The sequence below is a fragment of the Prionailurus viverrinus genome, chromosome D3, assembly GCF_022837055.1.
Source record: "Prionailurus viverrinus isolate Anna chromosome D3, UM_Priviv_1.0, whole genome shotgun sequence".
Taxonomy (NCBI): domain Eukaryota; kingdom Metazoa; phylum Chordata; class Mammalia; order Carnivora; family Felidae; genus Prionailurus; species Prionailurus viverrinus.
In genome coordinates, this window is record NC_062572.1 from 22825553 (window position 1) to 22964951 (window position 139399).

A 139399-nucleotide genomic window follows, 5' to 3' on the forward strand; every position below is an offset into this window, starting at 1 on the left:
ATTTTCAGATTAGGAAACAGAGACATAGGGTGGTTAAGTAACATGCATAAGGTCACTTAGCTATTAAGCAGCACAGCAGGATTCAAACCCAGGTGACCTGACTTAATTCTGCATCCAGCTCCACTATTCTCTCTTACTTACATTAGTCCAACAGTCTCCTTGTCGGTCTTCCAGCTTTCTGTCTTGACTTCTAATTCTCTACCCTGAAGCCTGAGTGATCTTGCTAAAACATGTCACTTTCTTGCTTAAAACTTTTAGTGGCTCCTAAACAAAAACAAAAACAAACAAAAAACTTTGACTGGCTCCTCACTGCCTTCAGGATAAAGTTGACACTCAGGAACCTCCATAACCTGGTCAGCAAGTGTTCACCTCTTTGGCTTCATGGTTTTGGGCCTCATTTTAGTCACCACCCTAAATTCCCCACTAGCCACAGTAACAGGCTACATTTCTAGGCTTCTGCACATTGTCTGACCTACCAAGAACACTAACTCCTTCCCCATTCAGATTTTACTTTTTCTGATAAACCTTTTCTAACCTCTTAAAACCAGGCCATATGCCCCTCCTGTGAGTTCCCACCACCCCCAGTACTAATCTCTACCATAGCATTTATTTCATTGTTGTTTTGCCTACTAGTATCTTCTTGAGAACAAGGACCCTGTAGAGTTCACCCTCTAGTACTTGGTACTTAGTGCCTGCCTGGTGCACACTGGATGTTTAATAATCATTGAATCAATAAACCTTTATTGTCTTATCACATTCTTTAACACCTACTTATAAATATCCTATATTGTTTTCATTTTCATATGTGTTATCCTGATCTTTATAGCCAGATTTTAAGTTTCTGGAAGATAGCAAATATACTCAGTATTTGAAGTTAGAGGTTACTGACACAAAAACTGACACAGCTGAAATTTATTCAGGGATGAATGAATACCAACAATCCAATGGGGTAGGTACTATTTTTCTCTCTCTCAAACTCCATTTAAGGAAACTGAGTCATAGAGAATTTAGTAGCTTTCCTAAGATGACATAGCTAGTAAGTGACAGCTGGGATTTGAATCTTGACATTGGTACCTATACTCTTAACCATGATAATAACAGGCTAAGGAAACTCAGAATTATGGATGCTAAGTAATTTACCCCAGACCATACTGTAGTGCTGAGACTGGAATCCAGGTCTTTCCACAGCCTACACTCTGAATTATTTGACATAATGCTTCTCTTGCTTTAAATGTCAGCACTAAAGCTCATACTAGGTGTTGATAAATTTTAAAAGCTGCAGCTCCGATTTACTGAGATTGAAGAATATTCGATTTTTCCAAAAGAGGCATAACTGTAGCTTGCTGGGTTAATTTACCCTAAATATCAACAGCTAGACTAGTCTTACCAGCCAATTAAATTTATAGTCTCTAGTGTTATCCCTGCAACACTGAAGACTGTGTTTTCCTCAAAGTGAAAACCATGTTTTCTAAGACTGGCCTCTAAGTAAAAATCTACTTGTGTTTCAGAAATTTATTCTTCCCTTTATTTCTCAAAACCAGTTATGTGATACTCCCAAGTTCTCTGCTTTTGGGTGGCTTCTCAGTTCCTCAGTGTGGAATGTCTTATTTCTGAAAGTGACCTGTGATCCACAAGCCCTCTTGGCTGTTTTGTTTACCCTTAAAAAATTACTATTCTCTGTAGGCTTATTAGACTCTTTCTCTTTATGTGGTACTCTGCTTTTTCCCCTTTCCTTCAAACATTTATTAAACACTTAACTGTGTATCAAAATGGAAATAATCTAATTCATTGAAGGCCATACTTTCAAAGAAAATGGCCTTGGGGTTTAGATATTGGCATATTATTTCCTTAACAAGCTTCATAAAATCATCTCCTGCTCAGTTTACAATTATACACCCAAATATCTTTCAGCAAAATCTCAGTAGCTATATATATGTTATATATATATATATATATATATATATATTACATATATATTACATATATATTATATTAAATATAATATATATATTTAATGTTTATTTATTTAAGAAAAAAATTTTTAGTATTTATTTTTGAGAGAGAGAGAGAGGGAGAGAGACAGAGCATGAGCAGGGGAGGGGCAGAGAGAGAGGGAGGCACAGAATCCAAAGTAGGCTCCAGGCTCTGAGCTGTCAGCACAGAGCCCAACGCGGGGCTCGAACTCACAAACCACGAGATCATGACCTGAGCCGAAGTTGGACACTTAACCAAGTGAGCCACCCAGGCACCCTGTTTATTTATTTTTGAGAGGGAGAGAGAGGAGAGAGAGAGAGAGAGAGAGAGAGAGCATGAGCAGGAGAGGGGCAGAAAGAGAGGGAGACACAGAATCTGAAGCAGGCTCCTGGCTCTGAGCTGTCAGCGCAGAGCCTTATGTCAGGCTCAAACTCACAAACCGCGAGATCATGACCTGAGCCAAAGTTGGACACTAAACCCACTAAGCTGCCCAGGCGACCCAGTAGCTACTTCTAAAGCACATTATTATGGAGAGAATAGCTGGAGTCAACTCATTAGATCTTACTCCAAAGATTTTTACCAACACGTTAGCCCTCTTTTGCTGACAAAAGATTCATAAGTCTTTTAACAGCTTTATGGCTTCCTTACCAGAGCCCTTCCACTAACATACTCTGTTATCAAGATGAACTGCCCATCTTTCTTGGGAAATGCTTTGGAGGCTATTTCCTGAGTTAACAATACGGCTTTGTCTCTCTGGATCAGTACTGATTTAATATGAAACCAAGAGTCAAACATCCCTGAAATATTTAGTAAGAGTATTGTATTCACAACATTGTCCTCAGGGATATAAACAATCCAAAATGAGTATATGAGTAGTGCTGTATCATATTATTATTGCAGGAATATTTCCAGAAGAAATATGAAATTTGGAGTAACTACAGGTCATGAAATATAGCCATATTGCTTCAATACATGACACAAAGTTCAAAACTAGATCAAGAAAAAGACCAAAACATCATCAATGATGATGAAAGGCACATCTCTAACTAAATCCAATTTCCCTGAGGAAAGAAGGTACTCAACCTATTATAATAGAATACGTCTTTGAAGGACTGAGAAACATGCCTATCATTCCTGAAAAAAATCAAATCACACTGATAAATACCTTACAGGCGAGAAAAAAAAGAGATGACTAAACTGAAAAAAATCTCCTCTGGCCTGTCTTATATCTTTTCCAGGTAGTGCTATACCTGATAAGACACATGGCACAAAATATGTTTTTTCTGTATATCAAGGTGTGTAAATTACAGCAGATAGTAGTTTTCTGAATAGGAAACTTAGATAACAGAAACAGGTAAAGAAGCTTTGGGATTCTGAGGAAGAAATACTGGCACCCCTATATGGACCCAGTAGATAATCTGAAAATGGTACTACAGGCTTGTGTATAGCCTGTCTCTATTGTAACTGGAGGGGAAAGAATTATAATCTGGCAGAAGTAGCCCTTCAGAGTCTGAGGAGCTTTTCATCAGACAATAATTGAGCACTCACTCCATACAAAGCCAATAGATTAGCTGCTGAGGAATCAATCCAAAAGAACCCCCTGCTGCTGTGAAATTAAAAACTGCATTCTCAGAAAATAGTAATAATAAACTGCATTCTCATTTTTGCAAACCTATATATTATATGTAATGAAACAAAATGCATATCATATTTCTCTTGTCGTGGTGTAAGAGTAGGATCTGCAAGGAAAAAGGACCTCCTCTTTGGCCTTCTGCCTACAGAAAAAGCCTATTGGTTCCCTGAAAATAGTGTAAGCTTTCTTTAGCAAGTGAAATACACCCCATTGTTCTCTCCTTGATCCTTTCACTTTTTTTTTTTCATAACACTTAAGACCACCTGACACTTTATATATTTATCCTTTATCTTTCCCTACTAGATTGTAAGCTCAGTAAGGGCAGAGATTTCAAGTATTTTATTCACAGACAACTTCTCAGTATCTGGAACTATATCTAGTATGCAGTAAGTTCTCAAAAAATTGTAAAATTAATAAAAGTGTTTTTAAAAAGACCCCTGAATATTATGTGAAAATTATTATAAAATTTTGGCATATCTGTGTATATATATACATGTGACTATTGGGGCGCCTGGGTGGCGCAGTCGGTTAAGCGTCCGGCTTCAGCCAGGTCACGATCTCGCGGTCCGTGAGGTCGAGCCCCGCGTCGGGCTCTGGGCTGATGGCTCAGAGCCTGGAGCCTGTTTCTGATTCTGTGTCTCCCTCTCTCTCTGACCCTCCCCCGTTCATGCTCTGTCTCTCTCTGTCCCAAAAATAAATAAACAAAAAAAAAAAAATTTTATACATGTGACTAAATTTACAGACTCTGTGTAATTTCTAGCATAGGCCAAGTCAGGAGTCAGAGGATCAGAAGTTTGTATGGGGAGACAGGAGCGTGACTGCAAAAACAAAGCAACATGTTTTATTAAAGGGACTGAAGGAATCAAACACAGTCAGCAAACTTCTGTAAAAGGTAAACTAAGTTTATCTCTGTCCTTTCCACGTCTGAAATCTGACTGTAGTAAATTCAAATTCACTTCACAGTGGTTGGATTGACATTTGCTTTCTTCCTTGATAAAGCTTTTGAAACTTATTTAAGGAAGTTTTTTTTTTCTGCTCCCTAAATTACTGCCTAAAGATACAAGCCCTTCGATCGAAACAGTCTCTCATTTCTATTTTGAGATTTGCCTGAGTCACAAGGTAGTCCTGGGGAATCACTCTGTTCTGTCTCTACATTTACTGAGGCTTCAAACTGGGAACTCAAACTGTCAGCCAAACAGGAAGAGGACCCTTCTGCCTAACTCCAAAAGGCCTAAGTCATATGTATGTGGTGAGGTTTAATGATGGATATAAACCACTGTGAATGGATTTCCCACAGGGTGGAGGGGGGGGGGGGGGAAAGCAAACATTTGACTTAACTTCCTCTATGAATTCAGGGCTGGTAGAAAGGGTAGACTATTAAATATAGCTGAGCAAATGTCCCAACGTTTGCCTAACATGTTTTAAACTAAAGAGGCCTCTTCTGTATACCTAATATGTATGACACTCCAAAAATATAAACAAAGGAAAGTGACTAATCTGACCCTGGCAATGTCATACTGTTTTTTTTTTTTTAAGTTCATAAAAACATATAAACCACAAAAGCCCTTTTTCTTTTCCTGGAATGAGTATAAAAAGTTACTTCCACCTAGATACTCTTTTTTGTGCCCCTTATGTGGTCTTGAATTCCTCCTACTAGTGTAGTTAGCACATTGTCCACCCTTGTGACTATAATTTCAAACCCTTCTCCCCACAGTGATGCCTCTTGACAGAGTTACTCTTTCTGTACTCACACAAATGGAAACAGAAGAGATGAAAAGCCCTGGGGATGCAGTCAGTGTAGGTCTCAAACTGATCTTCTGCTAAGCACAACCTGAACTCTGCCTCTCTCTTCTCTGGGGGGAGTTTCTCTCTTGGCTTAGTGATCTTGCCTGGCATAGGAGGCTTAGGACCCAGGGGGCGCCTTTCAGCCGAAAAACACCTCGCTGCAGCAAGCTGGCTGGGAAGCTCCCAGTTCTAAAGAGAGGCTGTTTACCAGAAGAGCATAACAAGGGCAGGTCTGACTGCAAGGCTGGGACTGGGAGGCAGAGCCGACGCCAAGGGGACCCCGGTTGGGCACTGGTTGGTCAGTCACCTGCAAGACGAAGGAGAGGAGGATGCTCTTGGCCTGGGTGAAAACATTCCTCATCGGCAACATGCTCCTAGCAGAAGCCTATGGATCTGGAGGTGAGATTACAATCTTCCTTCCTGCAGCAACTTAATCAAGTAGAAAGGGTAAAGCTCCCTATTTCCTAAGCATGGCCAGGCTACACAGAAAGATGATAGGAAATGAAGCTTTTAGCTGGTTTCTGTTGTCCTATGAAGGCTTTTTTTTTTTTTTTTTCTTTCTCCTTTCCCTGTCAGTGGCTTGCAGCTCCATATTTGCCATTAAGAACAAAGGCAAGTAGCCACTTTCTTTTTCTTTTTCCTTCTCTGGGGCTCATGAGTGGGTGGAATTTGGGGTTCATCTCCCCTACTAAGTCCTACTCTTTTCAGGGGCTTTGCACAGGGTGGTTAGGGCACAGGCCCTCCTTCCCCAGCGTCTTCCTGTGACTCTCCTGCTGAGGGGAGTGGGAGTTTGGAGTCACATCCAGGCAGCGATGAGGCAGGTTCCCTCCGTTTGAGGCTTTTGCCCGACCGAATTAAGGCTTTTGAAGAATTCTCTTGGGAGGGAGTGTTGCTTGTCCAAGTGTGGTCACATCCGTGAAAGGAATACCCGAGTTTATGTAACATGGAATTACAACACAGGGATGAATTTCAGGGCTGGCTGCCCCCCGACCCAAAACTCCGAACGTCTCCAAAAAGGAACCCGAACCCAGACCTCCCCCACACCCTCCTCTAAAGTGGCCACAAGTTCCAGAGTAACAACCCCTTGCACTTGTGCAGTGCTTTCTGGCTTGAAAGAAAGAAAGAAAAGGAAGGAAGGAAGGAAGGAAGGAAGGAAGGAAGGAAAGAAAAGAAAGAAAAATGAAATGAAATGAAATGCTAACAAGCTAACGTTGTCTGAGCAATGACTGAGGGCCGGGCACCAGCAAGGGGCTTTAGAAGCGATTTCTCTTCCTTCTCTTTCAGGCGTCACAACAACCCTTCAAGGCAGGTGGGGTTTTCCAAGTGAGGGCAGGGGGGCCCCGACGGGCCCAGCGTCGCCCAGCCGGGATAGACTCGGCTTCCCTTCCGGCCACTCAGTGTCCGGGGGGCTCCTCTTCATCACAGGTTGCTTCTGGGACAACGGCCACCTGTACCGGGCGGACCAGCCCTCCCCAGCGCCGGGCCTCCGATGCCTCAACTGGCTGGAGGCGCAGAGCGGCCTGGCATCTGCCCCTGCGTCGGGTGGTGAGTGTCCGCCCCGGGCGGCGGGCGGGCGGCGACCGCGGTCTGGGTCCTGGCCCCGTCCCATGGCGCCTTCTCTCCCTTCCCAGACACCGGCAACCACAGCTATTGCCGGAACCCGGACCAGGACCCGCGCGGGCCCTGGTGCTACGTCAGGGGCGAGGCCGGCGCTCCCGAGAAGTGGCCTTGCGAGGACCTGCACTGCCCAGGTACCCGCCCAGACCCCGAAGCCCTCAGGACCCCAAAGCCCCCAGCAAGTTAGGCAGCCTGGGAGCGGCCCTTACACCCGCTGCGCACGTGCGTCCGCGCGTCGCCGGTCAGCCCCGCCCCGCCCCCGCGCCACCCGATTGGCCAGGGCTGTCTCCAGGCCGCAGAGCCCAAAGCCCATTGGCCGCCGCCGCCTCTCTGAGTGAGCTCATCCTCCGCGAGCACCTTGTAAACAACCGTGGGAGGCGAGGCCCCACCCCTTGGCTGCGAGCTCCCTGCCTGGTGCGCAGCCTCAGGGAGCCCGCGGGACAGTAGTCGGGGTCTCAACGCCCTTAGGTAGCCCCTCCCTCAGCGTTTAGTGATAGTTTGGGGAGCATATGCTGTGTGTTAAGGCACTCTATTCACAGTCCCTCCTGGAAAGAAGCTGGTTGTGGGATCTGAGCCTCAGAGAAGTTTAGCGACGTATTCAGAGCAATGGCAGGGTCCAGATTTGACTCTGTTTCTCAGACTCCGGAACGAAGGCTTGTTGCTCCCGAGGCAGCAAGACCATTCTCTAGGGTTAGATTAAATGGGATATGTAAAGCATATAACATAGGGATTGGCAAGCAGTGTGGGCTCAGTAAATGTGAGCTGCTCACAGGGGTCGTGGATTGTTTCCTAGCGCAGAGGGGGACCCCCCTGGAGAAGATAGCAACTGAGGTGGGCCTTGGAAGATGGCAAGGATTCGAACAGATGAAGATGTGAGAGGCAGGAGAGGCTCTTTCTTATGTCCTTCCCCTCACATTTGCCTTGTCCCAACTGTAGTGTGACCCCATCAGACCTGGTCTTGCTCCTGGGGCAAGAATTGATTTCAGTATGTACAGACATTCTAAGGTAGACCCTCTCCCCCAACAGTTTCAGCTGTGGAGTTCACTCAGGCTACGCTAATGAGAGATATTTTACACTTCACCTCCAGAGACCACTTCCCAGTCCCCTCCAACCTTCACAACAGAAACTGAGGAGGCGTCTGAAGTGCCAAGTGGAGATGAGGTGCAGGTGTTCGCTCCTGCCAACGCCCTGCCTGCCCGGAGTGAGGCAGCAGCTGTGCAGCCAGTGATTGGGATCAGCCAGCGGGTGCGGGTGAACTCCAAGGAGAAAAAAGACCTGGGAACCCTGGGTACGATTGCCTCACCCATCCTTATGCGAATCATCAAGAAATATTTGCCGATGGGCTGGGGTGAGGCTAATGGGACCTTGTGTCCTGTCCTTGGCAGGCTATGTGCTGGGCATTACCATGATGGTGATCATCATCGCCATTGGAGCTGGCATCGTCTTGGGCTACACCTACAAGAGGTCAGTAGCTTCTCTTCTGGGCCCTCTGAAAGGATGGGAGGAAGGTACATAAAGTTGAATCAGACTTTTTTGTAGCATACATACCCAAAAAGGAAGTGAAGTATTAAAAGAGGAAAACAAGCTTAAGATGTACAGACTTGGTTCTAGTCTTTACCAGGTGACCTTAGAAAACCCCTTTCCTTTAGTGTCTTTACTCCTCACCCAAAAGCATTGTGAGGTAGGAGTTCTTGTTCCTCATTTTACAGATGAGGAAGCTTTCATCAGAGAGGTGAAGTGACTTGCCCAAGGTCACACTCCCTGGGAGTGGCAGAACCTAGATTCAAACCCAGCTCTTTTGATACCAAATTCTCTGCTGTCTAATCCAACATGCCTGGTATGGAAGCGAGTGGCACTGCAGAAATCAGTCTGGACATTCATTGCAGGGTCCCAGAGATTGAATTATTTCTGTGAGTTATAAAATTCTACTAGAAAAGGTTCCCAGCTACTCCTTTCACAGTTTGGGCTTGAATTTCCTGGTCCATAAGCAGGGATCTCCTATTTAGGACAGGAGGAAAAAAATGAGCTGGAGGATATAGAACCTGCTACTCATCACTACATATGAGAAAGCCAAAGAGGCTCCTCCTGGGAAACTCAGGGACCTGACCTGTGGCTGGGACAACAGGAGGAGGAATGCTCATTTTGAGAGGGCCCCTGAAATATCATGTGGAAAAGGCTCTCAAAGTCAGTGATGGGTGCATGATAAGCCAGAGTTGCATTCATTTTTACAGTGCTGGCTTGTTATGGGAAAATTATTTGCCGTTCTTGGCAAAATCAGGGGATTTGACTTCTAGCCCCGAGTGCTTTGATATGTCTCTTCTGAGGTCTGAGAAGGCTTCCTAAAAGGGATGTGACATGGTGGCCTGCATTTTCCAGTGGTAAGGGCTGTGAGTTCACAGCCCCAATGGATCACCCAGCATTAAATAAACCTGGGGTGTCCTTAGAGACAGTGTAGTCAGCCTCCTCATTTTACAGATGAAAAGGGTGAAATAGTGGGTAAGAATAACAACAACAACAACAAGAAGAAAGTGAACACTAACCATATGCCAGACCCTGCTTCAAGCAATTTGCATACTTTAATTCAGTTCACACAATCACCCTTATGGTATTATGGTTACCATAATTTAATTTAATTTAATTTTTTATGGTTACCTCACAATTTATCTTGTGAGGTAAATGCTGTTATTTACATGTTAGGAAACCAGTTTACATGTTAGGAAACAGAGGCAAGAGACGATACGTACCTTGCCTGAGGTCACACACCTAGCATTTGGTGGAACCAAGTCTTAGTCCTGTCACTAGCTGTGTGACTTTGGGCAAGTTGCTTCTATTTCCTACTGCAGAGCACTGCTGTAGCTAAGGCATGCGATTGCTTAGCTCAGTGTGTAGCAGATAGTAAGTGGTCAGTAAATAATAGTTGTTTTTTCTTTTCTGTAAAATGTGGGTACTGTACTAGCACTCTCTGAGCGCTTGTTTCTTCTCTGATTTTTTTTTTTAATTTTTTTTTTCAACATTTATTTATTTTTGGGACAGAGAGAGACAGAGCATGAACGGGGGAGGGGCAGAGAGAGAGGGAGACACAGAATCGGAAACAAGCTCCAGGCTCTGAGCCATCAGCCCAGAGCCTGACGCGGGGCTCGAACTCACGGACCGCGAGATCGTGACCTGGCTGAAGTCGGACGCTTAACCGACTGCGCCACCCAGGCGCCCCTCTTCTCTGATTTTCTATGATTCAGGGAGCAGAGGTTCAAAGAGAATAAGAATTGACCTAAGAGGGTCTCTTGACTTCCATTCCAAGGCTGTTGCCCTCAGTGGGATGATTAACATGGCAGGTCCAGGGACACCTGTTTGTTCATTCAGAGAGTTAGAGGAAATGATGTGGTAGCCTTGGCCTACAAGTCATAATCAGACCTAAACCTGTTGGCTGAGTTTAGCCTTTGAAATATTTCCTCTTAACTCAGCCACTGGATAGAGTATGGCTTTACTCCAATCTTGTGACGGTTTCCAGGCCTCCAGGTATTTGAACTGACTTAAATGTTCTTAATTCTGAGCTCAATTCTCATGTGCAATGAGGAAGCCAGGCCTTTTTTTCTTCTAAATTTGCTTCTTTAGGCTGTCATAGGACTGCCCTGAAGCCTAGCATTTACTATCCTGTAAACTCAGGGCAAGGCACCAAGTCACCAGACTCCCTGTCACTAACTACCGGTCCACCCCTTTCCTCAGCAAAAGTGCTCTGAGAACAGACTAGAACAGGAAACCGCATGTGGTCTAGAGGCAAGCTCTCAGCTCCCATCTCTCTCCAAAGTCAGAGAACAGAGTGTCCTGGAAAGAGCTGTTGTGTATAGGTTCGGTCATTCCTCTGCACCTCCGTTTCTTGACTATTGAATAGGGATATATGTCCCCTCCAGGCACCCATACCCACCCACCCAAGATTATCATAAGTATTAAATATAAGCAGTAGGACACCAATCATGTTAGATAATCATAATAGCAGCCAACATTTATTGCATGCTTTTTATTTTTATTTATTTTTATGTTTACTTATTTTTGAGAGAGAGAGAGAGAGAGAGACAGAGAGAGAGAGAGAGAGAGAGGCAGAGAGCGAGGGAGACACAGAATCCAAAGCAGGCTCCAGGCTCTGAGCTGTCAGCCCAGAGCCTGAAATGGGGCTTGAACCCATGAACCGTGAGATCATGACCTGAGCTGAAGTTGGACGCTTATCCGACTGAGCCATCCAGGCGCCTCTGTTGCATGATTTTTAAATAAATAGGGCCCTACTGAATGCTCTTCCCTGATCATCTGGCCCAAGTCTCATGACCACACTAGAAGGATCACTTTTTATACTGTTTTACAGTGAACTTCTGAGACCTAGAAGAGTTAAGTGCCACATCCGGGCTACACAGCCAGTAAGATGTGTGCAAGGATTAACAATATCTCCCAAAAGCTCAGCGAGGCTCAGCAGTGTCCTGCAAATTTGAATTGCAAAGGATATTAGGAAAAATGGAAACTTTCAAAATAAAATAGCTGGACTTATAAGTCAAAAGAACCAGGATCTAGTTCTGCAACTGCCATCAATTCTGGGTGCAACATTGGACAAGTAATTTACGTTCCTCATCTGTAAAAAGTGCAAAGGTAGGAGGTTGGATATGATGATCCTCTCAGCTCTAATATTTCCTAAAAAGGCAATTTTTACCTGTTGGTGGCTGCAGACAGTACTGGGTTCAAATCCTAGTTCTGCTGTTTGCTTAAATAAATGATTTAACCTTTCTGCATCTGCCTTCCCATCTCTAATCCTAATAGATACCATACAGGTTTGTTGTGAGGATGAAATTAGACAGTATAGTTGGACATAGGTTTTGTGTTCATAGCCTTAGCTGCCTTGAGGAACTTTTCCTGAGTAGCAGTGTGGTACACCACTGCTTTCAACTGGGCAAACAGTGAAAAGAATAATTGGAAGAAACTGTGTTGCCTGAAGAAAGTCTGGGGTGTCTCTGTCACTCCAAAGAGGATGTCAGATGTGGGCAGCAGCTCCATCCACGCTTGCTGTCTCTGGCCCTGGGGCAGTCATGGATAGAATTACTGCAACCCCTGAACTCTGTCAAAGACCACGAGGCTAATGGGATGGAGCTTTCCCCTGGCTGGGAAGGGCAAGCAGGAACCAGGCTTCCTCTCAGGGGAATAAGGATGGCAGGTGGGTGTGGGTGAGGGCTCAGCCTGTCGGGTCTTTGTCACGGTTGTCTAGGCTACAAGACTCAGCCAGCCAGTCTGCAGCTCCCTCTCCCTGCCCTAAGTGCACTGTCTGTGCTATCCAGAGGGAGCATTTATTTTCTGATAAAAAGGCAAGGGAAAAACTGTAAGTCAACACCACTCCACCCCTTTAGGAGGAGCTGAGTCAGTGAATAAACCTTTTGTTCTATCTTGGCTGCCAGACAACAGCCTGCCCCCTATCCCCACCACCCCCCCCCAAAAAAAAAAGGCATAAGAAGGGGCTGAGCTGTTTGATGGTCAGTGCAGCAGGCCTGGTGGCCTCAGATCTTAAAAGGAGCTGGGGACATCCTCTGCATCTCCAGGACTCATAGGCACCATTAACAGGAGGCCTGTGGGGTTGGGTGTGTTTTGAGGCTTGTAAATGGATGAGACTGTAATCCAGATGAATCCCAGCATCTCCTTCCTTTACCCTGACTGTTCTTCCAGTCCTGCTCTGCTCCATTAATATGAATTGATTTTTTCCCCCTAAAGACTTGTTTATGATGATGCATCCTGACCATTATCAACAGCTGGCCACAGCCAGATGCTTGGTAAAGGAGGTAGCTGAGGGGGGCACCTGGGTGGCTCAGTCAGTTAAGCATCCCACTCTTGATGTCAGCTCAGGTCACAATCTTGTGGTCATGGGATCAAGCCCTACATTGGGCTCCATGCTGAGTGTGGAGCCTCATTAGGATTCTCTCTACCTCTCTCTTTGCTCCTCCACCACGTGTGTGCACTCTCTCTCAAAATAATAAACTTAAAAAAAAAAAAAAAGGTAGGGGCGCCTGGGTGGCTCAGTTGGTTAAGTGTCCAACTTCAGCTCAGGTCATGATCTCACAATCCGTGAGTTTGAGCCCCGTGTCAGGCTCTGTGCTGACAGCTCAGAGCCTGGAGTCTGCTTTGGATTCTGTGTCTCCCTCTCTCTCTGCCCTTCCCCTGCACATGCTCTGTCTCTATCTCAAGAATAAATAAAAACATTAAAAAAAAAAAAGGTAGCTGAGGAAAGCAGGACAACTCCAAAGTCTCAGTTTGTCTATAAAATGTGGATAATACTATCTTGCAAAGTTAGTGTGGAAATGGTACGTGTATAAAGTGCATGGCATCCAGTAGGTGCATAGGTAGCTCTTCTCATCCTGGGTAATGGGAAGGTCATTTCCTCATACCTTAGTAGGCACTCCGGATGTATGAGTTCTCACTTTATCTCTTCCTTTAGCCCTTTAGAGTTTGAAATTCAGGCCCTGGCAAAGGAGACTTGCATACTCCACCTCTTTTGTTAATTGCCACTTGGCCTTCTGCTGGCTTGAGGGCTCCCTTAATAAAGTTAAACCCAGACCTACATAGGCAACCTTGAAGAATCTGGCCTTTTATTATGGAGGAAAGTGTTTCCTTCTGTAGTGGCAGCTGTAACTGATGAGCAGTGCCCAAGGGCAAAGTGAATCTTAGGCTGAGTGGGGATGCACTTGGTCCAGACAACTGTCTTCCCAGGTCCCTCCATTTCCTTTTTGGAGTGCTCTGGGGGTTATTCTGCTGCAGGAGTTGGTGGTGTCCAGTAGAGACAAATGATAAGGATGGGGCAAGTGCTCAGGGTTGCACATGCAAAAAACTCAGTCACCTAGGGTGACTCACAAATTTGTCTTCTGTGACCTTATGAGAATTAGGGAATCAGAGCACATCTCATATGAGGGATCATCTAGAATATCAGGGGCCTTGGAGGTTATCAAGTCCAACTCCTTGTTTTAAAAATGATAAAATTAAGGCCCAGAGAGGAGGGGAGTTGCTGAGGTCACATAAACAATAATTGCCTTGGCTGGTCAGTAGGAGTTTCCTTGGGAAACCATATTAAGATAACATTGCTTGGTGAGTCAAGTCATATTCAGGGAAAATCATAATAATCTCCTCTGTGAGTTTTACAGCAGTTCCAGTGTTTTCAAAATGCATTCACATTCATTGCTGTTTTGAGGCAGATACTGTCCCCCTTTCATAGATGAGGAAACCAAGACTCAGCAAGGCTGTTTTGCCAGGTGTCACACAGTCAAGGCTGAGCTGGTACTAGAATACAAGAAAACTGGTTGATTTAAAGACAGTTCTGAGGCACCTGTGCAGCCCCCAGGCCCCGCTGTTTTCTCAATACTGTTCTCCAGTCTCTGGAAACTTGTCATTGCACCTTATACCCTGATGAATATGTAATCCATCTGATCTCAGCTATCTTCCTGAGGTCTGAAGTAGGCTTTTTTTTCACCTAGTCATCCATCAGCTGTCAGTTTCAAGGCCTCTTTGGGGTGGGCTCCTTCCAGAAAGATTTCCCGTGACAGTTGAGCCCATGTTTCTAGTTGTGGCTTCAGAGTATGTTAGTGTGGACCCAGATCTGGGTCCTGGGTGCTGGTTGTGGTATGCAGTGTGTTAGGCACTCACCAAACCCTTCAGCCTGCAACAGGGGTAATCCAGGCCAGTGGGAAGGACCCTACATGTGCAGCCAGAAGACTGGGTTTGAGTTCCTGTGCCACTGTTTCTTTGGGGTGACTCTGATCGGTTCAGAACTTCTCTGAATATTAGTTGGAGTCCAGCAGACTTGGGTTTGAGCCCATTATGTTATTGGAGAATTCTTTCACTTCTCCGAGCTACTTCCTCATCTGTAAAATGAATGGTAAGACCTAATTCTTAGGGTTTGGCCAAGGATGAAGTGTGATAAGGTACACATCATCCTTAGCATGGAGTAAGCACTCCATTTGAGTAAAATGGGGCAACACCATGGCCTGAGTCATTAAGCACCCTGAAAATTCAAAGATGTGTGAACCTAAAGGTGTCTGATGGTCATTGTCTCATTGTTTCCCACTGACCTGAATAGCCCTCAGTCCCTTTTGCCCACTGTGTGGGCTAGGGACAGTCCTTATTTCCAGCCAGGGCTCACACCTTCCAGCACTTTAGGACAAGACAGCTGTCTCAGAACAGGTCAGTTTTCTGCACAACTTTATGGGTTAGGACTGAGATGGTTCTCTGGGTCTCTTGGAGCCCTGGGCTTAAAGAACAAAATCGTTATCTTAAGAGTCTCTCTTCTATACACTATCTTCATTGAGCCTGTCTGCAGCTGTGTGAGATTCAGGCTGCTACACACCCATTTTACAGATGAGGAAGCAGAGACCAGAGGTATAAGAACTTCATGTCAGGGCAAAATTGAAATCTTATACCTCAGCTACTGAATTGCTGACCATGGTTAGCCTCAGTCCCTGCCTGAGTGCAGCATTGCTATTTAGTGAGCAAAGCCATTCAGGAGGCACAGCCTCAATGCTTACCTCTTTTCCTGCCAGGGGGAAGGACCTGAAAGAGCAGCATGACCAGCGTGTGTGTGAGAGGGAGATGCAGCGAATCACCCTGCCCTTGTCTGCCTTCACCAATCCTACCTGTGAGATCGTGGATGAGAAGACTATTGTGGTCCACACCAACCAGACTCCAGTGGACCTTCAGGAGGGCAGTGCCCCTCTCATGGGCCAGGCAGGCACTCCTGGGGCCTGAGCTGCCAACAATGGGCAAGAGCCCATGCAGACACTGGTGCAGGACATCCTACTCTCCTTCAGCTGGGAGGATCTACACTTTTTGTTGTGGTTAAAATCCTCCCTCGACTTTTTGTTTTCTTAATTCTAAAACAGAAGCAGGTGGTGTGCTGAGGGCAAGTCTGGGTAGGGTCCTACCAATGCTCCTCCTCCATCCCTTGGAGCAGGGTTTTGCCTGTGGATGGAGACAGTGGCAGCCCCCAGAGCAATGCTGCTGACAAGGGCTTCCAAACATTGCTTGTGCCCTGGATCTGAACCAGGGACAGGCAAGGAGCTCCCCCAGGCTCCTCTGTGCTTTATTATCTAAGATGGCCTCAGTCTCCGCCTTTGTTCTCCGTGTGCTTGAGTGGCGCATACTGTTATCCATAGTTCGGGACAGACAGGTCAGGAGGCAGTATTTCAAAAATATAGTTTTTAAAATATTTGGGATGGAACTCCCTACTGACTTTGAGAACCAGAAATGAATTTGTACAAAAGTCAAAACTATGGGTTGAGAATGGGATCTAGGCTGGAGGCTCCTGGGGGGTGCTCCAGCTTGCTAGCAGTGATGTGCCTTGATAACTGTGGGCTGGCCCTGGGCCCAGGGACTCTTCCTGTTTTGAAAGGAAAGGAAGGGAAGAATCGCACTGAACATTCCACTTGGGAAGAAGGTAGAGAAGGATCTATGGCTGTCTTAGGCCACAGGACTCAAGGGAGACCTGGGGAACCCTAGACAGTTTGTTCAGGGTGGACATTGGCCTCTTTTCATTTTGCAGGGGTAAGACATCAGCCAACTAACCTATGGGAATTACACTGTGGGGCCTTGTGAGCTGCTTCTGAGAGGTTAACTCAGAAACTAAGCTCAGAGGCAAGGTAATAAAAGTGCTTCAGGGCTTGCCCCTGCAGTGGCTTGAGTTTGCAGGTGGCTCTGTGGCCTCCAGGCTAATGCATTCCTGTGAGGGTAGTATGGCTAGGCTCACAACCCCTAACTTGTAAAACAATCAGAACCGTTGGAAGGGACCTTAGGGTTCCTCAAGCCTTTTGGACAGGGACCCAGAGGGGGAAAGTGATGCCCAAGGTCATAGAGCATAGGCATGGCTGAGAGGAAAGTAACATTTCTCCACAGCACTGTGCTTCACTGAGCCAATGGCTCAGCAGGGCCTCCAAGTCCTGATGTCACACTTGGAGGCCTTAGCAGTGCTCCCTACCCAGAGCTTCCTTCCACTGCCCCATGTGGAAAGGGGGCTTAGAGGGGCCCATTCTCTTCAGCAGACTATTCCTGGGAGTGGTTTGCTGAGGGGCCTAGGCCTCATGGGTCCCTTGGTGTTAGTGATGCTGAAGAAAAGAACAGTACATTACTGGTTTCTACTTTTCTATAAAAGCATTTCTCTGTGTACATGTTTTATATACCTCATTCTGATACCTGCATATAAAGTGCAGTAAATTGCTCTGCATTTGACTTGTATAAATTAAAAAAACAAAAAGCTGTGTATCACCAAGTTTTTATGGGGTACAAGGACATTCCTCTGCTAAGCTGGAAGTTTTTAGTTACCTTGTCCATACCTGTGTGGCAAGCTCTGGCTTTCCCTCATTAACTCTGGCCCTGTGACTGGGAGATGGCAAGTGAGTGGTGTGTTAACTGTTGCCTCTGTTCTGTCATCACCAAGAATCATTCAGGTTGAAGCTGCAGGAAAGATGGGTATGCTGGTTTGGTCACTGCAAATCCTCTCCCCTTCACCATTTTTCCCAAGATGGAGGTAGTTAAAATGAACATCCAGGCAGCCGTTGGCAGGGGCTGGAGACAGGTGTGATTGGTGGTGCTGCAGCAGCAAAAGGGAAGGATGGATGTGCAGAGGAGGCTGGGTCCTTGGGATGCAGGAAGCAGCTCTGAGCAGAGAAAGGCCCCTGGGGATGGTGAGGGAGGGGGGTGGGGTGGGGTGAGGGGAGTGGAGGGGAACTCCTAGAGCTCTAGAAGAAGTTACCAACAGGACTTTCAGCACAAGATTTCAACAGCATGTTCTCTGCCTCTAGGAATACCCAGGGTGATCTCTGTCCATGCCTAGACATTGCTCTGTAGTTCTACAAATAAGGGGCACCCTAGAATATCAGTTTTGCCAGGAATTGGAGTCTGTCCTTAAGTTGAACTTAAGGGTATATGGATTTATACTGTGTCCAGGATCCCACTAGGCAGATAATATCCTGCCCAATGCTTCACATCTCCCATGTGTAGAAGAATAGGTCTTCTCTCAAGCATTTATAGGAAAACACAAGGTGTGGAGGTGACTTGCATTCATTTCTTCCCTTTATGAAGGTGGCACCCAACCCTGCAGGGAGGATATCCAGGCTTATAGGAGTGTACATGCATCAGAGAGTGGAAGTATATGGCCCCAAGGGAAGCACTTGGCTGGGAGGTCAGAGTCAGACCTGCTTGAAGGACTGGGTTGCCTCAGGTGGGATGTGCATGTTCTCTGGAGCAGGTTAGTATCTATATAAGAGGGGATTAGAGTTGGGGTGTATGTGAGAACTCCTGCTATGGGGAGTCACAGGGCGGGGCCTGAAAGTGGCCAGCAGACCCTCCACATGTACCCTCCTGCTGAGCCAAGCCCCAAGTCACTTTCTCACTCTCTGTATCATCAGTTATGTTAACTGCTCAATTTATTTGGTCTGTTCAACGGCCCATCGTGGGCCCACCACTCCCATGCTTGCTGGGGACAACTGAGGCACAACCAGCCACAAAATGCTGACTTAGGGCTGCTGGGAGCCAGGGCTCAATCCTACAGCAAGCTTGCACACTCCACACATTACATATGGTCTATATAGCAGGTAAACTCTGTCCAGAGATGACATCTAATCCCACAATTTATCAGGTCTATGTACAGTATTTCACATATCACCCAACAGATACAGCAACAAAATAGTTTTAACATCAACCACTCTCCTGGATCACTCCCTACCACCACCTCCCCCATCCCCAAAACAACCACCACACATTGCAGTAACGTCCCAAACCCATTTCCAATTTGTTAAATATGGTGCAAGCTCACAGGAGGCAAATCTATTTGTGTTGAAGAGTCCCTGGAGCTCTGGAAGCCAAGGTGGAGGGTGCCTCTGGGGCTTTTCAGCACCCATCAGCTGTGTCAGGAAGATACAGCCAGGAGCTAGTGAGCTGGGCCAACAAACAAGGGAGGTAGAAGCCAGAAAGGCCAGCTCAGGGAGTGGTCTCCTCCAGCATCCCAGCTCTGGAGCTCTGCCACCACCTCTTCCTGCCTAGGTTGCTGCCTGGACCAGGCATAGTGAAGAGTGAGCAGTGGTTGCCACAAGGACAAGACCAAGAGACTGCTGAGATTCCCACTCCCTTGGCTCATACACTGAGCCTGTGGCAAGCCACACAATCCTCTAGAACCCATCTAACACTAAGCTAAATGTCCTGGGCTTCTGACAGAGGTGCCCACCAGGCTATGAATGACAGCAGCCAGGATATGGGCTTTCTAGAAGACAGGGCCCCTTTCTAGCCCCTAGTCTCTTCCTGCACTTGTGGGTGAGTGCTTGTTGTAGGCAGAAAAGCCCAGGAGCTCTCAGCAAGAGCGGTAGTTTGTGAACATGAGGCGGAAGCTCCCCCTCACACTGATGTGGCCCCTAGGCCTGGGAGATGAGTAGAAACTAGCCCTTCCCTGACTCCTGGCCAGTTCCACCACAAACTAAGGAACTCTTCAAGACCTACTCCCTCAACTCTTGCCCCACAGGGGGGCGGGGCATGGGGTGGAAGGGGGGTAGCACCACTGTCATTTCACATCCTTGGATAGCCACCTGGCCACCAGTCTCTCTCTCATCCACACTCCCCCTTAAAGTCCTCCTGTATCCAGTGCGACCAGAGACTTCAGAGCCCACAGGCAGGTTCACCCTGGAATCCTGCCCAGCAGGTCCAGGTCACACTGATTAGTGTAAGCAACAGCCTCCCAGAATCACACTGCCAGGGAGCTCCCGAGTGGTCATCAGTAACAGATTCCCCCAGCCCATGGGCCAGGCTTTTCTTTTTCTTTTCTTTTTTTTTTTTTTTCTTCACAGCTTTCAGGTGAGTGTTGGATTTACAGACAGTAACCAGAACCCCAAACCTGTGATGTGTTTCCTGGTGCTGCACCCGCTGGCCTCCTGGGGAGGTAGTAGGGATGGCTTGTTCTGCTTCTGAATAAGCCGCCAATCCACAGGAAGCCCAGACGGCCCTGCCCACAGCAGAGATGGGGCGCAGAGGGGGCAATGGTGGCTGCAGAACGCCCCCCTGCAGGGGGCTGGGCCAAGGTTAGGGAGGTGAGTCCCGGGTCAGGCCATACTGCATGCTCACAGTGTGGTCCAGCTCTTCCAGCTCTGCAGGCAGTGGGATGCCCAGCTCCCCCAGATACAGGGAGAGAGCCTCAAAGGAGTCCTCCAGTTTTGAGAATGCCGGTCTAGAAAGAAAAGGGGCGAGTTGGAGGCAGGTGAGACACGGACAGGGCCACGGGGTGGTGTGAAAAGCACCCAGGCCTGCATCTCAACCACTTCCTAGTTGTGTGACCTTGGGCAAGCCCCTTAACCTGTGCCTCTGCAGGAAATGGGGATATAATGTTACTGCTATTGTGTAGAGTTGTTGTGAAGATGGGAGATAATACTGTGATAAGGCTGGACTTGCTCAAAGGGGTAGCTTAAAAAAAGAAAGTCCAGGAGAAAAAAAGCTCCTCTCATGTCTTGGAGAAAATGCAATAATTTTAAGTGCCTTTTTAAAGATTCTTTCCAGTCCTTATACTGTCTTCACATCAATAGATCTGCTCAGGAAAGGACATTTCACAGACTCACCAGCTCTTCCCAAAGGGAAAACAAACACTGGGTTTCCAGTACTGTGGAAACAGTTTAGCTGCCCTGGAACCCTAAGATGGCTCAGGCTTACTCCACCTCCTCCATGTTTTTGTTTAACCGTCTTATCACCTTCTCAGCGGGGCCCACTCACTCTCACCACCGTATTTAAAATTACAACTTACAGGTGCCTGGGTGGCTCAGTCAGTTAAGCATCTGACTTCGACTCAGGTCATGATATCGCAGTTTGTGGTTCAAGCCCCCCATCGGGCTCTCTGCTGTCAGCTCGGAGCCTGGAGCTTGCTTTGGATTCTGTCTTCCTGCTCTCTCTGCCCCTACCCCACTCACGTCTGTCTCTCTCTCAAAAATAAACATTAAAAAATTTTTTAGGGGTGCCTGGGTGGCTCAGTCGGTTAAGTGTCTGACTTTGGCTCAGGCCAATGATCTTGCAGTTTGAGCCCCACGTTGGGCTGTGTGCTGACAGCTCACAGCCTGGAGCCTCCTTCGAATTCTCTGTCTCCCCCCTCTCTGCCCCTCCCATGCTCATGCTCTGTCTCTCTCTCGATAATAGATAAACATTAAAAAAAAACATTTTTTTTTAAATTACAACTTCTACCCTACACATCCTCTTTCCTCAGCTCTGCTCTTTTCCCCATACTATTTGTCACTTTCTTTTGTTCAGTGAAGTTTATTCTATCTATTGTTTATCATCTCTTCTTATTAGAATGTGAGTTCTAGGAGAGCAGGCACCTTTGCTTTGTTCACTCCAGTGTTCAGGACAGTGTCTAACACATGGTAGGCACTCAGTCAATATTTTTTGAGTGACTTGAACACAGACATTTAGAATGACTAGGAAAGGATATTAGCAAACAAATAGTGTAGCTTTACATTTTCTCCTCATGGTCTTACTCTGATGTTAGTGAAGGACTGCAGTCCTTTGGCCCATGAAGGAACAAAATGTAAAGCCTCCCACCAGCAAATCCCAACTCTAAACTTGACCTTGGAAACCATTTTATTTTTTATTAAAAGCAATTTTTTTAATGTATTTATTTTTGAGAAAGAGATAACACGAGAAGGGGAGGAGCAGAGAGAGAGGGAGACACAGAATCTGAAGCAGGCTCCAGGCTCCTAGCTGTCAGCACAGAGCCCAATTGTGGGGCTTGAACCCATAAACTGTGAGATCATGACCTGAGCTTGAAGTCAGACACTTACCCAGGTGCCACCTGGAAATCATTTTAAAATAAAGGTTATGTGCCAACTGGTGATCTTGAGGGGATGGAGCAAGAGAGTGAGGAGTGCTGGGGAGCACATTGGTTAGTAGATAATAGAAAATGTATACTTCCTGTGCTATATATTTTAGTAATACTTGAATTTTTTTTTTTTAAAGAAACAGGATTTTTGAGAGCAGGAAAAAGTATAGATTCTAGTTTTCTAATGTACAAACTTGAAAACAACCAGGGTAATAATGAAAACTATAACCTGAGATAAATAAAGGTCATTTAAAAAATATTTATTTAAAGGAAAAAATTAGTTAAATGAATAAAGATGCTCACTATAGTAATACCTATTGTAAGGAGAAACTGGAAAAACCTGAATATCTATATTACGTATATTATATGTTCAGACTATATCTTAAGTGAATTTCACATAGTCAACAAAAATGATAAATGGGAAGACTGGGTAGTATATTTTTTGCAGGGCAAAATATAAAACTTCTCTTTATTTGAGGGGTGGCTCAGTCAGTTAAACATCCGACTTCAGCTTAGATCATGATCTCACGATTCATGAGTTTGGTCCCTACCTCAGGCTCCTTCCTGGCAGTGTGGAGCCTGCTTAGGACTCTCTCTCTCTGCCCCTCCCCCATTCACCCTTTCTCTTGCTTTCAAAATAAATACATAAACTTAAAAAAAATTTTTTTCTTTATCTGAGATTATAGCTATATGAAAAAAAATGTATGTGTTTGGAACAGATAGGTGAAGAACACTTTTTCTGTTGGAATGGCACAGGTTTGTGTGAATTTTCTTGTGTTAAAATTTCTTTTCATGGCTGTGTCTTTGTTATATCCAGGTCACTCATGACAATGCCTTTGTCCCCCCTACCACCTCACCTGGCACATCAGAGTTGTTAGGGTGGCTTCAGTGGTTGGTATCCTTGAGCTCAAGGCCTTTGCCACCCTTGTGCCTGGGAAGGGCTTGGGGATGGCTGAAGGCTGGGGCAAGCATCCGGGCTTATGTGAGCTGGGGAGAAGGGGTAGGATACCAACCTGCTCTCGGGCTCCAGTTTGCAGCAGATGGCGGCCAGGGGGAAGAAGGCTGGGGGGCAGTCTGTGGGGACAAACTTCTCCCAGAAAAGCTTCACGTTGAGACCAAAGTCCAGTGTTCGGGGCAGGCAATCAGGATCTGCATACACCTGCCCGATGATCTGCAGGTGAGAAGATGGCTGGTCAGGAATGGGCTGTGGTGTGTGCGGCCATAGGGCAGGGGAGAGGGATACTGGTGTATGGACAAGAAGGATGGGCAGAAGAGGGAGGTAAAAACAAGGTTAGAAAGCTATCCTCCATGCCCAAACTTTGCTAGTCCAGACTTGTCTCTCAGCTGAGAGTCTGGTTACTGAGGAGGGTTTAGAAAAGACTTCTCTGCAGCAAAAGCACAATGTTCCAAATCTGGAGGAGGAGCTTCTATACATCCCACCCTGCCCTGCTGTGTGCCCTTGGGTCTATGTCCCCTGCCAGAGTTCAGGCTCTGTGAAGTGAAGTTCTGGGTCTGATGCATGTCTGAAACTTCTTGGCACCAGCCTCGTGCTTTGCACACAGTATATGCTCAATTGATCTCTATTAAAGAAAATGATTAAAAAAAACCCTCCTTCCATTATTCCAACTGTTCTTGTCTCTCCTCTACCACTCACCATTTTGTAGGAATTATAGAAGGCTCTGAACATATGTGTTTGATTGAGTGCTTTCAGACAGACTGAGCTAAGCTCCTAAGGGGAGGAATCTTTTCAGGACTCAGCCAATACACCTCACAGTGCTTAGAACTGTGCTAGACAGGCTAGCACTTCTTGTGATGGCTACTTCCACTTGTGGGGCTGAGGGCAACAGCACTATCAGGGCCTGGGGAATGGGGATCAGAGTCAAAGGTTACATTGGCCCAACAGCTAAATGGACAACCATAAGGACAGCCTCATGCCTTTCCTAGTGGAGTTCCGAGTCTCACCTGCCCCTTACCGGCTATGTGACTAAGAGGAAGCTGCTGCCCCTTTCTGAGCCTCAGTTTCCTCACCTGAAAAAACCCTGCCCAGTCCTTCTCATGGGACTGATGAGACTCAAATGTGTCAACAGATGTGTGATAACTGCACAACCCTACATTCATGTTGACTTTATGGTGAGCTACTCATCGTTAGGAGAAGCAGTCCCAGTTCTGAGGCAGGGCAGAGCCATTAGGCCTTCTGCCTCAGGCCTGGCCTCTGTGCAGGCCGGAGCTCACCTCGCAGAGAACGATCCCAAAAGAGAAGACATCCACCGTCTCATCGTAGCTCTTTCCTTGGAGAACACAGGAGAGCAGGCTGTTAGGTTTGGTCTCTTATCTGCTCTGCACTGAGTCTGGGGCCAAGCCAGGCCACAGCCAAGAACCAGGGCTAGAAGAGGCTCCATGGGGATGCCTTGAAGGCTTCCCAGGAGAGGTACCATCTGAACATCTTTCCTCAGCCCTGGGTGGGCTGCCTCAGAGAGATCTTATAAAACACACTATCCAAAATGAAACTACATTGGACATTGAAAGAGAAATGGATCAGGGTTCATCTGGACTCTGTCATTAGCTAGCTGTATGTTCCTGGGCAAACCGCTGAACTTCTCTGGGCCACAAGACTCCAAAAAGTGTTGGGGTGCCTGGGTGGTTCAGTCAGTTAAGCACCCGACTCTTGATTTCAGCTCAGGTCATGATCTCACAGTTGTGAGATGGAGCCCCACATCAGGCTCTGCACTGAATGTGGAGCCTGCTTGGGGTTCTCTCTCTCCCTCTCTTGCTCTCTCTCTCTCAAAATAAATAAACATTAAAAAAAGATCACCAACAGCTTAAAAAAAAAAAAAGACTCTAAAAAGGGTTAAACCAGCAGGCCATTTCTGAGACCTCACAACCCTGTATATTTCAAGAATCCCAGCCAGCATCTCTGGCTGGTTTGAGCATTATCCACAAGGGGGCACCATAATTCAGTTCTCAGCAGGGAGAAGAAAAGGCTAAATCTCTTGGCAATAAACAGCCTGAGCTCTCAGCTACACTTGGGGCACAAAAGCCACAGTCAGATCTCACCCTAAGCCCAGGACTTCAGGGAGGAAGGGGTTTATAAGGCCCAGTCTGGCAAGGGATAAAAATCATCCAGCTGTCAGCTCTGGGTACCCGGCCTTCCACTTCACCCAGGACTCTGATGCAAGATGTGGCTCCTAACTCCCCTCTGGGGACATGTCGCCTCCAGTGTCCAGTGTCAGGACTCACCATTCAGCATCTCAGGGGCCATCCAGTAGGGGTTTCCTACCACGGTATAGCGTTTCTTACGGTCATTCTTACGCAAGGTGCGTTTCTTAGTGGTGGCCTTCTCCACTGGGGGCTTTTTCCTCTCTTCAACTATGAGCCGTGACAGCCCAAAGTCTGCCACCACCACGGTCTTGTCCTGGTAGGACAAGGGCCAGATCAGGACTTGGTGAGGACATTCCCAAGAGAAATTGAGAAGGGGAGAAAAGGTATGTAGCAAAGGAGAGTCATAGCTCATGCTGTCTCTGGTAGATAAGGCTCAGTTATTTGTTTTCTAGCAGTCTGGTATCTGCTCCTCAGACTTCCCAGACTTGGGGGTGTTCACAAAAGAGCCCCTGGAGCCTGGAGGAGTAAGGCTCTGGGACTTGCAGAGTGGAACTCAGAAGCAGGAAAAGGGATTTTTTTTTCTTTTTTTTTTTTTTTTCACCCCATCCTGCCAGTTCCCCAAAAGATTTAAGGCATGGCTAGAACCAGGATAAGACAGAAAAGGATAAGGTGTAGGGAGTCAGTGGGGGGATTTAGAGGGAGACAAGCTCTTCAAATAGCTACAGGGCAGTCATGTGGAAAAAGGGTTACGATTGTTTAGTGTGGATCTAGAGGGTGGAGCCAGGGCCAGTTAGTGGATACCTGAGAAGCTAGATTCCAAGTTAATCGGAGAAATGACATGCTAACAGCCAGAGCTGATGGTTGGTGGGAAAAAATGCTGGCCCCAAACTGGCCACTGTACATTTACTAGCTCTATGGCCTTAGACTGAGGCTTCAAGGTGCCACAGTTGTAGAATAGGGTCCTCAGTGAGCTGCTTTACAGAACTATCGTGGTGAAACCAGGAAAAACAACAGGGCTCTTTGTAGTGTTAAGGAACTTCTGAAGTCCCTTCTAACCAAAGGATTTCAAAGGCTGCTACTGGGAGGAGGTATTATTGTGTCTGCATGTGTTTGAGAGCCCCCAGAAGACAGGGGAGGGCATCAGGCGCAGCAGGAAGGGTAACACAGGAGTCCTAGTGACACCTGAGGTCTAAAGCACAAGGACAGTCTCCTTTGTGACAAGACATGAGGGCTGGCCCTGGGGAAGCCCAGAATGGTTGGGACATACCAGCTTGATAAGGCAGTTGTGTGAGTTCAGATCCCGGTGGATGATGCACATGGAGTGTAAATAGGCCTGGAACAGAAGTACGAGCTGAGGCCAATGGCCAGTAATTCAAGCAGATGCAGACCCTGGAACTGGGGGAGACTGCTCTTCTCCCAGGCCATCCCCACTCAGCTTCAGAACCCAACATGGACCTTAGGGCAAGGGCCTCCTGCTGTCACCCCCTTGTCCCAACACTAACAGAAAGCCAAAGACCGCCTGGGCTTCCTCTCTCTCCCTGCTGCCACCTCTTGCCCATCCTTTGGTTTGCTGATCCCAACCCAGTGCTGCTCTAGACCCTCATTGCTCCCTCCCAAAGTCCCCAACTCTACTGGGCCCTGGCCCTTGCATGCCCCCAGCCCCTCTATCCATTTTATGTAGATCCAGGCCACCTGAAGTGAAGGTCCTCAGATGTACTGCTCCAGTCCCCCTCACCACCATCATCACCATAATCTCTGGCTTCAGCCACCCTCACTGCCAGTGATCAGAGAAGTGACTTCCTCCTGGCCAGCTGGCTCTATATTTCTGACATTCTCCTTCCCTGAGACTCAGCACCCTCCTTGTTCTTCTACACTATAACCTCTCCCTCTTCCTACCCCAATGTTTTCACACAAGTCTTTGCTATTTCCACTCCTAGTCTCCACTCCTGGCTCCTGTCACTCTCTGTAGCCACTTCCTTTTCTTTTCTCTTCCCCAGCAAATGTGGAAGGAGCTACTTCCCTCCTCCCCTGTCCTTTGCAATAATGCTTGCATCCCCTAGGCTCCTGGCTCTGCTCACATACCCAGGGAGCTCTTCCTGAATCATGGTAGCTCTTGTGACCTGCCTGCTTGCCTGTCCTTTCCCCAAAGGCTGCCAGAACTTCTCCCACGCTACCTGTTCCTGAGACTCCTGTGTGGCTGCTGTTTCCTTCTAGCCTCCTTGGTGTCAGCCCTTTTTAAAGCTGCCTTCTCTACATACGCTGATGCCCACTAACAGCACATCAGCTTCAGTCAACACTAGGTCTTCCCAAACCTGTTTCCCCAACATCACTGCCTCCCCAGTATCTGGTAAGTGACACCACCATTCTTCTAGGTACCTCAAAAAAGCACAGCTCTGCTCACAAAACTTCCTTACTTAAACATCTTTTACATCTGTCTAAAAAGATGCTTCCTAAGCATCCTAAGTAAAATCCAGACTCCTTAGCCTGAAATATAGGGACCTTAATGTACCCGAGACCAACACTGTCTTAATGGACACCACATGAAGAGCGGTGATTAAAGCTTCAGGCTTGGGGTCAGACTGACAAGCCCAAGCTCCGCTCTCTTTCTAGCTTTCTAGCATCAGCTTCTCATCTGGAAACCGGGGCTGTCATGAGGAACAAACATATACATGCATGTCAGTCCCTCAGCTCAGTGCCTGGCATACAGAAAGCACTCAGCGACTGTCCCTGGTACTACTACTACTATATAATTGGTATCATTCTTTCCCAGGTGAAATAGACTATTACTTCCTCTCTCCTCCCAGGTATTTGCTGCTATCATCACCTCAACCTTGGTGCCTCTCTGCCAAGAGGAACTTTTATCCAATTCTGACCCATCCTTCAGGGCTCAATTAGAACACTTCCCCCTCCTCTGATTTCATAGGCAGTGAGGTTCCCTGCTTGTTCCAAGCTCCTGCAGTGGCTAGACGCTACTAGTTTGCCTCTCCAGTTTTCCCTTGAAGATTTGGAATTCTTTGAGGTAGATTGTGAGCTAAGAAAAACAACTGGGAGCAATTTCAACAGCCCAGAAAGAAGCTCAATAAATAGCTGCTGACTGACCCAGCCCATACAAGCTGCCCAGGATGGGGTCTTTGCCTTCCAGTGCCTGCCTGCAGTCCCTCCCCATCACCACCTCACCACCACTCCCACACCTGGCAGGGCTGTTGGCAGAACTCACCATTCCAGATGCGATGCCTTTGGCAAATCTGACCTTCTGCTGCCAGGGGAATGGGTCCTATGGGAAGGGGGAATGCCCATCAGAGGCTGTTGGGACCTGTCCCATTTGTGGTCCAGGCCCCATGGGTCAATATCGTCTGCCAGTGAACCCTCCCTGCCTGTGCCCAATCACGCTCAGCATGTCCCTTTGTAGGCAAAGCAGCGAGGGTGGTGTGCTCACCACACTGCGCAGAAAGTCCTTCAGCGTGCCCCCTTCAATGTACTCTGTCAGCAGGTTCAGCTTCTTGTCCTTGTACAGCACACCAATGAACTTGAGCACATTGGGGTGGTCCAGGCTGCGCATCACCTTCACCTGGGGGTGACGAGGCCAAGGAAGGTGGATGGTTACTTTCCACTATGTCTTCCTCACCCCTTCCCTCCAAGGAGTCAGTCTGATAACTGTTACCTGCATCTCCTACCTCCAGTCTTATGTGATGGGGCAGGACACCTCCACATGGATAGGGATGCCTCACAGGCCTCACCCTGGGATGCTGCCTTTCTAGGAATTGTACTGGGGGGAACTGGAATGGGAGGGTCCAGGAGTGAAACAAAGGCCTGGAGGGCAATACCTGAACCACAGGAGAACCAACCGAAGGAATGGAACAACTTGGGAGAGGTGGTAAAAACTGTGTAAATGCTCAAGTGATGGCAGTTCTCTGGAAGGCCCCACTCCAGGCTCCCTTAGCAGGGTGTTCAGGTGGTGAGTATAATATCTAGTTGTCCTAAATTGGCCTGTTTTCATGTCCATAACCTCCACTAACTGTAAGCTCCTCTGAACCACATCTCATTTGTTACTGTATCCCTTGTACCCAGATCATGCTGTCTTTAGTAAATGTTTATTGAATAGGTCATTATGCTGTAATTTAGAAGGGGTAGGATATTCCTCTAGCGCTATTTTCTGCCCAGCTTTTAAGAAAGTGATTCTAGGGGCGCCTGGGTGGCGCAGTCGGTTAAGCGTCCGACTTCAGCCAGGTCACGATCTCACGGTCCGTGAGTTCGAGCCCCACGTCAGGCTCTGGGCTGATGGCTCGGAGCCTGGAGCCTGTTTCCGATTCTGTGTCTCCCTCTCTCTCTGCCCCTCCCCCGTTCATGCTCTGTCTCTCTCTGTCCCAAAAATAAAATAAAAATAAATAAACATTAAAGAAAGTGATTCTAAAATAAGTTTCCACCTAGGGGTGCCTGGGTGGCTCAGTCGGTTAAGCGTTGACTTTGGCTCAGGTCATGATCTCATGGTTCGTGGTTCAAGCCCCACATCGGGCTCTGTGCTAACAGCTCAGAGCCTGGAGCCTGCTTTGGGTTCCGTGTCTCCCTCTCTCTTTGCCACTCCCATGCTTGCACTCTGTCTCCTCTATCGAAAAGAAACATTAGGGGTGCCTGGGTGGCTCAGTTGGTTAAGTGTCCGACTCGACTTAGGTCATGATCTCATGGTTTGTGAGTTTTAGCCCCACATCAGGCTCTGTGCTGACAGCTCAGAACCTAGAGCCTGCTTCAGATTCTGTGTCTCCCTCTCTCTGCCCCTTCCCTCACACATTCTTTCTCTCTCTCTCTCTCCCTCTCAAAAATAAACATTTAAAAAAAAATAGACATTAATTTTTTTAAAAAAAGTAACAAAATAAAACAAGTTTCCTCCTGAAACCATTATTTAGTAAGATCTACTCTCTTCCAAGAGTGACACCACACTCCTAACCCCTACCCCACCTTTTTACCTCAGTCAGAAAAGTCTTCTGTGTTTCCTCATCACACCGAATTAACTCCTTCATGACCATCACTTTGCCCGTGGCTTTGTGTGTTACCTAGTTACAAGGAGGACAACTATTAGTGGTGCAGAGTTCTGGGGAAATATGTGAAAATATATGCAACTGGCCAACCCATCCCTTGGAAGACATACTGAGCCAGATCAGACTGACAGAATTTATGTGTAGAAGACACAGCATGAGGCAACAGGGGCCTCAAAGGGGAGCGTACCCTCTTTGGAGAACGGGGCATGCATAGAGGGGAGGCAAGAATGCAGAAAAGGGAAGTGAGGAGGCAGGAAGGGACACTGCCAAGCCAAGCAGGGGCTCTGGTTATCTGACAAAGGAGTGAGTCCCTTGGGTGAACAGAAGTCTGGGGACAGTAGGGGTCAGTGCCACAGACATGCACCAGGGAACTAGGTGGGTCAGGGTGAGCTCTCCAGCCCCAATGCCCTGAAAGCTGAGACACATGGCTTACCTGACCCCCCCTCCCAGCTCTCAGCAGAGGAGGAGGAGAGAAAGAGAGAGAGGTTAGTCCCTAAGACTGTTCATCAGGGAGGCAGGAGCCACTCCCCTGTGTGCTCCCTGCAGTATACCCAACAATCAGGCCTCTGGGTACCTAAAAACATCCCTGCCTGGAGATGGCAGGGCCATGGGCAACAACTCATCCCAACCTGGGTCTCCAGGTCCACCAAGCTCACTACAACAGCAACACTGCCCTTAGGTGGCCTGGGAGGGCAGGAGTGTAGCCCTCACACCATCACCTGCAGCAAGGAAGGGGGCCTGGTGTCCTGCAGGGTATGTATGGGGTAAGACCATGTGGTAAGAGCTCCCCAAAAGAGGGTGAGAGAAGGGTAGGGGGCCGAGAAGCAGACCAGCTGCTGCCTGTGCTCACCTTGATGGCCTGTCCAAAGAAGCCCTTCCCCAGGATCTCCCCATGGATCAGGTCACATGGCCGGAAGATCTGCTGTGAGTAGCTGCTGGAACAGCGGAGGGATTCTGAGCGGCTGATGTCACGGCTAAAGAGCAGGGGCTCCTTTGGGGAGCTGGGGCCAGGGGACTTGGAGATGCTGTTACTGCGCCTGAAGACAAGGAAAGATGAGGGTAGGGATAGGGTAGTCCTCAGAGACTTGCCAGAAAAACCATGGAGGTAGAAACCCCAAAGCTACCTTACCACCCTATCCATCCCAATTTCTGTAGTTCAGGTGCTATGATGAGGGGAAGGAACTCTTATGTCAGACAGACATGCCATTTTGGGGCTACAAACATCAGTAGTTTATTTAAGTACAATAAAACCACATTCAAAGCAGGAACCCTATAGTGCTCAATATAGGACAGCACTGTAGGATGGTAACCCACCACTTTACATGCCTGCTTGATTCAAGGTATGGAATTGGGTTAGAGTGGTATCCTACCACCATCCGAAAAATGACCAAATGGGATTCTGGCTATTTTGCTCATTTTGTACCTGTCTATATTTCCTGAAATTTAAAATAATAAGCATGTATGATTTTTACAGCAACAAAACCAGTGTATTTACATTTTTAAAAGCAGCCAGTAATAATAATGGTTGATAACTGTTACCAACTTCCTGAAGGACAAGAAAGGTTGAAGTCCACAGCACTGCAGGTGAATTACAACCCTGCAAACTTCTCTCCAGCACATCTTCCTGTTCCATTTGGGCTACCCAGAAAGGACCATACACAGGCTTCTCAACTCTTGCTCTTTTGCTCTGCCTTCCACCAACTATGCCCACAGAAGCACACAAGGTGTGCTGCCTTCTGCAGTATGGCCCTCCAGAGATCTGAGCAGTCCCTAGCCACCCCACATCTTCCTGCTTCCAAGCCATGTTCTCAGGCCTTCTCTGCCCTCTGGCACCTCACCTCTACCAGCTCACTCGTTCTGAGGCCACAAAGACAGCCAGAAGTGCATGCCCGGAAATCTGTGGGGAGGGCCCTGTTTCCAAAGATGCCAGTCAAGGGCCCTGAGTGATTCAGTCTGTTTGATCAGGAGGGCGGATAAAGACCTGACTCCTAATGATACTAACAACACCTCACATTGAGTTAGTGCTGACCCTGTGACGTCACTGTGCCACTCTGCATTCCTTTCCACACTGAATCCTTACATAAAGGATTGTCCTTACATAAAAGACAGCCACCTTTGTCTTAGAACTCCACTTTATAGATGCAGAAACAGAGGCTTAGAGACATGAAGTGATGTGTGAAGGGAGGGAGCTCAGCTCAAAAGCAAGGTATGGGTGTGTCTACCTGGAGAGCCACTGCTCCAGACTCCTGTTCTTTCAGTCTCCCTATTTGGCACCTGTATCCAGGGTGATTGCTCCCTCCCCATGGACTTGGAACTATGAGGTTTTGATTGTTGGTCCCTCAAATCTAAAACAGCTTGCATCCATCTCTTGCTTTACAGTTTTCAGTGTTCTTACTTCCACTTATTAATTCTTTCTGTGCCCCAACTCCAGCCTCTGAACCCCATACTTTACCCATGGGCCATGCTGTCCTTTGGGAGTCAGCATTTCTGCCTCCTGAGTTCAGCTCAGAAGTTCAGTGGACAGAGCCGACTCTCTGGTTTCTAACGAAACCTGGCAGATAGCTGGGTCAGATCATGTACAGGCCCTGGCTGTGAACTGTGATCCCTATGGGGAGAGCTGGGTCAGCACAATCCTCATGGCCCATCTCTGGCCAGCGGGTTTCCTTCCTAACTCTGCTGGCCTCCCAAAGTCAGCTCAGCCTCATCTGAAGGATAGGCATGGGTCAGCATGGAATCAGGGTGGGAGGCAGCACCTCAGAGAGCGTCTCCTTAGTGTTCCTTCCAAATTCTCCTTGGTGTCCAAGGTGCTGAGAGTCGGGGAGTGTCCAGCATTCTGCATGCGGGGAGAGAGCCGTGCATCCAGCCGCAGCTGGTCCAGACGCTGGGAGACGGGGTCATGTTCAATCAAGAGCTGAAGCGTCTGGCTTGTCTTGCTAATCGCATCCTCTACCTGTAGCCAAAAGCAGTGTAAGGCTGGCTCCCACAGGCTGTCCCATCCCAGGCCACCCACTGTCAGCCCACATGATCTTAGCACAGTATGGCCAATGCTCAAGTTGGCTAATGGTGGCCTCTAGCTGCCAGTAGCCCCAGTGCCCTCTCACTGGCATCCTGTCAGATATCCCATCTGTCAGGCCATCCCTACTGCCCTGAGAATGTGCCAGGCTGACACAGGTCATCAGTGGTCACAGGCTCAGTGGCAAGACAAAGAGATAGACTGGGGGTGGAGAAAGGCAAAGGTCCATAGCTTGATCTCCCAGAGGGTCTATACCATGTTCCACCCCCACAAGACAGACTGGACACACACTGTACCTCTTCCACTCGGAGTGTGCGGACAGGGGTCCCATTGATCTCCAGGATGCGGTCCCCGGGGTGGATGGCATTGCGGTTGTTGGGACTGATGTGCATCCGGTTGACCCTGGGCCAGACAAGAGTTGAGGCAGGAAGAAGGCATCCTAAAATTGTGCTTGACCAATTTTACTTGTATAGGAAGGTTCACCATGCCCCAGGCCCCTACATGCCTGCGAGGGGATGCAGACAACTCACAGGGGAAATGCAACACCCTTTACAAGATGCCTCATCTCAGTGAAGGGCACCCCCACTCACCCAATGGCCTAAGCCAGAGCCTTGGATGGCATCTCCCCTATCCGGAGTTCTCTCACTGCTCCACAACCCTTACCATCTTCGAGAATCCTGCCTTCACTTCATCATCATAGTTACCAACATTTCTCACCTGGATCTTTCAACAGAACTGGTCCTTGGTCTCTACATCTGTTCTAGATTTCAGCTCAGGCCACAATCCCAGGGTCGTGGGATTGAGCCCTGTGTCAGTGTGGAGCCTGTTTAAGATTCTCTCTCTCCCTCTCTGCCCCTCTCTCCCAGCTTGCACATGCCCTCTCTCTCTAAAAAGAACCTCTGGTCTAGACAGATATCTCAATGAACTAAAGAAGCTCAATCACCTCTGTTCTTCAAAAAAACTACCCATCACCAACACCATTGCTGATGTTTAAGTTTTTATTAATACCACCCTCTACATTTCCAGGCTTGCTCCTCTTCCATCCAACATCCATGCTAGCAATCCCTCTAGAACGCTAACCTGGTTGTATCACCTTGTTGCTTATCCCTTAAAAGACCTGCTGAGTGTTCATAATCCAGGCCCTATATAACTTAATAGCCCCCTTTTCTGACTATTCCCAACCACCTAATTTACACCAGACACGATCATAGACTCCCACCTCTGCCCTGAACACAAATCCCTCCCATCTTCATCTAATGAGGTTTTAGTGCAGATCTCAACTCTTGGTGACTTCCCCAACCTTAATACCTCTCACCTGTACTGCAAGCACCTAGTAAGTGCACAATCGCTATTTATAGGGTTGGCAGCCATAGATTCCTCATTACTGGTATTAGACGAACACAGGCTCTTTCCCCATCTGGTCTCTGGCCTGGACCTAGGATGAAGTCTTAACCTCTTTCTCCTCCATCCTCCATTCACTCAACCAACAGAACAATAATCAATGAACATATACTACATGCCAGACACAGTTCCAGGACCTGGACATACAGTACTGAACAAGATTAAGTTCCAGAAGGAACTTGTTGGGAGGACAGATGATAAACTAATACACATAATCAAGCCAGATAATTTCAAAGAACAAACGTTATCTGAAACTTGCCACATGAAAGGTGAGCGGTTCTGTCATTAAGTATCTTGTGGGAAGCAGCCTAGGCAGAAGGAAGAGTAAGTGCCAAGGCCCAGGTGCAGTTACAGCACAGTGAGCTCCAGGACAAAGATATGAGATGTGGGTGAAGAGAACTCTGCACCCCTTGAGGCCCATCTATGGACTCTGTGTAAGGACTCCTGCTTCTGGGGTTCTCAAAATACTCACTCTTTTACTTGCACAGTGGTGGCATAGTTGGAGCAGGCACTTTCCACAGACACAGAGAAGCCCCGTCTGCCCTCCGTGGTGGCTGGCATGGAGATGTGTGTGACAGAGTAGGGCAGCTGGTCCTGAACAGACTCCGTGGAGAGTCTCTCAAACATGGGTGCCAGCACCACCTCATTGTGGCACTTCCCACTAGCAAGAGGAACATAAAGGTGGTTAAGATCCTGGAGCCCCACCTGGAAGCCCCCAGTAACCACTGTACCATGTGGCTTCAAGCAATAGTACCCACAATCCCACTATTACCATCCTTGCCATGATTCCAGTTGGTTGCTCAGAAAGAAGAGCCCAGGGTCTCTGGGGTAGGCTGGAAGTGGGGGTGAGATGGCCTGGGTTCTCTTCACTCTGCCTTTGATTCACAGTGAGAACCCAGCCCTCTTCTCCATTTTGGGCCTCAGCCTGACTTCTTTGCCAACTGAGGCAATTGCGCAAATGAACTCTAAGGGGCCTTTGCTTTTAATTTTCTGGGATCCTTCTCTGAGAGCACCTTCTGAGCCATTCTCTCCCTATGGGAAGACTGCAGCACAAAGTGTCATTATTCTCATGGTCGGTAAGGACAGAGGGCAGAGAGATGTTACTTGTCTTGCTTACAGATTACAGAGCTGGTTATAAGCATTGCTGGGATAGGAATCCAGTGCTCTGATATCCCAGTGCTGTTTCTGCCCAACTTGCACTGCCATCTGTTCCTCTCTCTTGACTGCTCTTGTAGGGGAGAGGGACACCATCTTACCAGTAAAGGGTGGCATGCTGCACCAGAGCATATGCATCCCCATCCTCGATGATCACCTTGCAGCTCATACAGGCAAAGCACTCTGGGTGGTACTTGAACTCCCCGGCCACCTGTGAGCAGGTGGGGAGAAGGGTAGACAGATGACAGATGGAGGAAGTGAATTGTCACTGTTGCTGGAAGGTAGGGGTGGGTGAGTGACCTCTTAACTGACTGAGACACCCAGGCGCCCCTAGAGAGACCTCTAATTAAGGATCTATAGGTCCTTTGCACAACTCTGCCCCAGAGCTTCCAGAGGACAAGTCAGATTGGTGCCTCTCTGTCATTTATGAGATTACAAAAACTGTTTTGGTCCTAGCCAAGTCCCCAGAAGTCATCATCCTCACTAGAAAGACACATAGTTCCTCTAACACAGAGTTGGAAAATCCATGATTGGGCTTAAAGCCCTTTTCTGACGCAGGTAGTGGAGGTGGAACCTCTCTCTACCAGCCCATTCCAGGGTCTCCTTTTCAGATTCCCTCTACACAACTTGGGTGTATTCTCCTCTCAACCTGTAATGCTCTCCTTCGAGGACTTTATCCATTGAATTAAGTCTCTGCCCTGCCCGCCCACCCACCCATTCCCAGTATTGGACTGTTCAGTTTTGTTTTTTTTTTTACCTTAAAAAAATGTTTATTTATTTGTTTTGAGAGAGAGAGACAGAGAGAGCACACATGCTGGGGAGGGGCAGAGAGAGAGAGGGAGACGGGAGAATCCCAAGCAGGCCCTGTGCTTAATAGCACAGAGCCTGATGCAGGGCTCGAACCCACAAACCATGAGATCATGACCTGAGCCGAAATCAACAGTTGGACACTCAACCTACTGAGCTACCCAGGTGCCCCTGGACTGTTAAGTTTTTAAGGGAAGGATCCTACCTGGCACTTAATTGGTACTCAACAAACATCTGTTAAGTGAAGAAATAAAAGGGGAGGCCTTGGCTGATGGAAGACTAGAAGATGAAAGGCCATGGGAAACCAGAGGAGCTGTCAATGGACTCTGATGACTGAGAGGGACTCACTCACCATGACAGGCCCTGTCATCAGCAGAGAACACCCGTGGCAGAACTCCCCAAACTTCCCCCAGTAGTCCTTGTGGCAATAAAGCTTCCCATCCTTCTCATAGTACCAGTTGGTGAGGGAATCCTGGCATTCTGAGCACCTGAAAGGCAAGACAAGAAAAAATTGTTGTGGATCCCTGGAACCAGGCTACATAGGCTGCCTCTGGCTCCCAGGTCTAACAACAAAATGGACAGACCTTTCCTTGATCCAAAGCCAGGATGGAGGAAAGTTACAGTTTAATGCCATCTCCCCAAAGGAAGCTGATTCAGAATAAAGATCCCAGAAACCAGTTCTGTATTGTCTGCTTAACCTGGTAGACCAGTGTCTATTAATTTTTTTAACATTTTTGTGTCTTGAAGCCCTCAGAGAATCTAGTAAGAATCAAGAAGCTGCTCTTGGAAAAAGGCATGTACAAGGAAAATGTATATATTATTTAGGTATGGGTGTGTGTGTGTGTGTGTGTGTGTGTGTGTGTGTGTGTAGGTCTGAAGCCTAGTCATGGCCCCAGCTAAGAACCTCTGTTCTAGATTTCAGCTCAGGTCACAATCCTAGGGTCATGGGATTGAGCCCTGTGTCAGTGTGGAGCCTGTTTAAGATTCTCTCTCTCCCCCTCTGCCCCTCTCTCCCAGCTTGCACATGCCTTCTCTCTCTAAAAAGAACCTCTGGTCTAGACAGACATCTCAATGAACTAAAGAAGCTCAATCACCTCTGTTCTTCAAAAAAACTACCCATCACCAACACCATTGCTGATGTTTAAGTTTTTATTAACATCATTAACATGTAGCATTCCTGTGAAAAAATTATGCTAAGCATTAAGAAACAATCAGGCAAATCCAGAATGTGGGTCATTCTAAGACTACTGTTCTTGACTCTTCCAAAAAGTTAATGTCATGGGGAAAAAAAGGTACAGGGATTAAAAAAGCCTAGAGACACAGCAACCAAATGCAGCACCTAAACCTTGGATTCAATTCTGGATTGAAAAAGAAAGCAGCTATGAGTGTCATTTTTGGAACTGAGGAAACTTGAATTTGGGCTATATATTATACTGTGAAATTACTATCCATTTTCTTAGATGTAATAATGATACCTTGGTTAGATAGAAGAATTCTTAGAAGAAACATATTAGAGTAACTAAGGGTGAAAGTCAAGATATCTACAACTTACTTTTACATAGTTCAGCAAAAAATAAAATACATCATGTGTGTACATAGTTAAAGAGAAAGTGGCTTAAAGTTAAGTCTGGGTGAAGGATATATATGGGTGTTCTTTGAACATTTCCTTCAACTCTTCTATGTATTTGAAATTTTTCGAAATAAAATAAGGGCGGGGGGGACAAAATTCCACTAGCACTGTGCAAGATATACATGTTAGACTCCACAGCTCCTTTCCCCTCCAATTACCTGGTTGTAAAGCTCCACCCCTCAGTCAGGCTGGGTGTGTTTTCAGACCAAGTTTGCACAAGATAAGCATTTCTGAACCTCCCAGCACCCAGAGCTAAGGGCTCCCTGCCCTTGGGAGCCCATGCCACCTCTTTCTTTCCAGTGAAGACTCTATTCTTGTTGTCAAGGCTTCACACCACCCTTCACTGGCCAAATCCTTGCTTCTGAGAGGCAGGATGGAGTGGCCTCTTAGTGTGACTCCTGACCCTGCCACTTACTAGTTAGCTCATCTTGGGGAAGTTACTTCACTCCTCTGACCCAGTTTCATCTGTCAAATGGACTACTGTGGAAAGGAAATAACATGTACCAAACTATATATAGTTTATATAAAAGGCTAAGTACAGTAGGAACTCATGAAGTGTTAAACTGCTATTAAAGATGATGATAATGGTAGCTGCTCACACTATTTGCCATTTTTCCTCCACTAGCTGGGTAGCTTTGGACTTCTCTCAGTTCTTCCTCCTTGACAAAATGTGACTAATAGCACAGTACTATAAAGAACACCGTGAAGACTAAATGAGCTAATGTATGAGGAAAGCCTTTTGCAAACTGTGAAGAGTGGAACTAGCTGTATTATTACAGCATCTTGCTAGGCACTGCAGATATAAGAGATAGATATACAAGGTTCCCTACTACAATTTCCAAGAGCTTATAATGGGCTGGGGAAGAGAAAGTCTAAAACAAAACTTAATTAACAATGAAAGGTGAGAGGTCACAATGGGTGCTACTACTACTGGGCACTGCAGGAGGGAGGAGGGAGACCAGAATGAGTTGAAGCAGCTATGGAAAGCAACTGAGCCAGGAAGGTCTAGAGAAGCAGGACCCTGAGAATCGCTCTTTATGGAGTGTCCATGTCTCTCTGGATGTTTAACACTGATGGCTTCTGCCATCAGTCATCCCCATCCTGTAGCATCTCCTACTTGTTCTTTTTTTTTTTTTAATGTTTATTTATTTTTGAGAGAGACAGAATGCATGCAGGGGAGGGGCAGAGAGAGAGGGGGACAGATGATCCAAAGAAGCCTCTGCACCGACAGCAGCAAGCCCAATGTGGGGCTCAAACTCACAAACTGCAAGATCATGACCTGAGCCGAAGTTGGACGCCACCCAGGTGCCCCTCTCCTACTTGTTTTATGGACCCCGAACTTAAGGGACTTGAGAGCCAGACACAGCATGAAGAGTATGGATATGAAATACCTAGAATGGTACAGTGTGAACCATTAATTCTAGGAGGCAAAGGGGAAAGACCTGTTCTGGACATGCAGCTCAAATTCCTCTCAATGTAAAAGGGACGCTGGATGAGCTCTGAATTGGGAAGAGGCCTGGTTCAAGTTCTTGGGAGCTACAGGCTCTTGGACAAGGCCTTTTCTTTCTCCAGGTATAGTTTCTCCACCTATAAAATGAAGGAATTAGACTATACCCACATCCCCTTAATTCCATGCATATCTATGTCTTTCCCTAGATGATCTAAAGTTCCAATCTCTGAACTACCACTTACCACCTAAGTGATCTTGGGCTGGCTGCTTCATTTCTCATTTGTGAAATGAGACAAAGGGCAACATCATCACCTATATTCAGGGTAGCAGTGCGGACATTAAATCCAGTTCTGAATGACTGTGAGGAGCCTAGCAAAGGGCCAGCACTAGGAGCAGGGACTTCCTTCTTGCCTCCCAGCTTCTGACTTGAAGCTCCTAGGTACCTATCTTTCTCCTTCATTAGAGTGTGAGTTCCCTGAGGACAGGAACAGTGTTCCATTTACTGTTGGTAGACTAAGCACCTAACAAAGAGCCCAGCACAGTAAGCCCTAGCAGAGGTTTCCAAACCGAAAATGGTGGGAGTGGCAAGAACCAGCAATCCAGGTGGAAGCACAAACATTCTGTAGCTCATGGTCAGCAGGTCCTGCCCTTCTGCTGTCTGCAACGGAGAAAGCTGGTGCACACGTTATTTGCACCCAAATGCAGGCCTGGGCCCTGTTACACCCTCTCAATGGTATGTGTGCTGCAGGGCACAGGAGTACCAGAACACGTCCTCCTTTCCACTGCCAATATTCTGCTTTTGTTTGTTGCAGGTAGCCCTGGCCAGGCCCAGGAGAGTGGGGAGAGAAACGAGTGCAGACATGCAGGAGAGAGCCACGCCAGACTTCTGGGAAGAACACCTGCCTGGAGAGCGACATCACCAAGGCACACCATGTGTCAGGGAATGCCTTTGAAGGGCATGGCCAGAGAAACAGCCAAAGTTGGCTGACACAGGTATGTCTGAATAATAGGAAGGTGAACAGCTGATAGGAGGGCTGGTTGTGGGTCCCTAAGCTGTTTTGTCACAGAACACAATTGGTTCTCAGGTCACCCGAGTGGTAGACTTAGAGTCCTAGCTTAGATATTAAGAACAATTACTGTCGACTGTTACTTAAATGCCAACCATATTCTGGGCACTCTATGAGGTGCCTTACTTATATCCTGGCCACATCCTGCAAAGTGATAGGATTATCCCTGTCTTATAGAACACTGAAAAGCAGAGTCAAGTCACTTGTGCAAAGTTGCCTGACACACACAGGATGGAGCTAGAGTCTTAACCTATGTGTACTTGGCTATGAAGTCATTTCCACTAGACTACATCACCTGAGCACGTGAGTAATGCAGCACATCTACTAAGCTGGGCCTCAGGATTTGCATCTGTGAAAATGAGAGCTCAAGTCCCCCTGAGTGTTAACACTTTGTGAGGGCTTCCCCTTAAATCCAAGTACTGAATTTAAATGGCACAATGATTCTCCTTCTTCCTTTAGTCCACAGCATTGTTCCCCAGCAGTCTCTGCCTTTTTATTTTTTTTCAACGTTTATTTATTTTTGGGACAGAGAGAGACAGAGCATGAACGGGGGAGGGGCAGAGAGAGAGGGAGACACAGAATCGGAAACAAGCTCCAGGCTCTGAGCCATCAGCCCAGAGCCTGATGCGGGGCTCGAACTCACGGACCGCGAGATCGTGACCTGGCTGAAGTCGGACGCTTAACCGACTGCACCACCCAGGCGCCCCAGTCTCTGCCTTTTTAAGAAAAGAATCCATGGGGCACCTGGGTGGCTCAGTCTGTTAAGTGTTGGGCTTCAGCTCAGGTCATGATCTCCTGGTTGGTGGGTTTGAGCCCCACATTGGGCTCTGTGCTGACAGCAGAGAGCCAGCTTTGGATCCTCTTGTCTCCTTGTCTCTCTCTGCCCCTCCCCAACTTGCGCTCTCGAGTTCGATCTCTCAAAAAGTAAATAAACATTATGGGGTGCCTAGGTGGCTCAGTTAAGCGTCCGACTTCGGCTCAGGTCATGATCTCACGATGTGCAGGGCGTTTCCTGGTTCGAGCCCCGCATCGCGTGGGTTCGAGCCCTGCTGTCAGCACAGAGTCCACTTCAGATCCTCCGACCCCCTCTCCCTGTCCCTCCCCTACTTGTTCTCTCTCTCTTTCAAAAATAAACATTAAAAAAAAAAAAGAAAGAAAAAAGTAAATAAACATAAAAATAAAAAGAATCCAGGGGCGCCTGGGTGGCGCAGTCGGTTAAACGTCCGACTTCAGCCAGGTCACGATCTCGCGGTCCGGGAGTTCGAGCCCCGCGTCGGGCTCTGGGCTGATGGCTCAGAGCCTGGAGCCTGTTTCCGATTCTGTGTCTCCCTCTCTCTCTGCCCCTCCCCCGTTCAAGCTCTGTCTCTCTCTGTCCCCAAAATAAATAAACGTTGAAAAAAAAAAATTTAAAAAAAAAAAAAAATAATAAAAAAAATAAAAAGAATCCAAAACACACTCTGGAAATGTAAGGTGCTACCCCCAAAACGCCCCCCTCAGATTGTTAGAGGCTATGGCCACGATATGTTTCTCCCAAAGCCAAGCCTTTTTTTTTTTTTTTTTTTAACATTTATTTATTTTTGGGACAGAGAGAGACAGAGCATGAACGGGGGAGGGGCAGAGAAAGAGGGAGACACAGAATCGGAAACAGGCTCCAGGCTCTGAGCCATCAGCCCAGAGCCTGATGCGGGGCTCGAACTCACGGACCGCGAGATCATGACCTGGCTGAAGTCGGACGCTTAACCGACTGCGCCACCCAGGCGCCCCAAGCCAAGCCTTTTTTATTGCAGCTTTCAATTTTTGAAAGTTTCAAGTGAATGTCAAAATCTGCCCTAGCAGCAGGTTGCCCAAGGGCATTCAGCTTGGAGGTAGTGGAGCTGGTGGTGGAACCCTAAATAGAGGTCTGAGGTATCAGACCCTCTCCTGAGCAACCAGAGGGAAACCCTCCAGTCAGGGGAGATCACAGACAGGCCCACATGTGTTGAGGATAGCCGACAACCTTGAAAATTCCTCTCCCAAAGCACTATGGTCAGTTCAGTGGGCAGCTCAGATCCAAACTGAGGGCCTAAAAAAATTAAAAAAATTAAAAAAAAAAAGACTTTATTTTTAAGTAATTTCTACACTCAATGTAGGGTTCAAACTCACAACCTGATCAAGAGTCATATGTTCCACTGACTGAACCAGTTAGTGGCCCCAAACTAAGGACTTATGAGTCAGTAGGGAACACACTTTAAAAAAAAAAAGAAAAAAGAAAAAAGAAAAAAAAAAGATAATCAGGTTGAAATTCTCAAAATAACTCTTTCAAGATCTGGGTCCACATTCTTTCTTTGTCATTTACTATCTGTGTCACTTCAAGCCAGTTACTTTAGGACTCTGGGCCATAGTTTCCTTATTTGTATACCAGTGATGATAAAACCTCACCAGTTTATGAAAATTATGTACAGATGCTCAAGCAGGTGCCCAGTAAATGTCCATTTCCCTCCCTCCCCTCTTTAACTTGAGAACAGCAAGGGCAAAAGTAGACAGACTCCTTTCCCTCCTGTGCCTAAGCAATATGGATCTGCAGCTTCGCCTGGAACCAAACAGATTTCTGTGAGTAAAGAAGGTCCTAAAATGAATCATTTATCTAATAAATTAGAAAACATTTATTATTATCAATTACTATCAATTAGGAAATAGTTACTGTGCATCTACGATGTGCAAGACCAAACAGGCAAGGTGCTATGCAGGGAGAGGCCAAGTGAGATAAGACATAATAAGCCCAGCCCTCACTCACATGCAAATTTTTCAGATCAAATGTTTACAGGTAATATTTCAACCTTATGTGGTTGAAGTAGTCACTATTACAGTAGATTTACACAAGTTAAAGAAAAAGCCCACCATGGGGTACCTGGATGGCTCAGTCACTAAAGCATCCGACTCTTGATTTAGGCTCAGGTCATGAGATCACAGTTTGTGACTTCATGTCCCGCATTGGGCTATGCACACTAACAGCACCAAGCCTGCTTGGGATATTCTCTCCTCTCTCTCTGCCCCTCCCCCGTCAAAATAAATAAACAAACTTAAAAAAAAAAAAACAAAAAAAAAAACCAAGCCCTCCCATGTCCTAGGTCCGTTGGATGCTCATCGTTAGCCTCCTGAATGAGCAGACAGACTGTTGGGGAGAAGCTGTTTCCAGACCCTTGCCTCTGAGCTCTGACTGGGCTAAAAAGGGAAAATGGACAGGTCTCTGTGCCACAGCCTGAGGGTACTGTGACCAGGGATGCCAACTCTCCCCCAGGCACAGAAGGGTGGATGTAACAGGCACCTACAGATACTGGCCCATCAGAGCCCAGTCTCCTACCACTAAAGATCCCTTTATTACTCCTCCTTCCTGTAGACTCCGTAGACTGAAACAGGCTGTCAGTGAAGCTGTAATTATTATAGACTATGATGTTATCCTGCTTAAAAAAAATTAACCAAACACATAACAAGCCTCTGATCAGCAAGAAGTGTTACCAGAGTGCGTTGATTCAGTTCCAACCAAAAGCCAGGAAACCTGTAGATTCAAGTAATTTGTGCAGTCATACTGAAGTTAAGGGTAGAGCCTCCATGATTAGTAAAAAAATGGAAAAGAGCCTGTGTGTCTTTGAGGAGCCACATGACTTGTGGAGTTGTAGGAATCATTCACCTGATCCAAGTCCTTCACTTTTTAGACGAGGAGTCAGGACCTAAGGCAGCTGCCAAAAAGTTACTGCTAAGCTGGGAAGAGTTAAGAATCATTTCTCCCTTTAAACACAGGTTGCTTTGGGATACAAAGATGCACCTATTCTCTTTAAGAGACAGTGTGTAAACCAAACCCATTAAATCAATGTTAGACATTAAGGGAAATTCTATAAAAAGAAAAATCCTTTAAAGATGTCAGACAAAAGTCACTCCTTAATTTACCTCTTCTGTAAATTCCAATTTGAGACATTTTCTTACTTGGAAGCACACCAAAATTGTATCTCCCCCTTCACACTAGTGGCACTCTGCTGAGGGCAGTCTGTCAGGTAGGGGTGTATAGGGTACAGAAATTACATTCTTCATTCCCTGCTCCCTCTTCCCTCCCTTATGCATTGTCACGCCTGATCATGTCCCCATGGAATCTGGTTGCATCACTTTCCTGCAACCACAGCCCTAGTCCAGTGGACTTTGTACTCCCCCAGAGACTTGAGGTCAAGGACTTAATTTGTTTCACAGAATCTGGCAAGGTTGTGTTCAGGGAGTCTAGGAAGCCCAATCCTATGCTCTGCAGAGGAGGAACTGAGGCCCAGGGAGGGGACTGGCACCAGGTCAGAAAGGAGCCCTTGAGAATGCCCTGTAATAAGGGAGGGGGCTGATGGTAGAAGCGATTTTCTGACCAGTGACAGTGGTGATCAATTAGACTGATATCTGGGAGAGCAGAAAGTCTGGGTGGTCCCTCCTGTGGGGCACAGAGCCCTGAGTGTTGGCTATCTCTTCAGAAGTGGCTCCAGAAATGTAGCCCCTCATCGGGGGAGGTGGGAGGGTCTAAAGCGAGTCAGTAACCCCCTGACTCCAGCTGGACAAATAAGAACTGGGGCAGAGAGAGGGTAGTCAGGTTCCCCAGAGGCATGGAGACAGAGCAAGACAAAGGACAGGTGGGACCTGGGTAGCATCAGTGTCATGACCCTCAAAGGTCCAGGTTGAGAGTTCATTATCTGCTTTAGCTCCTGAGTTGTGTCTTGTCCCGAGATTAAAAGGGGCACAGCATTCCTGGCTCCTAAGGGAACAACCCCTCCCCTAAACTGCCTTTCCAGGATTAAGAGTAAGAGGGATTAATGAGGCTCTGGCTAAAGTAGTGGCTATTTCAAACATTTGGCATCTTGATTCCACATGGTAAAACCTGCCTCCTAAACTCAAGATCAATTCCCATTGGCTCTTCAGAAAAGAATCTCTGCCATCCCTCCGATGTTCCAGGCAACCTATGGGGGCCCTTTCTGGATTCCCTCTGCTGGGAGAGAAAAGCAAATCTGAGACAGCCCTGGGGGGAGGTGCGAGCAGAGGAAGGTGCCTTTTGAAGGATGAAACAAACTCAGGAATACGACAAAGGCTGGCCAGAGAGACCCCACATGTTAACTCTGTTGAAAGTGGTTGCCTCTTCAGTAAAATGGGGATACTTAATGACATTAGGTTTTGAGAGAATCAAAGGATAAAGCGCCTAGGAGGGTGCCTGGAAGAGTCAGCCCTGAAGGCCAAGTTCTCTTCCCCCTCCCCCATATCCAAAGGCTTCCCATCACTCAACCAGGGTCCAGTAATTCCCTGAAACCACATGGTATTCTGCTTTTTTGCTCAGGGCATGGCCACCTGACTAGTATCCCAGCAGCAAGGTCTGGGCATGAAGCTGGGTTGGGGAAGCCAAAAGGGAGAAGTCGACCAGGACCACTGGTGAGGGGGAGGCAGCCCTTGGAACAACAGGCTGCTCCCAAAGAATGAAAACAAGCCCCACCCCAGCCAGGAATGGCTCCATTCAAGAAGGGACCCGGAGGGCCAGAAACCCCCTGGGGAGTTTCTGTTGGAGGTAGGGTGGGGCAGTGAGCAAAGAAAGGCAGGTCAGAAGTAGAAAGTTTCTACACCTCCGAGAAGCCCCATAGAAAAAGGCCCCCAGAAGTCTCAGGCCTGGGGACCTGACCTGCATGGGGCAGGGGTGGGGTGGGCTAGCCTGAAGCTCAGGAACACCCCAAAGCCAACTGCCCCAGTCTTGGAAGCACCTGCCCAGGCCTTTCCTTAGCAACTGTACTCACCTGAGAGCTCAGAAACCCTTAAAGCCAGAGGCAAATATGCCTGCCATTAATAGAAAAAGCGTTTATAGAGCGCCTACTGTGTACTAGGCTGCCCACACCCAGGTTTTGCCAGCTTCTTCCATGCCGTTTGGCAAAACCTGCCCATCCTGCTTGTTGAGGCAAATTCCTGGCAGACAGCAAGGCCTGCAGGTAAGACATGTGAGAGCTGGAAGAAAGCACCCCATTTGTGCTCTTCCCCCGGAAGCAGTAACACCAAGAACAGGCAGGGTCAGCGGCATCTTTTGGAGGCTCTTTCAGGTGTGCCTGGGAAGGAAGGAGAGCCGGAATTCCCCAAGAGCTTCCATCTGGGCATATCCCTCACCTCACCATTCCTAGACCATGGTGGGAGCCTTCAGCAGGCCTATTCTGCTTGGGAACAGCTTCTACTAGCTTCTGCCTGACAGAACCGATGGTCAAAGGATTAGTGAAATCTGAGGCCTCTGCCCTTCCCTCAGGACCAGGGGCCAGAAGAGGAGATGGAAAAGGGACTCTGAGCCCAACTCACCGAAAGGGGTCTCTGGAGGTGAAGTAAGCCGGTACGGACAAGTAACTCCCCATCTTCTTCCCACACCAGATAAACAAGCTCAGCTGCAAACCCGTCTGGGAGTGCCTCAGGCTGGCTGCAGACGGCCACCATGACAGGCCCAGGGCTCCCGGCACCTCTGGCTGCGGGCGGTCTGCCCAGCGCTCACCTCTCCCTCCGGAGCAGCCGAAGGGGCGTGAGGACTCCGGGCCACTTGCCCCCTGGCAGATTCCCGCAGGGGCTCATGGCTGGGATGGCTCCTCCCCAGTTCTCGGAAGCTCCAGCAGACGCTGGGGACTCCGGGAGAACCACCTCTCTGCAGAGGCTATACACACACACACACACAGACAGGGATTCTTGGGCAGGGGCCGGTGACTAGCTAAGAAAGAAGCGCTGCTGTCAAGTTAGCCTTCTTCTTCGGTCCCTCCCCTGATGAGGGAGGGAGGGAGGAAGAGGAGGGGCTCCTCGCGGAACCGAGGTGTGTGGTTGGAGCAGCTATTAGGAAATAGACCTTGCAGGCAAGGGGTGGAGCTGGGCTGGAGGGAGGCTGCAGACTAGCGCCATAGACAATAACCAGGACTGGCTGAGCGTCCATCCCTGAACTTGGGGAAGGGCAGGGCAAGAGAGAGAGAGCCCATCTGCCCCCAAGTGTCCCTAGCCTGAGGAGTTGCCCAAAGTATAGTAACTCTGCTCGGAGGTGAAGCAAAACAAACATACCAACTCCAGGCCAAGCCACGCCTCCCCTCAAAAGGGGTGGGTGGGGGATGGTCTCTCCGGGTTGGAGAGACAGATCTAGAGACCCAGGTCCAGAGAACTACCCTCTAGGTTTTGTGCTCTGGGCTGGCATCTACTGGGTCCTAGTGTTAGGGTCCCCATTCATCCCTTCCCTCTGCCTGGCCTGAGGACAGCCCCCAGGGCTAGCCAATGGGGGCTGCCATTCCACTTCTGGGCAGAGCTGTGCTGGGAAAGAGGAAACACGGCCTGGAGTGGTCACTGACACCTGACATTTCTCCATGTAGCAAGCACTGTGTAAGCACTCTCTTATTTCTCCGAGATGGGAATTACCTCTATAAACAAGGAGATAGAGGTTGAGAGATTAGCTAACTAACTCAGGCCAAAATACTAGTCAGTGGCAGGGCTGGGATTTAAATGTAGGCCCTTGTGAGAGCTCCAGAGCCAGAGCTCTGAGGCTGGAGCTTATTCTGACTCTTCAAGGGGAAATAGCTCCCTCAAAGCCCTTCTGCAAGTAGGAGACAGCATAGGGACTAGAGCCCAGATCACCTGTCACCCCTTTTTCATTTATTCTTTCATTGCCAGAATGCCATCCATTGGCCTCGGTGGGCAGTGGCACTTTTTCCATTGTGTCCATGGTAACCAAGCTTCTCAAACAGAAAAATGAGGCATGATGGAGGACAAGGCTGGGAGTGCCTGTGGGGATGATGGGCCTTAGTATCTGGAGTGGTGGTCTGGCTGAAGAGCACTGGCTGAGGGGATGACCAAAACATAGCCCACCGTTGGGAAAGCCTCTTGTTCCCCTGAGTGCAGGACTGTGAGGGGAAAAGCAAGGTTGCTAGATTGGGACACATCCAGACCCCACTGCTGGACTTGAGGGAGTGACAGTAGCTTTCTCCCACCAGGCACACATTCCTCTCCACTGAAGTCACCCTATCACCGTGACAGGAAAGTCTGTGGCAAAGGTGGTGGCTGGATTACAAGGGAACCTTTTCCCATTCCTCTATTGATTGGATACACGGGTAACAATGAATGTGATGAAACAGATTGCATTTGCACCCTGTAATAAGCTACCGTTTATTAAACACTTAGTTCCTAGCTCTGTATTAAGAGCTCTGCATCTTTCATCTATCATACTTTAATTGCCAATATATGGGTGTAGATGTTACCCCCATTTACCAGATAAGGAAACTGAGGTTCTGAAGGGTTATATCACTAGTCTGAAGACAAACAGCTAGTAAGTGGTATAGCTGGGTTTCAAAACCAGTAAGTGTAACTTACTGGTCACTTACAGGGTCAGGACACCTTTTCTGTAAAGGGCCAGAGAATAAATATTTTAGGCTTTGCAGGTCTACACAATTATAGATTGTCACAGCTACTCAACTCTGTCACTGCAGTGTGAAAGTGCCTGTATATAAAATGTAAACAAATGGATGTGACTATTTTCCGATAAACCTTTTATGGACAATGAAATTTGAACTTCATGTAATTTTCATGTAACATGAAACACTCTTTTGCTTCCCAACCCTCATTAAAAAATGTAAAAATCAGAGGCCATAGTTTGCCAACCTATGCTCTGCAGTGAAGGCACTCAACCACTCTGTTTACTGCCTCTAATAGTGAAGACCAGCTTTTGACATATGTACAGAACTCAGCCACCTTTATCCACTGCCATACAGATACCACACTCCAGCCCCCAGAAGCAGCCAGCAGGAACAAGCACTGGCCAGGCGCTCACCCTGCACCAAGAACTAACTGCCCACAGCACTCATACATATGAATGAATTTTAACCCACACTAGTCAGTAGTGCTAGGATTTCTCCCTTTTTACAGAGATAGGAATTGAAGCACAGTCTAAACTGCTTGTGTGAGGCTACCCAGCTGTACAAGTGTGAGGTGAAGCCAGGATTCGAACCCAGGCTTTTTAGACTGAGCTCCACCATTGCTATGCTGGAGCCCAGTCTGGGCCCAGAGCCAGACTGTCTGGATTTGAATGTGACAACGAACTGCACGTAAGCCCTTGGCACAGGGTCTGGAACACATTAAGGGTTGATAAATGTGAGCTGCTAATATCATTAAGACTATTGTTACTACCACTATGGGCTAGCTATGTGGCCTTCAGTAAGTTGTTGCCTCTGTCTGGGCCTTGGTTAGGTCTCTAAATAGCTTCCAGCTTCAACATTTGTCAGCCCTATGAAGTTGCAGAGGGCTGCTTGTTTTCCTTTGGTCTCTAGTGGAGTTTAAACCTCTTGAGCAAGCCCGGAGGTGAACAGGATCCCAACCTGGGGGCCACACAGGAGCCACAGAGGAGATGGAGCACAGTGGAAAGGGGAAACACACAGGATACCAAAAGCCCTGTCCAGCTGGAGAGCTAGGAGCTCTCTTTCTCCCAGTGACAGAGCCAACTATTTCTCACCATAATCTATTATGTTCCCTTGTAATTCGATCAGGCAAGAAGGGGGCCCCAAATTAAGTTTGGAACTAGCAAATTATCTTCTAATTGCACCCTCTGATTTCCATCTGATGAACAGAGTGCAGATGGAAGAAAATGCAAGCCACAAAGAGACTGGGGCCAGGGAGCCCATGAGCATAACTCCTCTTGACATTTCACACAGCTCTGCTGTTCCAGCGGCGGCAGGCGCAGTGAGTCGGTGTCTAGGAATGTGAGCAGGAGGCTGCAGGCGTTCTCTGTTCCCCCCACTCTGCTTACAAAGGATTCAGTGGGTGGGTGGGTGTGTGGGGAACTAGTGTGAGGGCTTCTCAATGCCATGAAAACTGCCTCCCCCTCAAAGAGGGGCAGCCTTCTCCCCATGTCAAGAGCTGAAGTGGAAGCCCCTCCTAGGTGGAATCCATGTGACCTCCATAAATCCAGACTTCAGGAGGAACCACTGAAGGACTGATCACCAGATGTGATAAGCTGCTGGCTGCTCAGACCCAAGTGTGTGGTTCCTCAAGGCCAACTTCAAAGGGCCTAAACCACCCAGAACTGGGAGGTGAAAGGTTATACTGGAGACTATACTTCCCCCTCCTGCCCTTGGATACTGGCCTTGCGTGGAAAGCTGCTCTTCTAGGTCCCTAGAGCAGCTGGCAGAGGATTCAACAGCTACAGCTGCCAGAGGCAACTGCAAGGATCCTTGTACTGGCAGTTATGGACAGGATAAGATGGCAGGAGAGGTACTAATCTCCTGCACATTTTACAAGTTGCAAACCTGACCAGAAGCCAAGCAATCTGATTCTTCAGGACCAGCTGAAGGTGGTCTGTGAGAGGCTGGAGGCGACAGCCTTCAAGGCTGGTCGCCCTAAGCAAGCACTCTAGTGAGGAGTGGTGAATCACCCCCGGCAGCTCTGGTCAGATAATCCGAAGTCCAAGGAACTGTGTTGTGTGGGGCCCTCTATTGGCCAGGAGGACTCCAACCAAAAAATGGAACTGCTGGGACTCTACCACTTCTGAACCTTGAAAGGTGAGCATTTCCACTTCCATCTACTGACCATTGTTCCAGCCTCTGCTTCTCTTCTCTGTAGTGCAGAAACACTACAGCAGCCATCATCCTTCTAAAACAGGAGTCCTAGAAATTCCACTGATAGAAATTTTGCCCAGAGAAATATTTGTACGAATGTGCCAGGACATGTGTCTGGCACGATTTAATACTAAAAGATTAGAAACAGTCACGTGTCCATTAATAGGGGTGGGCTAAATATAATTACGCAGGCATACAATAAAATATTATGCAGCTATTAAAAATAATTAGGTAGGGGCGCCTGGGTGGCTCAGTCGGTTAAGTGTCCGACTTCGGCTCAGGTCATGATCTCACAGTTCGTGAGTTCGAGCCCCGCGTCGGGCTCTGTGCTGACAGCTCAGAGCCTGGAGCCTACTTCAGATTCTGTGTCTCCCTCTCTCTCTGCTCCTCCCCTGCTCATGCTCTGTCTCTGTCTCAAAAATAAATAAACATTAAAAAAATTAAAAAAATAATAATACTTAGGTAGACCCTAGGTACTGAAACAGAAGTTGTCCCAGGTAAGGTGTTACGTTAAAAAATCCTATGGGTGGGGCGCCTGGGTGGCGCAGTCGGTTAAGCGTCCGACTTCAGCCAGGTCACGATCTCGCGGTCCGTGAGTTCGAGCCCCACGTCGGGCTCTGGGCTGATGGCTCGGAGCCTGGAGCCTGTTTCCGATTCTGTGTCTCCCTCTCTATCTGCCCCTCCCCCGTTCAGGCTCTGTCTCTCTCTGTCCCAAAAATAAATAAACGTTGAAAAAAAATTTTTTTTAAAAATAAAAAATAAAAAATAAAAAATCCTATGGGAATGCAAGCTGGTGCAGCCACTCTGGAAAACAGTATGGAGGTTCCTCAAAAAACTAAAAATAGAACTACCCTACGAACCAGCAATTGCACTACTAGGCATTTATCCAAAGGATATAGGTGTGCTGTTTTGAAGGGACACGTGCACCCCCATGTTTATAGCAGCACTAGCAACAATAGCCAACGTATGGAAAGAGCCCAAATGTCCATCGATGGATGAATGCATAAAGAAGATGTGGCATATATATACAATAGAGTATTAGTCGGCAATCAAAAAGAATGAAATCTTGCCATTTGCAACTACGTGGATGAAACTGGAGGGTATTATGCTAAGTGAAATTAGTCAATCAGAGAAAGACAAAAATCATATGACTTCACCATATGAGGACTTTAAGAGACAAAACAGATGAACATAAGAGAAGGGAAACAAAAATAATATAAAAACAGGGAGGGGGACAAAACAGAAGAGACTCATAAATATGGAGAACAAACTAAGGGTTACTGGAGGGGTTGTGGGAGGGGGGATGGGCTAAATGGGTAAGGGGCACTAAGGAATCTACTCCTGAAATCACTGGTGTACTACATGCTAGTTTGGATGTAAATTAAAAAAATAATAATAATAAATAAATCCTAGCATCAGAGAGTAAACATAATAATTCCATTGTTTAAAAATTCTATGTGCATAATCCTTAAAGACCATCTGGAAGATTGCACTACTTGGTTATCAGTTTCTCCTTTCAAGTAGTGAGATCTCTCGAAGCAGGGATAAAAACAGTATTAATTTTCTACCCTTTTGATACTGTTTCCATTTTTTCTTATACACTTAATTGCTGCTTTTTAAGGCGATAAATGAATAACAACAAAAAAGAAGCCCCAAGATTTAGAGCAAATGTCTCTTCACACTTTTTTCCCAGTGCTCTTGTCCAAAGGCAAAGCCTGCCTGGGTACACTGCACACAGAACTCCTGGGGCTGTTTCTTCAGCTTCCCTACCAGGGTCATGGCTTTGGCCACCTCCGGCCCCACTCTACTTCCTGACCTGGCCACACAGGCTTTCCCAAACCTTTGCTCTCTTAGCTCTTTCTGTAGCCTCCTGTATCTTCAGGCTGGTGGTTGCCTCCTTTTTCTAGATCCAGCTCCAACAGAGCACTCAATCTCCTTTGGGAAGAGTTCCCTTGATGTGTCCCTAAGCACCACACGCAGGAAGGGCTCTGACCCCATATCTGTCTAGTGCCAGATCCAACGACATGAGGCCCCATACCAGGCTCACCCTTCATCCACAGATGCCCACTAAATAAACATGTAACCCCCCATTATGAGCAACCACAGTACTAGAATGGCGGTGGTAGCTAATGTTTATAAAGCATTTTTAATTTACAGAGGGCTTTTATACTCATCATCCAGTTTAGTCCCTGTGACAACCTCACGAGGAATACCTATAGCACAGACCAGGTAAGGGCAGCCTAGAGGTATTAGGTGATTCATCCAAGGTTACTGCTGGGAAGTACAAGACTGAGATTAAAAGCTACCTTGCTGACCTCAAAACCCATACCTTTTCCTCAACATGAGCCCTAGCAAGGTGTTCAGGAATCCCACCTCTCCAATAGAGGGCCCCAAACTGCTGGGTGTGTTCAATTCCTGTATCTGATTTTTCTAGATTTCCTGCCCACATTCTTACTGTCAGGGTATCATGAAAGAGCTTATCAAATGTCTTAGGGAAATCAAGAGAGGGTCTCACAACTAGCAACCCAGTGAAAATATGAAGTCAAGTCTAATTAGTCATGGCTAATTCACTACTGCTGAATCCTAGTAATCGGCTCCTTTTCTAAGTGCTCACTGTCCACCTATTCCAATATCTGCAAATTTCCACAGAATTCCATCAGAATTTGGTGAAGAAGTCAAGTTAAAAGGATTATGAGTTCACTTTTTCCAGCATCTCTATTTCCTTCTTTTTGAAAACTGAGCCAGTTAGCCATTTCCATCTTTATTTCACTGATAGGTCGTTGGTATATGGCAGGTATGGCTCAAATAACCATTATACTTGGGGTACTGCCCCCATTCGGTTTCTCAAAAGTTACTAATAGAGGTTCTGTTATTATGCCACAAAGATTTTTCATTTCTTTCTTTTTTCAGTATACTGGGAAAGAATTTTCCAGTCTAAAAACTAAACACATTTCATGTGATTGGGTACCCTCATGCATCTTGGGCTTCACATCCTCCCTCCCTAGTTTCAAGTTCATGAGCTGTAAATCAAAGGATTGGACTAAATCTCTAAGGTTCTTTCCAGATTGCCATGACACTTAAGACGAATGCCAAAGATTATCTTTTGCTGGTGTTTGTTAACATGACATCACATTCCAGAAGTTGTGGACACTTAGCTCCCACTCTGCAAAACACTGACTAAGTTCCAGGAGTTAGGCACTGAGGTGGGCTTGTTCACATATGCTTTCATTTAATTCTAAAAACTTTGTGAGGTTGAGGTTGCTATCTCCTTTTCACATACGAGGAGCTAAGGTTCACAATGAAAGCTATTATTCAAGGTCACAGGTCTAGCAATCGGCAGAGCTGGGATTTAACCCAAGTCTTTGGATTTCAGGTCTGAGACAGTAAAGTTGCCTCAAATAACTATTTTACACTTGCTATTTGATTTACAGTGGTATTTCTGAAAATGTGGTTGAAAATGTGGAATAGCAGCATCAGACTCCCGGGGGGAGCTTGTTGAAAATGAAGACTCCTGGACCTTACCCCAAGCCTACATAATAGGAATGGCTGAGACCATGCACAAGAATCTGCATTTTAAACAAGCCCCAGTGTTTCTGATGCACATTGAAGATGGAATCCACCACTTTACTCTTTCCTATGGGCTTTTTTTCCACTTGATTTCATTCTTTTCTCATACTAACCTTGAGAGGCAAGCAGAATAGGTCACTATTACCTCCTGGTTACAAATGAGGAAATGACTTGAAGATAGGCTGTTCACCTTCTTATTCTGGATTGAGAATAATTAAAAATAAATGTTTACAAAATGTCTACATTTTGTAAAGCCTTGGCTCACTGGGGACTTTCACCTTCCTAGTGTTGTTCTTACTCATTTGCAACCCCATAGTAGCTGCCTCTCTTTTTCCTTCAGTGATACTGTAGTGTTACTCAGGGTATGGTGGGAAAAGAGGACTCCAGAATACAGGTCATCACATGAAAAGGCCACCTTTGGGACTGAAACAAAACACAAGGGCTGACATTAGCCAATTTCAGAAACAGCTGATGCTGCTGTAAGAGTCGGGGCTATTGATGGGAGCCCAGTGGAGCATCCTTGGATCTAAGCAGGATCACTACAGAACAGCCTCAGGAAGGTATTGCCAGAAGATGACCAACAGAGAGAAAAAAAATTACCCTCAAATCTGGCCTAAGGTACTTGGGAGATTTTTCCTGGTAATGGTGACAAATGTGGAGAAAGAGAATTTGCTAGCACTCCTCCAAATACTGCCCAAGGGAAGGGGGGATTCCAGCCCTTGGAGGAAAAATACAAAGCAAATTAGCACAGTGGACTGCCACAGTGCAGAAGGCATGCCATAACTTGACCTTTGATAGATTTCAGCTTTGGAATGACACTTACGGACAGAGGTCTTACTCCATGCTCCCATTTCAGAAGAAAAGCTCTTGCAGAATACTGTAGAGCAAAGAGATGGTGAAGATGCATACTGAAAGGGCTTATCCATGTGTCCAAAGAGAAAGGTGGTCATTTGACAAAAACATCATTCGCCTAACAAACACTGAGCACCCATTGCATTCTGGGCACTCTGCTAAGCTCTGGGATACCAAGATGAACTAGATATGGCTTCAGACTTGAAGAATTTCATACTCTAAGAGTGTATGTGTAAACATACACTTAGATGTGTAAACTTAGATGTGTAAACAAATATTGACAGGACTATAACTGAGGTATGAGAATAACAAAGAGGAAGAAAGTCTCCTATGTTTGGTGGGGAAGGTTCAGGGTGGATTTGGCTAGGCTCCTCCACAGAGGATGAGGTGTATCAGTTGAATCTGAAGGTTGATTACCAGGCAGACAAGAGGAATTCCAGCCTGAAGAAACAATACGTGCAAGTGCACTGAGGGAGAAGAGTATGGTCCGTAAGCTGCAGTGCAGGGCACATGTGAAGGGTGATCAAGAGGAGGCTGGGATGGTGGGAGAGGGCAAGGGCAGATCACCAAGCGCCAGGTCTGCTAGGTGAAAGAGTCATCCACAGGCAGTGAAGAGTTATCAGAGGTATTTAAGTAAGCAGAGATTCTCAATTAATGGAACATAAAGCCTCAGACACCAAAGAGGGTGCTGGTTTTTAGTTGCCAATTAGTCTCCTTGAATGCGCATTTTTATCTCAGGTCTACAGCTGGCTGCACTTATGTCCATATGAAGTCTGCTGGCTAAGTGTTCACTAACGGCAGACCATGGCTTCATTCTCAGGCAACATCTCTACTGAGCTGGTCATTTTAACAACTGAGATTTGCCTGTATGGGCTGTAAGCACATAAGAGCGAAGTTGTAACCTCTTGTAAATAATCATCTACTGTTGCTATGTGATACAACTGAATGTCCAACCTTCGGTGTCTAATGCTATGTTTACATATTCTTCTCCTGGCCACAATGGGAAAAAAAACACTTTGGATATCTTAACAAATCTGTAGGTAATGCCAGGAAAAGAGCCCTGGCCTGAAAAGAGAAAAACTGAAAATGTGACTTGGCTAAAAACAGACTTGCTGTGTGATCTGAGGCAAGCCATTAAACCTCTCTGGGCTTTAATTTCTTCCTCTGTAAAAGGAAGGAGTTAAGTAAGCAAAAAATTCCACACACAGGCGGTCAATACTGAAGAGAGACATGAGGAAGGGGTTGTAGTCAGAGAAAGGTTGACTGGTTCACCATCTAGAGACCTCTCCAAGGCTAGCATTTTCTGGCTGAATGATCCTACTTCAATGAAGCCTTGTTTTTTTGGCTTCTGAGGTCCGGAAACAGGGCTTCATAGCACCTGGAGAGGTACAGACATTCTAGGATGCCTCTAACCATTTATCAATCCCACGGTCCATTTACGAGTTGACACTTTAACTTAGAATACCCACATTCCCCATACAAGTACTACCTTTAGACCCTTCCTGTTATCAAGATGCCCAAGAAGCTGAATTAGGCATCAGAAGGTTGTTTTGTGAGTATGGACTTAAAGAGAGATGAGCAGCCATAGAGAGAAATTTCATTCTGGTACTGGCAAGCCAGCCAAATCAGCCCTGTCTATAACAAAGAACTCCCTTCTGGTGACCAAATCCAAATTAAATATTTTTATCTGGACATACTACTAATTTTGCCTCACTGATTTTTCACTTTCTGTTTCACTGCTGGCCACTCATTATTCTTCTGGGCTTTAAACTATTTTTTTCAGGGGCGCCTGGGTGGCTCAGTCGGTTGGGCGTCCAACTTCGGCTCAGGTCATGATCTCGCGGTCTGTGAGTTCGAGCCCCGCGTCGGGCTCTGTGCTGACCGCTCAGAGCCTGGAGCCTGTTTCAGATTCTGTGTCTCCCTCTCTCTCTGACCTTCCCCCGTTCATGCTCTGTCTCTCTCTGTCTCAAAAATGAATAAATGCTAAAAAAAATTTAAAAAAAAACCTTTTTTTCAAGTATTTATTAATGTTTATTTTTGACAGAGAGAAAGGAAGAGAGAGAGAGAGAGAACAAGTGAGCGGGGAAGGGGCAGGGAGCGGCGTTGGGGGGGGACAGAGGATCTGAAGCGGGTTCCACACCGTCAGCACAGAGCCAGATGTGGGGCTCAAACTCATGAACTGCGAGATCATGACTTGAGCCAAAGTTGGATGCTTAACCACCTGAGCCACCCAAGTGCCCCTCAAGTTTTAATTTAAATTCTAGTTAGCACATAGTGTAGTATTTGTTTCAGGAGTAGAATTTAGTGATTCATCACTTACATACAACACCCAGTGCTCACAACAAATGCCTTCCTTAATGCCCATCACCCATTTAGCCCATCCCCCCACCCACCTCCCCTCCAGCAACCCTCAGTTTGTTCTCTATAGTTAAGAGTCTCATCATTTGCCTTCCTCTCTGTTATTTTCTTGCTTCCCCTATATTCATTTGTTTCTTAAATTTCACGAGTGAAATCATAGTATTTGTTTTTCTCTGACCTACTTATTTCACTTAGCATAATATACTCTAGCTTTATCCACATGGTTGCAAATGGCAAGATTTCATTCTTTTGATAGCCGAGTAACATTCCATTGTGTATATACCACAACTTCTTTATCCATTCATCAGTCGATGACATTTGGGTTCTTTCCATAATTTGGCTACTATTGATACTGCCGCTGTAAACATCAGGGTGCATATGCTCCTCCAAATCAGTACTTTTGTATACTTAGGGTAAATACCTAGTAGTGTAATTGCTGGGTCATAGGGTAGTTCTATTTTTAACTTTTTGAGGAACCTCCATACTGTTTTCCAGAGTGGCTGCCCCAGTTTAGTACAATATATTTTTTTAAGTATTAATTTATTTTTGAGAGAGAGAGAGAAAGAGAGAGAGACAGACAGACAGAGAGAGACAGAGTGTGAGTTGGGGAGGGGCAGACAGAGAGGGAGACACAGTCCACAGCAGGCTCTAGGCTCTGAGTTATCAGCACAGAGCCTGATGCAGGGCTTGAACTCACAAACCATAGGATCATGACCTGAGCTGAAGTTGGATGCCTAACCAGCTGAGCCACCAAGGCACCCTGAATAAAATAATTTTTAATTGAAAAAAAAATTAATTACTTCTTCAGACATATAACAATCACCAATTCACATATTATTCTGCTCTGGGAGACATTTGGCTCCCTAGTAGCTAATAATAAATGGCTAATACTCATGAGTGCTCACTGCACGTGAAGCCCTGTTCTTACCCAATACTACACAGGACTTCATTTTTTACCCCTCAAAATAATATTAGGAACTAGACAAAAGGTTAGTATCTTCGTTTTACAGATGAGGAAATGAAGCCCAAAAAGGGTAAGTAACTTGCCCAATGTACACAAGCAATAAATGACAGAATCAGGATTCGAACCCAAGCAATCTGGTTCTTGAGTCTGTGCTCTTAACTACCACATGATACTGTTCCTATTACATGTAGATCTGACTAGTTTAACCCCCCAGAGGACAAACTTCATTTCCAACTTCTTGGGGAATCACCAACCTATTCACCCCCTCCCTGCCCCAAATCACCCATAAGTAAAAGATATTATGTAAATATTCCATTTTTTCCACTCTAAACTTAACGTACATCTTTAGCTAATATCATCTTTCAAAGATTTATAAAATTTAAAAAATAAAAAAACTTACAATTAGAACTGAAACTTGTCAGATTTCAATTCATAATTAGTTTCGTCTAGAGTAGTTGGGCTCTTTCTTCCCTCTACTGCCTTTCTCTTCACAATTTGTTCCTGTCTGGCTGGTACCTACAAAGAAGCACAGCTCAAGACCTGCTGCTGAACAGGATTCCTGGGTCATCATCTCTGGCTCCTTTGGGGGCAGAAGACAAAGCTTTAACTTCTCACTTCAACATCGCAGGCAACTTTCCAAAACAACCCAATGTCTAGAACCAATTCCTCTCTGCCACTTACAGTAACTGCAGACACAGTGGCTGCTAAGGAAAGGATGTGGGGAAGAGGAAGGGCAGGGAAAGGCCTTGCTTACATCATGTCTCTTGGCCACCCTGGCAACTCATTCAACAAATATCCCTCACATGCCAATGATGTGCTCAGTGGTGACACAATGAAGGGCAAAATGTCCCATGGTCCGTGATCAGGTTATACTTACAGAATATTAGAGGTCTCAGGATGTTATTAAGGAGATGATCAAATGAATAAACGTAAAATTAAAACCACAAAAAAAAGCATCAAAGGGAAGGTCTATGAAAGCATAAAACAGGGGGTCATGACCTATTCTATAACTATTTCTTTGAGACATTCAGGTAAAGATCTGAAGGATGAGCAAGAGTTAATTAGGCCAAAAGAGAGTGAGGGGGCATTCCAGGCAGAGAGAACAGTGGGAACAGGAGGCTGTCAGAAGGAAGCGGGGTGTGTTTTGGATCCTGTGAGGAGGAGCAGTGAGACTGAAGTAGAGTGAGCAGGAGGCTATGGGGAGAGGCCAGGCCACAAGGGGCTCTGTAGGCCACATTAGGGACTGGTTTTTATCCAAGAGCACTGCAAAATCATGGATGCATATAAGGATGGAGAGATGACAGTGTGACGTGCTCAGATTTTTTTTTTAAGGTCACTCATTCTGGCCGCTCTGTGGAGAATGGATTGGGTGGTGCAAGTGACTATGAAGTTAGAAGGCTACTTTAGTCACCCAGGTGAGAGACAATAATAGCCTGGAATAGGGTGGTGGTAGGAGAAATGGAAAGAAATGGACGCATTCAAAATATAACCTGGAGATAAAACTGACAGGTGTGGATATTGGGGATGAGAGAGAAGAGGTATCAAGAAGCACTTCCAGGTTCTGGCTTAGGCAGTGGGGTGGATGGTCATGCCATTCAATGAGACAGGTTATACTGAAGAGAAGCTAATTTGGGGAGGAAGAATGAAAGTCCAGCTGGATCTGGGATGCCTGGAAGACATTCAAATGGGCAGGAGAGGTTCACAGTAGGATAGACAGGACAAGAGCCCAGTGGAAAGGTTTGGATTGTAGATACAAACTTTGGAGTCATCAGTGTGTGGAGGAAGCCATGGGTGTGGGTGAGATTGCCTAGGGAGAAACAGAGAGTGTGCCTGGAGGAACAGCAACATTTCAGAGTTAAATAGAGGATAAGTAAACTGGAATGACCAGAAAAGGGGGCGGGGGGGGGGGGAGCAGGAGAGTATGGAATGTCATGGAAGTCGAGGGAAGAGAATGTTTCAAGAGTGACAAAAATACTGACATAATAATAAATGCTAACATCTATTAAGTCCTAATTATGGCCAGGCACTGTGCTAAGGGCTTTGAATACATGATCAAATTTAATGCTGCACAACAACCTTTTCAGGTGGGAAGCATTTTACTTCCCCTTTTATAGATGAGGAAACTGTGGAAAGAAACTCAAGGTCAGCTGACTCAAGAGAAACTGAGATGGAAACTCAAACAGGTTGACTCCAAAATCTTGTTCACTTTTCTCTACTAACCTCTAGTGTAACTTGGAAGGTCATACAAGATGAAGACTGAACAGCGGCCAGTGGATGGACTGATGTGGCTGTCCCCTGGAAAGTTACTAAGGGAACACTGTTTCAGGGGAATGAGAATAGAAGTCACATTAGAGCCCACTATTAGGACTGCTCCACATTATTACCGTTTTTCAGCTGAGGGAGCCAGTTAGGAGACCAGGCCAGTATGTTAAATCTGTATCCCCAACAGCATCTAATTTGGTGCCTTTGATATAGCAAATGATGCTCAAAATTATACGTGAACTGGTAACGTAAGCAGCACAAAATTCCCATGTGCTGCTCACTGCTAACCCTTCACATTACACCATCCTCATGTTTTCAGAGTGCTTTCTTTTGTGAGATCCTGACCTGAGCTGAAATCAAGAGTCAGATGCTTAACCAACTGAGCCACTCAGGTGCCCCTCAGAGTGCCTTCTTATCCATTACCTCCTTGATCCTCACAACAAGTTCATGAGGTGGATTACTTTTACTATATCTCATAGATGAGGAATTGAAGTTCACAGTGGCAAAGGAACTTGCCCACAGTTACAGCCAGCCTGGCTCAGCTAAGACCCAAATTCAGCTCTTCCGACTCTAAGTCTACTATTCTTTCTGGGGAGTCCTAGTGGAGAGAAGACCCTCTTCAGAGTCAGGGAGACCTGAGTTCAAATGTTAGCTCTGGGTGACCCTGAGCAAGTTCCTCTACCTTTCTGGACCTTCCTGTTTTTGTGTAAAATGCAGTTGTAGAGTTACTGTGAGGGTTGAATCAGATAATCTAAGTGAAATTCTCAATACAATGCTTAATAAATATCTGTCTTCCATTACTGGCTCCACCCTACCCCTCTTCATCTCTGCCCCAGACAGCAGCTGTGGGGCTTCTCTGGGATCTTAGTTCTCTCTTCCCAAAGAACAGAGCAGTATTAAGGCATGCTGAAGGTAACATACTGCTGCTATATACTAGAAGTCCCACTCCGTGTTCACGCTGGAGTTGTTTGTGGGGGCAGGGGAAGGCCCAGCTGTTTGTCCTCTGTCAGGCAAGCCCTAGTCCGTTTAACTGCCAGCCTTAATGAGTTGCTGGCTGGCCCTTTCCTTAGAGATAAAGTAGACAAATAAGCCAACTAGAATCAAAGGCTTGGGTCAGTAAATGCGGCAGCAACATCAACATTACAACAGCAGATGGCAGGGTTGCTCCACGGACTCCCCCAGCAGGAGCCAGAGACCCAGGAGAAATGTATCGGCACTTTTGTTGACATTTGAGAGTTCATAAAGCTTTTGAATCAATACCCTTCAGTGTTATCTGACACCACCTGTGTGTGGCAAGCAGGGTGAGTGTTTTTACTCTGAAGCTACAGAAGAGGAAACTGAGCCTCAGGGAGGTTAAACAATCTGACCATATTCAGGAACGTAAAGAGATTCATTCTTGTAAGCAAGGAGTCAGAACACCTGGGTTCAAATCTCAGCTATGCTACTTACTAGCTCTATGACTGTGAGCAAGTAACTTTCATTTCCCTATTTGTAAAATATGTATGACCAGTACTACAGTTATTAGGTTGTTATAAGAATTAAGTTAGATGATACAAATGTGAAATGCTTAGGACAGTGTCTGGCACATAGTAAACACTCAAAAAATGGTAGTTCTTACTATAATTATGATGCACCATGCTTGTTTAGATGGGGGTGTAGGTAAGAAAATGAGCATGGCTTGCAGCATCACAGAGGATTACCCTGTCGTCACCCAGCCCATTACACCACAGTCTCTGGTGGCTACGTGTAAATTTCTTCACCGGCCTTTCCTGGAATCACAAATTTAGCGGAAATGGTCTGTTGCCTGATGAAGTGACAACAGCTTTCTATCTGTATTATTCCTTTTCCAGAACATAGGCATTAGAAATCACTTCTCAAGGGGAGCCTGGGTGGTTCAGTTGGTTGAGCGACTGACTTCAGCTCAGGTCATGATCTCGTAGTTTGTGAGTTCGAGCTCCGCGTCGGGTTCTGTGCTGATAGCTCAGAGCCTGTGGCCTACTTCAGATTCTGTGTCTCCCCCTCTCTCTACCCCTCCCCTGCTCACGCTCTGTGTCTCTCTGTGTCTCAACAATAAATGTTAAAAATAACATAACATAACATAACATAACATAAAAAAAGAAATCCCTTCTCAAAAGAGAAAGCTCAGAGTCTGTTCATGATCCCAAGAAAGGAGGCCTTGAAGAGTTCCCAGGAGCCTTCAGGATGGTGGGTTTTTCCTTCTGACAATGCTATTAGGAACCAGGTCAAGTCAGAGAGTCCCAAGTAAGGACAATAAAGACTAATTAATAGAGGCAGTTTTTCCTCTTCCCACAACCCCTCCTCCTTGGCTAAACACTTCTGATGAGGGTGAAAGGACAATCATCAGAAAGCTTGTCAAGGTTCTTAGGTTTGCCAACATGCCAAGTCATTATACAACATGCCAGCTCCATACTTGACCTCAGCTAAAAACAACATGTAGTCTGGCTGTTTTCCTGGCCTCCCCCATGGAGAGGGAAGCCAGTTTCAGAGAGCTTCAGAGAGAATGGCCCCAACTCTAGAACCAATGGCATTGCCAGGGGTACACAGAGTCCAAATAGGCCTGTTGGGAAGGGTGAAGAGAGGAAGCAGGAGGGCTGGTCAGCCAAGTATCCAGGGATCAGAAGGATCCTGGCCAGGCACCCAACTGTACCAGCACAGTTACAGACTAGGCTACTTCCAGGAGGTTTGTCAGCTGGCCTCTGCTGTACAGTCCCAAGTTCCAGCCTTCAGTGGCTTCCTATTGTCCGGGGCACCTGAGAATCTGGCGGAAGGCTATCAGAGATAGGATTACGGATGTGGCTGCAGATGCGGGGGATGGGGTAATGTAAGGAGAAGGAGAAGGGAGGAGAGTTTGGGCCACACCCCAGTAATTTCTTCATTGAATATCCAGCTCCACCCTGTGACTAGGAAAACAAAGGTGTGGGGGAAAGGGAAAAGAAAAGTCATTTCCTTTATTGTAACTAACTCAACTGGGTAAGAACAAGGCTGGAAGGGAATCACGAAAAATGAATTTCTTTGGGTAGCATGGAGGGAGGGTCCTATTTTCAGCAGACCTGTGCCCAGACACTCTGAATTCATCAGAGAATCACAGATGAGCTAGGATGAAAGAAAATTTCAAAGACCATTCAGGCTGATGCCTCATGGTCCTTACAACCAGGTTATTTCTGGGGTCAAACAAATACAGTCCTTCTCAGCCCTGAAGATCTTCCTCCAAACTGGACAAAAGTCAGTTGGCTCCAAAGAAGCCAGTCTCTCCAGGGCAAATTACCAGGCTCCATCCAAGGACTTCATGTCATCCAGTTTTCGTGAGAAAGCTCAGGAATCAGGAAATGTGCTCCTTAAATAAAGCTGGATTAGAGAGATTATGTCCTTGAGACAAAACTATAAATAGGTCTCCTATTCCAGATGTTCTACTTCCCCCACAGGCATGATCTTTGGTGTAACTGTGCCAAGGTAGTTCAAAGTTAACTTTAATCCCTGAGGCTCTACATTAGAAGACCAAGAGGTGTGTAACAAGAGAAATAAATCCATGCACATAGGTGTATATAGACACACATTCACAATATAATATAAAGTGACAGCTATGGATTATTATGGGTATTCTATGTGTCAGGTGTTATGCTGAACAGTTTATCTAGGTTATTACATTTAATTGTGATAGCCTGTGGGATGAGTACTTATCCCCATTTTATAGATGAGATGCCTAAAGCTCAAGGCAGTCAACCCAAGGACAGTTAATAAATTGCAAAGCCAGGATTTGAAACCAGACAGCCTCCTTCTAGAGCCTGCACTCATCCACCATGTTAACGTGCCTTACTTCTTTCTCTCTACACATATATTTCTCTCTGCCCCCCACTCTGACACACACACAACATGCACACAAATATGTTCCCTAACAAGCTAACATCTGACCAGACCCACACTTGATGCAAGAATTCAGTACTGAGGTCAGCTCTGACCATCCATGACCTGTCTCTGTACCTCTTTTTGTCTTTTTGGTTTCAGGCCTCTCAACTGTGATATGAAGGGGTTATGTCACACAATAGGTGTGTGGTTCCCTTCTGGTTCTGAAGTTCTCTAGTGTTAAGAGAATCCAGAAATTCAAAAAATTAGCTTCTTCTACCCTGTCCTGCTTATTTTGGATGGAAAATATTAACACAAATAGGAAAATAGCAGGGATAAATATGACCCTATGGGTTAGGTGCCAAGGTGAGCCTCAGCCTGGGAATTCATCAGGATTAGCTTCAGCTCTAAATGAAAGTGGTAGCCAAAGGTTTTATCTGTAGGGTCCCCTTATAGCTCCGATATTCTGCTCTAATCCTTACTAAATAAAGGTAGTAAGTAAAGGTAGAATCAACTTCCTTGTGGGTAAAAGGAAGAACCAAGGCAATTAGATCCACAGAGAAGACTGGAGAGCTCTCTGAATTAGAGCTGAAAGGGCAGAAAAAATGCTAGTTCCTCTCCAACTCTTCCAGAGGCCAGAGCTCTCCAGGCCAACCCCCCACATAGTTCCCGGGTGGAGGCAAGTGCTTAAAGGTCAATTAAATTACTTGATATCAGCACGGGGGATGCTTTGCAACAAGAGCTGTGTGTGGGAGTTGGAATCTATAGCACATGGTGCCTGTCTACAGTCTGTCTCATTCTCAGGATGTGAGCAACAGCCCCACCACTTCAGACCATGAGGGCACACATGCCCACCCAGCCTCCGATGTGGAATGACTGTAGGCCAGGCACTGTTTTATGTTCTGGAGAATGCAGACAAGCTCCCACTCTTGAAGATTCCAATCTCACAGGGGAAAGAAATAACCATTCAGTGGGTGCCTACCATGTGCTAGGCCCTTGGCATATATGATTTCATTCTATCTTAACAAATCTATGAGATAAATTTTTAACATCCGTGTTTTCCCGATGAGGAAACTGAGCCTCAGACAACAGGAACAAATCTGACTTTAAAGTCTCTGTTATTTTCAAGAAACTGGGCTGCCTTCAAACAACAATCTCAGAGCTATAATAAAATTAAATAACAAAAAGCAGGAAACTAGGGAGGCATCCTGTGGTGAAGAGCTGGCTCTGCCAACTGCACTCAAGAACAACCCTTGAGGCACCTGCGTCATCAGTAGTGTAGCTGTGGGAAAGTCATTCTTTCTGGGCCTCAGTTTCCTCATCTGTAAAGTGAAGGTGCTGGGATACCCTGGAAAAGGCTGCTCCAATCCCCCTACCCCATTTCTAGCTGTACCTTGCCCACATGTGGCTCTTCCATTTGTTCATGTGCTCTTCCTTGGCACATTCTTCCCTGTCCTCTCAACCCATACCAAAATGGAAACTCTCAAGTCAGAAGCTTGTTTTTGTATTTTCCAGAACACGAAGTAGTGGCTGGCAAAGACAGGAGGACAGACCCACTTACCGGAAGCAAGAGCTGTGCCAGGCTTCGTTGACAGTCCTGTACCACCTCTGGCTTGGAGCAACGTGGTCCCCACAGCCCTGACACCTCCAGGCATCTTCACCTACACACAAAACCAGGAGGTTCAGAGGCCCAAAGTAGCAGGGGGCACAGGGACGGGATTCCTACCATGCAGAATAAGACCAAGTCAACAGACTTATATTGAAAGGGTGGTCCAGTGCTCTGCTAAATACACAATTCCTGCCTCCACAAGATCTTTGGTAAGCACTTATCCAGCTTGCTCATCTCCCCAGGGACAGGGAATTCATGACCTCAAAAGTAAGTCTCATTCCATTTTTTAGAAATGGTTCTGATTATTCCTTTTTCCACAAAACCTGCCTTTTCCTAGAACTTTCAGCCCTTGCTTATTATAGTTCTGAGTAGATTAAATGAACAAGGTCTCTTTCTTTTGACTTCCTATGACTGTTCTCAACCAGCACCCACAAAAACTTCTCTGGGTTAAACATGTTATTCCCTTTTCCTATTCCATCACTGAGTCCAGGAGCTCATTCATTCAACCAACATCATAGGTCCTCTTGTCAGACCCATGGGTCCTCTCTCCAAGCTCTATGATGGAGACTGCTGGATAACATCATCTCTGTTCTTCAAGGAGCAAATCCACTGAAAAAGAACCCTTCTTCCACATTATAATTTTCCCTTAGTAGAAGCAAAGTGCTATTTTAGTTAGGAGAAATTATGGGTATAGAAGGGAAAGAACATTTAATGAACACCTCCTATATACCAAGCCTTGTACTAGCTGCTTTCACAGACCCAATTGCATTTAATTCTCAAAACAATCCTGTGAAAGAGGTATTAAATTCATTTAATGGGTGGGAGAACTCAAACCTAGGGCTAGAGGGTGACAGGCCACACAACAGATTTAGCATTCCAACTCAGGCCCAACTCATCCTAAAGCCCATGCTCTTTATACTCCACCATGTTAATTTCTGCTCATTCCACTTAGGGGAGTCAGAAAAATCTTTGTAGAGGAAGCTAATACTTGAGCTAAACCTTGAAGGATGGAGTAGATTTGCCAGGGGCTGAGAAAGGATGGAGAAAGGCTGTATAGGCTGAGAGATTAGCATGGGCAATAACACAGAGTAAATCCATGTCCCTCCAAAAGGGACAAAACACAATACTTCTGCTGTGGCTCAGATGCCAACTTCTTGAAATAAAGAAGGCAGCTGAGATCAAGCTATGGTACCTGACTCAGCCCTAGAAAGCAGGACAAGGTTGTTACAAGACTCCCTTGTACACTCCGTGTATGCAGCTTTGTTCTCTCTGGGTAACTCCAGACTGCCACAGGCACGGTGACAGTCACTGAACCCTGTTTCACAGGCACAGGGGTCATGAATAGACAATGCACATCTCCAGACACTTCAAGATTGCTCAGCAGCATTCTGGGGTAGCCAGAACACACAGGCAGCTGTCCTTATACCCCAGAGGAAAGTTAAACAAGCTGGCAGAAGGCTTTAAAACCTCGACCCACCTGCTCCTCTCCCCCAGTTCCATAGTGATAGGACATATATGCCATCATCACCTGAATCTAAAGTTCTCAGACTCTCAGGGCACCTGGGTGGCTCAGTTGGTTAAGTGTCCAACTTCAGCTCAGGTCATGATCTCAAGTTTTGAGTTCAAGCCCCGTGTTGGGCTCTGTGCTGACAGCTCAGAGCCTGGAGCCTGCTTCAGAGTCTGTGTCCCTCTCTCAGCCCCTCTTCCACTGGGGCTCTGTCTCTCTAAAATAAATAAAAGGTTTAAAAAAAATTAAAATTCTCAGACTCTCAAGAGGGGTCTTTTTGGTTTTTTGGATGGTAGTAATCAGAGAGTGCACTATAATCCTCACAAAGTCCAAGGTTCAAAGTCTGAGAGACTTACTCAAATTGGGTTATGGACAGTGGGTGAGACAAAGAATTAGTGAGAAGGTTTTCAATGAAGACAGGCATCCAAATGAATCTTCCAAGTTTGCTGTTGTTGTTTTTTTTAAGTTTATTTATTTCTTTGGAGAGAGAGCAAGCAGGGTAGGGGCAGAGAGAGAGAGAGAGAGAGAGGGAAGAGAGAGAATCCCAAGCAGACTCCACACCATCAGTGCAGAGCTTGATGTGGGGCTTGAACTCATGAACCATGAGATCATAACCTGAGCTGAAACCAAGAGTCAGACGCTTCCAACTTATAGAGGTACAGATTTGAAACATTTTTGGAACTCTTGCATGGAAGGGTTTTTAGAGTCAGTTTGTGAACTGCTGTGTCCTACCCCCAGAAAGTCTCATTATTCTAAGCCATATCTTATTTCTCATTTTTACTTTTTAACCGAAAGGAATGGTCTCTAACTTGACCACCCACTTACTCAACAATTCAGCATTTTGGCCCTGGATGACCTCTGGCTGTTTACAAAATTCAAAAAGGATCAGGACTTTCCACTATGAAGATATCTGAGGTAACTTGTTATTGACACACCCTCCAGAGCATGCCCTTTCCCCAGTCTTGAGAAACTCAAAGCCACTGAATGAACACTTATTTAGAACCTGCTTTGTGCTAGGCTCCAGGAACACAAAATCAAGACCCCTACTCCCTTCTCTCATACCCACCTGGTTCCACCTTCCAAATGTTTCTCTAATCCTTCCCTGTCCTTCACCACAGCCTGAGTTCAGGTCTTTGGCTTCTTTTCCCTATCTACCACACAGTCTTAGCTGGCTCACTCAGACTCCCCAGTGTCCACAGAAGAAAAGGCTCAATTGTTTAGCATGGCACTCCTGTAATAGATTCCATCTTATCCCACCTCTCAGAAGATGTGCACTTTCCATTATCTCTACCACTACTCCCTTCCCCATTGGCTCCTTCCAAGTATTATTTAAATTAGTTCAAGTCTTTCTCATTAAAAAAAAAAAATCTGGATTCCATTTTCTGCTCTAGCTACCACCCTTCTTCCCCTTCACAGCCACACATATTAAAAAGCTGTCTACACATCACTGCTCTCATTTCCTCACTTCCCACCTGTTGCAATCTGACTTCCACCCTCACCATTTCTCTGAAACTGTCTCACCATGGGCCAAAGTGACTGCTTATTGCTAAATTCAATGGACACGCTTCAGTCATTCTTTCAGCAAATATTTGTTCTATGCCAACTATGTATCCAACCCTATACTGGGGAAAGAGCAGCAAATGAGAAAGAGATTCAACATAGATATTAAACAATAATATACTTATTTTAATTATAATTGGGGCAAGTGGTATGAAGGAGAAATCAAGTTCATAACTAGGAAAATGGGGTTGGGATAAAGCAAACAAGCATTCCTTAAGGAAATACTTTTTAAACTGAGCTCTAAAGGATGGATATGAGGGGTGCCTGGGTGGCTCAGTCGGTTAAGCATCCAACTTCAGCTCAGGTCATGATCTCCCAGTTCATGCGTTTGAGTCCCACATTGGGCTCTGTGATGGCAGCCTGGAGCCTGGAGCCTGCTTCGGATTCTCTCTCTCTCTGCCCCTCCCCTGTTCATGCTGTCTCTCTCTCTCTCTCTCTCAAAAATAAATAAAACATTAAAAACAAAAGGATGACATAAATTAACAGGCAGAGAGGAGGAGGGAAGGATAACACTGGAGATGGGAGTGGAAAGAAGACATGTGCAAAGGTCCTAAGGTAGGAACAAAGTCCTCACATATCATTAAAGTTGGCTATTGTCAGCTCCAAAGGATGAGGGGAACCAAGACAGGTCCCTGGCCTACTGTAGTCCTTCAACAAACTTTTACTAAAGGAATGAATGGCCGTCCACAAGGTGACCCCAAAGAACCTTTATCTCTCATCAGCAACAAAGGGATGCTCTAAATCACATCTTGATCTATTTTCTGTTTCTGCCATTCACATTTATGTTCTTGCATCCTAGCATTCACATCTTGAGCTATTCTGTGTTTAAGATACTTTACTGCCTTTTCCCTTAATCAAATTTCTATCCTTCTTTGATGGTCCCCCAAAGGCAGACACTGTTTGTTCCATTTTGTCTATACCTGCTTTACATCATTTGTTTTGTAATTATAGTTCATTATGTTTCTATTTCCTTCAGTCCCACCCTCTCTGTGTCCCCCATCCCGACTCCCAGCTCTAAAGGACAAAGACTGCATCTTGATTATCTTCAAATCTCCAGGGCCTAGCATAAAACCTGGTACAGAACAGAAACTCTTTGTGTGGCAAATCCAACTGAAATGTTGGATCCAGCTGCCAACTATGAAGGTAATTTCCAAAGATAAGCTCCAACGGTCAGCAGGGATGATTCCACTCAATAAGTATTCAGGTTCTCAGGATGACTACTTATGGGTAAAGCCACATGTGGACGTGCAGGCCTCAGTTTATCTGTTATGCATTCACACTGTTTTTCAGTTAGAGTACCTGAGCAAGAATATTCACCCAGAACCTTCAGCTTCTCAAAACCAAATACTCTTCAAAAGAATACTCTTGGCTTCTTCAGCTCCCTACAGCCCTGAAAGTTGATGATCCTTTTGCATCTTTTTTTTTTTTTTAAGTAGGCTCTACACCCAATGTGGAGCCCAGTGTGGGACTCGAACTCACAACCCTGAGATCAAGACCTGAGCCAAGATCAAGAATAGGACACTTAACTGAACCACCCAGGCACCCCCAACTTTTTTTTAAAGTAGGCTCTACACCCATATGGGACTTGAACTCATAACCCCGAGATCAAGAGTTGCATGCTCCACTGACTGAGCCAGCCAGGCATCCCAACTCTCTTACAACCTTTATTCTAAGAAATGAAAGAGAAATATAATAATACAAAGACCTAGCAATTTCTGTGAGGCCAAATGAAAGACCCATCCAGAATCCAGTCTGCCTGGGAAATATTTCCTCTCAGAAAATACCTCATTGTACCAGGACATTTACTCTCTCCCTCCATAGTGTTTATCTCTCATATTTGCAGACTTATCAACAGTGGCTACTGATTGTCAGAGGCCAGAAAGGGAGTTTGATTAAGTATATGTCCCCAGTAGCCTCAAAACAATAAGGGGCCCTTAGGAAGTGTTTAATAATCAGAAAACTGTACCTTCACAATTACTATTGGAATTTGTTGCTTTTAAGAAGTTGTAAATGTGCCATGCAAAGGGGGCGAGAATTACAACAAATAGTTCATTACAAAGGTTCTCACCTTCAGGATCTTTTGAATCCTGGTACAAAATATATTCAGTTTAAAAATATATATATATATAAAATCAATTTACATATGCTTCTCTCCCCCAACTTAATAACTGATGATGTGATTCTCAAATAATCTGTGAATTCACTGGGGCAGGCACTAGGATGACAGGATGGTAAGGCTGGAAGGGCCTTTAAAAATCATCTACTCTAGTCCAATCCTTTCGTTTTTTTGAAAGAAAAATGGGCTTGAAGAAGGAGAGTCAAGTTGCCTAACCATCAGAAAGCTGGTCCGAGAGGGGCTCAAACCCAAGTTCTGAAACTACCAGACCAGTTGCATTTTTATTATTGTATGCAGCCTTAGACAAGTTAGGACTTGCTTAAGACTACACAGTTATTCAGTGGAAGGGCTCAGCCTGGTACTCCAGCCCACAGCCAGTGCATTTCCCACAAGACACTAACATTCCCCTTAATCTTGGTCTAAGAGCTGGGTTTCTGCAAACTAGTCCTTTTCAGACTTCAAAGTGGTGAGAAATTTCCAGGTACTGAAAGCTCATGAGACCATAAAGCCTAACCTGAACCAACATGCACAGATCCTATCCTTTCATTTGAGAAAAATCTTTGATGCTTCTCATGTTCCACTAGACAATGAGAACAAGGAACAAAACCCAGCCAATTCAGTGCAGCACAAAACAACAAGGATGGTAACTGCTGTGCCCCCCTGGGTACTGGCAGGTCAGGTGTATAAATCCCACTTGTTCCAGGATAAAGCAGGAAGCAGAGGGGCAGGGCAGCAACCGGTGATGAGCAGCCAAGAGAGAAAAGATCACCCTTTAATGAAGTAAGTACCAACAAGACTAACAGTATGATTAACGTTCCTCTAGATACTCTCCCCTATATCCCAAAGATTCTTCCTCTGCACTAGCTTTCAAATATTACCAAGGGGAGTGTCTATAGAAGAAATATGACATGATTTTTAAAGGACTTTCTGGACTTCTCTGAACCTTAGATTCTTCTTTCATAAGAAGTGGGATCAAATTATTTCTTCTAGCTCTGAGTTAGTGACACCAAATGAGGGTCTCTCATTTTGCAGGTTAAGGCACATACACAGACATCTCAGAAGATTGATTTTTGCTGTTGTTTCCATCTGCCCTTTAGTAGTAAGGGTCAACCAGAAGAGCTGGAGTAACCTAGGTGTGAAACCTGGTTCTGTGTCCTTGGGCAAATTATTTAACCTCTCTGAGCTTGTCTCCCTTAATCTTTAAAAAGAGAATAACCATCTATACCTTATAGGATTCCCAAGAGGATTAAGAGAAATAACTAAATATATGTGAAAATACTTCCTGCAGTGCCTGACACTTGGTTGGCAACTGAAAGCTTTTCTTCTTTCTTTCATGTATATCTAGGGGGTTGGCAAGGGAAAAAGTTGAGCTGAATTACACTAACCTCTAAAATCTGAAGGGAACATTTTCAAAACAAATTCAGCAAATTTTTTCTACGTGCCCATGTGCAAGACAAAGACTATGTCACGAACTTCTGGGGCCCTTGGTGAGTACTCAGGCGGGTGACAGAGACAAGGGGATATGTACAGAAATAACACGTCAGAGAGGGACAAACCAGTTGCTGGGAGCAGGGCAAACTTAGTAGGGTAATAGGATACTTGGTAGAGAAACAAGTGAGACAGATGGTTCCTGTGGCTTTCCAGCACTCAGGTTCTCACCTCCAACCATAAGTCTACTTAGCTGTGAATGAATAGGCATTTTCTTATCAGAGAACTGGTTAACCAATTAATACATTCCCAAACAGTAGTTCTCTACTCATTGTCAAAGATAGGGGGAAAAAAATTAACTACTTTGAGTCCTTACAATGTGCCTGGTAGTGTTCTAAGCACTATGCAAACATGAACTAATCAAATATAAAGATCCTATAAGATGAAGACTAGTACTGAAGGATTATTATTGTTCCCATTTTATGAAGAGAAAATTGAAATGCTCAATTAACAAGTATTAGATTTGGGTTTAGACCACAGGTCTGCTAACTCCAAAGTCTATGTCTTTATATTTAGATTTTCTTCCCTAGAAAAAGGAAATTACAGGCAGAAAGACTTGACATAGAATACCAGGGTGGATGATCAAAGTATATTCTAAGAGAACTCGGCAATAGTTTCATGTTCTAGCTACTGTTGGGTATAGATTAATAGGTAAAAGAGTCTAATTGTTGCTACTATATAAACAAAGTCAACAGTGAGAAGGAAGATAGGCTTGTAAGAGAATGCTAGAGCTCTAGGTCCTCTCACTGAAATGCCAAACTGATCCTGCATACACACAAACTGATCCTGCATCCGTTCCTAATATGCCCCTGAACCCTAGCCCTTCCAGGTTGCAGGTAATTCCTGTGGTCAATGCCTTCTTCTCCATTCCTATCACTAACACTTCACCTCAGGGCCCACTGTATCACCCCCAGATTGGTGCCTTCCTTACTCTTGTCCAATCTATCATGCCCACCAATGCCAAATTGATACACACAAAATACACACATCATCATGTTCTCTGCCTCTAAACCTGTGGTCTCTACTGTAGTCTGAAAAATTCCACAAATCTAGCATTAAACCCTCCACAGTCTGGCTTTACCTACCCTCTCAGCTTTATCTTTCACTTCCTGTAACTGCCCCATTTCTCCATTCTTGCCTCTATCACCCATATCAATTCACCATCCCTTGTGAGAACCTTGAAACTTGCCCAGCTATGCTTCCTACTTCCAGTTTCTTCCCTACCAGGATATCATACTGCACCCTCACCCCCACCACTTTTAATCTACCCAAGACTTCTCAAATTTTACCTCCTAGAAGTATCTCCTGACCAAATCTGGTAGCCACCCTGGACACCTTGCTGTTGTTCAAACATGCCAAGTACATTCCGGGCTCAGGGCCTTTGCTCATTCCCTTCTATTCCCGACACCTTAAATGTTCTTCCCTCAGATATCCAAATGGCTTACTCCCTTCCTTCATTTCTCTGCTTCGATGTCATTAATCAGGGAGGCTACCCTTCCCTGACCTCCAACTGTTCCTATGACTTTATCCTACTTTATTTCTCTTCAGAGCATTTATCCCTGATATTTGATACTCAAATTTACATACTGTCTATCACTTCCATCAGAATACACACTCTGAGGGGTACGTTGATGGCTTAGTTGGTTGAGTGTCCCACTTCGGCTCAGGTTGTGATCTCACAGTTCCATTAGTGATTTAGACCCCCACATTGGGCTTGCTGCTGTCAGCCGGTCAGCTCAGAGCCCACATCAGATCCTCTGTCCACCTCTCTCTCTGCCCCTCCACCACTTGCACTCTCCCCAAAATAAATAAATACTAAAAAAAAAAAAAAAAAAAAAAAAAAAAAACAACAACCACATACACATACTCTGTTAGGGAAGGGATTTGGTCTGTTTTGTTTCCTGTTGTTTCCCCCAGGGCCTAGAAGTGCCTGGCACGTAATATGAACTCAATATATATTTGTGGAATGGATGCATGAATAGAGTTCTCCAACATCTTTTAAATTCCATAATGTTATCACACACAGGCCTTCTAAAAATTTGTCCTGATTTGCCCATTTTTTTCTTAATTACTCTCAACTGACAGTGAATTTCTCAAAGGCACAAACCACATATTATTCATTTCTACAAATATTTATTAAGGACTTATTATGTGCTATGTCTCAAGTAGCCTGGAAAATTGGAAAGAGCACTGGAGGAGAAATCCTAGTTTAGTCCTGACTCTACCATTAGTTGCGTGACCCTAGACAAATCCATTTTTCTCCCTGGGCCTCAGTTTCTTCATACATGAAACAAGGAGAGTAACATTATCAAGTCTCTCCTGGCTCTAGCATCTGTTAAAATTTATAAGAGGTAAAACTTGGCCCAGCCCAGTGCCTTAGACATCACAGTACTCAGTAAATATTTGGTTTCTTTGTTGTTGATTCTCCCGTTACACAGGAATCTGAGTTGTCTTGGAACAGTTCGGACAGAACAAGTAAAAGTTTAAGCCCCACTTCCTTCTGACTCCACAGGATAATCTCATTCTAATGTTTGTGATAATAAAGAATTCTGGTGTTTGTGAGAGGATAAAGCACTGAATTTGAAGTTGGAAAATATGAATTCCCATCACCGCCATTTACTTGGCTGTACAACCTTGAACAAGTCATTTCTGAGCCTTAGTCTCCCCATCCATAAAAAAAGACATATTGGCCTACTCACAGCTCTTCATAGGCACCTTTTAATGCTGCTCCATCTACCTGGAATGTTCTTTGCCCTTTCTTTGCTGGACTTACTCTCTACTTATTCTCAAGGATCAGCATAAACTTGCTTTTTAAAGGAAAAGTGTCTTCTTGCCACTCTCCTCACCCCTGACGTACTCTTACAGCACTTACTTCCACTGTTTATCTCAAATTATTATAGCATTTATTTCTATTACTACCTCAATTATTTACTATCCGTCTCTAAGGCTGTATCCACCACAAAGGCAAGGACTGTATCCATTTTGTTCATCATTATACTACTCAGTGCTTGCATAAGCACAAAAGTATCCCACAGATATTCTTATGGACAAATGTCTAAACTAATACACCTAGACACTTTAATGCCTCTACAAAGCTTTTTGGTTCACTCAGAGAAATCTAATAAACACTTATTGCACTCTAAGATCTTTTACAAGTTTCTGAGAATCAAGGTTCGAGACAGGTAACTGACATACATGGAGGTTAGAAAAAAAGTCACTGGAAATCATTTGAACTGAAAAACTCTGGAAGCTTAAAAAAAAAAAAAATTAGAGAGAAAGGGACAGGGAACATTTTTACTCCTAGTCTTCTCCAGAAGCCTATTATCCAGAATGAAGAGAAAAATCCCAAGCTTCCATGGTAAGGAAATGACCCACTGGTGGCCTGGTCCTTGTATTCAGGATGGAGGAAGTGACTGTCCACAGGCTGAAAGCCAGGAAATGGGGGCAGATATCCAAGACAGCCTCCCTCCTCCACCATTCCCTTCTGTCACCTCTAGAAAGCTTCTGGATGCTGACCCTGGTCGACCTAGAGGCTGGGCCTCCCACACAGGTGGCTGGGAAACAGAGGCAACAGAAAGGGGGACAGGCCAGGAGGGGAGGAAGCTGCAGGGTAGTGTGTGAGGTGACCGAGAGGGGACTGTAGGCTCAGCTAATCTAACTCTGAAGCTACCCTTTACCTTTGGACAACTCTTCGCTCTAAGAGGTGTTTGGCCACATTCTTCTCCTGTCTCAGAGAGGCCAAGGGAAGACCCAGCTCCCATGGAGGGTCCAGAACCCGAAGTGGCCTACCTTCCCCAGGATGAATGCTTCACTCTCTCCCTAACCCCTAATCCGTGTCCTAAACCCCAAGGGAGCCCACACTCCCAGCTTCCTGCAAAGAGCCCTAAGACCTGCCTAAGATCACAGGCACCAAGATACCCGTGAGACGCCCTGGATCCGGTCAGAAGTCACAACTATCCTCATTTCCCACAGAAAACCCAGAACCCAGGGTAACTCTCCATCCCCATATAACTGGCCCAAACCCTGAGAATCCCTTCCTTACTCTCCATATTCCACAAAGCTCTCACTCCAAGAGAACTCAGGCCCCAGCTTTCTTAGAAAGAATTTTATTTTTTTTTAAGTTTTGATATATTTATTTTGAGTGAGAGAGACAGAGAGAGAGAGAGAGAGAGAGAGAGAGAGAGAGAGAGAGAGAGAATATGAGAATATGAATCCCGAGCAGGCTCGGCACAGTCAGCGCAGAGCTCAATGCGGGGCTCAAACTTCCCAACCGTGAGAACAGGACTTGAGCCAAAACCCAGAGTCGGAGGCTTAACCGACTGCGCCACCCAGGCGCCCCCTTAGAAAGTTTTCATTTGGGGACCTGCGGCCGCCAGATTCACAAAAAAAAGCTGGTTCCCTCACAGAGCCCAGCATCCCTTCCTCGAGGGACCTCAACCCTCAGCAGCTCAACCCGCATATCCCTCGCATCCTTCTGTCTTCGGCCCCCCAATTCCCGAAGCTCCACAACCTCCGAGTCCTCGGGGAGCGTTGTGCTCACTTCCCCAGTTCTCCTGCTAAAGTGCCGGGGTCCATGGGGGTCCACTCAGCCCGAAACTCCCGAGGCTGCCAGCTCCCTTCAGGCGTCCTGGGCCCGGGCTTCCGAGATAACGGCGGAACAGAACGGCGCGGCCCTTCCTTACCCGACTGGGCGGCCATGGTTCCGGGGACGCGGAAATGGGGAGGAGGTGGTGGAGACTACAACTCCTCTCAACTCTCGCAGCCGTCTCAGGCGCGGGAGGATCGCGGCCCCCCGGCGCCAGCTGGATGCACCGCCTACGGCGCCCGGGGAGGACCAAACCGCACCTGGCACGGGGGGTACGCCCGCCGACGCCCCGCCCCGCTGACGCCAGGCCACGCCCCCTGACTCGGGCTCTGTGGGGACCCTGGTGCCTCCCAGAGAGAGCGAAGCCTTTTGTTGAGTGCCTGAGCTGGTAAGGGTGATTGTCCGCGGCCGTGAGGTGGTTTGTCAGCATAGTCCCCGGGGCTCCTGGGAGGTCTCAACAGGAGATCCTCAGCCCATTTTACAGATGGGGGCAGCTGAGGACCCGAGGAAAGAAGTTCTATTACCTCAAAATGGCTCAGCTCACTAGGAGCAGAGGTGAGATGGGAACCCAGGTCGCCTAACTCCCAGGCAAAAGCTCTTTCTAGTAGAGTGTTTAGGACCAAGAATATGAATATGGAGGGGGGCCTGTCTGGCTCAGTCATTAGAGCATTCCATTCTTGATCTTGGGGTTGTAAATTCGAGCTCCGTGTTGGGTGTAGACATTGCTTAAAAATAAAAATCTTAAAAAAAAAAAAGGAATATGAATATGGAGAAGCTACTCCACAAATAACTTTGGGGATTTAGAGTGGACTTTTCTTAGGCTTCCAGCTCAAAGAAGCCACTTATCTGCCCCACTGTGAGTAAGCTGGCACTTAGTAGATAATCTCTAGGTCAAAGATGGTGTGAAGGTGGTGCAACCAGCATTCTAGGGGTAGATTCTTATCGGGGCCAAACAGGTATATAAATAAATGCAGCACACCAGATCTTCCAAATTTTCAAGACAAGCCCAAACTCCAGGTATTTAGGTGAATTTTCCCACTTTTTAAAATGTTGGTAACATTCAGAAATTCTAAAAATGCCATGTAGACTAAAGGGAACACACTTGTAGACTGGATTTGCTCTGCTGGTTCTTCTTTGTGGAGGAGAGAGCCCTGGACAAGGAGTTAGAACAGCAGGCTGGTTCCTGGCAGCTGCTAGCTGGCTGAGGGGCCTTGAGAACCACTTTCTTTCACTGGGTTTGGGAGGGAATTGGGGTCCTCTATGTGACAAAGGGTGGGCTGCATCAGCAGGACCCTGTAGTCCTTCCCATCTGATTCTCCTGTGATGCGTGTTTGGCGACTGTCATTTCCTTAGACTGGATTTAGGTCATGGGAAAAGTGTCCAAATGACCAGGAAGAGGCAGGAATGGGGCCCAAGGAAATGGATCATGACACCCCCGCTAAAGACAAAGTTCAACTCTGCTGCTGTCTGGCTCCAGCACTCCAATAAGCAAAGGTGGGCACAATTCTCTTTTCTTCCTGACCTGTGTAATCCAAATAGGAAGCAGGTCAGATGTTTCTCCTCTGGGTGTGGCAGGTGGCTCCTGAAATCCTGAGTATAGAGAAAGTGCTGAGGGGGTGGGGGAGGGAATGTGCCTGACTTCCGGTAATTCCTGGGAACCTCCAGCGGTTGGCTTTACAGTTTCTGAAGAATTTCTGGTCTGATTATAGCAACTACAGGATTGTGTGTTGAATTAAAGTGGCAGGGATCCAGGGGACTCTGACAAGCCACCTCATGGTAGGCAAAAAGGGAGCAGGGATTTTATTCACCCTACACATGCAAAGAGGTAATGCTGTATTTTGCCAGGCACACAGGCACTGGAAGCTTTGGAACCAAGACCCCTGTTTGTCTTCCCTCTCCCTCAGCCCCACAGCAAGGCACCCAGGTCTGTCTTTTCTCCCTCCTTACCCTCTCTCTTTCCACTTCTTTCCCACCTCCAGCCTCATGGTGTTCACTAGCAGGGAGTAGGGGGATAACCAACTCCCCCAAGTTCCTTCCAGGGAAGTTTAGGTAACTCTTGAGAAATGCAAATTGAAATGTAAAGAAAGAAAATAGCAATCTGTAGAAATGTATAACCAAAAGATATCTTTCCAGTATAGGCCCAAAGAATATTCCAAGATCACTTGTGAACTCCAGGGGGGTTTCTGGAAGACAGAAAATCCTGGGTAGGGAGAAGATGTGAGTTTCTAGCACCCAAGTCACCCGTTCACACTTTGATTACCCCACCATAGTTTGGTCAGTCCCTAAGGCCAGATCCTGCTGACTGACAATCAACTCTTTGGACCTATAGAAATGAGAACCTGGACCCTGAAAAACACCTGAAGGTTCTGACTCTGCCATCCTGAGGGAACGGGTCTACTGATTCCCAGCTATACCTTCCGATTGTCACTTACACTTTCATCAAATTGATCCTGTCTTTGGCCTCTAGTCTCTCCACTCCTAGAATCAGTCCCATCCAAGAGCAACTGATTAATCCTCCAGAATTATGTGTCTGCTCAAAAACCTTCAATAGCTCCCTGTTGCCAACAAAACAAAGGCTAAACCAGGCCCTCATGAGTGAACTACATCTCACTTTGCAGGCTTTTCTCCTACTCCCTTCACTCCAGAACTGTTTTTCCAGAATACATTCTGCCCTTGTACCACTCTACCATTTCCCTCCGTGTTCTTTGTAATTTTGTTGCCCCTTTCTACCTATTCTAGTTTCTAAATGCTTAACACATTATCTTCAATTATATCATTTTGCAAACCCTGTGAACTAATCTAAATCTGCACTGATACAATAGCCATTAGCACATGTGGCTATGTAAGTTAAAATGAAATAGAACTTAAAATTAAGTTCCTCAGTCCACTAGCCACATTTCATGTGCTTGCTAGCCACATGTGCCTAGTGGTTACTGTGTTGGACAGTCCAGATAGAGAACATCTCCATCATGACAGAAAGTCCTGTTTTAGACAATGATCAGTAAGGGCTGCTAACATCACAAAAAGGGACTGCCAGGCATCATGTGCCTCATGAAATGATGCAACAAGAGGTATATAGTACCATTTATGACATAGTCTTACTAAATACCCAAGCCTGAACCTGGTCAAGCTTCTGGATTTAACAATTTACAGGAAATACAAGAGTAAGAGGAGCTTATTAACACCACAGTGATGCATATAGCAAAACTGAAGCTGTGGGAAACTCAATAGGACAAATGTCAGATAAACTGCGGGGTGCCTGGGTGGTTCAGTTGGTTAAGTATCCAACTTCGGCTCAGGTCATGATCTCACAGTTCATGGGTTTCAGCCCTGTGTTGGGCTCTGTGTTGACAACTCAGAGCCTGGAGCCTGCTTCAGATTCTATGTCTCCCGCTCTCTCTGCTCCTCCCCCACTTGCACTCTGTCTTGCTTTCAAAGATAAATAAACCTTAAATTTAAAAAAAACATGTAAACTGTAGAAGTAAGAAAAGAGGAACCTATGGATGTAATAAGAGACTTAGGAGACCTCCAATAGCAAGATGTGGATCTGATTTGGATCTTAATGCAAGCAAACTGAACAAAAAAGTTGAGACAACTAGGAAAATTTGATCAATGATTGGATATATGATGACATTAAGGAATTATTGTTAATTTTTTCAGGTACATAAAATAGTATTTTGGTTGTTTTTGAAAATCATCATTGAGATGCATATTTGAAATACTTAATAGATGGCATAGGACTAGGATTTGCTTCAAAATAGTCCAGGCAAGAGAAAGGGAGCAGTATGAGGGTGGGGACAAAACAGGATTGGACAGGAATTGATGGTTATTGGGGTTGGGTCATAGGTATGTAGAGGCTTTACTGTCCTATTCTACTTCAGTGCATGTTTTGTTTCCCATCTCTTATTGGGCTTATGAGTTCTTGGAGATCCCTGATCTTTGCATTTCTTACCGTATCTTAGTGCTGTTCAACTTGATTAAAGCCTTAGGTCAAAGTGGAAGAGAGGGAGAAAAGAGACCTTTTCAGAGGGATGACCTTGTAGCTCTATTGTGTGTGTGTGTGGGGGGGGGGGGGGGTGGGGTGGAGCCTGAGGTGAGGCCAGGTTTGTAACCTATCTTCCATCTCATACTCTGCTACTGAGGAACCTTAGGGAGCTGTACATCCACTGCTCCAGGTAGAGGGCTTGGCCAGGGTCCCATCTGCCCTGTTGCAGAGCATGTGAATAACCTGTGATTGTCCTCAAGGTTCTGATTGTCCACAAGCTAAGCTCCACTGTGGTAGCCTTAAGCTTAGGAATTCCATACACTTGTCAGGACTAGGGCTGTCAGGTTACATCTTGGGTAGGACTGTATATGCAGCCAGTCCTCTAGCCTGTGCTTCTCATCCCTAATTATCAATGGCTGCCTGAGTCCCACGTATGCAGAAGTGTTTCCCAGAGGCCAAATCAGTGTGATTACTCCCCAACCCATTCACGCTCCCCCCCCCCCCCCCCCCCCCCCCCCAGTTACACAGACAAGTCCACAGCTCACAGTAATGTAAAACCATTTGTTTAATTCTAAATCAAATCACTTTCACAACAGTGAAAATTAGTGACTGGTCAAGATGTGCCACTTTACATGGTGTCATTTTCTGACTGTGGTCGGGACCTGGTCCTAATCCACAAAGGTGGCAGGGGCGGGGGGGGGGGGGGGTGGTGGGCTGGACGCCAACATAGAAAACACACAAAAGAAATGAAAACTGCCTTGGCAGAGGGGCAAGGTGGTGAGCCTGCAGAGGGGTGGTGGGAAGGGGGTTTCCTGTTGGGGCTGAGCCAGCAGTCCCAAGTTGGCTCTCCTGCCCCAGCTCCCAGTAGAGGGTGAGTGGGGGGCCTAGAAGTTTCAAAATCAAAGGGTACATGGCCAACCTGCCTTGGCTCACAGGTTCCTGGGATGCCTTTGCTGGTGGAGTTCTCCTGGGCTCACTCTACTTCGTCAAAGAGTCCCAATAATTTGTCTTCCTACCCACAACCCTTTCTTTTTTAACTTTTCTTCTGGAAACCCATTTCTGTTGGGCCCATCTATCTGAAGTCCTCTCTCTCACCACTAGGTGGGGCTACTGCACTGAGCGATCTCACCAATTCACTTGTGCTGAGAGGTTGGGGTCCCTCTGACTTTTGGGATTTCCAGGAGGTGATAAAAAGAGCACTCTTGAATGGGTGTCCCAAGAATGTTTAAAATCCATCAGGGACACTGTAAAGCTGGTAGCTTAGTCCTACCAAATGGATTCGGCAAATGAACCACCTTTTCAACACTTAACGTTTTGTCTGATTAAACACTGAACTCTGGCATTGACAGGTACAGAAGGGAAGGGGTGGGGGCTGTGGACAGGAGAGGAGGACTTCCCCTGTCTTCCTCAAGGTCTTGGTTTCCACATGCTATGCAGAGCCACAGCTGGAAAAAAGCACTAGGTGGGGCTTTCTACCACTTATTGGCTATGGCTAGGGGTGAGCCAGGAGCAATGTGGACTGGTAAAGTGACAGAGAGGCCCCGAGAGGAAGTCCATCTTCCACGACCCCTGGGATCTCCTGGAAGAGGCTGAGTTTCTAGGAAAAGGCCTGACCAGGAGAGTGAGAACCATTCCACAAGTGAACTGTCCTCCTGCCTGGAACCACTCCCTCAATCAGATTCTGAGGAAAAAGTTTGTGAACTAGAAAAACAAGTCGAGGGCTTGGGAAAATGATTCCCCTGGAAATTTCCTGGGGAAAACCACACCATGTCATCGTGCTGAAGCTCTCTAGGCCCTGCTGTCTGGCATTAAAAATCATCAAGGGTTGCCTGCTCCATAGTTGCATGATTCCCTGGTTTTAGTACACATACAAAGAGTTTTCAGGGGTATCCACCAAGCCATACCCAAATCAGGGTCATATGCGGATCTCCCCACTCCTGCTTCTTCATAAAGGACAATTTGGCTTCTGGGGAAGATGGTCTTCAACATGCGCTGACTTGACAAAGCCCCCAGTTCCCGTTGGGTGGGTCTGAGAGGACGCACTTGGAGCTTTTGTAGGCTTGGGGAAAGGGCTGCTTGTTCAGTTCCTACATCAGAGCTCCAAATCCCATCAGAGTCCCAATGGCAGGTCTTTCCTGATGCGTAGTCCTGGCTTCAGCAGCAGTCTCGGCTGTGTGTCCTCTGGCAGAGAGGCGCAGATGCACGTATTTTTGGGGGGAGAGAGGATGGGAAATCTGTGAGTGAAACCACATGTCTCTGGGGATAATACACACCAGGAAACCAGGAGGTCATTCAAGCCACTCTCTGCAGCCAGAGACTGAGCATGGCCTAGAGCCAATAAAAGATCTTTGGCTCTCTGGTGAAATCATGAAGTGACTCCAGCTTTAGATGCTGCAATTATGATCTTTATAGGACAGCAATTTCTTGCATTTCTGCTAAGGAGGAGGAGGAAATAGAACACAGCAGCACTGGGATCTGGAGCCTCACTATATGGGGAGTCCCACTGATTTTGGAAGCCACTTACCAAGGGGTATTTAAAGAGATGAAAGAAAGTTTCTATTTGGTTCATCCCTTTGTTTTTGTAATATTAAATTCAGGTGAAATTGTACTGACAATTTCTCTTTTCCTGCCTCTTCCCTGTGCAGAGTCAGGACCTGCTAAGCTGGTTGGAACAGGACTTCATGGTGTAACTCATGAGAGACGACTCAATGCCAAAGACTGAGGTTACAGCAGGGTGTTTACAGCAGTGGCCATACTCCAGAGTCCTTGACAACAGGTCTTGAGTCCCAAAGCTCTGATGGAGAAGCAAAACTCCTTGATGTGTTACTGACCCCACCGATTCCAGGGGTCAGGATTAGCCAGGGAGCCAAACATCGAGAGTGGGTGTGGCATGTCACCAGTCCAGAGGCCCTGCCGTGGATATAGGCTGGGACCCAGCATTAGGCAATCAACAGCCAGAACATGATCACCAGGGCCACAAACAGGAAGAGGCGTGATAGGAACTGCTCATCCACATACTGGGGTGTTCCAGGGACAGCTGGAGAGAAAGGAGGGAGAAGAGAGGCTGTCAGAACACTGCAGCTGTGAGCACTGCCTGTCTGGGCCAGAATTGAGAACATCAATCTTCATCTCTTTAGAACAGAACTCTGCACACTAAAAAGATTTCCAAACCCCAAATAACATCAGGCAAAACAAAACTTGAATTATGAAGATATGTGGAATAATATAACAATGAGGACAAGGTCTCCAATTTATCCTAAGAGAGTCTGGTCTGCAGATGTACATAAAACAGGAAGCTCTTAGAGGAAACAATAAAAGAAAAGCTGCTGTTAAGCCTCTTCTGTGTGCTAAGTGTTTTGTACACACACCTTGCTGAGTATTATTTTTCCCATTTTGTGTAAGTAGAAACGGAAGCACAGGTATGAGGTGACCTGCCCAAGATCACAAAGTTCACAAGTTAGTGGCAGAGCCCCAGTCATGCTCTCAGCCTCTCTGCATGCTGCCTTGAGTCACAGAGTCTCTAGATTCTGGCACTGTTGAGCATGGAGGGGTCTTAGCCCCACATAGAGTGCCTTCCTTTTCTAGAGGATAGAACTAGGGCCCAGACAAGGCAAAATGGCTTGTCTCTTCCATCACACAGCAAACTAGGGACAGAACTGGGCCTCCACTCCTCCCTGCTGTGAGAAAAGCTATGTAGGGCTCCCTGTCCAAACTTTGGGGGAATGAGTGTATGAAAACCAATCCAGGATGGGCAAACATATCAAACATGATAAAGGAAAACTGTGATTGTAGCATGGGGATAAAGTGATCTCTGGATCAGTCTAGTCTGGCTATAGAGCTCTCTTTAACTGAGGAACCCAGGTTGAGCCCTGGACCAGGAAGAAGGGAAGGAAGCTGCCAAGCAGGTTCTTACTGCCTCTACAGGGCCCTGTCCCTCCTTCAGGGAAGGGTACACCCTGCCCTGTGGGGTCTCCTTCCTTTGAGAAAATATGTAAATGAAGGAGAAACCTTTGAGGTGAAGGAGGTACAAAGGGCATTTCAAGATTTCTTGATGCTATACTATGCCCCAGACAGGTGCTCTGATGATTCATGCAGGCAGGCAGTCAACAAAGACTTACTGATTGCCTGCCATATGCCAAGCATCAGGGTAAAGGCCAAAGAAAACTGGGATGACCCAGGAGTAGGTTTCTGTCCCTAAGAGCATAAGCTTCTGGCCAGGAACCACACACTGGTTCCTTCTGCAAATACACTTGAGTCCATCACAAATGAGGCTCCAATGAGTACAAGCAGAATTCAACCAACTTCAGCACCTCTGCAGATTCCATGGTAAGGATCTTGGCTCTGGTGTCATATTGGGATAAAGTACAGGGTACCCACCTTGCCGCCTAGTTCTACATGGAATGCAGCTGGTACCTTTAAGCTGGCTGGAAAGAGAAAGGTAGTGGCAGGTAACAGACCTAGAAAGAGTTATCAAGGGGATGGGACTTGGGACCAGGCCCATGTGTATCCTGAGGGAAGCTGGACAGAGATGCCAGAGAATAGAGAGGCTCTGAATCCTGGTGGGTTGCCTCACTCTTCCCTGCCCCCAAATGGTGAAAGTGGGGGATACGTGAACAGGATGAGGCTTTTCTTCAGCTAGGTATACTAGGCATTATTTTATTCTTTTTCATTTTATAGGCACATAGTATGTCTTGGGAAACATACTGAGCATTTTCTGATTTGTGAAACGGAGCTAGCTAATTGCACACCCATCCCACAGGTGTACACAGGCTTGTGGTGAGGATCCCCTGGGTTTGTGATGGCAAATATTTTGAACATGCCTAATATTTGACGGGTGTGCAATATCATTATGACTACCAGTAATCTGGAAAGAGTTCACATTTTGAAAAGCCTAAACTTCCAAGCAGTGACAATTATCTGTAATCTTCATACTAATGAATTCCAAGGAGCCTCCAACCAGGATTACCAAGGAGATAGGGTCTTACCTGGAGGAGGCCGCCCATCATTTATATTAAATGCTGTGGCAAATATCCCAAAGGGAAATGCCCCAATTCCAAAAGACATCTGGAAGCCACCATCTCCAAATCCAAATCCTTGAAATCCCTGTGTGGAAGAAGTGCAATTCAGAAGAACAAATACATTTCTCCTGCACCTGTCAAACATGTCACCTGCAGGTGGCACCTGCCTTTCCTCCCTATCCTCTGCCACCTGTTTCCAAAGGGGGAGGGACATCTTTTCCTCCCATCTAGACCCCAAGGCAGAGGAACCCTGAGGTTCACCTAAGGAACCCTGGTCCCGCTAGCCTTCAAGGAGTCCCAGCCAAGGAGGTGTGAATGCCAGAAAGGCCTGGTCCTGGTCCAAAGTAAAACAGTCTGCTGATGCAAGTCAGGGTTCTTAGAGCGCCAGTTTTTTCCCCAGAATCCCACACTAGTCAGTAAAATTTTCTACATGCTTTATAATAGCAAAATTGGCAACAATCCGTACACACACATTATTGGTAATAACAAAAAAAGTGGAACCCTAATTAACCGACAATGGAGGTCATGATCAAAATCTTGATACATGCTCTCTAAAGACCATTATGTTGATAGTGCAGCAACACAGAGAAGCTCTTGTGACCAAGTTATCAAACAAAACTGAACACTATGGTCACAAGTACATGACAACATGTAGGTATGTGAACAAGATACAGGTAAGTATTTTCCCTCAAAATTTTCTTTTAATATTTTTACAAAGAATTTTAAAAAATGTAAAATACTTTTTCTGATTACAAAAGTATATATGCTTGTTATAAGAAACTTATACATTAGAAGAATAGTGGACATAGAAAGTCAGAGGTCTCTTCATTCACCATTTCAAGGCCATGCTCTCTCCAATAAACACTGTTACCAGTTTGGTGTATTATCCTCAGCTTTCCCCCCATAACATGTTCTACACTACATCGTCTTTCATATGAAAAGACTCAGTAAAGGGGCACCTAGGTGGCTCAGTCGGTTAAGCATATGACTTTGGCTCAGGTCATGATCTTATGGCTTGTGAGTTCAAGCCCTACGTCAGGCTCTGTGCTGACAGCTCAGAGCCTGGAGCCTGCTTCGGATTCTGTGTCTCCCTCCCTCTTCCCCTCCCTTGCTTGTGCTCTGTCTCTCTCTCTCTCTCTCAAAAATAAATAAACCTTAAAAAAAAAAAAAGATTCAGTAAGAATTACAACACTGTGAATAAGCAACCCATTTTTTACCTTGACCAAGGTTGCACAGCTTGTAAAAGGGGTAGAGTTTAGACTGGAAACTAGGTCAATATGATCTGAAAACCCATGCTCTTAATTATTGTGCACATCTTACAAAAATTTTCTCTCCTCCCCCACATCCCTGGGTAGATCCTTAGAACAAATGATTAAAAAATAATAAGAAAATTTACTGGGTCAACTGCTCTCCACAAAGAGCTCACTGGCCTTCATTTGTGAGTCTTTTGCAAGTTATGAAAGTGGCTGTTCCTTATCCCACACCGAGCAGCCTGGCATCCAGCTCCAAACTTCTTGCTGGGTGGCACTACCTATAAAACCTAACAGCAGATAAACTAAGAGAACAAATCTACAGAGAAGAAAAACAACCAGTTTTCCATCTCCTCAGTATAGAAATGCCTCCTATTCAGACCCAGCATGGTTGAGTCTGAGGGCTCCTGGGACCGAGGCTGCCTTACCCAGAAAAGTGCAACTGTTTAATCAGGAACTACCACTTCATTGAGTGCAATCCCGAGGACTGACCTTCTGGGCTCCCTTTTAGCAACATCTATACAATCCCCTAAGTCCTTACATTTGGTGGGTATATGTTCTTGGGGCAAAGTAGACAAAAAGCATCACTGGTGGCTGTGGGTGCTTGTATATGCTGGAGGTGTGCACCACAGTAATTAAGGCCAGGGCCTCTGGCTTCCTGAGGTTAGGAGCCAAAGTTCTGCTGAGAAACAGAGCCTGGAAAGGTTAAGGTGATATTACATGGTAGTCAAGGGGTAGCGCTAGGTCAGTATGTCCAACAACCTATGATCCTAATTCTTTTGGAGAAATGAAAAACTCTTGTGAGGACCAAATTATCAGACAAAACTGAACACTATGGTCACAAGTATGCTCAGGACAATATGCTGGTAGGTGGACAAGATATAGATAAGTATTTTCCCTCAAAATTTTTCTTTTCATATTTTAATTTAGAGAAATAAAAATATACTTTTTTGGGGTTCTGGTAGCATGGATAAGTATTTTGCTTTTAAAATTTCTTTAGGGGTGCCTGGGTGGCTCAGTCCGTTAAGCATCCGACTTCAGGCTCAGGTCATGATCCCACTGTTCAGGAGTTCGAGCCCCGGGTCAGGCTCTGTGCTGACACTCAGAGCCTGGAACCTGCTTCGGATTCTGTGTATCCCTCTCTTTCTGCCCCTCCTCAGCTGCACTCTCTCTCTCTCAAAAATAAACATTTTTTAAAAATTAAAAAAAATAACATTTAATATTTTAACTGAAAATTTTACCACTACATCAGATTTAAATGAGCAAATTTTTTGAGCTAGTGATTCTTCTATGAATTTGTCCTGGTTAAATAACCACAAACCTGCTAAAAAATGTATCTATAAGTTCATCAGAGTATTTTTAAAATAAAAAAAAGAAAACAATTCAATGTTCAACAAAGGATCAAATAATGTTAAGTTCATACAACTAAATACTAAACAGCCTTTAAATAAAATATTACTGACATGGAAAATCTCAAGATACATTGTTAAAAGTCTCCCCCTCTGATATAAACTCCATAAGTTTATCTCTGCTATGTTCACTGATCTATCACCAATGCCTAGAATAATGCCCAGCATAGAAAAGGCACTCAGAATGAATGAAATTTTAAAAAGAGTTACAGGAACAAAATACTGTAAAAAAAATAATAAAATATATGTATACATAATATATCTATAAATACATGCACATAAAGAGATTTACAAAATTTATAGAACAATAGAAAATAGACCAAAATATTTCCAGCAGTTTTTTCTGGATGGTGTGATTTTAAGTGATTTTTTTCTTCTCTTTCTCCTTTATGTATTTTACAATTTTTCCTTTACTTTTATAATCAAGGAGAAAAAGTGTAGGGCCAAGATGGAAACTTCTAAAGCCATGAACTCATTTCTAGAGGCTTCTCCTAGAATGTTCCTCACCCCTCTGTTCTCTGGCTCTGGCCTCTGTCCTTGAGGACGGGGAGGGGTCTTCTCTCTGAAACAGAAACATTGTAAAATAAATATTATAAAATGTTTACAGCTGTTCCTTGAGTGGAGTGGGAGCTCTTCACCAACAGGGTAAGGTCCACTGTGCCTAGCATACGAATTTATGCCAAATTAAACCAAATCCTAACCTTCGTTCTACTTGCAATGGTTTTTTCAACCGTATAGAAAGCCAGGGAGAAAATTCACGTATAAGATGTTCACCATATTGCACTATAGCCTACTCCTCTCACAGAGAGCCTGGCTCAGACTGGTTATGAACGCTAGCCAGACACCCTCTCTGAACCTGTGTAACATAGGGGTCATGGATACTAAAAATCCCAAATCCAAACCGAAACAGAGCTGAGATTCAGGGTCTCTCTGATCTAGCCCTGTTAACTTCAGCTTTACCTCCCATTATTCCTTGGTAAGTACTCTGCACTATGCTTTTTGCTTCTGGGTTTAGTCCCTACCATCATTCATCCCCAAAATACTAGACTAAGGGTTTGCTACCCATTAGGCACTAGGCAGGATATGACCAATACTAAGCCTGTGACAAACCCTACTCTTAAGGTACTTATGGTTTAAATGGGGGTACACCGATCACAATACAGCATGAGAAAGGACTTCTTGAATAGAGGTATCAACTACCTAGGGTGGAAGCATGGATGAGAGCAACTAATGTGGGGAAGAAGGGTCACTTCAAGGAGGGGGTAACTTCAGGCCTGCTCATTAAAGACAGATAGAAATTACTTGAGGAGGAGGGTGTTGAGCAGGCCCAGGGAGGGCAGAAGAGGCAAAGGGAAAACAAATACAAAGGCTCATGAATGTGCAAGGGTAAGTTCCTTTAAGAGAGGTCCAGTATGTCTAGGTACAGGGTATGCTGGGGTGAGGTGGGTTAAGAGAAGGTAAGAGATACCGCTGGGGAGCTTCGGGGTGTGTGAGTGCATACATGTGTGTGCATGCATGCACCAGACTGAGACCAGCTCTCAGAACTTGTGTCTGTAGGAAGATCCACTTCAAACTCTGCAAAGCTTTCCAGACCTCCTGTCTCCTCCTCCCTCTATGCTTTATGTATCACTATTGCAGCAACCCCCTCCTTGCAAACTCTCCTGCTGGACACCCTGCTTCCAAAGCTGCTATTTCACAGCACTCTGCACACTTACAATTGTAATACCTTGTGTGCTGCCTAGCACACTGCCTGCCCACTGGCAGATGCTCAGTGTATTACAGACCAGTGAGTGGCAACTTGGGCTTCCTCCCTTCCTGACAGACTGCCATCTGGATCCTAAGTGCCTCAAAACTGAGGGTAAGTACTTAATAAAGGGTGGGGCAAGAAGGTGCTGAATGGAAGAGAATTCCTGTCCAAAGTAAGGAGTGGGTGTAAGAGGCCTCACCTGGGGTCCTGCTGCCCAGTGCTGCCCCTGCCATAGAGGGGGATGACCTTATCTCGGCTGATGCCAGCTTTGCAAACTGGACACACCTGTCTGTTAGGTCTGGTCTCCAACCACTGCAATCAGGAAAGAAAAATGCATGAATGGTACAAGAAGCCCACCTCAGAGCAGTCAGGGTCAGAACAATATGGACCAGAGGCCTCAAACTGGAAACACCAGCACCAGCAGGGAACACTTCAAGGAGCCCAACTCCTGATTCCTACTCCTGGCACTCAATAAATATCTACCAGTGGTGAAATCAAAATTGCTTTCAAACACCATCATAAATTAAACAGGCTTCCTCATGCATCATGATCTCTAGTGGCTCCCAGCAATATAGCAGGAAGGAACTGCAAGCCTGGAGCTGTGTCAAGGAGTCTGACTGACCCAGCTGGTATAACGAGCTTTAAAATCTCTGCATTCCTCAGTAGACCAACTGTAAAAAATAAATTTTTCTCTCTGTGATTTCTCATTTTTACGGCATTTCCTCAACAACTTTGTATCCCAGGCATCAACATCTGAACATAAGTTGGCCATTTTCTGGTGATTTACTATGTGCCAAAAGACAGACTTTGCTTATTATCTAAATTTGTTGTTTTTTAATTTCATTGATTTTTGCACTCAACTACTTCTTTCAATACTAAAAACACTAGAATTCTATTTTGGGTTTCCCAGGCTCTTTCACTAGTTGTAAAGCATTTTGCTTAACCTTCTCTAAAACAAATAAAAATGATAAGAACATATTATCTGTAGTGTCTTCGTAGACATTAAATAATTTAATACATATATATTTTCTCAGAATTTATCTTAGAACATAAATTGTATCTTTAGATCCAATGATATAAAGTTTATTATATAAATGTGAATCTAAGATTTTGGGGCCAAGGAGAAAGCATTTAGTGATTTTATATCCCACTTCCTTTATCTTACTGTTGAAAGCTTCAAAACTTATGTGTTATGTGCTCTTTATAAATTTACAGAAGACATGTTCTACCAGGTTCCTCTGGAGTCAGAATGCACAGCTCCGAACATAGTGGGAATCCCTCTCTTGTTTCCTCCGCTCCTTCCTCCTACCTGAATTCTGAGGCTCTAGAGGTCTGGAACTTCTGTCCTCCCCCAGTGTTCCCAAGCCACCTACTACTATGGGGTTCTGCCAACAACCATGGGGACAGTCAGCACACAGTAATCATCCATAGCCAGTTGTAAATGCCAGGCCCTGCTCTGCCTCACCGAGCATGTGGCTGGGTCTTGGTGAATACTTACTAACTGGTTTTCATAATCATCTGAAGCTAGGAAAACAGATTTTCTCCCCTCTCACAAAAGCTCTCTGTTGAGACCAAAAAAATTTCCCTCTTTTTAACATTTTCATAGTTGATATGTAGGAAATACTTTTTGTAGAGGCCAAATCTCAAAAATAAACACCTAACATACTATCAAATCCAACCCAATCTACAGATGGAAAATTGTGAATCAGAGAGGTGGTGGCCTGCCAAGGCCACAAAGGCCATCAGTACAGTCAGGACCATCCCAGGTACTCCACTGACCCCTTCATCGGTAGGCAGATGTATAAAGAGGGTTGGGGGTAAAGCAAGCAAATGAACCCACAAACAGGGGAGATTGCACCTTCTGACGGTAGTCTCCTGAGACTAGGGGTGTCTTGTGCAACCATAGCTGATGAAAGACAAAGTAAAATGAAATGCATCTTACCTGATGTAAACATGGCCAACTGCCAGAGTCCCCAGGGCACCAGTCATCAAGGAGAAAGAGAATGGGGGTAAAGAGAGAAAAATGCTTTCATTAGCAGAGACACTGAGGGTGGGAGGAGTTTAAAACTGGGACACAAGGTGGAACTGTGGAGTACTGCAATCCCACCGAGTGTCTGTGGGGAATCACTAGTATCAGAAATTAGAAAAGATTGGGCTAAAATCACAGGAAAAATGAGGCAATACAGACAAGACCCCAGTCTCTACCCTTGGGATCCTACTTGTGAAGGACCTCCAGGTCCCAGACCATCCCAGACTCAGCTTCTCTACAAGTCAACCTTTGAGAGGTTGTGGCATCTGAAGGAATCCAATAAAAGCTAAAGACCCTTTGTACAGAAAAAAATTCATGGAGGCATTCTCATATATACATGCATACCTAAGTCTCACAATGTGTGACTCTAAATCTGGTTTAACAAAATCCTCAGGCTGTCCTCAACCCTGAGTGCTCTGCTGGCAGGAGGTATCTTATAAATTCAAATCTACTATAAAAACATCTTTAAGTAATAAAAAGCATGGGGATGCTGCTTGGCAGAAAGGGCTACCTTCAGCTTATATGAGCTGCACTACAATGAATTGCTGCCCAGTCTCTCATTTTTCAAATGAGGAAACCAAACTCAGAAACATGAAATGACTTACCTACGGCACCAGGACTAAAAAGTAAGCCTACTGACTATTCTATCACCCAGCACTAGGTGCAAAACAAGACATTTACAGAATTGAAGGAAAAATACTCTAACTCCAGATTTTTCACTTTTTCTCTCTTGATTCATTCATCCAACTAAAAATATCCACTGCACACCTATGAGCCAGGAGAGTGGAAAATATGGACATGGTTTCTGTCCCTCATAAAACATGACTCCTCTAGCCGAGTAAAATTTGGACTCAGAAGATAATTCCTTTCCCAGTTCCTGAACCAGTTTAGCCTCACAATCCAGATATGCAATCTCACTGGATATAACAGACACATCTGACATCTGACTCCCACATTAACCTTGCAGTACCATTCCAAACTGAGCCTAAGGCACCTCAAATCATGGCAGATCTCCCCTAGCAACTTCCCTTAAAGGCTGTGGGGGAGAAGTGAAAGTAACTTTCCTTTAGGGGAAAGTTCAGAATTATAACAAAGATGGTGATCACTTCCATTTATTAAGCAACTATTGTGTGCCAGGCTGTGGCTGACAAGCTTTTCATTTATTAATATTACTGGAGGGTCATATTAACCTATGACAAAGTATAATTATCTCTTCATTGCACAGATGAGAAAACTGAAGTACAGAGAGGCTGGTAGATTTGCTCAGGGAAAAACCACTCTAATTGGAAGCATCTGTTTCATTTTAGAGTCTGTGTTCTTTCCAATGGTACCTTCATTTAGTTCTTAATTATGACACTCATTTCAAGTCCTGGTTATATGATTCCCCAGAGAATATCCAATTTCTAGGAGACAATAGTTTCTGCATAAAACTTAATGATTAGGGCAAGAGCTACCAGAACAAAATCTGCCCCATTCTATTTATTCACCAATAAATTTATCTTTGTCACTGCTGCCAACTTAAACTCCCTTAAATACTGCTTAAACGTCCCTTTCTTCACACCACTTCCCTGCTCAAAAATATCCCACAGCTTTATGTCCTCAATCAAATCTGGGTTTGATAATCTGGCCCAACCCTCCCTTAACCACTCTTGTTTCCTAACACTTCCCAGCCTCCCATCCAGGGTGCTATTTGAGGTATACAGCAGCCTCGGGGTCTCAAGGTCTCATATCTAAGAGTGCATATGTCCATCCCTAGAAAACACCTGCATTGGAGGGCACATATTCTTTGCCTTATCTGTCATTCTTACCCCTCCAGTTACTCCAATTCACTCTTCCAGGTCAAGTTCAAAATCAAGAGAGAAGAATAAAATCTCAATATTTACCCAGAATCTCAGAGCCAGGAGGGGGTTCTATAACGATGGAGGCCAGAATGAAACTAACCCTGCCACTTCATTTTGATACATGTAAAATATAGCAACAATTATTAGGATCATCTATTAGGATCAACACTAATACATAGTATTTACTGTGTGCCTCATGTTCTTCTAAGCTTTTTATGTATTTAGAGTCATTTGATGCTCACAAACAACCCTGTAAAATGAGACAAGAGTGTGTGTAAGCATCTTGCCCAAGGTCATCCAGTAGGAAAGTAGCAGAGTCAGGATTCAGAACAAGGAAGTCTGATTCTACTGTCCTTGCTCATAACCACTGTACATACTGCTTCTTTGCTCAGCACAGCAAGTGGCACACAGTAACTGCTCACTAACTGGTGAGTGTTTTCATTTCAGAGGTGGGGGTACAGAGTCCAGAGTCGGGACATGATTTGCCCAAGGCCACTCAGCTCATCAGCAACAGAACTGGCATAAGAACCCAGGCCTCCTGCTTCTTGGGCCTGATTGTATCAGGAGATCCAAAGTGGGTGGGAAACCCTTGTTCCAAAGCTGCCCAGGGCCACAGGCTTTCAAAACTTAGCAGTGTGTCTTCTGGGGTGGTGACAGGGATACTGACCAGAAGAGGTGGCCACACAGGCTGATGACGGCGTCCTTGGCTGTGTCCAGGCAGATGTTGCACTCGAAGGTGCTGTCCTGCCCTCCACTCTCACCAGCACCATTGCTGCTACCACTGGGCCCCCCTGCACTGGAGTTCTCAGGGGATGCAGAGGCCGAGGGCCCCTTGCTTGCCATCTTTGGCTGTCAGAAACGGAGTGAAGATTCTCCCCAGGAAAATCCTGAAAGACAGAGAGTCCTTGATTGCCCATTTCTACAGCCCACTCTCCCTAGATTCCATAGCAATACCTCCATTGTTTCTCAGTTCTGAAGTTCAGATTATGACTGGACCCCTAAACAGACTTCGCAGAGGCTACAGAGGATGACACTCATGGGGCACCACCCAGAGAACAATGACTCAGATACTTCATGAACATGGACTAGAATGTACCACACAAATACGCTGCACAAATACACAGCATCCTCCTTCCAGATGGTTCTCCAGAGGAACTGACAACCTTTCCCACATGACCCTACATTCTCCCAGGATAACCAATCCAGGTAACAAATATGTGCTCGATAAAACTGAATGTGCACAGGCTGTCCTTTAACTTTAGACAGCAACTATATTGGCGGGTGAATCGGGTTAGGCCAGAAAAGTTGTGACTGGTATATGCCAGAATATAAGTGTAACTGTGAAAGGTTAGGAAGCTAAGAAGAACCAGAAGGGCCATTCAGCCCAATGTCTTTGAAAATCTTTTGCATTCTGCCTTCTATCGGGTTAAAATACTATCTAATTTGGGGTGCCTGGGTGGCTCAGTCGGTTAAGCGTCCGACTTGGGCTCAGGTCATGATCTCGTGGTTTGTGGGTTCGAGCCCTGTGTTGGGCTCTGTGCTGACAGCTCAGAGCCTGGAGCCTGCTTCAGATTCTGTGTCTCCTCCCTTCTCTGCCCCTCCCATGCTCATGCTGTCTCTCTCTGTCCAAATAAACGTTTAAAAAGAATTTTTTTAAAATACTACTACTTTATTTGGTCTAAATCTATCAACTCTTTAGACTCAATACATTAAAAAATTTTTTTTAATGTTTATTTATTTTTGAGACAGAGAGAGACAGAGCATGAATGGGAGGGTCAGAGAGAGAGAGGGAGACACAGAATCTGAAACAGGCTCCAGGCTCCGAGCTGTCAGCACAGAGCCCGATGCGGGGCTCGAACCCATGGACCGCGAGATCATGACCTGGGCTGAAGTCGGACGCTCAACTGACTGAGCCACCCAGGCGCCCCTAGACTCAATACATTTAAAGAAGAGATTTGTGTCACTGCTGTACATGGAAAACCAGTATTAGTTACCATAAGTGAAAGATAACTACAAACATAATGATAGAAAAGCTGTTTATCCGCATACTGAGATCATCTGGCACATACAATGTGTTGGGCAAACTTGATCTGGTCCAATCTCTTTAGGAAACTGCACCCCAAGACCTGTCCTCTAACTGATGAATATGGAGCTAAGACCGGGACTCATGACACCCAGTCTGTATTCAAACCATTGTACCACCATAGATTAAGCTGGCCAACAAATGCTAGGAGAAAGACACTATTGTTCAACACTGCCTCCAAATAAAAGAACCTGCCAGAAGCTGAACACAAAGAAGGACAAAACCAACACCAACCATACCCAGAAATTCTGGGTATAGATTAAGAATCTGTCAAGAGCCTGGTCCAGCCACCCTCACCACCCTAGAAATTCTAAGTAGCAGATGCTAGCTGGTAATCATAGCCAGAAAACCAGCAGCTTGGATGCTGACTTCAGTTGAGCCTCCAGCTTTCTAGGTGTTTTGGGAACCTCCCTTCTCCTCTGTGGCCAGTTTTTTCATCTGTAAACTGAGGCACTGGACTACATTGTCTCCTAGTTGTTTCCTTCCAGCTCTAAGACTGCCATCCCAGGTCATCTCATCCACTCTCTCCAAAGCAGGCAGCCCCACCACAAGTCTGGGACTCACCACTGGAGTACCAGAAGACTGTTCTGATTCCAGCTTCCAAAGTTCAAAGAGATGTAAAGACCAAAAAGCCAGTCTTCTCAGACCAAGAAGCCTTCCTACACACCACCAACTTAGAACTCCGGACTCACAAGCACCCTCCTCACGACAGCAGCTCAGTGACTTGAGCAGGGAGAGGAAACCAGCTCACCACCACTTTTTCACATAGTTACATCATTTTACATAATGTCCCAGAAGGGCAGCTGGCTGCTGGCAGCACCAGTGCCTCACTGGCCTCAGCTCCAAGTCCTTCCCCCTGACCCAGTGCTTCTTTCTCTCCATATACAAGTGTTCTCTCCTTCTTAGGATGGAGCGTGCTTCTGAGGGCCATGTTATGGCCTTCACATGTCGTTTCAGCTCAAGTACCTGACAGGTGTGAGTTTCTTTAAAATATATTTACCTTTTAAAATTAAGAACTGTGTATACAGAAGTAGAAAGACAATCATAAAGTCAGGTTCACTGATCAATCTTAATGATAGTCTCCTGCTGTGATGCAATAGGAAGTACATATCACCAACAACGAAAAACTCTTAATACATAGACTCTAATCATATCTCTAAAATAAATTACCCACTTACAGAAAATATGGGGCATAGATGCATGTGTTTAACAACTCCAGGAGGATGCAATCAGCAAATCCAGAATGTGGGACCTTTCATAGGGCAAATAATCCAAGTTCTCCAAAAAATAAATAGCATAAGTGGGGCATGGAATTCTAGATTGAAACTTGAGACATATCTGCCACTGGAACTGTGTGGATCTCACTGGAACCAGGTTCAAACAAACCAACTGTAAAAAGACATTTGTGAGATGACTGTCAAAAATTAGATTTAGGCTGGATATTAGTGGTATTAAGGAATTATTATTAATTTTATTGAGTATGATAATGGTATTGCATAATTTAGAAAATACTCATCTGCTAGAAATCCACACTTAAGTATTTATGATGGAATGATATTTGGGATTGGCTTTAAAATACTCCAGGAGGAGAAGTGAAAATGGAGAGAAAAGATGAACAGGGAAGGTGATGGTTGTTGGAGCTGGATGATGAATGGCGATTTATTCCATTAGCTTATTTTTGTGTCCTTATAAACTTCCATAATAAAAGGTATTTTTAGAAACATGTTAGATTGCAGAAGAGTATGTGCCTGAACTTATTTGGGTAAAAACAAAATACATAAATGAATACACACACACATACACACAAATATATGCAAAGAAAATGCCTAAAAGGCACAAACTAAACTATTGACAATTATTTCTCGGATCAGGGGCTGGGGAACTTTTGAGTTTCATATTCTTATTCTGATTTAATGTTTTATGACAAACAGGTATTACCTTTATAGTAACATTTAAAAAATTGGGGTTGCCTGGGTGGGTCAGTTGGTTAAATGTCTGACCACGGTTCACGGGTTCAAGCCCCATGTTGGGCTCTGTGCTGATAGCTCAGAGCCTGGAGCCTGCTTCAGATTGTGTCTCCCTCTCTCTTTCTCTGCCTCTCCCCCCGCTTCAAAAATAAACATCAAAAAAAAATTTTTTTTAAAGAAATTGTAAAATGTATGTGTAATATTACATTTGTTACAATAATGATATTATTATAAAATGTCTTTTAAAGTGTGGAAAAACATACCAAACTGTTAATAGTGACTATCTGCATTGGTGGGAGCTTAGAGGTAGTGATTTATACTTTCTAAGTCCCCCACATTTACAAAACTGACATTTTTACATGTATTAATTTTTAAATGAGACACAAGACCAACAGTACATTAAAAAAAAAAAAAAAAAAAAAAGAACACTTTCCAATCTTCTAGTTTCCTCCAATCCTGAAAAGTTCTGAGTTCCAAGTCCTGACTACACCACTCTGGGTAGATACCTTGAAGGCCACAATCTCTGTTTTCACCTGAAAAGTGAGGGTGTCATGCCTCCTACAAAGGGCTGTGAAGGTGACCCTATGAGATAACACAGTGACCCAGAGGGCCCAGCAAGGTAGGATGTTGCTACTGGGGAGATGTATATAGACACCTCTTACCCTGGTCCATTACCTCTCTGCTCCCTGAACCCAACAAGGCTCTGCATGGCTCCTATTCCTTAGGGATATAAGGCTTGAGGGGACAGTCAGGACCAAGGTAGGTGTTGGAGTGGGAATGGTCAGGAGACAGTTAACAGGACAGACAGCTCAGTGTGTAGGCAGTGGCAGGCCTGCAGCAGGTCAGGCATTGGGATACGGCTGCACATTCCAACTCCAAGCAGACTACATCACTCTCATGTTAATTCTTAGTAGACTGACCACATGGTCGCTACTCAGGCTCTAAAGCTTCCTCCTAGTAGGCACTCAAATATTTGCTGAGTGAGTGGGTGCAGGCATGTGTGATTGGTTTTGGTCAACTCCCAGGCCAGCTGCTCATAAACCTCTCTTTGCAATAAATACATCCTGGGCCCCAGAGTCACACACCTATTCCCAGAGACCTCTCCACACCTCCTTTCTACCCTCCTGTACAGGAACCTCACCATACCAAGGCGACATGGCAGAGATGAGCAGCCTTCCCTGGGGACTGTCCACTAAACACCTGCAGAACAACAGAATGTGGCCACAGCTTTATGGGCCCAGGAATGGGACAGTGGCTCAGAGGACAAAGGGTCCTGGTTGGCTCAGGAAGTGGACAGAGTAAAAGGAAGGCAGGCCCTTAGCATGTCTGAGCTGCCATCTTACTCAAACTTTCTTCTGGTCCCTATAGGAACCAAGAACTTCAACCTGACTACATAGCAACCTTGTTGTGGCTGGTTCTGTGCCCCTGTCCCTACTTTGACCATTCTTCACTCCTGATCTGAATCAGCTTTTCAAACATAGTCACATCTATTACCACTCTGCTGAGGTAATAGCTTTTACTATTTTACACTCCATTTCACAGATGAGGTCATCAGGCCAGGGAGGTTAGGGGACTTGCACAAGGCCAGGCCATCACACAGTGCCAAATTCAGACTTTCCAACACAACATCAGTGCTCTTTTCATTCTGACATGCTACCCTTTAATATGCAGCTTTACAAAATTAAATACCTGGTCTTTGTTTCGCTCAAATTCATTGTGCAATGCTGCAACTGTTCTTTGGAGTGTGAAGCAAACTCATCACTCATGCATTTATGCGTTCAATCCACAGATCTCCAATACCAACTACATTTGATGCTTGGGGCTACCAACTGTGTGTGTGGAGGGGGGTCACAAAGAAGAGCAAGGCCAAGTTGAGGCTCTGGAATCTAGAATAGGAGCTAACGAAGACACATGGATAATTATAAGAATTCTTAATAAGGGGCTCCATCAAACTTGCCTGTTTTTCCTAAACAAGGCACCCTCCCAGAAATCTGGCTCCTAGACCTCCTCAGTGATTTAAGTAGGATTTGGATCTGGATAGTGCCCAAGAATCTGTTTTTCAAATAAGAATCTTATTTTCAAATAAGGGTCCCTACTTTCCACTCCAGGTGATTCTTTGATGAAGAGTTTGGAAACCCAGCTCTCTAAAGGGGAAGAACTCTACCAAAAGCACAAAGCAATATGGCACAGCACAGAGTTTGGGAGGGACAGTGATCACAGGGCCTGTCCTTCAGAATATACACCTACCCCAGCTATAGTCCACAGGCACTACGAAGGTCAGATAAATCTTTGGGTTGGAGGACAAGTCTGCTGAGATCTCAGACCAGCATGTGCTCCATCCAAGACAGAGCTGATCATTAAAGAAATAAATTCATACCTAGTTTTAAAAAACATTCCTAAAGTTGAGATGTCTAGAGTGGCACCATATGGTGCTGGAACTAAAGCAGATTTGCAATACGTGATGATCCCTTAGGAGTGCAGAACCTGGTAGCTGAAATTGATTGACCCAGCCTTACTCCTATTACCTTCCCAGAGCTGGCCTGGCCTACCTCACAGGAACTGAGCAAGGGAGAGAATGGAAAAGTTGCATGTCCCTGCAGGAAACACTGGGGAACTCGACCTCATGAAGAAATCTCTTTGTAACATTCTTGTATTCAAGAATTCTCATGTTCTAGAGAACTGTAGGTATTCAAAATCTGCCTTCTCTACCCCCTTAAAACTCTAAGAGTTCCTGGACCAGGGTGTACCAAGGCATCTAAGAATGTTAATCCTAGTGATGAAGATTACAAATTTGGGTGATAAATAATTGGCATGATCCAAGTGGGTACCCAGCAGAGTTCTTGTTCCTGTGGGCACATGCTTGTTCATACAGAAGCTTTCTTCCAGGAACTGTAGCTTGCCTGAGCCTGTCTCTGCTGCTCATTAGGATGCTGCTGGACCACATGTAGGCAGAGGCGAGACATGCATTCTGAGAATGCCTATATCACACTCACAGAAGTTTGGAGTGGGAAGAAATCTGAGTAAGCTGATTGGAACTTGGAACACATAGAAACCAGGCTCTAACATTTTAGAGTCTAAAATGGAGTTTAGGTAGGTCCCAGAGGCCTGGCCCTCAAATATAGGACCAAGGGCATGAATGGCCTTTAAAGTCTCAAAGGACAGAGGAAGTTGAAAAGACTGGCCTCTTTTCCTTGGGGATGCACTGGTTCTTTTCTATGGCACCCTTTAACCTCCCTATCTGTTCAACCAACCCCTCTCTTACCTTCAAAGATTTATTAAACAGCTTATTTGCCAAGCATTCAGGATACAGAGATAAAGGATTTATCTAGGGAGACACAGACAAATAAACCAACAAGGCAACCTTACCTTCAGCACAGTGCTTAGCTTACTATCAGCACAGCGCTGAGTGCTGATAAAAATATGTACAGAGTGCATGACGGCAGGCAGGGCATGGTGGGGAGGACGAAACACACAGCACATAGGACAAATGGACAATTTATTGTGCTGAGTTCAATGGCTGGAGCCCAGGGCACATATAGGAGTGGCAAGACAACAAGGGTTGGGACTGAGGCAGGAAGAAAGGCCTTGGAGTCCTTGTGCCCTTCATATCTAAATGGGGATTCTGGGGTCAGTTGTTCCTACTTCTTCAGATTTTCTTCTGCTATTTTTGAATCGAAAGGGTTTTTTGTTTTGTTTTGTTTTAAACTTCAATGCTTTTTCTTAAAGCTTATCAGGTTTCCTAAGAAAGGATGAAGCAAGATTTGGACAATCCCTGGCACAAGCTTTTAAGGGTCACCCAAGAGCTGCCTTTTGTCATCCTTTACGGTCTTAAAATGTTCTTAATTTTTTAAGGACTTAAAAACACACATGGCAGAGGAATTTGATGGCTTTGGGTTCAAATCTCAGCTCTGCCACTTACTCTGTAACTTTACATGTTATTTTCTCTCTGAGCCTTTGTTTTACTCATATATGTAAAAGGGGCTATTTCCTTCCTCATAGGATAGTTTATAAGGATTAAAGAGATGCAACAATAAGGGACTAGCACAGTGCCAACACAGTTAAGTGCTTAAGAAATGTTAATTTCCCCTCCCTGTAAGGTCTGACGGAGTACACTGAAGGTGTACTGCTTCTTTATATTCCCCACAGAGCTATGTAATCAGGTACTTGTTTAATTTGCTGAATGAATAAGTCACAACTTCCCTTTATGAATGATCATCATTCTTTGAAGGTATAGTAGGTGAAACATCAGAACCGTGTATGAGAAAATCCAGAATGTGACACACTTAGTTTGATCCAGGCAAAATCCGATTTTCCATGAAAGTATTAAAATTAGGAGTCATGTTATATATGTTATCACCATGAATAATATCAGCTAACACTCAGTGCCATTTACATGAATTACCTCATTTAATCTTTATACCCTGCCTTTGAGGTAAACACCACTATACCATTGTTAGCATCCCCTGGGATGTTAGATTAAAACTTAGATTAGTTAAATCATTTAATCATGGTCACAGAGCCAGTCAGAGGCAAAGCTTCCCAACTCCCAAGCCAATGTGCTTAACAGTACCTCAGTGATCTGTTCGTATGTCTGTCTCCTTGAGCCCAGACACAGCTTCCAGGTGCCTTACTCAGCACAGGGGCAGGCACCTCAAGGACACCTCGTAAATGTGTGTGGGTTGATGGACCTGATGGCAAGGAGTACTTAGAACTATACAGCTCAATATGACTCAGTTTAGCCAATTGAAGTTGTAGAAATCAGTATCCTAAAAGAACAAGATATTCTTGGGGCTCCAGATATTCTGGGTGGCTCAGTTGGTTGAGTGTCCAACTTGGGCTCAGGTCATGATCTCTTGGTTCATGAGTTTGAGCCCCGCATCATGCTCTCTGCTGTCAGCATGGAGCCCACTTCAGATTCTCTCTCTCTTTCTCTCTCTTTGTACCTCCCCTGCTCACATTCTCTCTCAAAAATAAAAAACATTAAAAAAAAAAAAAAAAGACATTCTTCAGCAGTGTTTTTCAGAACTGGAAATGTTAACATAACTGTTTTAGACCTTTTTTTTTTTTTTTTTAAGTTAAATATTGCCCAAACTCTTACTTAAAGAAATGAAAAAAAAAAAAAAATCAGGAATTTGCACCAGAAAAAGGTTTGGGTTTTCCCAAATTGGTACCCACCTCTATTAGAGATAACTACTGACACAGAGGTTGAATTATTCACTGAACTTTCTATTTCTCACTCTACGTCAGACACCTCCTAGAGCCACAAGCACAGTTCCTGACACAAAGTAAATGTCTGATGAATGCATATGAATGAATGATGAGGATCTGCCAATTTCAATTCAAACCAATATAATTGCATAAAATACTGTGTTAAAGCAAACATCTTCAGATTGGACAGATCTTAACTGAGGACTGTGGATTTCTAGGATAACACAGTGAAAGGAAGAATCTGGAGCCAGAGGACCTAGTCTGATGCTCAGCTCTGCCACTCACTAAGCCAGAGTCCTCACATGCAAATGGAATAATTGTATCTACCCTTCCTTTGTTATCAGAAAAAGTTTTCATTTTTTTTTTTTAAAGTTTGTTTATTTGAGAGGGAGAGAGTTCAAGTGGGGGAGGAGCAGAGAGAGAGGAACAGAGTATCCAAAGGGTGCTCTGAACTGACAGCAGAGAGCTTGATGTGGGGCTCGAACTCATGAACTGCAAGGATCATGACCTGAGCCAAAGTCATACACTTAACCAACTGAGCCACCCAGGTGCCCCCAGAAAAGTTTTCAAAATGAGACTTCTGCTTTTGTTTTCATGCAGTCAGTAAATCCTTGTTAATATAGATTCTATAAAATTTCATTAATTCAGATTTTACCTGAGGTTGAGCTAAAGAGTGCTAAAATATTCTGAAAGTAGAATAAAAAGAAAATGAATGACAAGATTTAACTAATTAATGAGAAAACTTTTTTTTTTAATAAAATTTATTTTGAGGGAGGGAGAGGGAGAGAGAGAGAAAGAGAATGTGAGCAGGGGAGGGGCAGAGACAGAGAGAGAGAGAGAGGGAGGGAGAATCTCAAACAGGATCTGCGTGCTAGCGCAGAGCCTGACATGGGGCTCGAACTCAAGAAACATGAAATCATGACCTGAGCCAAAGTCAAGAATCAGACACTTAACCGACTGAGCCACCCAGATGCCCCAAGGAGAAAACTTTCTAAGAACTTAAAAACATCCAGCTCAGAGGTGCCTGGGTGGCTCAGTTGGTTGAGCATCCGACTTCAGCTCAGGTCATGATCTCGCAGTTTGTGAGTTCGAGCCCCGCGTCGGGCTCTGCGCTGACAGCTCAGAGCCTGAAGCCTGCTTCAGTTTCTGTGTCCCCCTTTCTCTCTCTGCCCCTTCCCCGCTCATACTCTCTCTCTCAAAAATGAACAAACGTTAAAAAAAATAAAAAAAAAATAATTAAAAAAAAACCCCCAAAACATCCAGCTCATACTTGACAAAGCAATAATCTCACTTCTCCATTCAAAGGGAGGTCCCAAGGAGGACCATCAGGAGAACATATATAAGATAAAACAACTATCGTTTAAGATAATAAAACCAAAATGACATCATTTTGAATAATATGTAAGATTGACTTCTACAAATCAGATTTGTGTCCTGAGCCACCTGACATTAATTGTCAGAGCAGTTTGGGAAACATTTGGAGAATGGCCAAGAACTATGATCAATGAAATACTGAGCAATATTGAGCAATTAAATATAAATCAAAGTCTGGTTCCTGTCCTCAAGAAGTCTATAGTCTAGTGAGAATTTAACTGACATTAAAGAAAAAAAAAAAGCATCTCACACTGAAAACCCCCTCTGCAGAGATGGCAGTAAGTAAAGACAAGTAATTTTCCTGGGCTTTTGCCCAGTATCCACTCCCATATTCAGAGAGCTGTCCATCTTTAAAAACTCCCTCCATGCCTATTCCACAAGGCACTTCTGAGGAGCAACTGAGAGCATGGATATTAAATAATCAGGTGCTATAGAGACTACCAGGGGAGTCAACCTGGTCCCAGGGTGGAATGGCCAGCCAGACTCCTAGGCCATTTCCACAGAAACAGGCATAGCCTACTGCTTCTGATTTCTGTGTGTCCTTAGGCCAGCTGGGGGACAAAGGAGCCACCATTCAGTTATGTCATGTTCCCACTGCTCAATGGAGATGGATTTATGACATCCTAGCTGATGTGAAGAGTAGAAAAGTAGGGTCCATGATAGCTATGTGGCAGTTCAGGCCACTTAAGCCAAAACCCACTTGGTAGCTTTTTACATGCTTTAAATACTACATTTCTGGCAGTGATTACTTGGTTAACACATCAATGGCACAAGCAAAGAAGAAAAAATAGACAGATTTCATGAAAATTTAAAAATTTTGTGCATCAAAAGACACTATCTAAACAGAGTAAAAAGGCAACTTACAGAATGGGAGAAAATATTTGCAAATCATATATCTGAGAAATCAGTATCCAGAATATATAGAAAATTCCTAAAACTCAACAATCCCTTTCAAAGAAGGACAAAGGACTTGAATAGACATTTCTCCAAAAATACACAAGTGACCAAAAACAACATGCAAAAATGCTTAACATCACTAACTAGAAAAATCCAAGGGGCACTTAGGTGGCTCAGTTGGTTGAGCGACCAACTCTCAATTTGGGTTCAGGTCACGAACCCAGGGTTATGGGATTGAGCCCTGCATCAGGCTCCATGCTTAGCCTGAAGTCTGCTTGGAATTCTCTCTCCTCCCTCTCTGCACCTCCCCCTCTCACACTCATGCGCGTGCTCTCTCTCTCTCTCTCTCAAAAAACAAAAACGCATATATATATATATCCATGTATATATGTGTGTATATATATATATATATATATGCATATATATATATATATCCATATGGATATATATATAAGAAAAATCTAAATCAAAACTATGAAATACTACCTCATACCAAATAGGATAGCTACTATTAAAAAAAACAAAAACAGGGGCGCCTGGGTGGCGCAGTCGGTTAAGCGTCCGACTTCAGCCAGGTCACGATCTCACAGTCCGTGAGTTCGAGCCCCGCGTCAGGCTCTGGGCTGATGGCTCAGAGCCTGGAGCCTGTTTCCGATTCTGTGTCTCCTTCTCTCTCTGCCCCTCCCCCGTTCATGCTCTGTCTCTCTCTGTCCCAAAAATAAATAAACGTTGAAAAAAAAAAAATTAAAAAATAAATAAATAAAAAAAACAAAAACAAATATATAAAACAAAAATATATATAAATATATATATATAACAAAAACAAATATATACAAATATATATATAACAAATATATATATAACAAATATATATATATAACAAAAACAAATATATAAAACAAAAATAAATATATCCATATGGATATATATATCCATATATATATCCATATGGATATATATATAAGAAAAATCTAAATCAAAACTATGAAATACTACTTCATACCAATTAGGATAGCTACTATTAAAAAAAAACAAAAACAAATATATATAAATATATATATATAACAAATATATATATAACAAATATATATATACAACAAAAACAAATATATAAAACAAAAAAAATATATCCATATATATATCCATATGGATATATATATAAGAAAAATCTGGGGCGCCTGGGTGGCGTAGTCGGTTAAGCGTCCGACTTCAGCCAGGTCATGATCTCACGGTCCGTGAGTTCGAGCCCTGCGTCGGGCTCTGGGCTGATGGCTCAGAGCCTGGAGCCTGTTTCTGATTCTGTGTCTCCCTCTCTCTGCCCCTCCCCCGTTCATGCTCTGTCTCTCTCTGTCCCAAAAATAAATAAACATTGAAAAAAAAATTAAAAAAAAAAAAAAGAAAAAGAAAAATCTAAATCAAAACTATGAAATACTACTCCATACCAATTAGGATAGCTACTATTAAAAAAAACAAAAACAAAACAAAAAATCCACCAAACAGAAAATAACAAGTGTTGGTGAGGAGGTGGGAGAAATTGAAACCTTTGTGCACTTTAGGTTGGAAAGTATAATGGCACAGCTGCTATGGAAAACACTATGGCAGTTCCTCAAAAAGTTAACAATAGAATTACCATATGATCCAGCAATTATGCTTCTGGGTATATATATCCAAAAGAACTGAAAGCAGGGTCTTGAAGAGATATTTGTACACCCATGTTCCTATCTGCATTATTCCCAATAGCTAAAACATGAAAGCAACCCAAGTTTCCATCCACACATAAATAAATGGATAAACACAATGTGGTATATGCATACCATGGAGCATTATTCAGCCCTAAAAAGGAAGAAAATTCTGATACACACTACAACATGGATGAACCTTGAGCACATTATGCTAAGTGAAATAAACCAGTAGCAAAAAGACAAATACTGTAGTACTCCACTTATGTAAAAAATTTTTTAATTTTTTTTTGAGAGACAGAGAGAGACAGAGTGCAAGCGAGGGAGGGGTATAGAGAGAGGGAGACACAGAATCTGAAGCAGGATCCAGGCTCTGAGATGTCAGCACAGAGCCAGACAAGGGGCTTGAACTCACGGAGTGTGAGATCATGACCTGAGCTGAAGTTGGATGCTTAACCGACTGAGCCACCCAGGTGCCCCTGTAGTACTCCACTTATATGAGGTACTTAGAGTAGTCAAAATCATGGAGACAGAAAGAATTGTGGTTGCCAGGCATAGGTGAGAAAAGGGACTGACAAGCTACTGCTTAATGGGTATAGAGTTCCAGTTTTGCAAAATGAAGAATTCTGGAGATGGATAATGGCTGCACCACAATATGAATGTACTTAATACCACTGAACTATACACTTAAAAATGGTTGAGATGATGAATTTTATGTTATCTGTATTTTACTACAATAAAAAAAACTGGAGGAGCGCCTGGGTGGCTCAGTCAGTTAAGCATCTGACTTCGGCTCAGGTCATTATCTTGTGGTTCGTGGGTTAGGTTCCCATGTTGGGTTCTGTGCTGACAGCTCAGACCCTGTAGCCTGCTTTGGATTCTGTGTCTCCCCATCTCTTTGTCCCTCCCCCACTCACACTCTGTCTCTCTCTCAATCTCTCAAAAATAAACATCAAAAAAAAGGTGGAAAGAAGATCCCTATATTTCCACAAAAGGTAATTTATTATATGATTCCCTTAACAGAAAATATCTACAATAGGGGTGCCTGGCTGGCTCAGTTGGTGGAGCATGACTTTTGATCTCAGGGTCGTGAATTCAAGCCCCATGATGGGTGTGGAGCCTACTTTAAAAAAATAAAATAAAAATGGGTGAATACTGTCTTTAAAAAAAAAAAAGAGAAAATACCTACAGAAGACAAATTCATAGAGACTAGAGTGGATTAGAAGTTACCAGGAACTAGGATGAGGGGCAAATGGAAGGTTATTGTTTAATGGGTATAGAGTTTCTGTTTGGGGTAATGATAAAGTTTTGGAAAGATAGTGATGATGGTTGCACAACACTGTGAATGTACTTAAATGCCACTGAATTGTACACTCAAAAATGGTTTTAAAATAGCAAATTCTGTGATGTATATTTTACCACAATAAAAGTTTTTTAAAAATAATCTGGGCTCCTTATTAGAAAGAAAACCATATTTCCACTCACTAAAAACATGCTGATTAATTGTTGTATATATCATTATCTATACAATAAGATTTACTGACTTATTAAATAAATGAATGGTTAAGTAAATGTATCAGAAGCAATGCTTACCGAAAAGGCTGGCAAAAGCATGGGGACATTAACATTACAATGCTAACAGGAAAAAGCAAGCTATAGAACTATGTGCAGTGAATGATTCTAACCACTAAAAATGTACACAGTGGAGGAGAAACAAGGAAATAAAGCAACTGTAACAAATGCTCTCTTCAGATAAGGAGCTAGAGATAATGGGGGGTGGGAAGAGAGGGAAGTTTCTCTGTAGTTTCCAAAATGTCTAAAATGAGTATATATTACTTTAACAATTAAACTTACTGTTTTGTGTCCCTCACCCAAAACAGTTTTAACCTAGAACTTCCTGATTGTTTCTAAAAACAAGTCCCGATGTTATTTGTCCTTTTTAAGGTACTGTGATACCAATTAATAAGGGAAATAGGGCTTACTAAAAAACAAAATGTGGAGAATTTATTTAGGTTGAAAGAAACCTCTGTATTTCATACAGTCCTAACTCCTTGTTAAATAACCCTCACTTCTTTGCATAATAGCTCCAACCTGAGGCTGGACACTGGACAAAGAAAAATTTAATGGTGGTCAGCAGACACCCCCCACCCCCTGCTAACACCTGCAAAGATACCTCTCTAGGACCTCCTGACACAACACTGCATAATTCACTGTACAAAGTACAAAAAGACTGGTTCGAAGAAGTATTAAATAGAACTTATCATCAACACATTATCAATGTAGCTGATTACCAAGTCTAATCTAATCAATACAATATTTCTTTTGACCTAGCTGGTCATGTCCTTTAATTTCTCTATTTTATCATCTGCCTAACTGCACTTCTCTCCACCACATTATTATTAAGAGTATGCATGGGGCACCTGGGTGGCTCAGTCGGTTAAGCCTCAGACCTCGGCTCAGGTCATGGTCTTGCGGTTCATGAGTTCAAGCCCCACATCCCCACTGGAGCTTGTTTTGGATTCTGAGTCTCCCTGTCTCTCTCTCTGCCCTCCCTCCCTTGCTCACACTCTGTCTCTCTCAAAAATGAACATAAAAAAAAATTTTTTTAAAGAGTATGTTTAATATCTCCAGAGATAATTTGTCTAGTACCTACTCCAGCGACTTGCTTCTCTAAGCTTTTCCCTAAGATCTTGTTTTCTACCCAACTTCACCAACCCACTTCTGTGGCCATTCTCTAACATTTGTCATTAACTGTTACTGGACTTTTTTTTTTTTTTAATAAACGTTTATTCATTATTGAGAGACAGAGCAAGACAGAACATGAATATGGGAGGGGTAGAGAGGGGAGGAGACACAGAATCTGAAGCAAGCTCCAGGCTCTGAGCAAGCAGTCAGCACAGAGCCTGATGTGGGGCTCGAACTCACACACGAGATCATGACCTGAGCCGAAGTCGGATGCTTAACCGACTGAGCCATCCAGGTGCCCCAACTATTACTGGACTTTTAAAACATGTATTTCAGGGGCACCTGGCTGGCTCAGTCGGTAGTGCATACAACTCTTGATTTCTTGATTTCATAAGTTCAAGCCCCGTGTTGGGCATAGAGCCTACTTACTTAAAAACAACAAAACATGTATTTCAGTAGTTTCATCATCTGACCACCACTTTCTAAATTCCAGCAAATTTCCTCCTCCTTCTACTATTCAGTTTGATAAAACTTCAAATAACTGGGATGGCCAGTTCATTAACTTTACCCCTTTTTTACTGTATATCAAGACTCTTCAAGTCCTTACTTCCCTTTTATCTCATTTAGATCTCATGGTCCATCCTTTTATCCATATGCATACCTCCATAATTTCCTTCCTCTCCCTTAGTTTCCATCAAATAACTTACTTTAAAAAATGCAAACCTAAAATGTAAACCTAAAAAACAAACAAAAAAACCAAAAACCAAAAACCAAAAAACCAAAAAAAAACCCCAAAAAAACCCAAAACAACAACAACAACAACAAAATGTAAACCACCTAAAATCATTGTTGCACTATATGCTAACTAACTTGGAAATGAATTACAGAAAAAAAAATAAATAAAAATTAGAAATAAACTTTATTATCACAACCATTAAAAAAAATGTAAACCAGCAAAATAATGCCTTCCTACTTATTGATACATTAAAAAAACTGAATATGTCCACACAGGGAAGAAGGAGATTTGGTGCAAATCACTTTACTGTGAATTTATGACCTCAAAGGACCCCTTGCAATTTCCAGCAATCCTTCCATAGTTTCAGAGTCAATCTAACTTATCAGTCTGTGAGGGCTGTTTCATAACTTTTTACTCCTTCAATTACAAATGGCCCCTACCTTCTCTTCACCTTCACTAATGACCATCCTTATTATTTCACTGAAAAAAATAAAAACACAATCTGCCTTATCTTCCTACTTCCAAATAGGACAACCTGGCTGTCTGTAGGCTTATATTCTTTTTTCTCTCTTTATTACCACCATGCATGAACTATCTCTGCTCTTAACTAAGGCTAAAGTTTCCATCCATACCATGGATTACATTTCCTCTCACCTGTTCAAGATATTTGCTCCCCAGAATATGCTTTTTTCCTTGCATCTTCAAAGTTTGGCCCTTGGCTAAATCTTTTCTTATTTCTAAATCAGTAAGAAAGATCTGTGCTATCTATACTGTAATGTCTCCCATTTAAATTTCTACATACTCTATCGCTTCTCGGCCTTTTGGCTAAGATCAAGTGTAAATTTCTACATACTCTATTAAAATACTGTTAAACTGAGTGAATGACTAAATTAATGTTTTCCAGGAATATGCCTCTATTTGGTTCCTAATTGTGAGGATAACCATATCTCATTCCTCATCCCCCAGTTCTTCCACTCTCCTTTCACAAACCAACTAATCTCTGGAAAAGGGAAACATATAGTTTCTAAACTTTCAGTCCTCTAATGCTAGGAAAGCTCCTAATATGGTATTAAGCCTGAAGTAAAGAAGGAATAGCGCATATTAGTCTTCTTGAACGGTCCCCTTTTAGTTGAATGTAAAGATTTTGCATTTTGGACTATATTTTTTTATTATGGACACAAATTCTACCAACAAATAAAATGCCTGAGGATAACATAGACAATCCTTGCTTGGCACAGTAGTGCACACAATAAAAATGCTGAATTTTTTATAGCTGAAGCTATAAAAAATGATCATAATAATAAATGGGAAAAAAATCACAATTGTCCATGAATTTAAAAATTTTTATCACATTAAAAACACTCTTACTATTGGTACACATGTACAGTGAGGTGAAAAAGTAAAATTAATACTCATTTAGTTTACTGTAGCAAAATATTAGAAGCATTGAAAATTACAATTTTTTTCTTTGTAAAAACTTGTATTTTTGAAAATATTTTTAAAGTTTATTTATTTTCAAGTTTATTTATTTTGAAAGAGAGAGAGAGCAAATAGGGCAAGGGGCAGAGAGAGGAGAGAGAATCCCAAGCAGGCACCATACTGTGAGCACAGAGCTTGATGTGGGGCTCAATCCTACGTACCATGAGATCATGGCCTAAGCCAAAATCGATACTTAACTGACTGAGCCACCCAGGTGCCCCTATTTATTCTGAGAGAGAGAGGGCATGCACACACATGGGAAGGACAGAAAGAGGGAGAGACAGAGAATCCCAAGCAGGCTCCACACTGTTAGCATGGAGCCCAATGTGGGGCTCGAACTCACAAAGTACGAGATCATGACCTGAGCCGAAATTAGAGTCGGACACTTAACTGAGCCACCCAGGTGCCCCATCTTGTAAAAACTTTTTCAAAATTATTGTTTTATTCTTAATTATATGTTTAAGATGATCTGGTTATATAGCCAAATGCTTTGGGGTCAAAAGAGGCATGGGTGCACTGGTAGCTCTGCCACCAATATCACAAGTCCAGGGTATCCCAAACTGCCACTGACTCCTCTACTCCCTGTCTGTGACCAGACAACCATGAGAGTAGCTCCCAGGTGGCAGGATCTCCTAGTGGTCTTATCATATTTTGAATAATACTGTAGGACCTCTTTTACTTGACCATGGCCACCCCAGCTCTGCAAGATCAGCAGGAGTAGTTGGGGTTGAACAAGCTCTGAATGGTCAGCAGTTTCAAAGGAGCAATTACTCTGTGCTTCAGCATGTCCAAATCCAACTCCATTCAGATCAGGGCGTTATTGGCATTGCCTCAGAGTTTGCAGTTCAGCTCACTCTACGTTACTTCAAGGGGCTTCAAGGAATCTGCAAAGTCTTTGAATACTTACATGCAAAATTGTGCATGGTGACAAATTACGCAATTACAAAATGGGCAAAGGATCTGAAAAGACATTTCACTAAAGAAGATACACAGATGGCCAATATGCACATGAAAAGATGTTCAATATCATCAGTCATTAGAAAAATGAAAATAAAAACTTCAACGAGATGCCACTTCACAACCACTAGGGTGGATATAACAACAACAACAACAACAACAACAACAACAACAACAACAAAGGACAAGAAAATTGTTGAAGAGGATGTGGAGAAAATGGAACCCTCACATATTGCTAATGAGAATATAAAATGGTGCAGCTGCTATGGAAAACAGTTTGGCAGTTTCTCAAAAAGTTAAACATAGAGTTGCCATATGATCCAGCAATTCCACTCCCAGGTATACACATCTAGGAGAACTGAAATTATGTTCAAATGAAAATTTGTACATGAATGTGCAGCGTTGGTCATAATAACCAAAAGGAAGAAACAACCTAAATGTTAATTAATTGATGAATGGATAAACAAAATGTGGCATAACCATACAACAAAATATTATTCTTTAATAAAAAGTAAAGAAGTACTGATATAAAACACAACATGGATGAACCTTATGAAAACATTATGCTTAATCAAAGAAGCCAGACACAAAAGGCCACATATTGTAAAAAGGTCACATACTGTGTGAATCTATACTAATGGTTGCCAGGGGTGGGAAGAGGGGAGAATAAGGAGTGATTGTTACATGTACAGGTTTTCTTTTGGGAGACATGAAAACGCTCTGGGTTTAAAATAGTTGTGATGGTTGCACAACCTTGTGAACATACTAAAAACTACTGAACTCTTTAAAATGATGAATTTTATGGGGCACCTGGGTGCCTCAGTAGGTTAAACGTCTGACTCTTGATTTCAGCTCAGGTCATGGTCTCACAGTTGTGAGATCCAGCCCTGTGTTGGGTTCTGCACTATCAGTACAGAGTCTGCCTGGGATTCTCTCTCCCTCTCTCTGCTCCTCCCCCACTCTCACATGCACATTCTCTCTCTCTCTCTCTCTCTCTCTCAAAATAAATAAATAAACACTTAAAATGGTGGATTTTATAATGTATTAATTCTGTTTCAGAGTTAATTGAAAGACATTCTACAAAATAATTGGCCAGTCCTCTTCAAAAGTTTATCGTCATGAAAGACAAAAAAAGACTGAGGAACTGTCTCAGATTGTTAGATATTAAGAAGCCTTGACAACTTGGGAATGCAAACTGGTGCAGCCACTCTGGAAAACAGTATGGAGGTTCCTCAAAAAATTAAAAATAGAACTACCCTATGACCCAGCAATTGCACTACTAGATATTTATCCAAGGGATACAGGTATGCTGTTTCAAAGGGGTACATGTACCCCAATATTTACAGCAGCACTATCGACAATAGCCAAAGTACAGAACGAGCCCAAATGTCAATCAGCGGATGAATGGATAAAGAAGATGTGGTATATATATACAATGGAGTATTATCTGGCAATCAAAAAGAATGAAATCTTGCCATGGATGGAACTAGAGGGTACTATGCTAAGCAAAATTAATCGGAGAAAGACAAATATTATATGACTTCAATCACATGAGGACTTTTAAGATACAAAACAGATGGACATACAGGAATGGAAGCAAAAATAATATAAAAACAGGGAAGGAGACAAAACATAAGAGACTCTTAAATATGGAGAACAAACAGAGGGTTGCAGGAGGGGTTGAGGGAGGGGGGGACAGGCTAAATGGGTAAGGGGCATTAAGGAATCTACTCCTGAAATCTCTGTTACACCATATGCTAACTAACTTGGATACAAATTAAAAAAAAAAAAAAAGAAGAAGAAGACTTGACAACTAAATGCAATGTGGGAAACTGGATTGGGTACTGGAACAGAAAAAGGACATTAGTAGGACAAATGGCTAAATCTGAATAAAGTCTACAGATTCGTTAGTAGTACTGAATTAATGTTAAATTTCTTATTTAGATATTTTAAACACAGTTTTGTAAAATGTTAACGTTAGGGAAAGTTGAGTGAGAAGTATACAAGAAGTTTGTGTATTATTTTTCCAAGTCTAAAATTATTTCAAAATAAAAAAGTTGAAAAAATGGGGGCGCCTGGGTGGCTCAGTCAGTTGAGTGTCTGACTTCAGCTCAGGTCATGATCTCATGGTTCGTGGGTTCAAGCCCCACGTCAGGCTCTGTGCTCAGAGCTTGGAGCCTGCTTTGGATTCTGTGCCTCCCCCTCTCTTTGCCCCTCTCCCACTCACACTGTGTCTCTCTCTCTCTATCAAAAATAAATAAATATTTTAAAAAAAATTTTTTTAAGTTAAAAAAATTAACACAGTGTAAGTCAGGGACTAGCAAATTTTTTCTGTAAATGCCATATAATAAATATTTTAGACTTTGTGAACCATATGGTCTATGGGTAACTACTCAACTCTTCTGCCAAAGACAATCTGTAAATTAATGGGTGTGGCTGTGTTCCAATAAAATGTTATAGTTTTAATTTTCCTTTAATTTTCACATATCACAAAATGTCCTTATTCTTTTTTTTAATGTTTATTTTTGAGAGAAAGAGGGAGAGTGTGAGTGGGGGAGGGGCAGAGAGGGGGAGACAGAGAATCAGAAGTGGGTTCCACTCTGATAGCAGAGAGCCTTGAGTGGGACTCGAACTCACGAACTGGGAGACCATGACCTGAGCCAAAGTCAGACACTTGATCAGTTCAGCCACCCAGGTGCCCTGAAAATATCATTCTTCTTTGGATTTATTCTCCACCATTTAAAAATGTAAACTTCATCCCTACCTCACATGCCATCCAAAAACAGACAATGGAGCAAGATTTGGCCCATAGGCCATAAAACGCAGACTCTCTAGGTCAGAATTTGCCAAAGTTAGGGGCACCTGGCTGGCTAACTCGGAAGAGCATGAAACTCTTGATCTTGGGGTCATGAGTTCAAGCCCCATGTTGGGTGTAGAGATTACTTAAATAAGCTTAAAAAAAAAAGTATTTGCCAATGTGTGCTTCAATTAAAAAAAAACCAGTGTTTTAGGGGTGCCTGAGTGACTCAGTCAGTTGAGCATCTGACTTTGGCTCAGGTCATGATTTCACAGTTCATGGGTTCGAGGGTTTGTGCTGACAGCAAGAAGCCTGCTTTAGATTCTCTGTCTCCCTCTCTCTCTGCTCCTCCTGGGCGTGCGCTCTCTCTCTCAAAAATAAATAAACAGTAAAAAAAAAAAAGTGCTTTACATCAATCAAGTTTTGTGACAGTACATTAAACAAGATTAGACATGTTTCTTTATTACAGGATATCTCAGTGCCTTTAATGTGGTACTATACACTGAGAAGTTCCAAGAAAAGATAATGATATACAGCATTTTCCAAATTTATTTTTACTATAGAACACTTTTTTTCAGAGGCATGTCTTAAGACTAGTGGCCTGAAGAACACACCTTGGAAATGCCAATTTAGGTGCTTTTTGAAAAGGAAATGTTCAGATTAAGAAGTGTTAAAGACATCACCAAATTACAATCATTTTACCCACCACCTGGATAATATCTGAAAAAGCATTCACATCCTTTTTGTTTAATCCTAGGAAACACAAGCAAAGCAGGAAGGTGAACACAAGCAGGAAGTCTTGGCTCAAACCCAAACTATTTTGGGGGGTGGAAAGGATGTGAGCAGAATTGGGTCATAATATGGAATCTTTGTTCCACAGGGCAATGTAAGCATTCCTACAGGTTTTGAAAAAGTTATCTGCTTGGAGTTTTCCTATCCACAGAATAGGTACTTTGACATTTGATTAGAAAGCTGAAAGATATGCTAGGAGCATTATCTGTAGTTTATGTTAGTGAGGATGAACTGGCAAGTCATGTTCCTAAGAGGACTGGTTTTAAATGCTGGATGAAAAGTTGGCTGACAGATTGCAAAAATTCTCTCATTAGACACAACAGCTATACAACACATTGCTGGAGAGAGGATTAAAGAGGGATTTACATCCCAGGGAGGAAAGGCTGGCCTGAACAACCCTGAGGGGCCCTTCTGATCAAGGGTCCTCAATTCCATGATCTTCAAAGAGTTCACTGGTTTCTACTGATCAAACACAAAGTCTTTAGCAGCATTTCCAAGTTATTCTAAGAACATAAGCTACAAACCAATAGGGTGGGGAATCTCCTTAGTTATTCAACAATAATGGGCCATTCCAAAGTCCTTGAAAAGAAGGATAGTGCACAGGACAACCAGGAACAGACTGCATTAATTCAAACCCACTGGCCTTCTAGAAAATGTAGGCTGGTGGGGATGGAGGTGTCAAGAAGAGAGGCCAGAAAAAAGAAGTCAATCAGCACCAGAAAGATTCAAAATAGTTATTCAGAATCACACATTTCAAATTGCAAAAGACTGCCATCTAATACCTATATACCTCCTTCAACAGGGAGTTCATTACTTTTGAAGGCAATCCATTCCATTGCTGGTCATCTCTGACCAGCATTAAGTTCTTCTATGAAGTCAAAACCTTCTCTTCCTGTAGAATCCACTTATTGGTCCTAGTCTGCCTCTTTCAACCCCAAAGATAAAAGTAGAAGCGCTCTTAACCATAACAATTCCCGCCCCGCCCCGTTAAAGACAGTTTCCTTCCACTGCTCTCTTTTCTGGGCTAAACATCCCATCTTTCAAAGATCCGGAACCGGCTCCAGCTGCTTCAAACCAAAGAATGGATAACTAGTTCCCACAGCAGGAAAGCACTTAAAATCAGTGGGCTTCAAACATCAGTATGTACAGAACCCCTGAGGTGTACGTTTAAAACGCAGTTTCCCAGGTTCCAACCCAGATTCTAATTCAGAGGTCTTATCTGAGTCTGAATGCAGAGGAATGCATTCAGAGTCTGAATGCAGGTAACCTGCATTGTAAAGCATGTTCCCAGGGCATTTCAAAGCAGTGTAAGAACCATATTTTGACAAACACTGCCCTGTTTTACAAATGAGGAAACTGAGGGGCGCCTGGGTGGCTCAGCTGGTTGAGTGTCTGACTCAGATCATGATCTCTTGCGGTTCCTGAGTTCGAGCCCCGCGTCGGGCTCTGTGCTGACAGCTCAGAGCCTGGAGCCTGCTTCAGATTCTGTGTCCCCCTCTCTCTCCACCCCACCTCTGCTTGTGCTCTGTCTCTGTCTTTAAAAACTGAATAAACATTTAAAAAAATGAGGAAACTGAGGCCCAATAAAGGGAATGGATTGGGTCCATAGCGCACAATTAGTTAAAGTGGTTAAGTCTCTAATCGGCTCCCTTACTGCCAAGCCCAACTCTGTCCCCCACGATTCCCGGCCTTGGCCTCTCCACTCGAGGTAAAATCATTACAAGCACATCCATCTGAGAGAGGCGGCCTCAGGCCAGAGCCAAAGAGTTAGAATGAGTCCCTGCCTGGAAAGGAGAGCTTGTGGGACCCATTTCCCTTCTCGTGGCCTCAGTTTCCCAAACTGTAATCACAGGACGGTAGAACACAACGCCAGCTCGAGCTCTCTTCTGGGGCGGAGGGCGCCGGGCAGAGCCGAGGTTGTTGTCTCTGCGCCGCTCGGGCAGGTGTCTCAACCCGTGGGCCCGGTAAAGGCAGAAACCCTGCCCGCGTCTCTCAACCTCGACGGCCCGTACGCTGCCACCCTAGCCCATCATGTACCTACCTCTATTCAATTAATGCCTCTGAGGACACCCCAGCGTATCCATCCGTCGTCCGCCCCGCCAGTCGTTCCCTTCAGGCTGTCGGATAAAATCTGCAAATCCCTCCTACGCGGACTCCGGTCACCTGACACAGGGCCGCCCCTCTCCGAGGGACTTCCGGCTACAACCGGAAGAGGTTGGTCCGCAGCGCTGTTCTCCGCCCCAGTCGGCTCTAAGCTTCCGCCTGAGGGCAGGAAGCGGAGAAACAGAGACCGGCCGCCTTTCAAAGAACCTGAGTCCGGGCAGGGAAAGTACCAGATAAGCTTGAAACATCTTGTTACACCAGAATGTAAGGATAATGGGCATCAGAATGATGGGAGCATGTCAAAGGACACGGGAGCTAACTTGAAGGAGCTACCACTGGCTCCTTCACACACAAACTGGCTGTTTGAGCATCAAAGTAACATGTTAGTGACAGAGTATAACTAATTGAATAAAATGGTAACCCATGAATCTTTACTGATATAAATAAGGAAGTAAATAAATAAATAGGGAGAAGGAAAAATTCCTTTTTTTAAAGATGTAGTTAGAAAATCAATTATGAATGATAAAAATAGAAGACGAATTATTTACACAGTAAAAGTGTCTCTCATAAATTACTTATTGACTACAAAAGGAAAATGGTAATTTTACAGAGGTATAACCTCGAAAAACAAGTGAATCAAAAATGATCAAAGTTAACATTACCAATTATAGGTCAAGTAATGATCTTGTGTCTCCCAATGAGATGCACTGAGAAAGACACAACATCTCTTCTGTGATATTTCTGTCAAAAATGCATAACCCAAATCTCATGAGGAAGCATGACATAAACCCAAATCGAGGGCACTCTACAAAATAACTGTCAGTATTATGAAAGGCAGAGAAAGGCTGAGGAACTATCCTGGTTTGAAAAAGATTGAAGAGACATGACAACAAGATGTAGTATGTGATTGGATTCTGGACTGGGAAAACAAGAAGCAGAATAGGTGTAATGTACAATACTGGGACAAGTGACAAATTTGAATATGGATGTGGACTAGCTCTTAATGCATATTGTATCAACATTAAATTTTCTAAATTTGATTACTGTATTGTAGTTAAGAGAATGTCCTTGTTCTTAGGAAATATTCACTGAAGTATTTAGGGATAAAAGGGCACACTGTCTCCAACTTAATTTCAAATTATTCAGAGAAACATGTGTGTGTATGTGTGTGTGTGTGTGTGTGTGTGTGTGTGTGTGTATTTGGGGGGGAGATGATTAAGCAAATAAAGCAAATATAAACAAGTAGTGAATCTAGGTAAAGGGTACATGGGAGTTCCTTACGTTCTTTTTACAATGATACAAAAATTAAAATTTATCCTCCAAATGGAGGCAGTTCCTGTGTTTTAGCCAATTTACTTATTTATTTATCAAACATTTGTGTATGTGCTAGGCACTGGTGATATAGTAAGAGACAAGATCTTTGCTTTAATGCCTAGTGGGAAGAATATCAAACATGATCACAAAGCTAATGGAGTACTTATCCTGAAAATAACAATAGCTAACATTTGCTGAGCTGAAGTAAGCACACTCCACACAACAGTTCATTTGACCCTCAGAGCAGTCCTTTGAATGATTTTGATGATTATCTCCATTTTACAAAAGGGTAAAGAAAAAGTTTACACAATTTTATCATTTAATTAAAAATTTCCAAATCACATACTGATAAGTGGTGGAGATGTGATTTGCTCCTAGGCAGTTGTTCTCTGGAATTCTTGACATGTTCATTGTTTCATTAATTCAGCAAACATTTATTAACTGCCTACAATGATCCCAGGGACTGTATTAGAGGTTGAGTCTGAGTAGGTGGTGAAGGTAGTAGATGAAATAAGTGCATAGATGAAATTCCTCATCTGCTAGTCTTCTTTTCAGGTTTCCTGTGGAAACACAGGAGATGTTTCCAGTCACACAAACCTGGATCTGAGTTCAGGCTCTGAGAAAAAGAAAAGCAATCTCTGATATCTAGGAGCTGGCCTGGCACTCACAGGTAGGTCTTGGTGTTCTCCTGTTGAACATACTCCCTGCCCCCAAAGTATTTAACACAAGCTCAAATCCTAAATGTCCTTTCTAACACTCTGGTACTGAGATGTCCCATCATTCCTCCTGATTCACATCCCCTGCTTTGCTGTAACAAGTAATAAACCTAGCCTGTCCAACCACACGTGTGTTCTTGGTGGTCTTTGATTGGAGGGCATTTAAAGTCCCCATGCTTACTAGCTATGTGACTATAGACCAGCAGTTTCACTTACAGAAGCCTCCATTTCCTCATCTTTTTAATGTAGAAATTTGTTTCTACCGCAAATGGTTGTTGTGAGGATATAGAACAGGCTTAGCACTGAATAAGCTCTCAGTATACTTTTAAAAATTCCTGCTTGAGCTATCTCCTTTGAAAAAGTCACCAAGTACCATCATTATGAAAAAGACATTGAAGCATTAGCTTCAGTTAAGACAAACTCATTGATTATATTCTCCTTTGCTGTATTTGTTGGGCTCATCAGGCAGACTTAAAGGCAAGAGTTCAACTTTTCCTTTGTCAGAAATCAGGTCATCCTCATGGTCTCTTCTTGAAAGCAATAACCACATTCCTGAAACTTTAATGTTAGGGGACCAGCACTGTTTATTTCTTCATGCTCTTGTTATTAAAGATGTTCCCAAGAAATAACAGAGTTGGAGCTACCAAACTTAGAAACACTTCAGCTTCAAAAATATATCGAGTAATATCTTCTCTATTTTAGCACACTAAGGCACTTATGGACCATAAAAGCACTGTTGGTGATGTTTGCATTTATCCTGCTAGGACCCAGCCTGGATTTCATATTATTTAATGCTTACAACAAATTATGCTGAATAAAAAATATTCAGTGGGAAAGAATAAAATAAATAGAAATGTTCTGATTTCTTCCTCTGCTTGCTCTGAGGATCCCAACGGTTCTCATTTTAATAGCTCTAACATTTCTCCTGCCCCGTCCCCTCCTCTCCCCTTACCCTTCTAATACTAATACTAATATTAATACTAATACTAGCAGCTAATATTTGTTGAATGTTTATTGATGTGCTACACATTATGCTAAGGGTTTTGTGCAATTTAATCCTCACCTTCAAATTGTGAAGTAATACTATATATGAGGAGCTAGAGGCCCAGAGAAGTTAAGCAATATACCCAATGCCATACAACTGGTAAGACTCAAGCTCAAGATTAGACTCTGCCTACAAAACCTGCTCCTGTTGAAATGCTGCCTTACCACCCAGGGCCAGAGAGTAGTGTCTGTGAAGGGATGGAAGGAGGGGTGGGCTGGAAAGGAAGAAAAAGGTGGGGCGGGGGGGGGATGGTAATCCATGCAGAGGCATTCAGATCTTCTCCAGAGTACAAGGGGGAGAGGTGGAGATTAGGAGTATAAGACAAATAGGAGGCCAGTGTAGAGTCTCAGAGGGATCAGGAACCTCAGTCAAGGAGTTTGGGGGCCAGGAAGGTTGAATGGTGGGAAAATAAAAGTAATTAGGTGGGAGAAAGCTGTGATTAAGGACTTGAGGCCTCAGGTGTATATCTGCCAGGTGAGGAGAGGCCAAGAGTCTGGTACCTTCTGGCTTATTTGATCTGTTGAGGCTCATAGGTCCTTGCTCTTCTCTGAGCCTGTTTTTTCTTCTGTTCAGTGCAGGGAGAGAAAATTTCAGGATCCTAGGAACCAGCCCAGTTCTGTTAAGGTAGCATCACTTTTTCCTCCAGTCTCCTCACATGACATAGGAAAGAATGTTCCCTGGGCATGGCACATCACCCACCCTCATCCCAGGTTGGGGTCAGTCTCCCCTCATGGGTATAGGAAGCTCAGAGAGGAAGACCATGTCTGTAGACAGAAGGGTGAATATGCCAGATAAAGTGTCCCCTAATCCTACTGAACTCAATCCTTCCACAGAGAAGGTTGGCCGGTTAGGAACATGGCCTCATTTGTTACCCAACCTGAGGCAAATGTGCAAATCTTGCTGCATGGCCTTCAGGCACGTTACCAAACCCCTTGGCCTTAGGCTCCTTTCATTCTCTGAGCTTGGGTCCTAAGGTTAGGATGAAGCTCACTGCCCCCCTACATTCAAGCCTTGTCCTCTGGGACAGCTCAGGGTCAAGTTCTTCTGCCTCCTGCTGGGGCCTGGCATAGGTCTCTGCCCATATGGTGACCCTGCTGGCTGAGGGCAGAGTGAACAAGTCTGGGTTGCTAAGTTGGGGTCTGAATAATATTATTTGTTTAGGGACATGGCCACTAGGTGGTATCAGGGCCATATTCTGGAATCTACTGGGAGCTGGATCAAGAAGACCTTATTCCTGGGTGATAGGCTCTTCCCAGAGGATTCTGGGATGTTCCCAGCATAGATGAAGTGTGGACAAATCTCTAGAAAACCAAGGAATGGAAAAACCAATAAAGAAGAGGAAAATCTGGAAGGCACTAAGAAATCATGGGGTCCAATCCCTGGACAATGTAGGGAAGGAGATAGGGCATTCACTGGGCAGCCCATCTCTGCCCTGCACCTCTGGAAGCCCAAGAAGGAAGGGTTGAATGTTTACTCAGGGCCTAATAATATGTGCCAGGCCTAATGTGTGCTAGGCATTATGGAGAGATCCTTCTTTTTGTTATTGTTGGAAAATTTAAAAAAAAATTTTTTTTAATGTTTATTTCTTTTTGAGAGAGAGAGACAGAGAGACAGAGGATGAGTGGGGGAGGGGCACAGAGAGAGGGAGACACAGAATTTGAAGCAGGTCCAGGCTCTGAGATGTCAGCACAGAGCTGGATGCGGGGCTTGAATACATGAACTGTGAGATTGTGACCTCAGCCAAAGTTGGATACTTAACCAACTGAGCCACCCAGTTGCCCTGGAAAAATTTTTTTAATGTTTATTTATTTTGAGAGAGAGGGATAGAGAATCCCAAACCGGCTCTGATCTGTCAGCGCAGAGCCCAAGGTGAGGCTTGATCTCACAAACCCTGAGATCCTGACCTGAGTTGAAACCACGAGTTGGACGCTTAACTGACTGAGCCACCCAGTTACCTTTGGGAGATCCTTCTTAAAAAATTTTCTCAGTGAATCTTCTCAACAGGTCTTTAAGGAAAGAATTGTTGACTATTTTACAGAAGAGAAAGTTGAAGGTCAAAGTGATAAAGAAATGTGGCCAACATCACACAAGGAAGTAGAGCTAGATTCCGTGCTTCAGAGTCCTGGAGGACGAGCTAGAAGTCAGGTTGCCAAGTAGAACAGACAACACCCAGTTAAATCTGAATTTCATACAAACAAACATCTGAGACATAATTATACTAAAAAATTATTTGTTGTAGGGTATCTGGGTGGCTCAGTCCATTAAGCATCTGACTTTGGCTCAGGTCATAATCTCACCATTGGTGAGTTCAAGCCCCACGTCAGGCTCTGTGCTGACAGTGCAGAGCCTGGGGCCTGCTTCAGATTCTGTGTCTCCCTCTCTTTGCCCCTCCCCTGCTCATACTCTGTCCCTCTCTCTCTCTCTCAAAAATAAATAAACATTAAAAAATTAAAAAATTATTTTTTGTTTATTGTAATTCAGGTTTAAGTTGGTGACTTTTATTTTTTGCTAATCTAGCAATCCTAGGTAGAGGAGATGCCCATGGCCCCAACATGAGAATAGGCAGAGCCTAGGACTGTGGAGTCCAGGAAAGAAGTTTGAATGGCACTGTGACCCCCTCTCAAGTCTTGGGGACCCAGGCACCAAGGCCACTTGTTCTCTGCCACCTGGACAGCTTCTGGTTAGGTGACCCTGGAAACTTTATTAGGGTCTGGGGGCAACAAAGACCTAAAGGAACAAAGATCCTCACACTCAGCTTTTTCTCACCCAGCACCCCCTTGGTTCACATTCAACCTCTCCCATTCCAGGAAATTGTTCCACCCTTTGTCCATCCGTGTTCGTGCTAGAAACCTGGAATTACTCTTTTTTTCCCTCAAGACTAGATATAATTTGCATACAAAAAGGTCAAAGTCTTAAGTGTTCAGCTCCACAAATTTTTACATATGTACACATATGTAACAGCCACACAGATCAAGATACAGAGCTGTGCTGTCCAATACAGTGGCTTTTAGCCTCATGTAGCTACTGAGAGCTTGAAGTGTGGAATCCAAACTGAGACACACAGTAAGTTAAAATACCAGACTTCAAAGACTTAGTATAAAAAAATAAAGTAAAATAGATCATTAATAATTTTAAAATATCGATTACATGTTGAAATATTTTACACAGGGATTATGTGAAAATATGTCATTAAAATTCATTTCCCTTGTTTCTTTCACTTTTTAAACCGGAGCTAGAAAATTCCAAATTACTTTTTTGGCTCACATTAGTGTTATATTTTTCATCACTGGTATAGACAGAGTCTGATTTATTCATCTGTGAAAAAGGGACTCAGAGAGGTGGAGCTGACGTTCACACTGACCAACTGAGGCAGAATGAGATAGGAAATCAGGTCAGTTTTAACCCTGAGCCCATGGTTCCCCACGTGGACTGAGTGGACTGCCATTTGACCTCTTCCAGGGTGATATCTTCTTTGAAACCTGAATTATTCTTTAGTGGGGACCTAAAGTACATTTGCCCATCCTGGGTTGGGGGCGTCAAGGAAGAGGGGGCTTCCTGGAGGGAGTAATTAAATTGACACTTGAAGGATGAGTAGGAACAAGCCAGGTGAAAGAGAGTGTTTGGGGCAGAGGGAATAGCATGTACAAGGACCCTGAGAGGGACTGGTGATTGAGGAGATGAAGGTAGCTCTGTGTCGCTGGAGCAGAGAAGTGGGGACCTTGTAGGTCAGCCAGGCTCAGATCCTGCAGGGTATGACAGACTTTGACCTGAAGTTCAGGGTGGGTCAGGGGACAAACCTGGCTAGGCCTGTGCTTTAGAAAGATCAGGCCAGCTGCAATTTGGATAACCCTTATTCTAAAAGAGAAAACTGAGATCCAGAGAGACAAAGGGCTTGTCAGGGTTCCATAGCAAGTCAGAGGTAGAGCCCAGATAAGAAGGAACAGGCAGGTGCAAAAAGGGACCAGAAACTTGTGAAGACAGCCTTCCTTGTTCAGTTTCTCTAAGAGGTGTTGGTTTTGGGTTCCCACTAGATGGCAGCAGAGGCTCAACGAAATACTGTGGGTTCCGGAAAGGCCTACTGTGCTGTCCCACAGGCCTTCCTGCTCCCATGCCCTAGTATGGGCATAAGAGGGCTCCTCCCTGGGACCTCTTGTCCAGACCCCAGAGCAACAGGAAGAGTGCTGGGGATCCAGAGGCTCAAAGTCTGGTTCTAGCTCTAATTCCCATCTGCTGTTGACCTGGGGCAAATTCACAGATAGAACTGTGCTTGAGAACTTGAGTCATTGGGTGTAGAAATGGGAGATTTATTATTTAGTCTGCCAGCACCTGAATTCTGCAGTCAGATCTCCTCCTACCCTCCTGATCTTTCCATTATGCTCCCCACCCACCCTCTTAATCTTGTTGAGTGAGTTAGACTCACAGAGCCCCTCAAGGGCCCCAAGGGCCAATCTAACCCCAAAAGGGAAGGAGGGGGTGTGAGCTAAGGTCTCTGAGTTATAGCCAACAAACAACCCAGGTTTCAACCTCAGCCAAAGAGCCCTGTGTAGAATGAAAAGGTGAATAAGCAACAGAGCTTTGGGCAAGTCCAATCTCTACCCTGTACCTCCTCTGTGAAGTGAGGCAAAGAGTTGCTGCCCTGCTTGTCTTTCCTCACTGCTGGGTAGGGTTACCAGATATAGCAAATAAAAACACCGAAAACCCATTTAAATTATAATTTCAGATAATCAAAAATAATTACAATGTTGGGAGCATTAAATTACACTAAAAATTATTCACTGAGTTCTGAAATTCAAATGTAACTGGGCATCTCTATTTCATCTATCAACCCTACCACTTGGGCTTGGTGAGAATATAAAGGTCAAGTGCCATGTGAATAGGAGGGGTGTGATTCTTGCACTCAGTGGAATCCTGTCCCATATCCCAATGCCTTCTGTGGCCCCCATGTTGAGCTAGACAGAGCTCTCAGGGCCTATTTTGCCCGCTTGTTCCTGTTGGGTTTTCCTACATTTCTGGGGGTGGGATCTCATGCCACATGAGTGACTCATGTGGGATATTCATGGACTAATGTGAGGTTTTCCCCTCATCTCCTTTTCCATTCTCTGATCCTTACCATAGTCCCTGGGAAGTAAAAAAAAAAAAAAAAAAAAAAAAAAAAAAAAAAGAGGTAGGCATGAGCATATCAGTCAATAGATTACATCATGGGGATTCAGCCAAGACAAGGAAGTTGCCCTAAGATGCCCAGTGAAAGGAAGTGGAACCAGAGGTTGAATCCAGATAAGGATCTACTGAACCTCTTAGGACCCTACCAGCAGGCTGGAGTCAGTTGGGAGAATGGAAGGATGCCACATTCTGCAGCCTAGGGAACTAGGCATTAAATTAGTCACACTGCGATCCTGCCTGGCTTCTACCTTCAAATCCCCTTCTACTTATCAAAGCCTGCTGTGTGTCAGCCACTGAAGTACCTTATATACACTTATATTCATCCTCATGGTGTAGGTACTATTCTCATCTCCATTTTACCAATGAGGCACAAAGAGGCAAAAGGACTTGCCTAATATCCCACAGAAAGTAAGGGAGAAGATAGGACTCAAATCTGGGTCTGTCCTGGGCTTCTTCTATTCCATTACACTGCTTTCCCTACCCGAGGAATTGGATACATCTGCAGTTTCTAGGTAGCTAAATCACTCTACAAACAATGACAGTTTTGTTTCTTCCATTTCAAACTTGACAATTTGTATTTCTTTTTCTTATGTTATTACATTGGCTGGGACTTCCAATAGCATTAATATGACATATACCTAATATGACATATACCTATGTCATAGCACCCATGACATATACCTGAATCCTTCTCTGTTAGTTGTGTATTGCTTTGTAATAACTATCTCAAAAGAACAAACATTTATCATCTCACATAATTTCTGAAAGTTGGGAATTAGAGAGTAGCTTATTTGAGTGGTTCTGGATCAGGGTCTCACAAGGTTACAGTGAAGATATCTGCCAGATCTCTTCAAAGAAAATAGCAAATGACCAGTAAGCATGAAAAGATGAACAGCTGTTAGGAAAATGCAAACAAAACCCATAATAAGATGCCCACCAGGATGGATATAAGATAGATAATAACAAATATTGACAAAGATGTGGAGAAATCAAAATTCTCAAACACTGCTGGTGAGAATGTCCAATGGTGCAACCACTTTGGAAACAGTCTGGCAGTTCTTCAAGTGGCTAAAGGTAAAGGCACCTGAGTGGCTTAGTTGGTTCAGTGCCTGACTCTTGATTTTGGCTCAGGTCATGATCTCACGGTTTGTGAGATCAAGCCCTGCATTGGGCTGCATGCTGACAGCACAGAGCCTGCTTGGGATTCTCTCTCTCTCTCTCTCTCTCTCTCTCTCTCTCTGCCCCTCCCATGCTCTCTCACACATGCACGCACTCTCACTCTCTCTCTCTCTCTCTCTCTCTCTGTCTCTCAAAATAAATAAATAAACTTTAAACAAATAAACAAAGGGGTGCCTGGGTGGCGCAGTCGGTTAAGCATCTGACTCTTGATTTCAGCTTGGTCATGATCTCATGGTTTGTGGGTTTGAGCCCCACATTGAGCTTTGTGCTGACAGTGTGGAGCCTGTTTGGGATTCTCTCTCTCTCCTCTCTCTGCCCCCCCCCCTCTCAAAATAAATAAATAAACTTAAAAAAATAAAACAAACAAATGGTTACAGATAGAGTTACCACATAACCCAGTAATTCTACTCCTAGGTATGTGCCCAAGAGAAATTATAACACATGTTCACACAAAAATGTTTACACGAATGTTTGTGAAAGCATTATTCATAATAACCAAAAAGTGGAAACGACCCAAGGGTCCATCAGCTAATGAATGGATAAACAAAATGTGGTATATCTATACAATGAAATATTATCCACTCTTAAAGAGGAATGAAGTTCTAATATATGCTACAACACAGATGAACCTTGAAAACATTATGCTAAGTGAAAGAAGCTAGTCACAAAAGACCATACATTGTATGAGTCCATTTATATGAGATGTACATGAAGTAGATTAGTGGCTACTTAGGGGAAGGGAGGAAGGCAGAATGACTGTTACTGGTTACAGGATTTCTTTTTAGAATAATGAAAATGTTATGGAATTAGGTCGTGGTGATGGTTGCACAACTTTAGATATACTTAAAACCATTAAATTGTATACTTAAAATGGGTGAATTGTATAGTATGTGAATCATATCTCAATAAAGCTATTACCAAAGGCGGTGGGTGTAGGGGAGGCCAGGTGGTGCAGTATTCATCTGAAGGCTTGACTGGGCCTTAAGGGTCTGCTTCCAAGTGGCTCACTTGCATGGCTGTTGACAGGAGCCCTCAGTTACTCACCACATAGGCCTTTTCATAGGGTTGCTTGAGTGCCCTCATGACACGTCGGCTGGCTTCTCCAGAACAAGTGATACAAGAGAAAGAGCAAGAAGGGAGGTACAATGCCTTCTATGACTTAGTCTCAGAAGTTACATCAGGTCCACCACATTTTATATATTAGAAACATGTGACTAAGTACAGTTCACACTGAAGGGGAGAGGAAGTAGTCTACACCACTTTAAGGGAGGGGTATCAGAGAATTTGTGCCCATCTTTAAACCACCACAGCTTCTAATGTTGTTCAATTAGAATAGTTTCCATGGTCCCTCTGACTCCCCATCTCTCTCTCTCTCTCCCTTTTCTACTCTAGTTTAATAAGCTGTTGAATTGAATCTAATGTGTTTTTTCTACATATTGAGATGTCTAGTTTTAAATACAGTGTGTCTCATTATTTATTCCCTCAGACCTAGGACTAGGCTTAGTTTATACCAGGTATTCTTGGGGCTGAACTCCTACCTGGAAATCTTATGAGGGATGGTCCTGTACCACAGAGAAGACTGCTTTCTGGGCTTCCTCCCAGATTTTAGACTCCATCTGCCCATTGAGTTTCCTCTTTTGGTCTGTAGTGGGGGCTGCCTCAGCCAAATGGGTAGATAAATTCCCAGGTGTGGCAGCATCAGCATCTGTAGCAGCATTGGAGTGGATGCCACTGTCCTCCTGGACAGCCCCCAACCAATGACTGGGCACGGCCAGGCACTAGGGCCTGCCTATTTCTGCCCAGCCAGGGCTCTTCCATGGGCAATTTTTACATCAGAGCTCCCTGTTGGCTGGCTGATGTTTGCTCAGAGTGGCACCTCAGTGTGATGCTCTTATCCAGTTCTCCATCCCTTCTACTGTCTCCCCATAGATGTCAAACTTGCAACACAGTCTGACGGCTTTCCCTGCCCAATCCTGCTTCTTGCCTCCCCCCTTTATCTTTCACAGGCACTTCCTCCAATAAGTCTCTTGCACTTCTAGCTCCATCTTAGTGGTGGCTTCCTAGAGGACCCAAGTGACACTCAGGTCCTGGCTCCCCTGGGCTGCCAGACCCTGTCCCCTCAGGGGATGAGTTCTTCTCCATCTCCCTAGTTGAGCATGCTGTCCCCCTTCCCTCCTCTTTCTGTTCAGGGCTCCCCATGTGCCTGGCAGTAGTGGACACTCAGTAACTATTTGTTTTTGAATGAATGCAGAATGTTCTGGAGCTAGGCACTGCCCACACCATTCTCCTGGCACAGAGAGCTGCAGAGAGCCCTCCTGGTGGGGTAGAGAAGGCAAGCTCCAAGGGCTCCAGGCAGTGGGGAGGAAGTCCCTGAGATGGGGAGGTGGTAGGGGAGCTGAGAGTCTCCCAGGATCACAGGAAATCCTCCCCACAGCCCAAGGAAAGTCTGACCTGGCTTTTCCCAAATCTACTGTGTGACTCCTGGCAAGTTACTTCCCTTTTGGAGACTCTCCATCCATCTCAATAGTCGATGAGAAGCCCTACCCTGCCTGTTTCCCTAGGGAGGGCCAGGGGTTGTGGGCATCAGATGAGACCATGGCTGGGAAAAGGTTGGGTACCCTGGGTCCTGGGCCTGGGGTGAGGGTGTGGAGGGGGAGAACAAACAGAGAAGGAAGGAAGAGAGAAGAATGAGGGGAGAGAAACAGACACAGACACACAGACACACACATAAGTGAGGAAACTATGAGACATAATGAGGGAATGAGTGAGAAAGAGAACAGGAAGGGAGGAGAAAAATGAGAAGACCCCAAGAAACAAAAAGGAAAACAGAGAGAGGGATAAAAATTAAGAGAGAAACAGGAAAAAGAGGGAAAGAGAGCCAGGGGAGAGGACAGGGATCCTCAGAGACACAAGGGCACAAGAAATGAGATAGAGAGGGAGGGAGAGAAGCAGAGACAACACAGGGGGAGGGGCAGTGAAAAGCCACACAGACAGAGGAAAGAAAAAGAAATGGAGGGAGAAAATGAGATGGAGCGTTAGAGTCAGAGAAAGATGGAGAGAGGGAGAGATACAGGAGAGAGAAAGAAATGAGGAGAATCAGGGCCAGAGAGGGAAAGAGACCAAGGGAGAGAAGGATGAGAGAGAAGCCAAAGGTGACAGAGCGATGGGGACCGATGGACAGAAAGAGCGATAAATGATCAGACCCCACAGACCCCTGCCCCTCACTCACTCACTGTGAACCCTGCCCCACTCCAGACAGGTGGGGATCCAGAAAAAAGCCTCAGCTCCCCTTTTGTCTGCAGGGCCTGGCCTATCCTGTCCTGCTGGTTTGGCTCCTGCCATCCTCTGTGGCAAGGCTTCTGAGGGGCACCCAATGGGAGGCAGGGCTCCAAAGCTTGTCCTGTAGGTTGACTGACGTGGCCACTGGGTGGAATCTGAAGGGAAAACCCAGTGACACCTTCCCTTGAGGCCTGGGCAGGCCCCAGCCTGCCTTCTTTTGGGGCCCAGACTAAAAAAGACCTCAAAGGTCACCGCCACCATGCTCTTCGCTGTACAGAGGAGGAAATTGAGGCCTAGAGAGGGAGAGGGACAAGCCTGAAGTCACAAAACCAGGTCATGGCCTAGTTGGAACTAACTTTGATGGATGCTCAGGCCTGAAAATCTGGAGACTTGCTTTCTCCTGGTCAATTTGCTTCCTGCCCAGGGATGTCCTGAGACTTTAGTGACAGTATCCTGGATGCCAGTCCCTGGGTGGAGAGTTTTACCCAACATCCCGTGAACTGACTACTGTGATAAGACCCATCATACAGATAAGGAGACTGAGGCTCAGAGAAGTTAAGACTTCAAAGCCTGAGGTCACCAGTGTCAATACCCCAGATAGGTCTGTTTGACCTTGAAAGTTGAGTTCCTGCCATGGGACCTCCCAGCCACCGTGGGTAATGAGCTCTGTAATATGGAAAAGGTGGGCAGAGGTGGGTGGCCATTCCTCCAGTTAGGGAAAATTACCAGAACAATGGTTTCAAAGCATTAGAATTCTTCCCAGAGGGACCCACCTTTGTTCAGTGGTGTTCCTACCTTTAGGAACCCCAGGTCTCCCTACCCTTCCCACCACCACACTCTATTCCACATTCCTTTTCTCAACCTCTGAAGAGAAGGAGTTTGGCTCTGGGCTACTCCCACCCTCTCTCCCTCTTCATTGTCCCCAGCCATGACCTCCTGAACCACAGGCCCAGGCTGGTTCTGAGTATAGAGGTGGGGCTGCACACCCTAAAGCCCCCCTTCTACCTGCTATGCACAGTGAGCATCTCCCCCAGCTCTGCCCGTGGCTCTGCCTCACTGGGGCTCACCCTCCTGGAAGAGACTTGGATGGAGATTGGGAGGAATGTTGGAGGAGCAGTAGGCTGATGGGAAGAATGACAGACAATCACTTTCCCTACCAGCTCTGATCTCCCAGTAAAGCTTTCCAAGAACTATACTGCCAGCCTCTAACCCCTCCCTAGCTAGATCCTGTCCCCTGAGGTTTCCTCACCCTCAACAATCCTCAGTTTCTTCATCTGCATTATGGGTGTAAGCACCCCAACTTCCCTGGATGATTGGAAGGCGAATGATACGTTAGCTTTGGGACACAGGAACACGTGCTGGCTGTAAACTCTCCCTAGTGGAGAGGCCACTCCTCTTGGGGAGCACATGATGCTACTGTGTCCCACTGGTGGCTACAGTCCAAGGATGGAGATGGTTGCAGACTGAGACCCCTGCCCAGCCCTCTACTCCTCTGGGGGCCATAGTCCCTTTAAGTCTGGAGCATAGCTCCGCCCCATGTTGCTCTCAAGTTCTGCTCTGGCTATGTTTCCACCATCAGATCAAGAGGGTTGCTGCTTGGCCAGTCCTCTGCCTTTGAGTCCCAGGAAATAGAGAGCCCTGGGGTGCTGTTCCCTGATTATGCCAAGAGGCTTTCTTAGAACCAACCCTGGGTGATGGTGGGAGGGCACACTCCAGGTGGCCAGGAGATGGCTGCACCCTTTACCAGAAACCTCAGGAGCTCCCAGGGTGGGGGTAGCTACAGGGCCCAAACCCTGCCCTCACCTCTTTCACCCAACTCTGGTAGAGGCCATGGCCCTCTGCCAACTTCATGGAGGTGGGTGTGGCAGTCCCTGCTTCTTGCACTGGATGGGGGTCTAAGGGTGAGTTCTGGGAGCTTCCTCTGAGCCCCTGAACCCTCTTCCCTCCCTAGGAAGAAAGGGATCCCTTCCTGGCCCCCTGCCCCAGGGCCCAAGGCTTTGGCTCCCACAGTCCCCATCCAGGCGGGGCTGGCAGCAGGTGACTGGATGAGAAAGGCATGGTGAATGGGGGCGTGGGCCTTGGCAAGTACACTCCTTGGCCAATCAGCGGCCTGCCCAGCCGGTGGATTCAGTTACAAGCCAGAGATCACCCCATACTCCAGCCTCCTTCCTACTCCTCCCAAAGCTCCATTCATTGGCCCTGCCGCAGGGTCTGCAGGGCACCGCTTCCGCTCAGCTGCTTAAATCTGCTGCCTCGTGGGCTGCCAGGGGTAGGTGTTGTGGGGGCTTTGTCTGACTGGGCTGGGCCAGGACAGAATGGGGATTCTGGTAGTGCTGTTAGGGATGCTGAGCTTCCTGGGAGTGGCTGTGGGGAGCTCCTCTGCCCTCCTCTGGGACAGCACCTCCTGCCACTTGGCCAGGCCCATCCCCGGCAGCCCCTTGGGGACCCTGAGCTTTCTGGGCAAGAATGCCCAGAGACTGGCCCTGGTCCACACCCACTGGGATGAGCACGGGAGGCTGCAATCTTGTAGCCAGCAAGACGAGCCAGAGCTCACTGCAGCCTTTAGTGCTCTCTGTGCTGGTGAGATCACCCGGGGCACCTTCATCCAAACCCCTGGACCTGAGCTGCAGAGAGCCCTGGCCACACTTCAGAGTCAGTGGGGAGCCTGCCGAGGGACTGAAGAGGGTCCAGCAGGGGCTAGGGAGAAGCGAGCAGCAGGGGTCAGGGTAGAGCAAGCAGAAGGACACAGAGGAGCACCCCGCAGCATAGGACACCAGCGGTTGAAGAGAGGCTGGACTATGCCTGGCACGCTGTGGTGTGGAGTCGGGGATTCTGCTGGAAACTCCACAGAGTTGGGTGAGTGATGGGGATGTGGACTAGGGGGTAGGGGAGGGAAGTGCAGGCTTTTGCCCTGGCCCCCATTCTTCCAGACTGTGTGTCCTTGGGGGAATGACTTAACCACTGTAAACTTCAATGTCCTCATCTGTAAAATGGGGTGACCATAAGTCTCATCATGGGTTGCTTGAATTAGGTCATAGATGGGAAACATTCTAGTCAAATCTTGGAGTCCTCATTAATCACCATCCCAGGGAGGGGGTGGACTGGGATGGGTCCCAGGTTGTCCAAGCCAAAACACCATCACCTAAGAGGAAGCTTTATGAGGACAAGGTGCCCAGTGGAATGGACACTGAGACCCAAAGACCTGGGTTAGCAAATTCAAGCTGAACAGGTCACTTCCCCTCTCTGAACCTTGGTTTTCTCACCTGAACCATGAAAGTGACATTTCCCTCGCAGGGCTGCTGTAAGCTTGGGTGTGGGAAGTGCCAGGCACTTGGGAAATGCTCAGTAAAAGGCACTATTGCTTTTTACTGACAAACAAACATGGATGACTTTTTTGCACCGTCAGTACAGCTGTCTTTGTGCATGCATGGCAGGCTGGGGGCAGGCTTTGGCACCTGAGTTGGAGCAGACTGGCATCCTGACAATGCTTCATCGTGCCAATGAGAAAGGTTGCACCCTGCCTGTTTGCCATTCCATTCCACACACATTCATAACTTCTGAGTTTTATTTGGGGTGTGAGCTTGGGAGCTCTGGAGGCAGACTTGAGTCTGAGTAAGTCCCTTTCCTGGACAAGGGCTCCTGGGTGGGCTGCCTGGCACTTGGAGCTGCCCAGTAGAGGCTGTGCATGGGTGCTCTCTTCAGGCCTTGAAACTGAGTGTCCCACAGAGAGTGGTCTGAGGCCGCCCAGGGCATCTGTGTCAGGGCTGGGGTGAGAATAAGGTCCCTGCTTCTTGCACTGGATGGGCATAGCCAGTGTGTGGTGCCCAGGACCCTGCTGAGCTGGTGCCCCTGCCCCTGCTTCCTGCAGGGATCTTCCAAGGCCCTGATCTCTGCTGCCGGGAACATGACCGATGCCCACAGAACATCTCGCCCTTCCAGTACAGCTATGGTATCAGAAACTACCGATTCCACACCATCTCCCACTGTGACTGTGATGCCAGGTTGGCAGTGGGCAGAGAGGGTTGGGGACTTACGGGTGGAGTAGTTCCTGGGTGCAGAGACTGGGATTCCAAAGAATCCTAAAGAATCAGCTAGTCAGACACCCTACCATGCAGGTGGGAAAGCTGGCCCTAGGAGAAGAAGAGACTCTTGGATCCCAAACCACCTGGATGGTAGTGACTGGGTGGGCTGGAGGAGGAGCCAGGTGGCTCTCTGTGGTCCAGAGACCTGAGTACCAGCTCTGGGGCAGGTTCCAGCAATGCCTGAAGAACCAGCAGGACTCCATCTCGGACATCGTGGGTGTGGCCTTCTTCAATGTGCTGGAGGTCCCCTGCTTCGTGCTGGAGGAGCAGGAGGCGTGTGTGGCGTGGTACTGGTGGGGAGGGTATGTAGCTGCCCCCTTCAATCTCCTTCCCAGCCAGAGAGGGAGCCCAGGGAGGGATGCCTGCCTGTATGTCTGTCCTCCAAGGAATGATGCCTCATCCTCCCTGTCTTCTCCTCAGGACAGGGCCAGGATGCAGACCTTCCCTGGGTGCCCAATACAACCCAGTGGGACAAGGGATGGGACTGGCAGAAACTTGGTCTCCATGGAGAGGAACCTAGGGCTTCTGGGAGGGGTATTATGAGTTACCAATTGCCACCTTCCAGGTGCAGAAGGTATGGCTCCATACCTCTTGCCCACCTCCAGCCCAGGACCCTCTATAATGCCTCCTGGAGCTCCCCAGCCACCCCCCAGCCTCCCAGCCTTCAGAACCCAGCCCCTAGCAAGCCACAACAGAAGCAGCGTCCTCAGAAGCGACCACCGCAATGGAAAGGGTCTAAGAACCCCATCAAAACCAACACCACAGCCCTCCGGACCCCTGTGGCCTCCACCCAGCCTGATATGTCCCCCACAGCCTGGCTTGAGGTCACCCATCCAGGCCTCCAGGGGCCATGGAGTGGCCTAAAACCTCAGGGTGAGTTCCAAACCTAACTTTGGGGGTTCCTGATGTGGGAAGGTGTCACTGCCTCTGTACAAGGTCGAGGACCCTGTGTTGTTTCCCTTCCTGTTCCAAACTCCTCCTGGGGGTCTCCCAACCTCTCCCATCAAATCATGCTGCAGCCAGAGGGGTTTTCATAAGCCTTAAACTTGACCATATCACGCCTCACTGAGCCCCCACCTGGCTCCTCTTACTTCAGATGATGATGTCCCAACACCCAGGGGCCTTCAGGTGCTGGTCCTGCAGACTCTACTTCCCAGCTGAAACTCACAAACCTCATTTGGTTGCTCTCTCCCACCTCTGGGCCTTTGCTCATGCTGTTCCTTCTGCCTGGAGCACTCTCCTGAATTTTTCTCCTAGCCTCGGTTTAGCAGTCTCTGCCTCCAAAAAGCCTTTCCTGATCACCCTGGGCTTCCCCTATGGAAGCCCATAGGCTTCTTCTGGGCTTCCCCTATGGTGGCACTGCCATGTGTGTTTGTGTGTGTGTGTGTGTGTGTGTGTGTAATATGTGTGTGTGATGTGTGTGGCACTCTGAGGGCACGAAGGGCATGAGACACGAGGACACTGTGTTTGAGCGCATGTGCCTATGTTCCTCCTAAATGGCAGTGGGCATTGGAGGGCTTTGCTGGGGACTGGGCTACCCTCATCACCATGCTCCCCCAACCCAGATGTCCGCCGAGCCTGCCGCAGCTTCCGCCACTTGGATCAATGTGAGCAGCAGATCGGGCCTCAGGAAACAAAGTTCCAGCTGCTCAATAGTGCTCATGAGCCCCTCTTCCACTGCAACTGCACACGCCGGTGAGGCCTGCTTGGACCCTTGGGGGGTGGACAGCCTGCTGCCAGTCACTAAGAGGGGGCTGCTGGGTGGCCAGGCACTACCCTAGCCTAATCCTGCCTCTGCCCTCAGCCTGGCACGCTTCCTGAGGCTCCACAGCCCACCTGCAGGCACCAGCGTACTTTGGGAGCTGCTAGGCACAACCTGTTTCAAGCTGACCCCTCCACTGGACTGTGCTGAGGGCACAGGGTAAGTCACGGCAAGGCCAGGAGGGAGGGGACATTTTCCCAAGGGGTGGGTTGCCTATGGGGATGGGGATGTGTGCCAGGACTAAGGGGATGGAGAAAGGGGTTAGGGCACCTCTGAGCTCCATTTTCATCATACCCTACTCCCTGGTGCTCCAGGTTCAGCTCTGCAGTTGGTTCATATGGGTTGATGTTGATTCTTTCACTTCCTGTGTGACGTTGCAAGTTGAGTCACCTCTCCTTGTCTCCATTTTCTTATTTGTAAAATGGATGTAGAAGCCAAGGAAATGGCGTGTGTGACACATATAGCCCAAGGCCTACCTGGCACACAGTAAAAGGCTTACTTGCTTAACTCTTGCTTTTAACCTAAAATCTCATTTCAATTCTGATTCCCAGAGAAAGCTGCTTGTTACCTTTCCCTTTTCACAGGTGAGGAAACCGAGGTCCAGATTGGCCCGGGTTTCTGCAGCCAGCTAGCAGCAGAACTGGGGCCTCTGGGTGCTAGCCCAGGTTTATTCTGCCCCCTTCTAGATGTAACCCACCCTTCCCTGGTGCCAGCCCTGCTCCTCTCTAGGCCTCGGTCCCCCTGTCTGCAGAGCAGGGTGGGATCCTTGGCAGCCATGACCACCTGCCCCACTTTTCTCCGTTCACAGCTGTTTCAGAGACCCTAGGGCCATCAAGGTGTCAGCTCGGCACTTGCAGCGACTTCAGCAGAGGCGACTCCAGCTCTGGGGTGTGACCACAGATGAGGGGCAGGTATGGCCTTCAAATCACCCAAGAGCCCCCATGTCATTCTATGACCGGTGTCTGCAGCTGACCCAGGCAGCCTGGAGACCTG

General features: G+C 45.2%; 4 protein-coding genes and 1 long non-coding RNA gene across 10 annotated transcripts in view; 3 read left to right on the forward strand and 2 right to left on the reverse strand.

Moving 5' to 3' along the window:
* The first annotated feature begins 5469 nt into the window (after window positions 1-5469).
* PIK3IP1 (phosphoinositide-3-kinase interacting protein 1) lies at window positions 5470-17267 on the forward strand. 3 transcript variants are annotated; one of them, XM_047827252.1, is made up of 7 exons: window positions 5470-5791; window positions 6677-6697; window positions 6818-6937; window positions 7024-7143; window positions 8097-8297; window positions 8395-8473; window positions 15562-17267. In XM_047827252.1, exons 1-7 carry the CDS (start codon window positions 5722-5724, stop codon window positions 15764-15766), a joined length of 816 nt encoding a protein of 271 aa, XP_047683208.1. In that variant the 5' UTR covers window positions 5470-5721; the 3' UTR covers window positions 15767-17267. The 3 variants fall into 3 exon arrangements, with proteins under 3 accessions (XP_047683208.1, XP_047683207.1, XP_047683209.1); XM_047827251.1 differs by having other exon boundaries at window positions 6677-6937; XM_047827253.1 differs by lacking the exon at window positions 6677-6697 and having other exon boundaries at window positions 5482-5791.
* Window positions 17268-18420: 1153 nt separating this feature from the next.
* Window positions 18421-78076, reverse strand: LIMK2 (LIM domain kinase 2). Of its 2 annotated transcripts, XM_047827247.1 has the most exons (16): window positions 77931-78076; window positions 66530-66629; window positions 36718-36853; window positions 35660-35769; window positions 34876-35064; window positions 33299-33404; window positions 32743-32939; window positions 30840-31026; window positions 29918-30004; window positions 28393-28524; window positions 28174-28230; window positions 26224-26289; window positions 25095-25269; window positions 24090-24145; window positions 22871-23028; window positions 18421-20225 (listed from the first exon to the last, which is right to left on the reverse strand). In XM_047827247.1, the coding sequence occupies exons 1-16, from the start codon at window positions 77944-77946 to the stop codon at window positions 20081-20083; spliced, it is 1917 nt and encodes a 638-aa protein (XP_047683203.1). In that variant the 5' UTR covers window positions 77947-78076; the 3' UTR covers window positions 18421-20080. The 2 variants fall into 2 exon arrangements, with proteins under 2 accessions (XP_047683203.1, XP_047683204.1); XM_047827248.1 differs by lacking the exons at window positions 66530-66629; window positions 77931-78076 and adding an exon at window positions 46837-47288.
* A 58-nt stretch (window positions 78077-78134) lies between these two features.
* On the forward strand, window positions 78135-85151 carry LOC125148865 (uncharacterized). Of its 2 annotated transcripts, none has more exons than XR_007145725.1 (3): window positions 78135-78221; window positions 79187-79327; window positions 84464-85151. It is a non-coding gene; the product is annotated as an uncharacterized LOC125148865 (long non-coding RNA). The 2 variants fall into 2 exon arrangements; XR_007145724.1 differs by lacking the exon at window positions 78135-78221 and adding an exon at window positions 78228-78388.
* On the reverse strand, window positions 82360-119958 carry RNF185 (ring finger protein 185). 2 transcript variants are annotated; one of them, XM_047827254.1, is made up of 7 exons: window positions 119808-119958; window positions 95780-95999; window positions 93185-93203; window positions 91442-91554; window positions 90003-90057; window positions 86804-86921; window positions 82360-84855 (listed from the first exon to the last, which is right to left on the reverse strand). In XM_047827254.1, the coding sequence occupies exons 2-7, from the start codon at window positions 95953-95955 to the stop codon at window positions 84758-84760; spliced, it is 579 nt and encodes a 192-aa protein (XP_047683210.1). In that variant the 5' UTR covers window positions 95956-95999; window positions 119808-119958; the 3' UTR covers window positions 82360-84757. The 2 variants fall into 2 exon arrangements, with proteins under 2 accessions (XP_047683210.1, XP_047683211.1); XM_047827255.1 differs by lacking the exon at window positions 119808-119958 and adding an exon at window positions 101991-102083.
* A 14516-nt stretch (window positions 119959-134474) lies between these two features.
* The window catches only part of PLA2G3 (phospholipase A2 group III), a 5252-nt gene continuing 327 nt past the window's right edge, over window positions 134475-139399 (forward strand). Inside the window, exons 1-7 of the mRNA XM_047827249.1 lie at window positions 134475-135418; window positions 136431-136563; window positions 136812-136946; window positions 137210-137517; window positions 138210-138339; window positions 138449-138565; window positions 139215-139399. The exon at window positions 139215-139399 is cut by the window's right edge and continues 327 nt beyond it. Of these exons, the coding sequence (XP_047683205.1) occupies window positions 134878-135418; window positions 136431-136563; window positions 136812-136946; window positions 137210-137517; window positions 138210-138339; window positions 138449-138565; window positions 139215-139399 (1549 nt within the window). The 5' untranslated portion in view covers window positions 134475-134877. The remainder of the gene's footprint in view (window positions 135419-136430; window positions 136564-136811; window positions 136947-137209; window positions 137518-138209; window positions 138340-138448; window positions 138566-139214) is intronic.

Excerpts from the sequence above, each read along its gene's own strand:
- PIK3IP1 (XM_047827251.1), top strand. The coding sequence starts at position 5,722 with ATGCTCTTGGCCTGGGTGAAAACATTCCTCATCGGCAACATGCTCCTA. Across the intron at positions 5,792-6,676 it reads AGAAGCCTATGGATCTGGAG|GCGTCACAACAACCCTTCAA; the intron begins GTGAGATTACAA and ends CTTCTCTTTCAG. Across the intron at positions 8,474-15,561 it reads TTGGGCTACACCTACAAGAG|GGGGAAGGACCTGAAAGAGC; the intron begins GTCAGTAGCTTC and ends TTTTCCTGCCAG.
- LIMK2 (XM_047827247.1), bottom strand. Across the intron at positions 31,027-32,742 it reads CTAAGGAGACGCTCTCTGAG|GCGCAGTAACAGCATCTCCA; the intron begins GTGCTGCCTCCC and ends CCTTGTCTTCAG. Across the intron at positions 30,005-30,839 it reads TCTTTGGACAGGCCATCAAG|GTAACACACAAAGCCACGGG; the intron begins GTGAGCACAGGC and ends CCTTGTAACTAG.
- RNF185 (XM_047827254.1), bottom strand. The coding sequence starts at position 95,955 with ATGGCAAGCAAGGGGCCCTCGGCCTCTGCATCCCCTGAGAACTCCAGT. Across the intron at positions 90,058-91,441 it reads ACTGGGCAGCAGGACCCCAG|AGAGAAGACCCCTCCCCGTC; the intron begins GTGAGGCCTCTT and ends TTTCTGTTTCAG. Across the intron at positions 86,922-90,002 it reads CAGAGCCAGAGAACAGAGGG|GGATTTCAAGGATTTGGATT; the intron begins GTGAGGAACATT and ends TCTTCCACACAG.